Genomic DNA, 144,179 nt, shown 5'->3' with positions numbered 1-144,179 from the left:
TTTTATGTTTCTTCCTTGCATTCCAAAATTCTTGTTTAAGGTGGCCATGTTGAACTGTATAGGAGTTTATCTTTGTCATCTGTGTAGGTTAACTTTGAAGAGATATTACATTTTCTGTTTGGAGGACAAAATGGCATTAACTCTCTAACAATTAGTTAATGCTCTTCTGGCTCCAAACAGATAATTTAATTATTGTTTTAACCGTACTATATGAGGATGACAGGTGATTTATGGTGTTGAAAACAGTGACAGCTGTAAGTAAAATATTACATTTATTTCATGTTCTGATTTGTGGGGACACCTTTATCAGGGTAGAACACAGCCCCCAAATTTTCACTAGAGGGCCTGCATTTTTAGAGAAATCATTTTGTTTTGTGTTCCTTTCATGATTTATTCATCACTTCAGTATTCCTCATATTAAGGCACATTCAGTCATTCAATATCTCACTAATAAAAATTGTTTCCACTCTTACAGCTCACAGATATATCTCTAGTGTAAGTCTCAAAGTATCCCCACAATTGGATTATTTCCAAAGAATACTGGTTTACTTGTATGTTGAAAATTCCCATTTCTTTTTGTTTCAAGAGGATCCGAGACCATGTTCTTGTTTAACAGCCATAAAAGCTCAAAAGAAGGGGGAAACACAGAGTTCTTTGAATTGTCCCCCTCTTGAGATGTTAATATGTATCGTAAATTTTCTGTGAATTGTAGGTTTAGATAGAAATTTCATTTGTGAGATATTTATAAGAGAGTAAGTCATTCATAAAAGGGAATACATCTAAAGCCAATAAATCGTTGAATATTAAACATTAGCCTTTGCTTTCTCAAAATACACATTTTCTAAAGTAAATGTTTTAGGGGCTGTGTTTTACTGTTATAAGTGATTTTTTTAAAGAAGAAATTAATTATATCGATTTTGCAGTCTTCAATACCCTTCAAAATCAAGTGAAATGGTTGATTTGGTATTGCTATCCTTCTCTGATAATCAAATCCTTTTAACTCCTTTGATGAGATCTTAAAAGTAATTTAGATTAAAAACGAGAGGACGTTTAATGTTAGGAGTGCATTATGGATGTAGTCAGGCTGCATTTATTTATTTGATGTTACTCTTTCAAGTTATGATTTGAATTATTAAAGATTTCAAGAAATAGTTATTTCAAGATCCTGTTTTGTGATTCCCACTGATAGTTTATGTATTTAGCCTCCTATACACCCCCTCAACACACACACACACACACACACACGCACACACACATTGTCCTTAAATTGCCTTTATCTTAAGTTGTAATGCTTTGATGATACATGCCATGTATAGTATAAACTCTAGTCTCTAGCTTGAAAGGACTTCTCTCAATGGTCGCACTCTTTTTATTGAAATGAAGTAAAGTGTTTGATATGTGTGAGCAATGAAACAAAGGCCATTGATTCCTTCCTATTATTTTCTTGCACTGCAGAGGACAAACATATTAAAGGATTAATGTGTAGTAATGAAGAGGAATTTCCTCTATAGACTACACATTCTACAACATTGTGAGGTGGACTTCTACATTCATTATATAGGGGATGATTAAAAGGTGAATATTGTGGATGGCAAGCCTGTATGATTGTCTACAATTGTGTCTGGGATCATGAACGTATTTCACATTGGATATTATCATCAAAACAAGAAAGTTTTGTCAACCACATTATATAGTCCAAAATAAACTACTGGTACTCAAAAAGAAATTATATCATCTTTATGTTGGTCAATGGAAATAGGTCCTTGATGCTACAGTGAGACAAGGGATTTGTATTTGGTGAAACCTGTAGAAATCTCTTGTCAATCTGCCTATTTTTCTTTGTTTTGTGTGTTGCATGATGTACATTCTGTACAGCAGTTTGATGTTGGAACATTTGTGATGTGTCATTTTTCTCCTCATTATTTCACACCTGGCTTCCCATAAATGTCTCTGATGCATCGTGTCTTTCGTTCTGAATGTTACCATGGTTATGATTTCATGTTGCATTGGTTCATTTGTAAATGACTCACTCCATGAAAGATTTGATGTTCATCCTAATTGTTTTACCAATGCTGAACATGAGTGCAGCATATTGACTAGCAACAGCATTTGGTACTTATGAACATTTAAATCAGTTTTTTTTTCTTCAAATTGTAACCGTGAATAAATCTTTAGCAAAGAGTTGGAAGACAATTAGGGTGTCTTTAAAAAATGCAATGAGATATTAATCAACATCATCTTAAAAAGCACTCAACTGTTGACCTTTATACTTTGTATTTGACGTTGTGGTATTTGATGCATAATGCAAGGCCTTACACCAAATTTATAGTTCTTGTTTAATGCAGTGTGAAATTCTAATCAAGTCTAATTTTATCAAACATTACCTACAAAGTTTGTAGAATTTATTCTGTACTTGATTTTGCATTTTGCATTGCCTTTTTTTCTGAGACACTTTTTTCAAAATATAATCATTGCTCTGTCTGTTCAGAAACAAATCTGTCTACTATCTTTAAATGTTGAAAATGCACATTCTTTTGCATAATAGAGATGGACAAATATTATCTACAATTTCTTTATTGACAATTCACTGCATTCTACACTGATTTTGTTGTTTTGTTCTATGTGTTTGATAGTACATGTACCTCTAAAAGTGTTGACGTGGCATGCATTATGAGTTTGATATGCATCCCATACTGAATCATGGCTATAGGAAAAGATACTTGTACTTGTAGCTGCTTTGTACAATTTTAACAATGCTTTAATATCCCAGGTAAATTTACTTTTAATTTGTGATACTTGCAATGTTTTTACTATGTGTGAATAACACAGGTGTAGATGAGCTTTTTATCTATCAGAAGTTTTATGTTTGGTTGTTCTTCTAATTATTTTTACTTTTTGAGTCATTGAGTCATCTCCAAACATACCCACCTTGCATCTGAAGGCAGGCATGGTTTACATGTTTGTCGAATAACATGCAAAATGACTGAGAGTCAGAAAAAGTTTAAAGGTACTATGTCTCTTTTGCAGCCAACCTCAAATGCTGTAGAAATTTGCAGGAATTATGAATATGTCATGTATGTCCTATCTGTGAAATTTAAACCTTAGCAGTGTCCTCATATTCAAATTATGCAAGGAAACCCATTTACTTGCTAGACTTCACTGTCAGACACTTTTGAGTGACTGACTGGCTTTTTTTTCTTCTTTGGTAATAACATACATGAAAAGAGTTGTAAAGGGTACATGAGCATTTGCCTACATCAATAACCCACTTCTTGTGATGGCCAAGATTAAACTGATTGAATCTTTGCGCAGCATAAAACGTATGACCATTCGGTACAATTGTCTGAAAATCAAGACTATTACTTTTGGGCTCTACAGCCTTAAAGTCGATTTGACAACTAATAGTCATTATTTTCCCACTTGAAGACATTTTCAAGCCCCACCTTTTTTAGGGAAGTTCTAAATTAGTATTATCTTTCAAATGCAGTTGGAATTTAACTTTTTCATTTTTTGGCCTGCAAATGGGACATAGTACCTTTAAAGTACAGTGTTAGAGGAAACTGTGTTACAATCCTTGAAAGGATTAAGTAGTGCTTGCCTGCACAGGATTGTCTGTGTTGAGAGTACATTAAAGGAACTGCTTTGAGTTCTAGGTATAAAGTAGATTATTTTTTTGCACAATCTAATAATGTTCTCTACCCTAAATATTCGAAATTAAAAATAAAGATACCTGCCTCACAATTTCAAAAGAAAATGAATGACAGCCAAGTTACAGCAATAAAAATATGAAATCAAGCTGGTTTGGCCCAATAATGCAATACAAAGTCCAAAGTGGTCGTGTTTGTTAGTCTGTAATTTTCCACCAATGTATGAAGGTTTTTGTATTTTTTTTTTTGTGGGGGGGGGGGGGTATTTTGTTCACAAGATTTGTCACTGAATGCATTTCAAAGTACAGTAGAATGACTTTATGACACTCTACAAATGCATACTTATTCATTCATTCTTACTAGAACTCAAGGAATCTGTAAAGGACATGATAATGACCTACACATTTATAACATGAAGTTTGACACAGGAGTCAATACCTTGGGGATAGGTCACATTAGACTGGAAATGTAACTGCAAAGTAAAATGCTATGCAGCTATAAGGCAGAGAAGATAAGATAATATTAGTTACCGTTCATGGAAGCACATCTAATTTTAGCTGTTTAAAAAGGATATTTTTTCGATGATAATTACACAGGGTCCTATAATTACAATTGGCATTTTCCTAGTTCCCAGCTACTAAAATATTAAAGCAATAAGTGTATATACTTTAATAGCCTGTGCACAAACATGACCGTATACATTTCACTGTACATTATTAAATCCAGAGGCATTAATTCAGCATAATAGTTCGGGGGGGGGGGGGGGGGCAAAAACAATAATAATAATAATAATAGACACATTTGTATAGTGTGTAATGTTATGTTTCTAAGAGCTTTACACTCTTATAATTAGTATGCCAGTCATTTAATTTGATTGCTAATCCGCACATGATATTGCATTCACTCCACTGACTCCCTGGGGAGTTTTCTGGCCAGGCAAACATTTAACAAGTGCACTCGTACCAATCCAACCAATTTAAGATTTGCTTCCTACCGGTGCAGTAGATATGTAAATTTGATAATGTAATTTTTTCTTCAGTTATTTCCATTTGCTTTTATGTATGTATATTACTGGATGAGCCAAGTCACCATTTCTTCTTCTTGTTGGCTGCCGGATAGTGACAATTTTATACACGATTGATTGTTTTTAGCGGTAAAATAGAAATGATAAATATAATCCAGATGACTCAGAAAATCTTGATGAACTATTAAACTTGTTGATTGTAGGAAGAGCAGACTGTGATAGCTTCCTTTCCTTTTGTGATTCCCTCCCTCTACTATTAAGGGTTATGCAGTGAAATCATACTATTGTTTGTTGTCTAGTTGCTACCAAGTGTTTGTTTGCCAAAAATCCTGCGTTTTGTATTCTGTATTTTCTCCTTTGGATTCAGCAAGAATGATTCATGTGAGGCATCATTTATTGGATAAGTATACCACTGCAATTTCTTTTTCTTCTCCTTTCTTCGTTATGTAAAAGAAATACTCTTTCACATTTAAGGAGATAATTTTGAGGCTTTCATTTCTAAATATTGAAGCTGGATACAGTGAGAGCTAGAGGAGAAGTACTGATAATCCAGCTGGTCTGTAAAGTGTGGTGCTTCTTTGTCACTTAGAATTAGAATGCAACTGTCTTTGAAAGAAAGAAAAAAAAGTAATTTCAACTGACAATATGCATTGCTGGGCAGGCGCTATTTGCGCCACATTTTAAACATATTTTGTGATGTATAGTTGATGTGTCAATGACTGAACAGCATGTTTGTCTTGTTGTTTCTTTGCTCTATTGTTTTGATCCCATTTCACCATTTTTACTGTGTTTTCCTGTGTGTGTGCAAGAATCTGAATTTCTTATAATACAATCTGATAGAGCAACAGAATATATCTTTTGTCTGTATTTGTTAGTGTGGTTTGTGTTTCTGTTGCCTGTGCATGAACTTATTAATTTGTTTCTTCAATATTTCACTGCAAGCATTTTTTTCCCTAATTTGTGAACTTTAATTTGTTTAGTTTGAAAGAGGTTAGATATTATCATCTTATAAGTGGCAACACCTCAATTGTCCTTCTTTACATACATTACTCTAGCAAAAAGTCATCTTTTTAAAGCACTTTTTAAACAGAATTTATTTTACAAAGCTATGATGATCTTTTCTTCTTGAAATTGACAAAACTAATAGTGCTGTATGGTATATAATCCCGTAGGATTTTTATGCCAAAGTTTTTTTTTTGTTTTTTTGTTGTTGCTGTTTTGACTTCATAAGGGTCCCAATTGGCCAAAAATGATGGGGTTCAAATTTTCAGACCCCTCCCTCATTTCCTGGGGGGTCCAAAATGGCTTATATAAAATTTGACCCCAATGAATAAAAAAAATGCAAATAAAAATCAACTTTGGCACGAAAATCTTATGGGAGCTGTTCAGTGACATACCGTACCACACTATAAGGCTCTTCCTGCAAAATCATTCAAACAATTTTAAAGAGCTATGGTCTCTAAGAGAGAGAGGGGTGAGAATTTTTATGCTGGCAATAGTTCAGAAAATGGTTGTGCATTGTTGGAGTTGTTGACAATGGACCGCAAATCGGCTTACTCTATGTTAGCAGCTAGCAGCTCTTCATTCGTTTTATATTGAAAATTATAAAAAGTAATGTGTGAATTTGTTTTCAATATGTCAAGGGCAATAGTATGATGGAAAACAAATTTAGGTATAAGCAGAGGGCAAAAAAACAGAAAAGAGGGGTTCGTTTGCCACTACATCACAAACTAAGCTCAAACTTTTAAATCACAATACACAATATTTCAGAGGTGTTTATTAAAATTTGTAGCAGTTGCCCCTAAATCGGAGAGGGCTTCAAAAAAAACGGCCATTTTGATGGAAAATAGTACTTTGTACATGATATTGGAAGAAAACCTTGAACCAGCTTGGTGTCATATGAAAGAATTAGATTATCTACATTTTGATACCAACTTTAATGGAATTTTAATGTAATTGGGATCGATTAACATCACAGATTTAAGAAACATGATTATTTTGTCAAAAACATTATTTTCAGTTCCTTTCCAGGAATATGCCCAGGCACAAGGACAATATCTTGTTTAAAAGAGAGGCCTTTACCTCTTTTCAGTAAAAAGTTATAGCAATTCAAAGTCAATTACCATCATTTTTGCTTAACAGTAAACTTTCAAAATGAATTTAAACACGTACGCCACGGGGCCCCATCGGTAAATAAACAGAAGTTGGGCAAAGCCAGCTCAACGCGAAGGGCAGGCGCCGTCTGAGTTTCTGTTGATACCCGCCCGACACCCGGCTCTGCCTGGTGTCCACACCTCAGGTACATATACCGTAGGACATTACTAAGCACTGACAAGACAGTTTCTCTAGTATCAAGAATATTGAAAGTTTCTCAAAATGCAGGGCATACATTTATCCCAGGGAAAAATTCCTGAGTTGCAGGAGCAGAACTACACAGCACTTTTTTTTTTCATGAGAGAGAATAAATTCACTTCCTATCTGGAAGTGAGCATACAAGAATCTTTCCACATTCCACATTCCACACACAAAATCACATTATGACAAACGCATACTGCACAGCTGTATATGATACATCTACATATTTTAATATTTACAAATAATTATATATCTGGTTGCCTTTTTAATACATGATCACAGAATTTTATCAATACATCATGGATATGTCACGTACACGCACCTCAAAATTCAAACGCATAGATTGATAAGAAAACCTACATCATATCTTGGAAGTAATCGACACAGCCGACTGATTTTAAAGTGTATGAAAAACAGAACTTGGAAAGAAATATGCAACTATAAACTTCAGACCTGGGATAATTTTATCCTCAAAATTGATGACCCCTTCCTCTTAAGAACACTTGTACGTATTGATATAGATTTAAATATAAGGCAAGTGAAATAGGATTTCATAACTCACTTTTATTTTACTAGCTAATATGCTGGAAATTACTTTCATTACACCAAAATTGTAATATAGAATGATCTGAATTTGTCTCTCTATTTTAAATCCAACATTATCTCAAAAAGCTAAAATTTCAGATATGGTGTGTAAAAATATTTATTGATACATGAATACAAAATGGATGAAAATGGATGCACGTCATACCACTTTTACTTTAAATGACCTTGCTCTATTTAATTTTCTTTCTGGTATATTGCCTTTTAAAAGATATCTTTAATTTACATACTGCATTTTAATTTTGAATATCTGCAAACTTTTGAATCTCCTTCCTTGTACAAACAGCATACAGTTAACTCTGCATAACTTGGAAGTCACATAACTACTATGCAAAACGTGTTATTTAAACTTCCAAAGTAGAATTTTGCACAAGTCAAACTATTTCATGCAGTCTCAACAAATTTGACTTATCCAGAGTTGACTGTATATGATATGTATACTTTAATACAGATAAAACACAAAGCCTTTATTGTGTGCCTGGCAGAAATTATTTAGTTATCCCCCCAAAAAATATGAATCAACACAAAATACCTATTTATCCATATTTAAAAAATTATAATGACTACCGACTTGTAGCTTTCTATAAAACTGTCCATTATTATGATTAATAGTATATCCAATTACAAGTTCATTGCTTTTTTAACAACAACAAAATATTTGGAGAAAAAACAATCAAAGTTTTGGCTCATAACTGTCATAAAAATCATCCACAAACCTATAGAATGTGATATCATCTTGTAGGAAATGTAATACTCTTTTATTGGCATGCCACACATGGTAAAATGAGGTTCTGTTCAAAAGTTTTTTTAAAAATAAAAAATTTAATATCTGAAATAGTTCAACACAAGTTATAAATGGTAGCCTTTTTGAAAAGCGATCACAATTTTTTTAAGCAGCATGTTTTCAAGGTAGTCCACCTAAAAATAGTGCTGGAAGGTCCCCTGAACGACCTTTTACAATATCCCATGTCACAAAACACCCAAAATTGCACAAAACATAAGGTACACTGAACCAAAGTCCAACTTGGGATATGTGCGTGCCCTATATGCAGGGTTTTATGTTATCCTTTATTTACTTCATCCATCACCGTTTACCTACAGAATGCCAGGTAAAGTATATTGAGCTTGATTTTATACATACTGCCTACACACAAATTTGTTCTTCTCTTCAGGTGATTGGTACACTTTTAATGCACATCTTCCATGGGGAAATGGTGCAACATTCATTGCATTCTTTATCACTATTTTATGATTAATTATGACCAGTTCATCATTATGAAAACTGGATTAATGACATGTATAATGGTTATGAAAAGATTTAGCACACAAAACTCCCATTGAGCTAGAGCCTTTGCTCTCCAGTGGATCTAGTTTGCCCTTTAATACAAGGTGTATTGAGTTCATATGATTTAGTGACAACTGGATATAATTTTAGGTCAATGACCTGATGAGGAAAGCATAGTTTGAAAGCTAGACAAAAACAATGACTATTATTATCCGTTCCAGGCATTTTGATAACAAAATAATACCATGTACTTTGCTTGTTTTACTCTTTCGCTTCTTAAGTGGGCAATAATCATTACACATCACTGCTTTGGGAAAATTACATTTTTCTAATAGGCCACTGTAGCTTATAATTTTATGTTATAGTATACAAATAATGAACGGTTATGAGTTCAATAGTGCGAATATTTTCATGAGTTGAAAGATTAACATTCTATTCAACGAGGCGTCAGCCGAGTTGAATAGAATTAACGTTAATCTTTCAACAAATGAAAATATTTGCACCATTGAATGAATGAAAACATTCATTATTTGTTTTATACGACATCGAAGAAGATCTAATAGAACGTTAATCAACAAATTATGCTTTACTCCTTATATTAAAGATAAATTAAAGTTGGAGTCAAGCCTTCTCGATTACATTCGCGCCAGATACACGCAGGGATCCGCGCGCACATGGCTGAGAGGTACGCAGTCTGCATGTAACCAAAAATGCACGCCGCATATAACCAAAAATGCACGACCGTGCAATATAAAATCTATTGAATATCATGTGACTAACAATCCTCCAATCAAATGACAAGAATCCACGTAGGTGTTGTATAGTGGTAGTTATTTTACCTGACAGCTAAGAAAGCAATGAATGCTTATAATCATATATCTAGTACACAGTACTACTTTGGACCTGACACCAAATTATTTTTTAAAATATAATTATATTGAAGTATTACTTGATGATAAATGAAGCACCCACCACTACAAATTCAAACAAACAGAGACTATTTCTCGACAACAAAAAGCCCCCCCCCCCCCTCCCCAAGAAGATAAGGAGAGGCATTACATCCTGAATACACCAAATGGTGTATCTGTTACTTTGGCATTGAGTGCAGCACTCAGACTCAGAGCTAGGACCTTCCTAGTGTCTGCTGGATCTATGACACCATCATCCCACAATCTGAACAAAAGAAACAAACCAAAAACATGATGGAGTCATATTTAAAAGCGACATCATCCTATAGTTAAGAAATACTTTGAATACAATCTTCCATATATAATAAATGTGAAATTGAAAGGACTTTTGCCCATGTCATAATAAATATGACTTTTCTATGATGTAGTAATAGTATGTGAGAAAATGTGAAAATCTCTTCTTTTTGTGTGTGTGTGGTGCTTTTCATTGCTTTTCAACAAGTGTCCTTTATTAATGAAGGTAAGCAGTAGGTACCTTTCTAATTCTTAAAGCTTTAACATTGAAATGCATGTACTTTTCAAGGAAAAATATCCATTGCTACCTTTTCTTTCAGTACATAAGCAGTGCTGACATTTTCAAGTATAAGGGGGGGGGGGGGGGTGGTAGAGAAAACAGGAGAAGTAGTTTTTGTTTTGGGTCATTTTAATCAAAATCAAAATATTATCAACAATCAACAAAATATTCAAAAGTTAATATAGAGCTGCTACTCAAGGCCTTTTCAATCTTTTAGTGGTGTGGTGTAATTCTTGGAATATTCATTGCTAGAGCACATTCAACTTCTTTCCAAGGCAAGAAAATACATCACAATATCATTCAATTACATATTGAAATGTCTCTGAAAGTGTAGATGGAGAATAAAGTGAGTTACCTGGCGCTTGAATAGTAAGGGCTTCCTTCCTTCTCATACTTGGCCAAGATTGGAGCCATGATGGATTCCTCCTCCTCTTTAGACAGCTGATATCAGCATAAATGAATGAGAAAGAATTTAGATGTGAAGGACAGACTTGAAGGTTGTTCTATGTTTTGAGATTAAGGTTGGCTGGTTTTAGCCAAGAATCCAGCTACAAGAAAACATGCATCCTGAAGTACTTCATTCATCATTACATCGTCTTGGTTTAAAGCTACTGACCACATTAAAACTTGAAACTGTCCCACTGTAAAACCAGGAAATTTTGAATGCATGAAGTGTTAAAGGTACTATGTCCCTTTTGCAGTTAACCTCAAATTCTGTAGAACTTTGCAGGAATTATGAATATGTCATGTATGTCCTATCTGTGAAATTTAAACGTTAGCAGTGTCCTCATATTCAAATTATGCAAGGAAACCCGTTTACTTGCTAGACTTCACAGTCAGACACTACTGAGTGACTGACTTGCTTTTTTTCTTCTTTGGTAATAACATACATAAAAGAGTTGGAAAGGGTACATGAGCATTTGTCTACATCAATAACCCACTTTTTGTGATGGCCAAGATTAAACTGATTGAATCTTTGCGCAGCATAAAACGTATGACCATCCGGTACAATTGTCTGAAAATCAAGACTATTACTTTTGGGCTCTATAGCCCTAAAGTCGATTTGACAACAAATAGTCGTTATTTTCCCACTTGAAGACATTTTCAAGTCCCATCTTTTGGAATTTAACTTTTTCATTTTTTTGGCCTGCAAATGGGACATAGTACCTTTAATGAGCTTTGCCACAATTAAGCTGAAATACATTGTTGAGATTTGCAAAGTTTCTTGCCATCTAAATAGCTGTAGTTACTATTTGCTCAAGTTTAATGTAGCAAAATTGTCTGTTTTACAGTACATATAAATGCAAATAAAAGTTTGAATTCATTTTACAGTCAACAAATAATTATTGCTGTTTCACTTTCATTTGGTATACTCCTGTTAAGACTTTGATCTCAATATGTCACATTGCATTAGGCCTAAAATAAAAACTTGTTGTATTGACTATTGCCCTTTGCGACCGACCCAAAAATTTGAAAATCTCAGTCGGCATTTTAAAAAAGTTTTTTTTTTAAAACCGTTTTTTAGATTTTTTTTTTATTAATGAATAAAAAAATTGTATTTTGTTTGTTTAAATGGGATATAAATGCATAAAATCAAACTATTCCAAAATTCTCACTTGTGCAAACCATGGATAATTATGAGGTGAAAAAGATATCTATGGAATGATGACATTGTAACACATGTATTAAAGCATTAAAAACTGAGAAATATCAGCCAAAAGAGGGCGGGGAAAAAAACAGAAAAAAAACAACATTCAAATCTGAAAAATATCGGCCCAAAGAGGGCGACAAAAAAAAATTTAAAAAAAAAAAAATTACGGCCGACTGACCCATGTTTTGGCACCCAGGCCTTCTTTCCCGGTTGACTTAACATTCACGCAATTGGAAGTAACTTATAAAAGATTGAAAATATGAGGAAATTAATCATATAACTCCATTTAAAATTAGAAATTGATTTCTAATTCATACCTTCCTTTGAATTAACTAATTGTATAAATTCCTTTAAATGGCCTTACCTCTAAACCTTCCCTCTTCTTTTGTGCAGCCATAACTTGAGATAAAACCAGAGCTGCTTGCTTTCCTCCCATCACAGAGATCCTAGCATTAGGCCACATGTACAGGAACCGAGGACTATATACACACACAAAACATACACAAAATTTATTATGTAAAAATAGGCCACAAAATGCAGATACATGTATATCCCTCAAAACAATACCAATTTAATTATACAGTGCGTCCCAGAAAAAACAGAACCCCAAAACAATAAGTAATTGCGAGAAAACGATGAGCTGTAAAAGGATAACGTCTTGCTTTTCAAAACAGCACCAGGGTCATCGACAGTATCACATGTGAACATGTTAGGAAAATGTAAGCTTCAAAGACGATTCTTCAAGATTTCCATTGGTTAATGATGTGCATTTACATAAGTTGTTACTAAAAATTGGGGTGAATATTCATAGGCGTACAACCTCAGATATTCCTGAAATCTATAAATATCCCTCAAGCAATGAAAAATACCCCTATTACTGATTGACAATGATACAAACATGTATCCTGATAAAAAAAAAATTATATATTGTGAAGATTTATTTTCTGCCTTATGTGCCCATTGGACCATTCCTTTCCCTGATTATCAAAATGGAAGGTACCCCTTACTTTGATTCCTATGAAAATATCACTAGACTGTCTGCTTTGGTCTTTCAAAGTTACAATTCTGAACTAGAAGAAACAAAATTGACTGCGCAGTTGAAAATATGCCTCCGCCTGCAACAAAATTAACCAACAGATTAAAGGTAGTAGCCCTCATTTGCAGACCCTCCCTTATTTATTTTGGCACATTAAAATTAACCGGTGACCATTTTGAACCCAAAATGTAATCAGTTAAGACAGCCCTTAAATTTCAATATTTTTAGGGCAAGGCCACTTTTCTGAAGGGCACATTCCTATATTACAGCACAAATAGGAAGAATTGGAAAGGGCACAAAAAATCTCCAAGGCCAATGAGAGGGGCCATGGCCTTGGTGGCCTTGGATTAATTTAAGCCCTGGATTTAATCTATACATGGTCATAGAAATAGATTACTTGATTAAGTTTCATTACAATAGCACAATTTGTCAAGTTATCACGTTCACAAGAATAATTATGAACGCATGGACCGAAACAGGGACAGATACCCCTAATACATAATGCCTCCGGTACTCAGTATGTGTCACGGAGGCATTTAATATACTAAATCATTGTTCACAATTATTGCAGACACATTTAAGTGCAAAATATGCCCTTAAACCCTAACCATAGACAATATCTCCTCTATCCTTAATTTCCATATGATGGCATAGAAGGAAGGTTTACCTGTAAGCTCTGCCACACATGCCGTAGTTTCCTGCCCCAAACGAACCTCCAACAATGACTGTAATCTTGGGTACCTTAGCACAGGCTACAGCTGTAACCATCTTAGCCCCGTTCTTAGCTATCCCTCCAGCTTCAGCTTCTCTTCCAACCATAAAACCTGTCAAACACACATTATTCATTAATCAATTCAAACAGACATTTAGTACATTATGTTATCTATAGCCAGCATTGTACAAATAATACCAAATCAAAAGGAGCAGTGTGTGATTTAGCACTTAGAAAAGATATCATGTCCTTTGGCAAGATATTCAACTACATTTGCCACTCTCCACCCAGGTGTAGTAAATGGGTACCCGATAGGAAGAAATTCCTTGAATGCTTGAGTGCCTTATCATGGTAGCTCGGCTAAAGTCGGAGTGAGGGGTCTGACTGAGTAATGCAAACAAAAAGTTAAGTCTTTTCATTAAATGAGGTTCCTTTTGGCCTTCTTGATATCATTTTGACAACAGAACATATGAATCTGTCTATCCAAGTCAATCCAATCTAAAATGAATTTGATAGAGCGCCTTTTCCTTGCACAAAGCAAAAACACACATTGCTCCACACCTTCGATCATTGAGTTTGCAGGCAGTTCTACTCATTTTTCTCTTGAATGTACAGTTCAAGGCAAGTCCAGGACATTCTGTCCTATACATTGTTGACTCAATCCAAGATTTGAGAGTACATGATAATTGTAGTATGCTGGTATAAAACAGGTCCTACTAATTATCACGAAAATGCTGCTCTCAATGTTGGTAAAGTTCACCATTCTATTCAATTTTCAAAAGAATGGGACACAAAATGTCTACATGATTTAGAACTGGCCATTAGTACTTGTATGACATGTGACCTACGTACCTGTGATGTTTTGAAGGAATAGGAGAGGGATCTTTCTCTGACAGCAGATTTCAATGAAATGTGTTGCTTTGAGGGCGCTTGATGAATACAGTACTCCATTGTTTCCAAGAATACCAACTGGATAGCCATGGATGTGAGCAAAACCTTACAAAGAAAATAATCAAAAATTAAGTAATCAATGACTTTCAAAGTTTTGTTATTCTAGATATTTTGTCGGGGAACACACAGCTAGGTTTTTAATTAATAATAACAATACACTGGCTGGCTTGTTGTGTGCATTATAACCAACACGAAAAAGCCAACAAAAGCCAACAAAAGCCAACATCGCCATTGGCTGGAATAAAACGTATAAGGAGCTATCTCATTTTTTCAACGGCTGGTTCAAATTATCGAATATTTGTGGGGCACCACAAATATTAGAAATCGTTATATTTATGGATATTTCAGCCGTCTTTGAACCGATTTTGTTCAAACAAAGATGATTTTGTCATTTCATTTTTGTATTCTTTCAAATTTGACACTCGGGTTTTCATTATCTCACAAAAATTTATTTTGTGTAGCGCCCTCTGCAACAAAACTCAACTATCCCTTTAAACCCCCTTTCTTTACACTGAACAGTCTACTTTAATTTCAGAACTTCTTTCCAAATAAAACATATCGACAAAGTTTTTTGAAAAAATAAATTCTCATGCAACTCTTGTAAAGACAAGTTTTGGGGTTTAATTTCTTCAAAGGAACTTTTTTTTTTTTACTCTACCGGTACTCATTTGTGGATTTAATACAGCTTTCTTTTCCACTTTAAATTTTAACAAGACACCTGCCTGAAATAGATAATAGGAGTATATACATATATACATATACATTTAACACAAACAAAACAAAAATATATTCATTTCTATAATAACTACCTGTCACTATGGTGTCTCCATACAGCTGCTTAAACTCATCAAAGACACTCTCATCTACTACTCTCGCTATGACTTCTCTGATGTCATAAACTTTACTGAAATCTACGGATGCAATTCCATACAACTCATCAGCAGAGTACAATGGGTCTTTGGGCTTCAACACTGGTATCTGCATTGAGAAATACACAACATATTAAACAGACATTATTGACTGGGTAGACAAACCTACAGCTCAGAAAGTAACCTAATCACTACTGATTACTGCCATGTCCACAAGGTTTACCAGATGTAATTTAATCTCTCTGGCTGAAACCTTTTAAAATCAGGTTTCAGATGATAATTCTTTCAGTTTTGAAAAGGAATTTCACCATGCCTTAAAGACCGTTTAAAGGCTATCTCATTAACTCAGCTCTCAACTAACATAAGAAAAAGAGGATCATGGCGACCAACAGGGGAAGTTTTCTATACTCTGTCTCTCTCTCTCTCTCTCTCTCTCCTCTCTCTCTCTCTCTCTTTCTCTCCCTCACACTCCCTTCTCTTCTCCCCTTCTCTCCCCACTCCCTCTCCCTCAACATTCCTTTCCTTCTCTCCTTATCTCCCCGCTCTATGCTTTATTTCTTTCTTCCCTTTATGAGTTTAATTGAGGTTTTTGTCTTTGAATTATTGTTAAATAACGAATTGTAAATATGTTTTTTATTTTTTTCAAATAAAATCTCTGTAAATCATGCATTCAATTCAGCCATTGGCTGCGATATGTTGATGAATAAATACCATACCTCACCTTACCATACAGTGCGTCCCAGAAAAAACGAAACCGAAAATCATTGATGTTTTATCATAACTTAATTACAATTATAATTAATAAATGACACATATTTGGAAAGCTTAGATCCTCCTCTTTCATTTGATGTAACTCATATAATGCTTATTTCACGCATGAGTGATTAAAAGCAATTTGAAGAGAGGAAACCAAAAAGTCATTTGGCGGGCGGTATATAAATTTTAAAGGGAAAATTACATTTCGAGAAAGTTCAATTTCTCCCCTTTCATATGACACCTCAATCAGGAAAAATGAGCGAGGAAAGTTCTGTTTGTTTAAAGTAATGCTTGCATTCCCATAATTTGATCAAACGGGTTCGTTTTTACTGACTTCTTGCCGTTGCAACGAACAGAGTTGACAAAAGACTTAACTCCGTTTCGTTGACGATCAGCCATGCACAAAGAAGACGAAAGACCTGATGCATGGCTGATCTTCAACAAAATGGAGTTAAGTCCTTTGTCAACTCTGTTTGATGCTACGGCAGGCAGCCAGTGAAAAAGAACTTGTTTGATCAAATTATGGAAATGCAAGCAGTTTTTTTAAACAAACAGAACTTTGTTATTCCTGGCTCATTTTTCCCGATTGAGGTGTCATATGAAAGGGCAGAAATTGAACTTTCTAGAAATTTGATTTTCTCCTTGAAATTCAGATACCGCCCGCCAAATGACTTTTTGGTTTCCTCTCTACAAATTGCTTTTAATCACTCATGCATGAAATATGCTAAAACATCGATAGTTCTCGGTTTCGTTTTTTCTGGGACGCACTGTATAGAGAAAGCAAGTAGCTACAAGTAGGACAGTGGGGCTTTAAAGGCCAAGTCCACTCCAATTTTCAAAAATTATAGCATGTTGTAAATAAATCAAAGGTTAAAAATGCCAAATACCACGGGCGAACTTCAATCAGGTGTTTTTAAGAGCGATTTTTGTTACGGTTATAACGAGCACGGCATTTAAATTTGCCGCACGGATGTCAGATCATTGACCATGTGATGGGGCGTATGCTCCTCACAACGAAAGCGAACGCAGCGCCAGCAGTATACATTATGACGATGCAAGATGCCGATGTGCCTGGTCTACGGTTGTTCAATTCGGCCAGGGGATGGTTAAACAATATTGGGACTGACCAGTTCAACATACAAACGTACAAATTCTGCAAAAACAGAGTGGTATGTGAGGAATTGAACACAACACTTTTGAATGCGCAATGCGCTGTATACAGAAACAGACTAGTATAGTATTTGAGTCACAGACATCTGTGTGAGGACCCTACGTCACAAAAATTGTCGCACAATGTATTGTGGGGGAAAACCGGCTCGATCATTAACTTGTTTTTTGCTCATTAAAAAAAATCATTAAAAATAAGTCTGAGCACTATTTTCCAAAACCCAGTTATATTTGGGCTTCTTAGATTTCTGTCTATCTAATCAGCTCAACTTTTTAGTGGAGTGGACTTGGTCTTTAATGACATAAATTATGTATTCTGAATGCTGCATTACTTTACTTTATAGTTATAACCCCCATCCCCCCCCCCCCTACCCCACACACAAACATATTTTTAGCATCAAGAATAAGAATTACACTTGCTTGTTGGCATGACAACACTAGACTAATGATATTCACTCATGAGAATAAATGTTTGAATTAACTATCAAGTTCCTGTCGAAAACTGACCAGATTTTAAAACTGAAACATGGACGAGCTGAATTTTAAAAAGCACATTTTTTTTTTACAAGGAGCCTTCCCCATGCACAACTGAAACACAATGCAAGAGGTAGCATTGTTAGCAGAGATCAAAAAATCAACTCTACACAAAATGATTAAAAACCTTTATGGCTCCCAGCAGCAAATGTCAAAATCACCACATCGTTGCAAAACAAAGTTAAGATAAAAAGCTATTGAATACTTTTTGCACTGGCTTCTTAAAAACTGAAAAACTTTACAGGATAGTTTTGCAACATTATTTGTACACGTCACTCACATTGATTTCTTTTTTTCTATTCAAATTGGCCACAGCTCTCCTGGCTAGATAAAGTGCATGGTGCTCATCATTGGCAAAGTGGTCTGTAACACCTGATGACCTGTTCAGCAAAAAATAAGGCGAGAAATGCTACTTTTAAAGGAGAAGGCTGGCAAATATAAACTAACGTAACCTCATATAAAATATTGTAACTTAATATAAAATATTGTAACTTAATATAAAATACAACATAGCACGAGTTTAAGAATGTGTCTTCCATCAATTTATAACATCCTACTGTTGCAGGGTTTGTTGCAAGTCCATTTAGAATTTTAATTTCCTCCAACTGGAAATGATAAACAAATACCTGTTAAAGCCCCACTGCACTAGCTACTTGCGCCCTCTATATAGCCAACAATGCCTAAACGGTGACCGTTGGTCCCCCATGGTCTCCTTTTTCTTATGTCAATTGAGAGCTGATTTGATGAGATAACCACCTGTCAGGGACCATGCAGGGAGGTCTAATCCCTCCTGGCCAAAAAAGTGCAGAAGGCTTTAAATATCTCTAAATTTAATAGTAATTCATTGCCTTTTAGGAAGTTGTCTAAATCCTAAAGACAAACAGGATCGCATTGTATGTTTGTTATTATTAAGATCACCTAATGATTAAGTTGTATATATATCGTCTAACCTGCAGTGAAGATCAGCTCCACCCAGATCTTCAGATGATACTACCTCGCCAGTAGCAGCATGTACCTAGACATAAAGATAACCATCATTAATCATTATAAATGAGATGAGACGAGAGACATCCTAAAACAGTCCACATCAAGACAGAAACTGCCACCATCACAATGGTATAGAATATCCCCTGTTTAAACATTGTACCTGTATACACATTAAATGAATCCTTGAAAGATGGTCTTGCAGGAGTCCTATGTGAACTCACATCATCTGCTGGTTTACTGTGCTATACAACTGTAGATGTCAGTCCTGCGGTTTTGATTTAAAACTGACATACCTTTAACCCTTACTGTACTGGGCTATTTTGAGCACCTCACTGACTGGGGTGGGGGGCTGGGAGGCCCCCCCCCCCCCCCCCCCCTCCGTTGATTGTCCAATGAACACAAAAATTTGCATGTTTGTAATATTTACATAAGGAACAAGAGGAACAAAGTTTGTTCCTATTATGCAAATTGTTGTTGTTATAGCCTAATTAATTGTGCAAAATGCTAATTCTAAGCATTTTACAGAAAACTCTACTCTGTAGACTTGTGAAGAATCTTGAAAATGTATTGAGTAAAATTTCCTTCATCTCAAATTCATGAGGTTTTATTATTTTAATGATATTTGAAAATGTTTAGGTTAATTTGCATAAATTATGAATACACAAATTACGCATTCCTGAATATCAAATCTTGAAATATACGGGGAACTAGAATCATTAAAAAATTCTAATGTACCGTATTTGCCGGCAATAAGGCCGCAGCGCCGTATAGGCTGCCCCCCCCCCCCACGATTTTGACAATTTAAAAAAAATTAAAAAAAAAAAAAAATCTTTTGCCAAAGTCGGGATTCAATCTCTTGCGTACAAATGTTGATGTGACTAAAATCACCGCCTTAAACCTCTCGGCCATCCCGCACTGATACAATATTCTGCAGTTTTCTGTGATGTAGTCATTGAAATGGATTGAAAATGGCGACTTCGCGTGCTGGATGCTTCGCGGCGGCTACGGTAAACGGGCCCTTCTTTTACTTTTGCAATGTATATTGGCACGAACTTAGATCAAAATCTATCGGCAGATGTTGTTTATGGAAGTTTATTTTCGTCTTCATGCAAGATAAAATTGTCGGTAAGATGTGTGGAAATGTATAGTTATTGTAGATCTAGTCCAATATGTACAAATTCGTGCTGGTTTTGACCAGGCCGCACCCCGACTTTTTGATATTTTCTATTCCAAAATCTTGCAGCCTTTACGCCGGCAAATACGGTATTCTCTTGTTCTGGAATTCATCAAGTTACTTTGAGAAACATATAAAAGCAATTTGATATCAATTCATATCTCCCACTTAGGAAGAAATACATCTAAACCTGTATTCACATTTCTGCTTGTACATGAATATTTATAGCAATTTTAGCACTTTTTGATGACATGCGCATACTAATTGTTATGTAACACCTTACAGGTATATCCGATTTCGCCAAAAATGGTATCAAAATGTGCGTAAGACTTGAAGGAAAAAAGTCATGAAACGACAATTCAAAATTCCAAGCGGTTGCGGCACAATCTCTGAAAATGTCGAGGGGGGGCCTCCCAGGCCCCCCCCCCCCCCAGTACAGTAAGGGTTAATGAGGAAGTCCACCCTGAAGTGAAGTTAGTTTTTATAAAAGAAGAAAAAAATAAAAACAGATCATTGTTAGTTTCAGGAGAATCCGATAGACAATTACAGAATAATAAAGTTATAATGAATCAAAAATAAATTGGCAACTCTGTGATTTCCTTTTCAAGCATCTCTCCCACTTACTTTATACTAAATACTTTCATATATTTCCATTTCCATGGTTTCTGATGATAAATAAGATCTTTTCATGGAGGGGTGGGTAAAAACATGTATACAAAAATATATCTAGAGCTCAGATATACTAAAAAGGGGGAAACGCTCTATGCGATCTCTCCTGCATTACGCAATTCGATGTGATGACAAATTGAGGTTGGGACATTATCTATAATATAGGCAGGGTGGCCCATTAGCAGGCTCCCAAAAATGAAATCCTCTGAATATAATCAGCATTTTGAAGTATATATTGACTAAGAATCATCGGAAGAATTATTTACTTTAATTTGTACCAAGATTGATAAGCAAATAACAAAAATTGATTGATAAATTCTCATATTAAGTTGTGAAAGTATAATCCAAGTCTACTGACCTAAAATGACCTTTGACCTTGACTTTGTGACCTGGAATTTGTGTCATATGATTTGTGATACTTGATAACCCTTGGTTTAAGTTTCATGGAATTTGAACGAACACTTTTGAAATTATGCTAAAAATTCAAAATCTAGATGTTGATGCCACAACAAAGTCTAAGTTTGCAGACCTGAAATTACATTTGACCTTGACTTTGTCACCTAAAAGACTAATCACATGATTGGTGATACTTGATAACACTTATGTTCAAGTTTCATGGAATAGGAATGTATACTTTCCAAATTATGTTAACAATTCAAAATCTTAACCTTTGGTTAAGTTTTTAATGTTGATGTCACAGCATAGTCTAATTTTGTTGACCTGAAATGACCTTTGACCATACTTTAGTGACCTGAAGTTTTACTCACATGATTGGGGATACTTGATAACCCTTTAATCTAAGTGTTATTGAATAAGAACTTGCAAGACCATCTTTTTTAGAGAATCAAGAAATGTTGACTATTTTGTTGTTGTTTTTTGTTGTTATCCTACATTGTAGTTATAGATAATTTTTATATTGTTAAATTGGTATCATGTATTATGTACAGCATAATAATCAGTTTGCGAATGGAGTTTGCACTACTAAAGAGATACCATTGTAATGTTTCTCTTTAAAATGTATATCTTTGTAAGTCTAAGTTTGATTTATGATAGACTGAGTAAATAATGAATGATTCTTACAAGTGGAGGTCCACCTAGAAAGATAGTTCCCTGTTGTTTTACAATGATACTCTCATCTGCCATTGCTGGGACATATGCTCCACCTGCAGTACAGCTACCTAGAACTACGGCAATCTGTAACAGGAAAATAGTAATAGTCAATATCGTTTTTCATATCAAATGTGATGAACCTGCCATTTATTTTTTCATAACATATAAAATGTCAAAATATGTTGCTAAGATGGGTTATCTTTCTTATTTTACCAACTGATTTTTATCTCTCTAATGTTTGGCTATCAAAGTTAATATTTTATTGATTTGATGTTAATAATACGTCCACCAAGACCAAATAAAATAAAATAAATGCAAATGAAATAAGGCAGAATGGCAGAATACACATTATTTGTAGACACTCTTGCTTACATCAAGCATACTAATCTACATTTGAAAATGCAAACAGAAGTCTTGTAAAGGCAATTGATAGATTTATGCATTCAGCCCTTTACATAATATAATGGCACTGAATATGACAGGTTAAAAAAGGTGTACCCCAAAATCATATTGTAATGAAAGAGATTAACTGATAACTCAGTAAACCACGAGGTGACTAATATTGTGTACAAACCTGTGGTATTCCTGCAGCAGACATAGTTGCTTGGTTGAAGAAAATTCTACCAAAATGTTCCTTTCCTGGAAATACTTCATCCTGCCTGGGAAGATTAGCACCACCAGAGTCAACTGGGAAGGCAATACAACAAATATTTTAAGCACGTCACATTTTCTATGCAAAAAAAATAAATCACTTTGGTTGATTTCTACACAGAGGCCAGTTCAAGAAAAACCATAAATCTAGGAGACTAGACAACTTCTTTTTTAAAGCATTTTGGAGAAATCAAAGTAATGCGAATGATCAATTTAAAGATAAAGATGAGTTCTGGTCATGCGATTGCATTGTGAAAGAAAAGGTGTGGAATGGATCAGAAAAAGTTGATCATGTAGCATGTTAGTATTGGTGTGTACTGCAAGGTTCTGGAGACATCACAATCATAATAAATTTGGCCCAGTCTTGGTAAAGTAACAATCACTGTACACAGAAAAATGTATATGGGACTACACAAATGATGTCGGGGCTAGTACACCTTGATTTCCTTATAGCTATGCTCATTACTCAGCCAGTATACATTTTATAACAAAATTGTTTGGCAAATGACATTTATTTGTAATCTTGAACATTCAGTGTAAGTTTCGTTTGATTCTGTGAGAGTTTGTTTGTCTTTTTTTTTACCAGAAATCAAGTTTATCTTTAAGATTAATTTCCATAATATTCATAAGATTCATTTATATTTTTGCTTATAAGATGTTTCTTATCCCGACTCCAACTCAAACATTCCAACACTAGATCACATTGACCTTTTTTCATTTAATTTACTTTTAATCTTGAGTACAATATATGCTTCTGAATAGACAGATTGAGCCCGAGAAAGAAAAGCCTATTACATGTAATACACACTGCAAGTATTCATCAACCTTTAAGAAGGCCCAAGGCAAAATCGGTGTGCTATGTTCTATGAAAAGCATCAATCCTCAATTATCTGGTCTCTCAGAAGAAGAAGAATGACTCCAACATATACCGGTATATACTTGCTTTATTACCACTCAGATAAAAGAAAAAATTATCTTTGTGTCAGGCATTTATTCATGCTCAATTTGACAGTGAGCTTGGATTATACTGAAAGTCTATAATGGGCCCCTGGATTCTAGTATCTTCACACCCAGCAAAAATAGCATATAAGGCCACCAATTACTCACTCGATTGATCAATCAATCAATCAATCAATCAATCAATCATTCATTCATTCAATCATTCAACCCATCCATCCCTCCATCCATTAATTATTCAATCAATTATATTTACCAAGATAGATGCAGGGTAAATTATTTTCCTTGGCGATTTCCTGCGCTCTAAGATGTTTCTTGACTGTGATTGGATAGTAGGTACCTGCTTTTACCGTCGCATCATTGGCAACAATCATACATTCTGTCCTGTTGGAAAAAGAATGAAAATACTCCCTATGCTGACAAATTCATGAAACAACATGTGCAACAGTTTACTGTCACTGGATTGGTAAGGGCATACACTGAAGAATACAGTTAACAGATCAGTCACTTGAGCTTGTTTTAGTTTTAAAGGACATTCTGTAGTAAGGTTCATGGGTACCTTAGCTATGCAGGGCCAGCTGGTTATTTACAGGTATTCACCATGCACAATGCCTGGAGTTGCTGGTATTCTGTAACTCAACTCAGCTCTTCAACTCATAATTCTGTACAGAGTAATATTAATACATTTTTGAACTAAAACTCCAGAGGTGGTTTTATTAACGCTGTCTGCTCGTGTTCTACTGGTTTTACCATACTCATTTTCCCCAATGGAATGTAGTGTTATAAAAAACGTTAGGAAAACAACAAATGAAATTTTGATTTTAAATCATAAATATATTGATAATCAGACAGGCGATCAGCTTTTAAAAGTCATGGGATTCCTGACTGACATAAAGGTTTATAATTATCTTTGCAGCATCATATGACAAAACTACTCTAATATTCTTCACATAGAAACATAGAGAATAAGAAAGCCAACACATTAAATTTCATCTTTACCAGAACTCAACCTTCTCTTTGAATGTTATACCGTGTGAGTCAAAAAAAAGTTTACACTTAGAAAATTGCTAATTTAAAAAAAAAATCATCTATGAACAGTAAATTATTATACATCTTATGAAAGAGTGTTTTATCCCCAATCATTTGGTATCATTTTTGTGTGGTATGTGTTCACTCTTGTCGATTTTTGCACTCTCGCAAACAATGTTCATGTTCATCCAAGCATGAACACATACCACACAAAAATGATACCAAATGATTCGCGATAAATCACTGTTTCATAAGAAGTACATGTATAATAATTTACTGTTCATGGATGATTTTTAAATTAATTATCAACTTTCTTGGTGTAAACTTTTTTTTGACTCACATTGTACGATCTATAATACAATGAAATCAAACTATGTATCTACTGACTACATATCAAGGGGTCAGTGACACAAAGACGTAACTCCAATTTTGAGAAAGAGTGGTTTATGTGTCACTGAGCACTTGGGCCTTAAAGGCATGGTTTAAATCTGAGATACACGGCCCTACATGTCATCAGTGTCTGTGATATGGTGTAATATTGGAACCCTAAAGAGATTCCGCTTCAAAATGATCAAGAAGTGCCTCAAAAAAGTAAAAATCTTTGAGTGACCGTTTTTACCAAACTCGTTTTCCCCAATAGACTGGAGTGTTATGAAAACCGTTTGGCAAACGCAAAATTTGATTTTGATTTTCAATCATAAATATCTTGGTAATCAGCCATGCGATCATCTTGTAAAAGTCAAGGAGTTCCTGACTTATCTAAAGGTTTGTAATTATCATTGCAGCATGAGCTAAATCCAGGATTTTGTTGCAGAATCTGAGTTAACTAATCCCTTGTCTATGTTTCACTAGCCATTGACTTCAATGGGGTATTGGGTGGAGTTAAGTCTATGTGTTTCCTGGAAAGCCCACATTTTTCTGAACATTATGATATCAAATACTCATTTTGGCGAAATATAGAGTTACGTCTTTGTGTCACTGAACCCTCGATATACTTACCCTGAGACTCTACCAATACCAGTAACGATACCTCCTGCTGGTACCTCTTCATCACCATACAACTCATAGCCAGCTAATTGAGATAATTCCATGAATGGAGATCTGATAACAACAAACAGTCATGGGGTTAATCTGTTGGTGTTGGTTTTTTTTGGTCATTAAAACCTTAATGCATTAAAAAATGGTTGATGTACAATAGAGTCTAAGCTTTGGTGAAATATATTTATCCATTGGGTGCAAAAACGTTTGAAATAATACCATATACCCTCAATTTAAACTATATGGACAAAAATAGTTTAAGAAATTACATCAGTATTCGGGTTTAATAAGTTCATTTCACTTGCACAATTTTTCTGGGGAAAAAAGTTTTGCTTCAGCATGATTTCCTCATGGGCAACCTTTGTTCTTTCTTTTCTAATAAAAATCACTTTAATAAATTTCCAAAATGCAATTACCCTATAGTTCTATAAACTTTATTTGAAAAAAGAAAATCCTACCCTGGGTCTAGTAGAGTTGTAATTCTCTCTCTGACTAGCATCTTCCCCTGTGAAACATGTCGTGCTATTTTCTTCTCTCCTCCACCTTGTGCAATCTGGGATATGGTAGACTTCAGTTCAGCAATAAGTCCTTTCATCTGTTCATAATTCTCCTGCAAGAGCATGGAGTACACATCAAAAATTTGATTAATTGGTCTACAACAACTCCAAATGACAAAATAATTCCAGCTATGCATGTTTTTTTAGTATTTGATAGCCCAGAACTGATCGCACACCAGGTTTTGTGTGCTAAAACTCTTTCCATAGACATTAAACACATCCCTATGCAGTCTATGTGCATTACAAAATTGGTCAATGTTTTTAAAAGTAAATTTAGATTCAAACCTCTATCTGTTGTAATCCTGAAGGTGATACTCAATAAATGAGGTGTCATATGAATGGGCAGATTAATCCCCATATTTCCAAAGGGGGGTCATTTCAGATTTCTAAAAATGTCTTGTCAAAACAGTGATTTAAATGTTGTTTCCATGGCAACTCAGGAGATTTCCCACTTTTGAGAATCGACCCCCCGAGGGATAATTAGTTCAAGATGTAAGGAATATGTTGATGTTCTTTCTTTTTCGCTAGCCCCAAGGGATCACATACGATTTAAGTTTGAAAATACCCTTCCCACACTTTTTGCATATTGCCTAATGCATTTAGAATGCAGCTGTCTAGCAAAAAGTGATATCTCGGCGAGAACCACTTTTTTGTCCATTCTGACCAAAATGCTATGAATATTGCAGTTTTTGAGGGGCTGTATCTTTTGATAGAAACATCAGTGAGTCTTGAAATTTGAAATGTATTATTCTGATTACATTTTTTATTCAAATATCCAACAACAATGGTGAAAAACGATCCCAAATTCAAAAATCGTTCAGACACCCTACTAATAGTACGTGTGCGACCGATTCAAGACTGATGAGTGAATGTACTTTCGCGTGAAGTTTTAAACGTAATTGTGGACTTTGTCCGGGCAATTACACGCCCATCCCCTCGGGCCTGTCTAATTATGGACGTAATTTTGTGACATGAAATATGATTGTTTTAAGGCTCTTACGGACGGATAAGCGTAAAAGGAACCCCCAACTTTGGAGCTGGATATCTCCTATGACACTTTTGGAGTCGGCAGATGGGTGAGTTGTCTTAGTTTTAAAAAATACTTTCTTTTAAACTTGTTTTATTATAAATAAATGAGTAATTAAAAAGTTAGAATTTGGTATTGGCCTCCCTACTGTCCTGATTTAGGGGCCTAGATCTAGCCCTAGCCCAAGGAACAAATTCGCACGAGCCGTCCACTATCGGCAGAAGAACCCTTGTCTAGATGCTGAACAGGCTTTGACAAGTAGCAGAATAGAAGTATAAGTATAGTCCGGGGTTAGGCAAAATTTTGCCAGTGTGAAAACAGTATAGCTAAGCCTAACCAAGGCTATAAGGGCGCTTGTTCAGAAACCTATTCCAAAATTTCACCCGTAACTCTGGCGTGGAGATACCCTACTAAAACATACCCAAAATGAAGTAAATATTCATTAAATGTCCAAATAAAGATCATGAGTTAAAAGTCGTTGTTTATTACCTGTTTCGTGTCAATTTTATTTTTATTTTTGGAGTATTTTTCAGAAAAACAATGATATTAGTATACACTTTTTCGCAGGTTTCACTGCAAACCGCTACTTACAATAAAAGTGCATACCGATGGTGGGTTGCAGGGGCTCGTTCCTAGAAACCAACGTCAATAACATCAAAATATTACAAAAGTAATATTAGGGAAAATGCAATTATTTAAATGAATTAGTAATAAAAAAGATTGAAAATTTAACCAAGAAATAAGAGATGCAACATACTTCCAAATTTGTGTAGATTATACAATAGAAGTATTGGTAAAATATAATTGTGAGTATTTCATAACATGACCGGTGAATCAGTTTTGTTCTTGAGATGGGTACCCCCCGGATATTTTCATTTGATAGTTTATAAAAATACACCAATATATTATTCTTAGAAAAATACGATGTAAGGAAATTGTGTCCAATGTGTAATATGTGATCTTATACATTGAGAAAGTAAGGCAGTATCCAGACCAATTTGACAAAATTGGCAACTTCCCAGGAGAATATCATATTGTTCTTGATCAAGATGTTCAGCCTGTAGTCCATGCCCCTAGACGGTGCCCAATCCACCTATGAGATGAACTGAAGCGTGAGTTTAATGACATGAAAGATAATGGCGTGATCACTCAAGTCATTGAGCCTTCAGCATGGGTCAGCAGCATCGCTGTTTCAAGGAAGTCGAATGGCAAACTCCGGGTCTGCTTGGATCCCAAGGATCTCAACCGAGCTATTCGACGTTGCCATTATCGCACTATCACGACAGATGAGGTGATACACAAGCTATCAGGTGCTCGACACTTAGCAAACTCGATGCCAAGAATGGTTATTGGTCTATCAAGCTTGACCATGACAGTTCACTTCTAACTGCCTTCAATAGTCCTTTTGGACGGTACAGATATCTCAGAATGCCTTTCGGTCTAGCAATGTCTCAGGATGTATTCCAGCAGCGAATGGACGAAATCTTTGAAGGATGCCCCGGCACAATATGGATCGCTGACGATATTGTTGTGTTCGGCAAGAGTGAAGCAGAGCACGATCAGAATCTGAACCACCTCATGTCCAAAGCTGTGAAGTACGGTCTTCAGTTCAACAGTGGCAAGTGCAGCATAAAGGTCAACCAGATTTCCTTCTTCGGTATGATCTATGATGCAGATGGCATCCATCCTGATCCTCGCAAGGTAGAGGCAATCAAGTCAATGTCTCCACCTGAGAACAAGAGCCAGCTTTGTGGGTTCCTTGGTATGATAACTTCCCTTAGCCCATTCATACCAAATCTCTCAGCCCAGATTGCAAGCCTACGTGGTCTTTTGAAGCACCAGACTGCCTTCAATGTGACAAGGTATGTCATGATGCAACTTGGGCGTATTTCGATGTTAGCAAGCCTACGGTACTGCAGGTAGAGGCTTCTCTGCAGGACTTGGGAGCGACTCTCCTGCAGGATGGGAAGGGTATCGCATTTGCGTCAAAGGCCCTCAGTGATGCAGAGACGAGGTACGCCAACATAGAGCGAGAGCTGCTTGCAGTGGTCTTCGGCTGTGAACGATTCCACTTTTTCCTGTACGGGAAAAGTTTCACAATAGAGACGGACCACAAGCCCCTGGAGATGATCCAGCATAAGCACCTGCAGGTAGAGGCTTCCCATTCATTACGAAGTTGGTCAACAGGTCTTTTACTCTCGCTGTTTTTCCGGAGAACTTGAAGCATGCCACCATCAGGCCCTTACTAAAGAAGCCTAACCTGGATAAGGAGAGACTGGAAAACTACAGACCAGTAGCTTACTTGAAATTCATAGGAAAAGTGGTCGAGAGAGCAGCTGCTGCACGCATTCTTAGATGTGTAGCTGACCAGTCTCTTCAGGATCCTTTCCAATCAGCCTATAGAAAGAACCATTCAGTGGAGACAGCCGTCTTGCGAGTGAGTAATGACGTCTTACGGGCCATGGATAGGGGCATGCTGACAGGACTAGTTCTACTGGATTTGAGCTCAGCGTTTGACACGGTAGATCATCGTGTCTTACTACAGAGACTACAAGAAGTTGGTATCGGAGGCTCGGCTTTGAGTTGGTGTCAATCATACCTGGATGGTCGCACTCAGGCTGTTCGCATTGGTGAGAATGACTTCTCGGACCCAGTTTCTCTAAACTATTCTGTGCCTCAGGGTTCAGTGCTCGGTCCGCAACTGTTTTCTTTGTACATTTTACCGATTTGTGACATTATTAACAGGCATAATTTCATGTATCACATATACGCTGATGATATTCAGCTGTATATGTCGTGCCTGCCTAATCAAACTGATGTGGACAACACCCTTGCCAGATTTGAGTCATGCATAACAGAGATTTCCAAATGGATGGGGCAGAACTACTTAAGAATTAATCAGGCGAAGACCGAATTTATCTTCTTCGGTTCTTCTCAACAGATGAAGAAGGTCATTGTTCCCCATCTCACAGTTGGTGGGGCACGTGTTAGTCCGGCTTCCAAAGTACGCTCACTAGGTCTAACACTGGATTCCAACATGTCAATGGAACCCCAAATCTCTAGCTGCATCCGATCAGCATGTTATCACATCAGGCACATTCGTCGAATCCGGGTTTATCTGACTTCACATGCCACGAAGCAGGCAGTCCATGCACTTGTCACGTCACGATTGGACATGTACAATAGTACCCTGAATGGACTGCCCGACACTCTCATCAAACGACTGCAGAAGGTCCAAAATTCTGCGGCTCGGCTTGTCACCCGATCAAAGTTATCTGATCATATAACCCCCGTTCTCGAGGATCTGCACTGACTGCCTGTGAGGCAAAGACTCAAGTACAAGGTACTTTCCCTGGTTTTTAAAACAAAAACCAACCAGACACCATTATACTTGTCAGATCTACTGGAGGAGAAGAGATCCTCTAGACTTGGTCTACGTTCAGGAAATGTCCTTCATACATAAAACTAAGTAAAACAATTGACCTATTCCACAAGCATCTAAAGACCTACCTTATGAAGGAAAAATATGATTAACTCACATGAACATTTCAATGTCTTACTGAATCTGTAATTTGCATTTGTTTTTATTTGTTGATTTATTATTAGTTTGTTAATTTCAATTTGTTTATTGTTTGTATTTGAAATGTTAATAGTGAATCTTTTTTGTGCGCCTTGAGTGCCATTATAGGCAGATATGTGCGCTATACAAATCTTAAAGTATTACTATTATATTATTATAGCACCTAGCAGCAGCTCCACCAAGACTCCAGCGTATGCTCCTTCGTCTACAGCCATACAAGCTGACAATTGTCTACAAGCCTGGTAAGGATGTACCAGTAGCTGACTGCCTATCCAGACGTCCTCTTGGTTCTCAAGAACACATCCACCTTGACCTGCAAATCAACTTTGTACAGTTTGCTCCAGACCGTTTGAGTCAGTTGAAGGAGGAAACAGCAAAGGATGCAGAGTTTGCAGCACTACAGAAGGTGATTGTGAAAGGGTGGCCAGAGAAGAGACGTGAGCTACCACGGCAGCTGCAGAGATACTGGGCCTTTCGAGATCAACTTGCAGTTGAGGATGGACTGATCCTGAATGGTGAACAAATTCTTATTTCACACTCCATGAGGGAGTACATACTTCTCGTATGGTTTATGGTATCTTGCATGCGTGTAATACCATAAACCATACGAGAAGTCTGCATAATTTTGGACTGGTAGCTTCAGTTTGAGGTGCAGGACTACAGCGTAGAGACGGAACTGAGCGACGACGTTGACATCGAAGCCCTAAACGGAGGCTTCCCGATGTTGGATGTGATCCAAATAGGCACTTCAGTCACTGACAAATTTGCTCGGACAACTCTCACTGACTGCGCGATGCTCCCATGCGCCCATTCACATACACACAGATCTCTCTCAATGTGAATCCATTAGCATTGAGAACATCCGAGCTCTGGCGAAACTTACGACTAACTTTTGGAACCCGTCGGATATGAATGCTTGTCTTCTTGCTTTTGTACGATGATTTTGATTGGTCGAACACATAAATTATGACGTCAGTTTTGATCGTATATCTTCATTAAAGATCGTGACTTTGTTTGGTGGAAATCGCCTGTGCGGTTTGAAAGTTACGCGACATACAAGGAAGATTTTGCCAGCAACATTAACAAATATTTGTCTGAGCTCGCTCAAACTTTGTTGGTATAAAAGTATGATATCATACCATAATTGCTGAAAGTTTGACAATGTTCCAGTAAGTCAAAGCCATCGTTTGGTCACTTTTCCTAGCCATGTTTTGATATTTTTTTGGAGTGTAGGCAAGTTGTTGATCCTGTGTGTCGCCGTTTGCTTCGACGGATGCGAAGCTAGTCTGATCAATGTTACTGCAGACCCGCGATTGTACTTGGTGTTCGACTTATAAAACAGTGATAGCAATGTGATTTATTATTTATTATTGAAATGATCATCATTTATCTTAATTACAGTATTTATCATAACATGATAAAAAAATGTCAAATTGCCGAAGAGAAAATGTTTGTGTTAAAAATATGGCTGAAAATATAGGCTAGTTTGAAAGGTTGTTTTGAAATGAGGTTGTTTGTGGACTTGCACTTTAAAGAGTGAATGATTGATGGGCAGGGTTGTTGCACTTACGACATGTATTTATTTTTATCTTCATCTTCACTTATATTTTTAAATAACATTGTGGAACATGAATTAATAAGTTAAATTTTTTAAACTTATAGGCGGCAACGAAAATCTGTGATTTTTCATAATTAGTACTTTATTTCTTAATTATCTGTCAATGATTTATATTAGACAAATAACATTAATATTTTGTTATCATTCTTTATTTTCATCAGAGAACATCAACAAAATCAAAGTAAAGTAATCAAATCAAAGTAATCGGTGTGGCTTGTAATGTTTTTTTAAAACCTATAATTCATATTGAAAATGCTCATAATTATAACGATTCATATTCATAATCATATTTATAATCATATTCATAATACATTAATATAGCTGTCGAATTATAAAAATGAAATACAGCTACAGTTATATAAAGAATTATTGAAATGCGGTATTGGCTGTCCAAATTTTGACATATTTCTTTGTTATATTTTATTAATTATGAATATATTATTTTGATAATTATTTCCATCTATTAGTAATGTTATTGATTTAAATAATGTATTAATTACAACATGTTTTCATGCAACTGTCTCAAAACACCTCAGCCTCACAGCACCTCACAATCACACATTCACTAAAACAATACAGTACTACAACAAATATGCTCCATAGGCCATGTAAGGATGTATTGTAGCAGTGCCATCGCTAAAACAAAGAGAATAAGATTACGTAGACCCAATACCTTTTTGTTTTTCGATTTCAGCTAAATGCGCTTCACAAAATTGGTGATAACTCGGCTTTGCCTTAACCAATTTTTAAAATTCAAAGTTCTGCCAAACCTCATTTAAAGCTGATTAGACTAGTCTAGATCTAGTCTCTACTACAATCTAGGTAGATTCTATATTTGTAATCATTTTCACCTGAACTGAAGTGCCTAGAGTCTAGTCCAAATTCAGGTGGAAAATGCAATATATGATCATGATGATTATGATTAAAATTAGTAAACAATTGGGCTAAAATTCTCTTATTTAGAATGGATAATAAACTGCTAAAAAAAAATGTATACGCAACTACTCTAGCGCCGAGTAGCCTAGAGTCTAGTGTAGGGGGTCATTCTCCCCTTTCAGTAGAACAAGCCACCGATGCTTCGCGGTGGAGGCCGAGCAGCTCACGCCCGTGAGCTGAGCTGATCGGCCGGCCTCAGAGACGGTGTTTGTGAACGGGTGACGCGAGCCGAGATAACTCACCTTAAATTGAGGCGAGTTTTTGTCAGCTGGTGACCCTACTGTGGCAATCTTTTCTGCATGATACGACCTAGATAGTGTCTGCAAGCTCCTTCCTTTAAGTAAGGCCCTGACCATTTGTCTAGTTTTATTCAAATTCATATTGAACGTATTCCTACGGTAAGTTGGTAGGTTTTGTCTACAGATAGTTCACGTGCAATTCTGTAATATAATACAGCAGGCCTAGTGTGTGTACGTACCGGTACGTGTACGCACCATGTACACTGAGCTCTACCAGTGGAACTGAATTACGTACGTAGAGCTAGAGCAACAGCCAAAGACCTTCGATAAACAAGACATCTCAGTGAAAAGAAAGTATATCTAGGGCTAAAAACAATCACCGGCGTACTGATTGGGGGGGGGGGGGGGGGGGCTTGGGGAAGTTGACCCCCTAATAAAATTCAAACGTGGTTTATTTCTAATTCGATACCAGTGATTTACAAATGTTGCTAAAAAAAATTACATTATTTTCCGGTTTGCCCATTATGCTAGAGGCGGCACCTGGTGGGGGGGGGGGGGGGGGGGGGGGGGGGGGGGGGGGGGGGGCAGTGTGCCCCCATTTTTCCAGGTATCCCAAAGAAGCCCTTTTGTACATAGGACAAGTGCCCTTTTCTTTTCTGATTCCTTTTCCTCTCTTTTCATCTCTGGTGAGTACTTCTTTTCAGGTGCGAGAAATCCCCCTTTCACCTCTGAGTATTTTTGCCTTTTTTTCCTTTTGACTCGTGCCCATTTTCCCTTTTAATAAGTGTACTTTTTCCTTCTTAATAAGCACCCCTTCACTTTCTCTTAAATGCCACTTTTTACCTCTGAAAAGTTTCCCTTTTATTTTGACACGAGCACTTTTTCTTTTCTAATAACTGTACTTTTCCCTTTTGATAAGTGCCTACTTTTCATTTCTCCATAACATGCACCCCTAATTCAAGGCGACTTAGAGCCCCTTTTTCTTTAGTTTCCCCTAGTGCTCGCTCGCTTTTATAGATGTTATAATTATGTTACTTATAAAAGAAATTTTCAATCTTTCATCATCATCATGAGGGTTCTTTTGTTGTCTTCTTTATAAGATGTAATTTTCCGCACTGAGACCTCACAAATTTTTAAATTTTTGCTCGCTCGCTTCGCTCGCCCGAAAATTCATATTCAAACCATCTCACCCAACTGCAAAGTATATGTTGCTTAATTAAGCAGTATCTTATACCACGTAAAAAAAAAATTGATATCACCCATGGTAGTGTAATCACCATCATGACAATGTAGGGGTATATACCAAAGTAAAACAAAATTACCCCCCCCCCCCGAAAAAAAAAAAATCATAAGAAGAAAACAAAAAGAGATGGAAAAAAGGGGGGAAAGAGAGAATTTCCCTTTGTAGGTGCCCATTTTTTTCTCCAGAAAGTGCTCTTTTTTGTTGGTGCCCCCCTTCCTATTCATTTGGAAGAGCTCCGCCGCCCCTGCACCATGCTACTTGGTGGTGATAAGGATTTTGTTCTGACCCCCAAACGTTTTCGCGCATTACCCCACTGGCTACATTATTCCTCTTAGTACGACTTTGAAATTGCGTAAAATGTGACTTCTTTGAAATTTGAAGGCAATGAATACCATATACACTATAGAAAAGCTGAGGAGACTTCGCAGAATTTTGGAGCGATTTGGGTGCTTTTGACCTTCAAAAAATCCCCCAGTAGCTCAGAGGAATTAGGCATATAATAACGGTCAGCTGAGCATTCAGGGGCCCTCCTTAGGGCCCTCGGTGGGGTCCAGGGGGCGGAGCCCCCGGAAGCTCAGTTAAAAATCAAGCCATTTCAGCAACAAATAAACCACACTTGAATGTTATTTGGGGGGGTCAACATCCCCAAGGCCCCCCCTCCAAAAAAAAAAATAAATAAATAAATAAAAAATTAGTACGCCAGTGACTGACTGTGTAGATGTAAATAAGGCATGGTCAATTATGTTTTTATTTCAACTTTGAATATGATAGCGTCACTGAAACGGATTAGAATAAAACAAAGATCAGAAACTTGGGTGACTAAAGATATTCTTTCCCTAATTCAAGGGTGAAATATAGTATACAAAAAATGAGGTAAAGAGCAAAAGATTAAAACGCTCTCACCTATACAAGATACGGGTTATTAAGAAATATGGTCCAAAGAGAGGTGAAAAAGGCTAAACTCGATTACTTACAAAACAAGATAGAAGAAACAAACAAGATTCGAAAAGGCTTCGGCAGAATCTAAAAAGCTTAGGATTAAAATATAAGAAGAAACAAGAACAAGAATCTGTCATTACAATCGCTGGGGAATTATGTCTAAGATCCAGATAAGATGGCCATCGCTAAGGAATTCAATTCTTATTTCAAAAATGTTGCTGCCAAATTAGTAAACAACCCCCCCCCCCCTCCCCCTTACAAAGACCTTTTCAGTGCAGACAATGATTGTATTCGTGAGTTTTACGAAAGAAAAGGTGTAAGTGAAAACAGCTATCAAAGAGTTACGTAAATTGAATGTATCAACAAGTACTGGGTTAGACATAGCCTATAATCTAGGCGGAGTGCCGAGCTTTTTTCTTTGCTGCTAGACTAACCCTAAGCAGAACGTCTGATACGGCGAGACTACGAACCGTGAGTCGCGAAGCTAGGTTAGACATGATTCCAGCTAAATTTCTAAAAGATGGTGAGAAGTTTTTGTATAAACCTATCTATCTTGACGAGTAACTTTCCAGAGGATATGAAAATAACAAAAGTGACTCCACTTTATAAACAGAAAGATAAAACTGATGTTAGCGATTATAATTATCAAAGATTCTAGAAAAATCTGTCTGTGTTCAAATTGAAAAATACTTCAAAGAAAATGACATAATTTTATAAATTTCAATCTGGTTTTCGACATGACTATTCGACTGAAACATGTCTAATTCATTTGACTGATTATATTGAGGACAGAAACTTCCCAAGGGCGCTTTGTTGATATGGTGCCCATTGATCTGTAAAAAGCTTTTGAAACAGTGAATCATTGCGTCTTATTGAAGAAGTTACAACTAATGGATTTTATAGAGGCAAGTTTAGAGTGGTTCAGATCCTATTTGTCTAATCGACAACTATTGGCCATTCATGATATTCGTTCCAAACGAATGTCTATAACATGCGGTTTTACCCCCCCCCCCCCCCCCCCCCCCCCACACACACACACTCCGAGAACGGACGGACCCCATGCGTGTTACCAAAAGGGGTACTTTTGGTGCGACAAAGTCCGGCCCAAGAATTGTAAAAAAAAAAAAGGGTGTTTTAACTTTTCACCCGGAGATTGCTTTAAAAAGGGGGTGTTTTTTTTCTTCTCTCATCTCTTTGGACCCCTGAGAAATTATTCCGAACTTAGGGGGGTACATTGAGCATTTTTCATGATTTAGGGGGGTCTCCAAGGCAGGAAAAGCCCGCGAAAGGGGGGTTCGGAAATGTTGGCAGTCCTCAGATAGGGGGTGCTTTCAAAAAGAGGGAACAAGCATATGCGTATCCTAAATAACACTGAGTGGGGGGGGGGGGGGGGGGGGTTCCTCAGGTGAGCATATAGGCCCAATTCTATTTACAAGTTATATCAATGATACGTGTATTCAGTGGCGGATTCAGGGGGCAAGTATACCCCCCCTCCTTCCCTTCCCGTAAAAAAGGGGGGGAAGGGGAAGGGGGAAAAGAAAAAGGGAGAAAAGGAGAAAAGGGAGGGGAAAGAAAAAGGAGGGGAAAAAGAAAGTGAGAAAGAAGAAGAAAAGAGGGAGAAGAGAAAAAGGGAGAGGAGGAAAAGGTGAGCTAGGAAAGGAAGAAAGGGGAAGAGAGAGAAGAGAAAAGGCGGAAAAGGAATAAAGGGGGAAAGACGGAGGAGAGAAAAGGGGGAAAAGGAGAATAATGATAAGGGAAAAGAAAGAAAGAGGGAGGATATTATAAGAAGGTGTTTTTTTTACCGGGAGAGGGGCTGGGGGACACGCAATTTTGCAATGTGCATAATATGGGGTCCCTCTTGCCAGGCGTGTAGCCACCCCCCCCCCCCCAAAAAAAGGGGGGAAATTGAAAAATAACTTAGTTCCTCGCCCCGGGTTTATAGGGTTAAATTTGTAGATATTGGGACATTGGCATTAATATATTTGTCCGTAATTGGTGGCTAGTTTTGTCTGTAATCGGTGGCCTCTACACCCCCTCCCCCACTGAAGAAGGTCTAGCGACGCCCCTGATAGCAACACAGTTTATACACTCAAGAAAATTTTTGCAAGTACTACTGGTGAAGTACCACTGTCTTGTGCATTGTGTTCTCAAATAGCAAAAGATCCCTACAGTTGTCTACGTGTTTCGATTGGATGACTGATAATAAGCTTTATTGACACTTGGGAAAAAAAGAAAGCATTTTGTTTTGTTCTAAAAGTAGTTCTAAAAAGTCATTTGAATTCAGAGTGACACACAGTAATTAAGTAATCAAAAGAAAAGAATATGTGATGTATTTAGGCATTGAGTTGGCTAGCGCGATTTCATTTTCATCTTTAGTATAATCAGTTGTAAAAACAACAAATTCTCGTTAATTTTGTTGGTACGGATATCAAAATTGTATGGATTTAAAAGCAAGACGTATAGTTTGTTTTGCTATTATTCAATGCTAACCCTGCATGACAGGCGCGTACGCAGGGAGGAGGGTGGTTCACCCCTTAACTTTTTTATGTGTGTGTTTTGGAGGAACCCCCCCCCCTTGAGTTTTTTTAATAAAAAATAATAATAATAAAAAAATTATTACAAAACATTTTTAAAAAATTGTGGTAATGGGTGACCCAAAAAGCTGACTTCTACCCCCCCCCAACGAATCGAAACGAGACAAAAAATATGTCCTCTTACCGCACCCCACCCCACCCCCCCCCCTGTTTATCCAGCGACTGGCTGAGTCGTTGCGAAATTTTTGGGACCAAAAAAAAAAAAAAAAAATATGTCCTCTTACCCCCCCCCCCCCCCCCCCCTCGACGTGATCTTCAAATTTTAAACCCCACCCCCTCGAAAAAAATCCTGCGTACGCGCCTGCTGCACCGAGAGGTGGGGAGTCAGTGGGGGCCCAAGTACCTCAAAAGCGCCCCCTTTTACATAGGGAAAGTGCCTCTTTAACTTTGTAAAAGTGCCCCTTCCCCTTTTCACCTCTGATGGGTGGCCTTTTTATTTTGACACGTGCCCCTTTTTCTTCGACAAATTCCCATTTTACTTTGCAATAAGTGTCTATTTTCTATTCTCATAAATGCCCTTTTTAATCTCTAGCAAGTGCCCCTTTTGAGGTACGAGAAGTGCCCCTTTCAATTTTCGATTAGTGCCCCCATCACCTCCGATAATTGCCCTATTCAAATCTGAGGGATGCCCTTTTTACTTTGACAACTGCCCCTTTTCCTTTGTAAGAAGTGCCCCTTCCCTTTTTAATATATACTACCCTTTTCAGTTAACTCGGATAAGGGCACCTTTTATTGTCACATGTGCCCCTTTTCCTTTCTAATAAGTGCCCCTTTTCCTTATGATAAGTGCCCCATTAAATAAAGAGCTCCTTCCCCTTCTCATATCTGGTCAGTGCCCTTTTCATCTCTGATATTTTCCATTTTAACAAGGATACGTGCCCCTTTTCCCTTTCTAATAAGGGACCTATCCCCTTTTCATTAATGCCCCTTTTTACCTCTAATAAATGATCCTATCAAAATCTGATGGGTGCCCCTTTCCCTTCGCCAAATGCCCATTTCCCATTTCATAAGTGCCTCTTTTCATCCCTGGTGAGTGCCTCTTTTCAGGAGTGCCCCGTTTTTACCTCTGATAACTACCCTTTGTACTTTGATATGTGCTCCTTTTCTCTTCTAATAAGTGTCTTATCCCTTACGATAAGGGTCCCCTTTTCCTCTTATCATTAAACTTGCCCTAATTTAAAGGGACTTAGAGCAATTTTCCCCAAAGTTCACTCGCTACGCTCGCTCGCATTTATAGATGATATAATTATGTTACTTATCAAAGGTCTTTTCAGTCTTCCGTTGTGAGAATGTGCTTATAGCCCCATCAGGATTGGGATTTTTTTCCTCTTTAGAAGATGTACTTTTTCGCACTGAGACCTCACAAATCTTTAAAAATTTTTCCTCGCTCGCTCGCAAATGAATATTGAGACCATCACACCCATCTGCAATGTATGATGCTTAAGCAATATCTTGTATGATGTTCATGTATAAAGAGAAACAAATATAGAAATCAATGTAGGGGTATAAACCACTATCTATCACTACCACTATCAAACAAAATTGTACATTTTCGCTTTGAGATTTTCTTTGTAGGTGCCCTTTTTTCTCCAGAAAGTGCCCCTCCCACTTTGGAAGTCGCTCGGCCGCCCCTAAAGTCAGATCAAAAGAAGTTGAAAATTATACAGAACAAAATGGTGAGATTCATCAACTGTTCTGGTCCAAGAACTAATGTTGGCTACAGCGAACTTTCTAAAGCTGGTTTCTTGAAGTCAACCAAAGATCAAAACAACTTGTATCGCATCACGTGCATAAAACATATCCTACTAGGTCGAATCATTATGATTATGTTCGATCCAACTTCGATCTTATTACTGACTTACATGATTACAATAGCCGATTAAACTTTAACTTACCAGAAAGAGTAGGTACACTCTTATTTCCACAGCGTCAAATTTCACTCTAAATGGCGTCAGCTGGGAGTCAACTCTATTCCTAGTTAAAGTGACACGGAAAAGGAGTCATCTTGACTCTGAATTGAGTCAATTCTCAGCTGATGCCACAATATCCGAGTCAAATTGATTCGGAATCCGTGTCACTTTAACTAGGAAGAGAGTTGACTCCCAGCTGACGCCATTTAGAGTAAAATTTGACGCCGTGGAAATAAGAGTGTAGTATTGGACATTCGTTTTATTACATTGCCATAAAACATTGGAATTCCCTTCACTTCGCTTCCTGATATAAAAGAAATAAAAAACTTTGCTCATTTTAAGAGGAAATTAAAGGAATGCCTAACACTTGAGAGTCAGAGGAGAGAATCGAATGACATGTTATATGATTGAATACAGAATTTCTTTTTTTTCTTTTGCCGGTTCATACTTTTTAATTATGTATAAACTTATGATTTTGTACGTTATAGAATTTCAACATATTCATCATCATTTTCATCTTCTTTCTCCTCCTCCTCCTCCTCCTCTTCTTCTTCCCCTTCTTCTTTAGCTTCATGTACTTATTTTCATTTCTATCATCAGTTTAATGTTGTTATTGTTATTATCGTCATTATTATCTTTAATAAGTTTTTTTCTTATCTGTCTGTAAATATAGGATTTCTCGGTCAATTTCGTAAGTTAGCCACACAAATTCATTTTATGTTCATTCAATTTCACCGATTCTGTCACCGCAGCTGTTATTTTTCGTTCAAATTCGTTTTTTAGTATTTAATTTCATAAAACGTTCATTCAAAAACATTTTATTTTCATTCGAATTAAAACGTGAAATCCTATATTACTATTTAATTTATTAATTTTAAACATGACTTTGTATGTCGGGGACCCAGGGACGTCGTCAAAGAGGGGGGGGGGGGGTGTGGGGTGCGACACGCCCCCCCCCCCCCACCTGTCAGGATATTGTCGGTAAAATTGCGCTGCCGTCGGGAAAAAAGAAAAAAAGGGGAGGGGGAAAAAGAGAGGGAAAGGGAAAGAAAAGGAAAAAAAGAAAAGAAAGAATTTGGGAAAAGAAAGGAAAGAAAGGAAAAGAGAGGAACGAAAAGAGAAGAAAGAAAGAGAGAAAAGAAAAAGAGGGAGGAGAGGAAAGAAAGGACAAGAAAGAAAAGAAAGAAAACGAAAAAAAGAAGAAAAAAGAGTAAAAGGGAAACAAAAGAAACGGGGGATGAAAGAGAGGAGAGAGAGGGGAGGTAAGATCCTGAGAAAGAAGGAGTAGGAGTAAAAGAGTGAAGGGGGTTGTTGGGTGGAGTCGTCTCGTCGAGGGAGCAAGAAAGACATGTGTAATTATGTTGCTGTGACGGGTCAGCTGTGTCGGTATTCTTGCTCGACCTCAATGCAGAAGTTTGAAGTCGGTGAGATGTATATTGTCGGTCGGCCAACAAGTTGTTTTTTCCCTACGGACTGTGACTTTTTATCGGCTGTGACGACTTCGAGGGTGACTACAACTACAATACTCGAAGTTTCACTTTCCTATAATATCAGCTAAAGAAATCAGAGGTTTAAAATTTAAGGGGAAACTAAATTCAAACAAGGTTTAAGAGTCAACAACGGTACGACGAATCGTCTTCCTTTATCTATATTGTGATGAAACGCCAAAAATTTCGCGCTTCGCGCGGAAGGGGAAGACTTCGTTTAGACGAGTGGAGAACGGTTTAACGAATCGTCTTCTTTCTCTAATTATTTAAGGAAACATCAAAGCTTCCTCGCTTCGCGCGAGAGGGGGAAACTAAATTCAAATAAATAGGGCTTATTAAGAGTCGAAAACGATACAACGAATTGCTTCTTTCTCTAATTATTTAAGGAAACTTCAGCGCTTCTGCGCTTCGCGCGAGAGGGGAAAACTGAATTCAGATGAATAGGGCTTAATAAGAGTCGAAAACGGTACGACCAATCGTCTTCCTTTCTCTATATTGTGATGAAACGCCAAAGCTTCCGCGCTTCGAGCGAGAGGGGGAAACTGAATTCAGATAAATAGGGCTTAATAAGAGTCGAAAATGGTACGACCAATCGTCTTCCTTTCTCTATATTGTGATCAAACGCCAAAAAATTCGCGCTTCGCGCAGATTTGGAAGACTACATTAACACGAGTCGAGAACGATACAACGAATCGTCTTCTTTCTCTAATAATTTAAGGAAACGTCAAAGCTTCCGCGCTTCGCGCGGGAGGGGAAACTGAATTCAGATGAATAGGGCTCAATAAGAGTCGAAAACGGTACAACCAATCGTCTTCCTTTCTCTATATTGTGATGAAACGCCAAAGCTTCCGCGCTTCGCGCGAGAGGTGGAAACTGAATTCAGATGAATAGGGCTTAATAAGAGTCGAAAACGGTACGACCACTCGTCTTCCTTTCTCTATTATTGAGATGAAACGCCAAAAAATCCGCAAGACTTCATTTAGACGAGTCGAGAACGATACAACGAATCGTCTTCTGTCTCTAATAACTTAATGAAACGTCAAAACTTCCGCGCTTCGCGCGGGAGGTGGAGAAACTGAATTCAGACAAGGATTAACAGTCGAGAACGGTACAGCAAATCGTCTTCTTTTTATAATATTTTAATGAAACGTCAAAGCTTTCGCACTTCACGCGGGTGGGCATATCATATAATCACTCATCCCCCTAATAAGCGGGCTTCGCGCGCTTTTTAAGTGATTCGCTTGCTCACTACCGCCCCTCCCTAAAATAAGATCCTAGCTCCGCGCCTGCATTAAAATAATATATAGCTATGAATGCTGACTAAGTTGTCAAATTATTCGTTTATTTGTGTCTGTTATATATGAACTAGTTAATGAGACTACATACTCTTTAGTATAACATCTTACTAAAAGTAAGCCAAGACGGAGATGAAACGAGACAGTGTGTTCAAGTAGTTTAATCAAGTTACTGTCTGATTGTGCGCATGCGCAGATGCGCCAATACAAAACATCCCTCCCCCCTTAGACTGAAAATACATTCCATGAAACAATTGTGTGTTATCGTAAATTAACTGTATCATTGCTGGGAAACTTGTGAGTCCAAATAAAAAGTAACATGTTGATATCCGAAAACGTTCATGAGTCCAGAATGTTACGTTCCTTCGTTTGTGAACTATTCTATTTAGATTGGAATTTAAGTTCCATTTATTTAAGGGTCCTTCCTTTTAAGAGTCTTTATGGGAACCCGTAAAAATCGGGAGGGCGTCGTCCCTCACGTTGTGGGTATTTACTCCTTTCAGGTTGTTGATCGCGATCTTGATGTTCATTGCGATCCCTGTGATTGTGATCATTTTAATGGGGGTAAATCAACCGGATATTTTAAAGTTCAAAGGGGTGTAAGACAAGGAGATCCGTTATCTCCATATTTATTTATTTTATGCATAGAATGCTTAACTCACTGCATTAGAAATGATAAGTTGGTAAAAGGTATTTGTTTTGGAGAAACAGAAATAAAGATGATCTTATATGCAGATGACATGTCAATTTTTGTACGAGACATAAACTCGATTAATAGAATAGAGGTAATCATGGAAAATTTTAGGAAAATATCAGGACTAAAGATTAATGGAAATAAAACATTCATTTTACCCTTAGGATATTCTGTTGGCTCTGCGACAGTGTATCCTTTTGGAAAGGAGGCACACATTTTAAAAATACTCGGTATATATTTTACATTAGATCCCAATGTGGCGGAAGAGATGAATTACAAAGAAATATTAAGCAAAATAAAGAAATTGTTAAATTGGTGGAAACAAAGAGATCTTACTTTGATAGGAAAAATTCATTTACTGAAAACATACGCATATTCAAAACTAGTCTATGTAAGCTCTTTGACTCCAGTGCCTGAATGGGTTATAAAAGAAATCGATGAGATCTGTTTTAATTTTCTATGGCGAGGTTAAGACAAAATTAAAAAAAGTACGATGTGTTTTGATTACAAGCAAGGAGGATTAAAAATGCTCAACTTTCAACTTTTTGTGAAAGTACAAAAAGTGATGTGGATTAAAAGACTTGTAACAGGAAACCAGAGAGTTAAATGGAAAAAGTATTTCAAATTTTTAATGAGACCTTTCGGAGGAAATCTTATTTTTTTACTGTAACTATTTACCTAACAAGATCGATATACAATTACCAAAATACTATCGGGATTTAATAAACATTTGGTTAGATATGAATGATTTTATTAAAAAAGATACAACTCACAAAGGGAATGAAATTTTTTTAAATAATAGGTTTATACACAATAGTGGAAAAACATACTTCAATGAAAATCTTTTCTTAAAAAATACTTATAGATTGTACCATATTATAGATGGAAAAGGAACATTAAAGTCGGAAACTTATTTCAGATGTATGGGACTAGAGGAAGAGGAAATATCAATGCTTAAAGAAATCTATGGTAATATACCTAAGGAATGGAAAATCGAATTAACAAAGAGGCAAATTTCATTTCATAATCTAAAAATAGAATTTATGTTCACAAAAAAAACATTCCAATTTGAATCGGTTTGTTCGAAAAATCTGTACAGGGCATGCATACAAAAAATGCAAGACGTCCCTGTCAGTTTTCAGAATTTACATTCATCATACAATCTGTCGGTTAAAGAAATTGAAAAGGTTTTTAACCGACCAAGAATTAGTACTTTAGATAATAAACTAAGAGAATTTCAATTCAAATTGCTTTATAAAATTGTTTATGTCAATCGTTATTTATACAGGTTTCAATTCATATTAAGTGATAAATGCTCATTTTGTGGAAAAGAAGAGGAAACATAATTATAGGCACATATTTTTTGAATGCGAAATGGTGAGAAAATTATGGGATCAATGTAGTGATAGTTTGGATATTCCAATCCTTAAAGATATGAGCTGGAAGGAAGTTCACATTGGATTAGACGAAATAACCGAAGATAGGCAAATGATTAATCACGTGGTTTTATTAATTAAATATTTGATATTTATTAGTAGGGAAAAAAAGAAGCCTCCAAGTATTGAAGAAATAAGAGAGAAAATATTCAAAAGTAAACAGGAAGAAAGAAAGAGTGCTACTGAACGAAATACGTTGACGCTCCACTATAAAAAAATGGGAACATCTCAAGGTAAACATGGATAATATGCAAGAAAATGCAAGGGATGAGGAAAGGGGGGGGGGGGCCTGCCCGGTTCACAGCTGTGTGTGATTGACCGGTCTCGACTGCCATAGACTGCCCACGTCTTCTTGTATCGTGTTTTTTTTTTTTTTTTTTTGTTGTTTGTTTTGTTTTCTGTTTTTGTTTTGTGTTTGTTGTTGTTGGTTTTGTTTTTAACGGGGGTAGGGGATATAACAAACTTTATTTATTCGATATAACTAAGTTGATTGTAGTCTGTACTTTGTTCCAATATGTTATAAATTATAATATGTAATAGGGATACTAGTACCATAGAACAAAATATAGAGGGGGGGGGGGGGTTATAACAATATTAATTCATTCAATATAATTGAGATTACTGTATTTTGTACTCTGTAATTGGTTTCAATATGTTATATATTACAATTTGTATGAATTAATATTATTTATTGAGTGAATACAATAAAGAATATTACAACAAAACAAAAAATTGTCGAAGTGCTCGCGATCCTGGTGGTCATCGCGATGTTGATGATCCTGACGGTCATTTCCTTCACCCTCCTCAGGAAAAAGGAACTCGTCATCGGAATTCGGACGCGACGCGGAAGATTCATCCTTTTGCTGATATCGATTTCTTAAATGGTCGACATGACGTCGCCATTTTCCACCGCGGTCCTCGAGTTCGATTTCGTAGGACACCGGACCGCGTTTTTCCGTAACCGTTCCCGGTATCCAAGTGTTTCCGACGCCAAAATTTCGGGCGAAAACCAGCTCACCAGTCTGGAATTCTCGGTAAGTCTGAGGTCCGCGGTTTAGCGCGGCCGGATTTCTCAGCTTTTCGTCAACTTTCTTTTTGACGTCTGGATATACGGTATCCAGTCTGGTTCTCAACCATAGGCGCCGGAAGTGGGGGGGCAGGGGGGGCAGTTGCCCCCCCAGTCAAAAAAGTGGGGGGGCAAAACGCATTTTTGCCCCCCCAAAACGCCCCCCCCCTCCAAAAAAAAAAAAAAAAGCAGTAAAGGAATAAACATGGTTTGTATTTTTAACCCAAAAGAACATAACAATAATAAAAACCTGAATTAAAGCACATAAACCATTCCATTCAAAGAAAAGGAAAGTTCACAGGAATTAAATTTTTATAAACATTGCGCATGCTACCTATACGGTTTATAATAGCGATACGCGCATATCGTGGACATATTGTGCGAGAATGGGAAAACGTGTCTGTTTTTTTGGTTTTGTTATAGGGGTGAGAAGACATGAGCCCCTGAACGCTGGCGTACTGATGGGGGGGGGGGGGGGGTATATCTATACGATACCAGTGATTTACACATGTTGCTATTATGACATGATTTTCCGGTATTTTTTCTCCATTTTTTTTAAAGTCATACCTTTTTATGCGTTTGTTGGAAAATAAGAAATTCCCAAATTACAGTCGGGCGAAAAATACGCTTATTTAGAAGCCTTTATGACATGGTCTGCAAAGTGGCTGGGCTCGAGCCCCTCCCCCCTCACTTTTTGAAAAAGTATGTTAAAGAGAAAAAGAAAGAAAGACGGAGAGAAAAAATAAGTGACCTGCCAATGTCACAAATAAGGCATAAAAAATGCTCATCTGACCGTAATTAAATGCCTAAAACCCCAGAGCTTACGGGTGCTCCGCCCCCGGACCCCACCAAGGGCCCTAAGGCGGGCCCCTGGATGCTCATCTGACCGTAATTAAATACCTAAAACCCCTGAGCTTCCGGGGGCTCTGCCCCCTGGACCCCACCAAGGGCTCTAAGGCGGGCCCCTGGATGCTCATCTGACCGTAATTAAATACCTAAAACCCCTGAGCTTCCGGGGGCTCTGCCCCCTGGACCCCACCAAGGGCCCTATAAGGCGGGCCCCTGGATGCTCATCTGACCATTATTAAATACCTAAAACCCCTGAGCTTCCGGGGGCTCTGCCCCCTGGACCCCACCAAGGGCCCTATAAGGCGGGCCCCTGGATGCTCATCTGACGATTATTCAATACCTAAAACCCCTGAGCTTCCGGGGGCCCTGCCCCCTGGACCCCACCAAGTGCCCTAGGGCGGCCCCTGGTTGCTCATCTGACCGTAGTTAAATACCTAAAACCCCTGAGCTTCTGGGGGCTCTGCCCCCTGGACCCCACCAAGGGCCCTATAAGGCGGGCCCCTGGATGCTCATCTGACCATTATTAAATACCTAAAACCCCTGAGCTTCCGGGGGCTCTGCCCCCTGGACCCCACCAAGGGCCCTATAAGGCGGGCCCCTGGATGCTCCTCTGACGATTATTCAATACCTAAAACCCCTGAGCTTCCGGGGGCCCTGCCCCCTGGACCCCACCAAGTGCCCTAGGGCGGCCCCTGGTTGCTCATCTGACCGTAGTTAAATACCTAAAACCCCTGAGCTTCTGGGGGCTCTGCCCCCTGGACCCCACCAAGGGCCCTATAAGGCGGGCCCCTGGACGCTCATCTGACCATTATTAAATACCTAAAACCCCTGAGCTTCCGGGGGCTCTGCCCCCTGGACCCCACCAAGGGCCCTATAAGGCGGGCCCCTGGATGCTCATCTGACCATTATTCAATACCTAAAACCCCTGAGCTTCCGGGGGCCCTGCCCCCTGGACCCCACCAAGTGCCCTAGGGCGGCCCCTGGTTGCTCATCTGACCGTAGTCAAATATTAAAACCTCTGAGCTTCTGGGGGCTCCCCCCCCCCCCCTCTGGAACACGTCAATGGCCTTAAAGAGGCCCTGGATGCTCATCTAACCGTAATTAAATACCTAAAATCCCTGAGCTTCCGGGGGCTCAGCCCCTTGACACCCTGCCGAGGCTGGACCCCACGCCAATTTACGCTCTACCTGATCGTTAATACTTCACTTTGAAAAACGTTCCGCGGGACCTGCATGTAACGTGTAAGACTGGTGGTGATGCAGATTTTTCGTCTGCCCCCCCCCCCCTTCCGAACGTTTTTTCTCATTACGTCACTGCCCTCGGAAGGTGAGCCCCCTGGAATGTTTGCCCCCCCAATCCCAAACTGCTTCCGGCGCGCCTGTTCTCAACTGTCTGTTCATGAGCATGGCGGCTGGCGGCATTCCAGTGGTGGAGTGCTCTGTCGTCCGATAGGCCAGGAGGAAGCGCGATAAGCGAGTTTCGAGTTTACCTCCTGTGACTTTCTTGAGACCAGATTTCACCGTCTGTACCGCTCTTTCCGCTAGTCCGTTTGTAGCGGGGTGGTAAGGTGAACTTTTCATTATGTTTGATTCCATTTTGCGACATGAAATCTTGGAATTCCGAACTCGTGAAGGAACTTCCATTGTCGGAAACTACCACACGAGGTAGTCCATGTATCGCGAAAGTCTGTCTGAGGCGATCGATTGTTGCCAATGATGTCGCCGATGACATCTATCCATGTACGCGTCAACGATTATCAGGAGGATTTTTCCTTCGAACGGACCGGCAAAATCGATGTGAATTCTCTCCCATGGAGCACTCGGATACTCCCATGGATGTACGGGAGATCGCGGTGGAAGGCGCTGATATTGCTGACAAACGGAGCATCATACTTCACCTTCCGTTCCAGTTCAGAGTCTATTTTCGGCCACCAGACTATTCCACGCGCGATGGCTTTCATTCTTACGATTCCAGGATGTCACGTATCTCATCTAAGATCTGTTCCCGACCCTTAGTGGGGATGACGACCCGGGTACCCCACAAGACACATCAGTGGCGTACCTGGGGTACTCCGTCAGGGGGGGGGCAAGCGACCGAAACAAACAAAAAAGGCGATGCTAATTTTCACTTCTGGCGAGCGAGCAAGCAAAAAAAAATCTCGAAGTAACGTTTGGTATATAAACTGGTATTGTTGCAAGTTGGGGGTGGGAACATTCACTTGTAAGCGACGTTAATTTCATTTTTTTTGCAAACGAGCGTAGCGAGCAAGAAAAAATCACTTCTTTTTTAATAATTGCCACTTAAACTTGGTTCAATTGTCCCATGCAGGGCGCGGGAACAATATTGTGTTTAAGGTGATTTTATACCCTTCTTAGCTAGCGAGCGAAAATACATCTTTCTCTCAATTAATTGCTATATAAAATTTGTTTCATTGTTGCAGGTCGGGGGGCACAATCGTGTTTAAGGCAATGTCAATCCCATTTTGGCGGGCAGGCAACCCCCTACATTTATCTTTTTAATGATATTGTAGCAGGTTAGTGGTGGGCACATAATTCCAGGAGCTAGCGAGCAAAAAAAATCACTTCTCTTTGATAGGGAAAATATGGTACATAAAACTTGGGTTCATTGTTCCATGTCAGGGACGTGATTATTAAAAGCGGTGTTATTTCTAATTTGGCGAGCGAGCGTAGCGAGCGAGCAAAAAAAATCACTTCTCTTTTATAGGGAAAATATGGTACACAAAACTTGGGTTCATTGTTCCATGTCAGGGACGTGATTATTAAAAGCGGTGTTATTTCTATTTTGGCGAGCGAGCGTAGCGAGCGAGCAAAATTTTTGTAATGATAATTGGTTCATAAATTTCAGATTTGTTTGTTGCAGGTCAGGGCTTACACGATCATGTCTAAGGTGATGTTAATTCCGTTTTGGCGAGCACGAGCACACCAAAACTTCTTTGAAAAACGTTTGGTACATAATTATTAACTGGTTGTTGCAGGTTGGGGCGGGCACGTTAGCGGTGTCAATTCCATTTTGGCGAGCGAGCATAGCGAGCAAGCAACAAACAAAAATTAATAGAAATTAATAAATAAACTTGTTTTTATTGGTGCAGGTCAGGATGGACGCAATCGCGTTTAACGCGATTCAATTCCTTTTTGGCGAGAGGGCGAAAAAAACTCTTCCATTTTTAAGGATATTGTTGCAGGTCAAGGGTGGGCACAAATTGTTTCCAAAGCAATGTCTATTCATTTTATTCGCGAGCGAGTGTAGCGAGCGAGAAAAATGAATTAGTCTCTTTTAGTAACATTTGGTACATACATTGTGTATTATTGTTGCCATGGTTGCAGGTCGGGGCCCGTCGGGGCAGGCACAATTGTATTATAGGCAATGCTAATCCTTTTCTTTTTTCAGGGGGACGAGCAAGTGGAAACATTTAATACAAAATAGGCTAGCAAGCAGTTCGCGCCAGCGAAGAGTTTCGAATTTGTTATATCACTTATATTTTCCTATTTTCATTTGTCTTAATTTTTCAGGGCCGTATGCGGAATATTTTATGGTGGGGGAGGGGGAAAGATGCGTTAAAAGTTTTTGAAGAATCTCAAAAGTAAAAGGAGTGAAGGGAGTTCGAGCGACCGAACTGGTCATGAGGGTACTTTTGCATTTTCAAAAGTAGAATTGAAGGATTTGGTATAGGCCTATACACTACATTTTCAGGAAAAAAACTGTACGTTTTCAAAATATCTGGGGTCAACTGCCCCCCCCCCCCCCTGGTGCGTACGGCCATGGTCTTTTTTTTTTTAATTTCCCCATTATTTTCCTTTCCTTTTCTTTTCCCTTTTTCTTCCTTTTCTCTTCTTTTTCCTTTTTTCTTTCCTTTTCCTTTTTTTCTTTTTTTCTCTTTCTTTCCTTTTTTTCTTCCCTTTTCCTTTTTTCTTTTTCTTTCCTTTCCTTCCTTTTCTTTTCTTTCCCCTTTTTCTTTTTTTCCCTGGAGCCCGTCAGGGGGGGGGGGGGGCACTCTGCCCCCCCTGCCCCCCCCCCCCCCCATAGGTACGCCAGTGAGACACATCCATCTTGAACGCTGAGTTCATCTCTCCTATTGAAGTACGGCTTCAATTCTTCTGCGCAAGAATGTCCCCATCCGGACATCACATGTTTCCGGACACGTGATAAAACTCTGTCATGTGCTGTCCACTCGCGAACTCGCTTCGGTGTGACAGGGGTTCTCTGCAAGATGTTGAACATCGACAGAATTTCTGTTGGTAACTCAGGCTCGGTAAAGGTGTCCTACTTTGCCGCAACCATGTCATGCCTTTAGCCGGACAGTCGGACCCTCGATGGTTGGTGGCTCGACCACACCTATCGCATAATCTCGGGTGAGGCGACCGGTTGTCTGGGAAAGTGTCCTTGTTTGGACGGCCAGCGGTTTTCCAAACTTCGTTTACGGTGCTCGGGGCTGCCGCTCGTAAATCTGCCGAATTCTTATCCGCCAGTTCCACGGCGGTAGCGAGCTGCCACGCTTTTTCGAACGGTAGGTCTGCTTCGGCCAGTAAACGTCGCTGGATGCGATCATCGTTGACATCGCAAAACCAAACGGTCTATCAGCATGTCCTTCAGCGTGCTCTCGTATTTGCAATGTTCGGCAATATGGCGTAGCTCTGCCACATAGATACCGACTCTCCTTGTTGTCTACTATTAACAGTAAATTAACAGTAAATGATGGTTTGGGATCCTTGAGATCCGAGATCAGCTTAATTAGTTCATCAAACGTACAATCTCCCGGTTTCTTTGAAGAAGTCAAACTAGTCAATAGTTTATACATCGGAGCACCACACACACTCAAAAATATCGAAAGTTTCTTCTCGGCACTTACTATGTCCCTTACAAAAAAAATCTCTATGGTACACCATACAAACACCATAGCAAATCTACCATAGATTACCATACAAACACCATAGCAAATATACCATAGATCTACCATTCATTTACCATAGAACTAATTAAAATAATTGGGACAAATTTATTCATTTATTCAAATTAGGCCACACCTACATATTCTACCATAGAGCCACCATTCATATATACCATTCATCTACCATAGAGTCACCACTCATCTACCATAGAGCCACCATTCATCTACCATAGAGCCACCATTCATCTACCATAGAACCACCATTCATCTACCACAGAGCCACCATTCATCTACCATAGAGCCATCATTCATCTATCATAGAGCCACCATTCATCTACCATAGAGCCACCATTCATCTTCCATAGAGCCACCATTCATCTACCATAGAGCCACCATTTATCTACCATAGAGCCACCATTTATCTACCATAGAGCCACCATTCATCTACCATAGAGCCACCATTCATCTATCATAGAGCTACCATTCATCTACCATAGAGCCACCATTCATCTACCATAGAGCCACCATTCATCTACCATAGAGCCACCATTCATCTACCATAGAGCCACCATTCATCTACCATAGAGCCACCATTCATCTACCATAGAGCCACCATTCATCTACCATAGAGTCACCACTCATCTACCATAGAGCCACCATTCATCTACCATAGAGCCACCATTCATCTACCATAGAGCCATCATTCATCAACCATAGAGCCATCACCATTCATCTACCATAGAGTCACCACTCATCTACCATAGAGCCACCATTCATCTACCATAGAGCCACCATTCATCTACCATAGAGCCACCATTCATCTACCATAGAGCCACCATTCATCTACCATAGAGTCACCATTCATCTACCATAGAGCCACCATTTATCTACCATAGAGCCACCATTCATCTACCATAGAGCCACCATTCATCTACCATAGAGCCACCATTCATCTACCATTCACTACCATTCAAAATATGCAACAAAATGTTACGCTTAATTGTAGCATTTTGAAATGGTATATTCAGAATGGTAGTTTGGATCTTGATCTATGGTTAGCAGAATGGTGGCTGTAGTGCGTTCTATAGTACACAGAATGGTGACTATAATATATTGAATTTTTGAGAAATCTAAACTTAAATGTTAACTTACAATACACACATGACGCTTATTAAAAAAATGAATTGAATGAAAGTGGCAGGATGTATTTGGTTTATATCAAAAGTTGTATGCATGTATATGCTAAAAACTAAAATAAAAGGCAAGTAAAAAATATATCACATAAACATGTACACTACAAACTAAAATGAAAGGCAAGTTCGTAATTGCAACACATATTACTTGGACTTATTCTACTAAGATGTAATAAATACCCACATATATATCACCCTAGTTCCTCTAAATAATCGGCAAGTTAAAAAGAAACAACTAAAATGTCATATACAGTGTGTACGTAAACATGACTAAAATGAAAGGCAAGTTAAAAATATATAAACATGTACAATAAAAACTAAGGCACTGAGTTGCAGCACAGGATTGTTCTAAAACATTGTGGTTCAAGTCAAAGAGGTTGTATGTGAGTTCGAAGAGGAGCAGAAAAGACAAGCCTTGCTGCTCAGTTTTGGAGTCTCTGAAGGCGATCAAGGTCCCTCTGGCTGAGAACACTGAAGACCCAACCCTTTCTATACTCAAACTGTTTACATGATTTTGATAGACCCTCTGTGTCAAACAATTCATTCGCAGCAAAGTAGTGATGCATGCGTTCGTTGTAGTGACTCCATTCCTCCGCCTCCGGATGAAACTCACTGAGAGTTCCAAAAGTTGCCATTTCTACGGGAGAAATCCACAATCCTCGTCGCCAGTTGTTATATATGAACTGGTTAATGAGACTACCTACTCTTTAGTATAACATCTTACTAAAAGTAAGCCAAGACGGAGATGAAACGAGACAGGGAATCAGAGTGTGTGTTCAAGTAGTTTAATCAAATTACTGTCTGATTGTGCGCATGCGCAGATGCGCCAATAACAGTGTCGTCGTGGAAAATTACCATTTGCGCATACGCCGCGTACTTCTGATAGTCCATAGGAAAAACAATTTAGCCTTCGGCCCCGGGTTATAGGGTTAAATTTGTAGATATTGGACATTTAATTGTGTCGGTAATTGGTGGCTAGTTTTGTCGGTAATCGTTGGCGTCTACACCCCCCCCCCCCCCACTGAAAAAAGGTCTAGCGACGCCCCTGCGGGGACCCCACTGGAAATTAGCTCTCGAGCTTTCGTGGGTATCTTGTCCAAGCTGACTTAAATTTGATCTGTTATTCTTGTACACTATTGGTCATAATGGTGGAATAATTATTTTTACCCTAATTTATTGAATGATTTTGACAATGATTTATTCCTAATAGATCTAGATAATAGTATACATTCTCAGAATTTATTGAATGACAATTGGGGAGTGTTTGTTTTGCGTGGCATAAAGCATGTGTGTGCTACAATGCTAATCAACTAAGGGACCTACGTCCTTAAGTCATAACCGTGTCGATGTGCTATCCTATTATGAGGCATTAATCCCCAGTATTGTCAGTTATGACTTAAGGACGTAGGTCCCTAGTTGATTAGCATAGTAGCAGACACAACCATACGTCATGCGCTATCATTATTCATGATACGCACGCACACAGAATCTGATGCGATAATAATTATTTAACAAATAATTTTAGTTCATTTTATTTCTTCTTTCACAAACATTAAAGGTAACAAAGTTTGGGTATGGGGTCATTCATTTGGTTCAAATGAATATATTAGAAGCATATGCGGTCCTACAATATTCAGTTATCGTTGTCGCGGTTGAAATCGAGTTATGAAATTGTAAATAATAATCTCTTTATGTTGTATAAGCTCCCTCTCAAGGTCAAGATATTAATTAAGCTAGAAAACACGCATCTTGACTTAAATCGACCGATCAGCTATTCCCGTTCGGAAATTATATATCACAACTACACATTCTGACATTTTCATGGTCGCAGCTTCCATTGAACGGCCGTATGCGCTATTTGAAATTCATCAAAATTTACCGGGAGCACCGGTATATTTTATATTCATTTTTTCTCGAAAGCAGAAGTGTTTTAGGGGCTAAATTTTCTAGTGCTCATAATACATCCACAGGGGAATCCAAATAAAAATTATATCAAAATCGTAGAGAATCACTATCCAGCCAATTTTCAAAATTCCCCAAAACTTTGTATTACCTTTAAACATAGAATTTGAAATGAAGTAACTGGACTATGTAGCAGATTATCAATATAACAAACATAATTTGAAGTACAATAGTAATGTTCAACATACAACTCTTGTTATTAATTAACTAAAGAAATTCTGTAAGAAGTTACATGTTCTGTACATGAAAGAAAGAGGAGACCTTATAGAAGCTGGGCTTGTTTATAGAGCAAGGTCCCCAAACAGAATATTATACCTGAATGCTTTAATGAGATTTCATACAAAACTTAGAAATGCAAACGGTTTACTTGAAATGAATGACATTGTTAGAAAATCGGGTGGCTCACCGTTAACTTATGACTACCCAGGTCATAAATTGTCCATAATCATTGCGACATAATTATACTGAATCTGACCGAATTTTGATCTCAACCTAAATTTGCTATGAAGGTCATTTTAGACCCCAAAATGCCGTGTGAAATTTAGTCAATACAATCATACCAATTCAGCTCCACTTTAAAAAAAATATGGTGACCGTTAATTAATTATTTAATTAAAAATAACAACATATATGAGCCGGCTGGTTGTGCGTAATATAACCAAAACGAAAATGCCAACAAAAAAACTCACATCAACATTGGCTAAAATACGACGTAAAAGCGCATTTCGTTTTTTTCAACGGCTTTTTCAAATTATCTAATATTTGTGGTGGTACACAAGCATTATAAATCGTTATGACCGATTTGGATCAAACGAAGATGATTTGTCATTTGAATTGTATGTCCTTTCAAATTTGACACTCAGTTTTTCATTATCTCACAACAAAATATTTTGTGTAGCACCTTCTGCAACAGAACTCAACTATTCCTTTAAAGGCCCACTGCACTACTTGTAGCTACTTGCGCCCTCTATATAACAAACAATGCATAATCGGTGACCATTGGTCCCCCATGATCCTCTTTTTCTTATGTTAACTGAGAGCTGAGTTGATGAGATAACCACCTGTCCAGTGACCTTGCAGGGCGCTCTAATATCCCTCCTGTAAACTATGGCAGATAAGCTTTAAAGTCACATAGAAGTTTCATAGGGAATTGGACACCGTTCGGGTGTTTACCCAATAACAGGTGTTGTCAATCACCAGGGTATAGCCTTCAGTTTTATGACTATTAGACCTTATGTAATGCTTCGCTTTTCCCTCAACCGAAGCTCTCCGAGCGATTAGGGGGTAATTCTTGACTGACCAACGGGTTTGCTGTGTGCAGATTTGTACTCCCATTAATGGTGTTGCCAACAAGTCTTCTGCACATGGAAACTGCCGATCCAGTCCCTTTAATATTGGCTAGGTTAGGTTTTAAAATGTCGCCGCCCGGCCGGAAGCTCGTAGTGCGTGCTAGTGCTAGTGGTACGTACAGACACTGGCGTACCTATGGGGGGGGGGGGGCAGGGGGGCAGAGTGCCCCACCTGACGGGCTCCAGGGGGAAAAAAAGAAAAAGGGGAAAGAAAAGAAAAGAAAGGAAAAGGAAAGAAAAAGAAAAAAGGAAAAGGGAAGAAAAAAGGAAAGAAAGAGAAAAAAGGAAAAAAAGGAAAGAAAAAAGGAAGAAGAAGAGAAAAGGAAGAAAAAGGGAAGAAAAGGAAAGGAAAGGAATAAAAATGGGGAAATTAAAAAAAAAAAAAGACCATGGCCGTACGCACCAGGGGGGGGGGGGGGGAGTTGACCCCAGATATTGTGAAAACGTATTGTTTTTTTCCTGAAAATGTAGTGTAGGCCTATACCAAATCCTTCAATTCTACTTTTGAAAATGCAAAAGTACCCTCATGACCAGTTCGGTCGCTCGAACTCCCTTCACTCCTTTTGCTTTTGAGATTCTTCGAAAACTTTTAACGCATCTTTCCCCCTCCCCCACCAGAAAAATATTCCGCATACGGCCCTGAAAAATTAAAACAAATGAAAATAGGAAAATATAAGTGATATAACAAATTTGAAACTCTTCGCTGGCGCGAACTGCTTGCTATAGCCTATTTTGTATCAAATGTTTTCACTTGCTCGTCCCCCTGAAAAAAGAAAAGGATTAGTATTGCCTAGAATACAATTGTGCCTGCCCCGACGTGCCCCGACCTGCAACCATGGCAACAATAACACACAATATATGTACCAAATGTTACTAAAAAGAGACTAATTCATTTTTCTCGCTCGCTACACTCGCTCGCGAATAAAATGAATAGACATTGCTTTGGAAACAATTGTGCCCACCCTTGACCTGCAACAATATCATTAAAAATGGAAGAGTTTTTTTGCCCTCTCGCCAAATAGGAATTGAATCGCGTTAAACGCGATTGCGTCCATCCTGACCTGCACCAATAAAAACAAGTTTATTTATTAATTTCTATTAATTTTTTTTTGTTGCTTGCTCGCTATGCTCGCTCGCCAAAATGGAATTGACACCGCTAACGTGCCCGCCCCAACCTGCAACAACCAGTTAATAATTATGTACCAAACGTTTTTCAAAGAAGTTTTGGTGTGCTCGTGCTCGCCAAAACGGAATTAACATCACCTTAGACATGATCGTGTAAGCCCTGACCTGCAACAAACAAATCTGAAATTTATGAACCAATTATCATTACAAAAATTTTGCTCGCTCGCTACGCTCGCTCGCCAAAATAGAAATAACACCGCTTTTAATAATCACGTCCCTGACATGGAACAATGAACCCAAGTTTTGTGTACCATATTTTCCCTATAAAAGAGAAGTGATTTTTTTTGCTCGCTCGCTACGCTCGCTCGCCAAAATAGAAATAACACCGCTTTTAATAATCACGTCCCTGACATGGAACAATGAACCCAAGTTTTATGTACCATATTTTCCCTATAAAAGAAAAGTGATTTTTTTTCGCTCGCTACGCTCGCTAGCTCGTGGAATTATGTGCCCACCACTAACCTGCTACAATTTCATTAAAAAGAGAAATGTAGGGGGTTGCCTACCCGCCAAAATGGGATTGACATTGCCTTAAACACGATTGTGCCCGCCCCCTACCTGCAACAATGAAACAAATTTTATAGCAATTCATTGAGAGAAAGATGTATTTTCGCTCGCTAGCTAAAATGGGTATAAAATCACCCTAAACACAATATTTTTCCCGCGCACTGCATGGGACAATAAAGTTTAAGTGGCAATTATTAAAAAAGAAGTGATTTTTTTCTTGCTCGCTACACTCGTTTGCAAAAAAATGAAATTAACGTCGCTAACAAGTGAATGTTCCCACCCCCAATTAACTTGCAACAACACCAGTTTATATACCAAACGTTATATGAAATAATGTATAAATCAGACATTGAACATGAATACCAATCGCATTGTTTGTACATGTATAAATCAGACATTGAACAAGAGTAGGGATATGATATTTTGATTTTCTAAAATAAATGAAAAGTGAAATAGGGTCTACATTAGCTTATAATAAACTAGGTGGAGTGCTAGCTATTTTCTTTTGCTGTTACGCTAAACGTAAGCAACACGTCTGTTATATGGCGAGACGAAGCGGGCAAAGAGCTAAAGATTTTTTTTTGCTCGCTCGCTCGCCAGAAGTGAAAATTAGCATCGCCTTTTTTGTTTGTTTCGGTCGCTTGCCCCCCCCCCCCCCCCCCTGACGGAGTACCCTAGGTACGCCACTGCGTACAGAACACTGCCTGTAATTGGCTTAAAAGCTTGAAGCGCTTTAACTGTTACTTGATACATGCACAGTGATTGGACAACTTATGTGACCAACCCAATGATTCTATGCACTTTTTTGAGCTCGTGTGCATTTTTTACGATTGACGAGTTGTGACTATAATATCAAAATTTATGCGCTCAGGTGGTCAAAAAACCGAAGAATTCTGGGGCTCAATCATAGTAGCAACTTTGATTACTTAACCAATCACAATGCGCCATCGTGCCATTCGTCTCAGCTAGTGTCCCTAGCATTGACCTCTAGATCCCCTTTAATTCAAGCTCAAGCTGCGTCACGTCGCCAGCTACCGGTCACGACAGCGCAGCATACGCGACTCGCGAGTGCCGACCCAGCACGTGCATAGGATCTCTGTACATGTACGTACGCCGCATGTTCGTTCGCTACTTGGCGTGCGCACCTAGCTAGCCTCGCCATTTTTAATTCTTTGTCCTCTCGCTTTCCTGGTGGCTAGGTCTACACGTTAACTACAGTCAAAGTCTTCGATTTTATTCCATCTTCAAACACAGTTTTCATCATGGATTCACATGCTCACAATCACAGTTCCCATGGTTCAGGGGTGAGTTAGAGATAGACTATATCTTAAATTTTAGTAGACTAGACTCTACTTTTTAGATAATATTCGAAGCAAAGCTCAAAATTATTAAAGAAAGAAAGAGCAGAGTCGGAGAGAGGGGGAGAATTTTGACAAAAAGCTTCACACAGTTAAATTACACGTGTGCATGTGCGTTGGTGGTGTGGGGAAGGGAACGAGATTTAACGAAAGCTGTGTTTCATTAGCGCTCACATTAACAATCATGAATAGACCTATTCGTCCTTTAGTGGTCTTACTCTTAGAAGATTTATGACATAGACCCTACTGTAAATCTCTTTGTATAAGGTGCACCCTTATTTTAAAGACAAAATAAAAAAATCAGGGAAAAAAATTCTGTCATTAGATTTAGAGTAGTAGGTAGAGTACCCAGTATTCGGTCACTTAAGGGGAAACCACTAATATTTTGAATTCTTACCTCTTTCATTGGGCAATCTACCCATCAAAAGAAAAGAAATTTATTCCTCTAACAGGATTTTATAGTCACTGAAAATATAGAATAACGATAAGCAAAAGACTTCCGAAAGAAGACGGAGCATTTTTCTGCCCAGAATTCGGTCGCGCCGACTAGAATTCGGTCACGCGATTTGTGCGTGGTATCTCCGTTGCAAAGGAGCGTAGCGTATTTGCGCACTATTTTCACACAATTGCGCGATAAAGCACTGAATGTCAATGCGTTGACCGAATACTGGCTGAGCGATACCGCATGGCAAGGGTATCGTATAAATACCTCTTGCACATCGGCAAGTGCGTCATTTGCAAATTCGCTGCGATGGAGCGAACACGGAAGTGATTCTCTTCACACACATACTAAATTCATTGTGACAGCACACGTAGTTGTTTCGCAATAGACTTCTACATATGGCTATGCATGTTAGCGCATGTGCTAAGAGAACGCGAAAGTGCGGAAAGTTGTGCGACACTGACCAATTTCGAGCTAAGTTGGAGATCTTTCCGGGGCCCTAAATCTGATTTAATTTTGAGAGTTAAGAAAAGTTGTTCAGCTGCCTGATTTGTGCAAGTTTCGTGGCTCATAAAATATTTTTTAAATTGTTACAGCTGTTGAAACGGCTGTCTGACCGAATACTGGGAATCGACCGAATACTGGGCGCGCTACCCTAGGGTCTAGTAGGTCTAACTTAGATCTAGAGTAAAGGAGCCGGTAATCGGCCAGCTCCAGTTTTCGGCCGATTGGTTGGATGCAAGGTAAAATCACTCTAAAATACATCGCATAATAGCTTAACACATATCCCACTCATACCATACCAGTTCAGTGTCACTGAAGAACCACATTTGCAATGAAAAATATATCCTAAAATATCACATTTTAGCGATGTAATCGGCGGTCCCGCTACCCGAATCTGAAAAATCGAGTATCTTACGCGTGTATGTAAGAGATATGGGTACCATAAAATCAGCTTTATTTCAAGTATTTTTCAGATTTAGAGCCCGATTTTGTGTTAGTCGCAAGTTCAAAAGTATCTCATCGCATGTATTAAATCAATGCAGCCGGAACCTGCCACGCACACACGATATGTCTGTCTAATTCAGATTCCAACTTCCGATCACCGCTGTGCCTGTCTTCGGCCAGGCGAGCACCAGGGAGCTCCGGCGTGGGATACCTGCTCTGCCCGCTTGTGCTGTACATCAGCGCGGAAACGCACGGCGCGCGCGAGCGCTTCCTATTGACTTTGTACATGTGGCCGTAAACTGAAACGCTCGGCCGATAACTGGCTCCAAAACAGTGAAAATTGAAATGAATGTTGTCATGGCAATTCGTGATTTTTTTCTGGGCTTCTTTTTTTGTTTAAATAATAATAATATTTGCTTCATGATTTGAACAAAAAATGATAAGGCCATGTAAAATTGATTTCATGTTGATCGTCCCCGCCCGCTTCCTTTTTGGGGGCCGCCTCCTATTTTTTGTTATTTGTTATTTTTTTCATTTTTTTTTTTTTTTTTTTTTTTTTTTGAAAGAAAAAAAACATGAAAAACACTGCTAAAATGGCTCTATTTCTCATTTAAAAAAAAAAAAAATTGTCGGCGGCCATCTTGAAAAAAAATAGCCTCGACTGTCAGGGAAAATGTACCGAGCGGCCATTTTGAGCGGCTATTTTGAAATATCAAATATCAAATAACATGGTACACCCTCCTCCTCTTTTTCAAAAAATCCGGACGATCAACATGTAATCAATTTTACATGGCCTAATAAATAGGAAGTAAAGAGTCCAAAAAATGGGATTTTGTCTTAAGTGGCCGAAAACCTACTCTAGATGTCTAGGGTTCCCAATCCGCGCCACTGGCCATGCAAAAATAAGATTCATTTAGGCCTAGCGTAGTAAAATAACCCAAGTTATCCATCTACTTTTATGGGTTTTCCGTCTTCCTGAGGATTTATCGTTCATAACGTGCAAGTCTCTGTGCAAAGTCAACGTGAAATGCATCATCGTGGCATCCGTTTTCCAGGTAAATATTGTTGTTAGACTTCGTTGCCCCTACCTACGGAGATCAAGAAAACAATAATTATCGGCAAGACTTCGTTGCTCCTAATGTACATAGATCTAAAAACAATAAAAATCGGCAAGACTTTGTTGCCCATATGGAGATCTAAAAACAGTAATCATCGGCAAGACTTCATTGCCCGTACAGAGATCTAAAAACAATAATTATCGGCCAGACTTTGTTGCCCCTACGGAGATCTAAAAACAATAATTATCGGCAAGACTTCGTTTGCCCGTACGGAGATCTAAACAACATTTATTGGCAAGACTTTGTTTTCTGTATCGGCAATGAAGTCTCGTCAATATTTATTAATTTAGGAGTTCCGTATCAGCAATGAAGTCTCAAAACAAACAAAAACTGCGCAAAAATAACAGTTAAACGGTTTTGATAAATGCGGTCGTTTAACCGTCTGTTAAATGTTTTGACTCGGGCTTGATTGTAGCATGAGCTAAATCCAGGATTTTATTTCAGAATCTGAGACAAAGTTACCCAATCCCTATAAAGGGCAAGTCCACTCCAAAAATAACTTACTTTCAATAGAAGCAAAACAATCAAAAGTTAGAGCAAAATCGGATTACTTATAAGAAAGTTATGAATTTTTTAATTGACATGAAAAACTTTGAAAATCACAAGACAAATTGACAAATCACTCATGAGTAAGGCTGTGAAGGGTAGTCGAATGCTCGAGTACCCGCACGGTTGACAACTACTCCGGTACGATTTCTCGTACCCGAATATTCGGCCGCAAAAAAAAAAATAATAAATAAATTAAAATGTCCAGGCCGACGCTTACCCGTGCCTGGGTGAGCGGCGGCCGCTGGCATGGTGCCGTCGGTAAAAATGTTTCCCAACTCAAGCACTGTCAAACTCACCACTCAGAAACTGGGACCAAATGTCTGGATTTCTGCTTGGACTTGGAGGAAAATGGATTATTCTGCCATCTTTGGTTTTTAAAACAGCATTGTTCACTGTTATTATTATTATTAAATCGGCGCCTTCAACTGCAACTCAAAGTAAAATCGCATGCGTTTTCGGCGACAGAACTGAGATACTGCTCCAGTGGTATGTATGGTGGTGGCAAAAAAAAAAGAAAAAAAGAATTCAATTTTTTTTTTTTTTTTTAAATCAAAATTTAAATAAAAAAAAAACATGGCGTCCGAATATTCGAGTATTCGTTTGTAAGCATGGGAGTGTACTCTTGTACCTCATTACACTGTTGTGCACAGCCTTACTCATGAGTCTGTGACATCATTGCCTTGTATACAGACCTCCCAAAATTTTCGATTTATTTTTCTGATTTTCCGCCAAAACAAAAATCATATATTGGTGAAAAAATACATGTCCTAAACATACGAACACGGCGGGACGTGCCACATTTTGCTGAGCCGCGCAAAATTTCAGGGATTTTGAAAATCAAATGTTGGGAGGTCTGCGTTATCCACTACCGTATTTGCCGGCGTAAAGGCCGCAGTATTTTTGGAAGAGAAAATATCAAAAAGTCGGGGTGCGGCCTTTACGCCGAAAGAGTAAAAATCGCAAGTCAAAACAGCACGTCCATTATTTGTAGACAACTTCATACAACAAAATATATTAACAAAATTGACTTGAAAACACATCGGAAAAGATCTAGTCTGAACCACGTCAGCAGCAAATTTGAAGAAGTTATCTTTTTAGTCGTTGTGCAACCAAAGAAATAAGAAGAAAACTGACCAGAAACTCGTACTTGTAAAGTTGTAAAAATGTCCTTAAGAACACCGATGATTGCGCGCTGTGCATCTCCGAAGGTGCGTTGGATTTGTTAGCAACTCTCAGCCCCGTAGCTCCCCACCACAGAGTGTGTGAGTAAGGTATGATTTGGGTTACGTACATCATCGGTGTTCTTAACTTTTCAGTAAGATAATTCTGAATTATAATTGAGACTATCTCATTAATTAAAGCGACAAACTAACCTCGGTAGATCTCTAATAACAATACAAAAGCTTGTTTATTTTCTCCATTTGACGGTACGATAGGGGTAAGACCGGATAACATTACAAAAAAGATACATCCTTCCACCATGCTTCCACCCTGCGATAGGTTGGCCATTCAGGTTTCTGTATGGATGCGAAGCGCCCTCTAGTGTCCCATGAATGTGCTAATCTGCCTAAAAATCGATGAAGATTTGCTAAATTACGATCATTTTTTAGGTAAACTTCCTGTAAATTTATAAAATGATTGATAATTTTGGTATTAGTTTATAGGAAAAATAGAGTTCTACGGGAAAATTACAATTATTTTCTTTGGTCCGTTTTTTTTTTTTTTTCCTTTTTTTTTTTTTTTTTTTTTCTCTACGAAATGTCAAAGTTGGGGGTGCGGCCTTTACGCCGGCAAATAGGGTAATTGTTTTCTTTATATTGATACCGGTAATACAAATTTCCAATTTTCCCCCTAAAGATTTTTTTTCCACACAACAACTCCAAATGACAAAATAATCCCAGCTACTGGTATGCATTTTCTAAAACTAATTGATAGTGCAAAACTTGAAAAATTACGAAGAAAAAAAAATTCTCTACTTTTTGATTTTTTTTTCACTGATTATTTCCAATCATTTTCACTGATTGACGATCAGAATTTATTATCCGATTTTACCTGATCGGCTCCCGATCTCATTATCAGTAACAGGGTTACATACTACACTGCTTTCCACAGCCTGTAATCTGCTATACTTATTCTCACTGGATGAAGCATCTTAGTGTAGTAGCCATATAATGGCAGTGTGACCAAAGTCCACTTGTGACCAAACTTCATGGATAAACAGTATCTTCAAATTTGGTTACAATGTATATTTCACTTTTTATCTAGGGTGAGCCGGAGCAGATGCGCAAGATGTTTTTGGGTGGATTGAGTTTCGACACTACAGAAGAGTCTGTCAACGAATATTTCAAGAAATTTGGAGAACTCACAGACTGCTGTGTAGTAAGGCAGTAAGTATAGCTCATCTCCATTTGATTTTTTTTACTTTGTAAAGTTGTAGCAGTATTAATTTCAGTGCTGTTTGATTACCGGTACATAGATTAGTCAAACTGGCTTTTCATAGGCTGATATGGTGGTTAGTCCTTGTACATAAATTGCTAATGAACCAGTTAAGAACTTTTTTAATTTATTCATTTTTTCAATCTTATCTCATATTCTATGCAATTGAGATTGTAAGGCAAATTTTTTGGGAAAAATATGTTTAATGTCCCCACTTCCTTCCTTTTTTTAGGTTGCCTTCTCATATACTGCTAAAATACTCTTTTCGATGGGGAAAATTGAAAAATAGCCTTGCCGAAGGCTTTGGAATATGTGCAGAGTGGCCCTGTTGAAGGAGCAAAAACAGGGCCTCCTTAAAAAAACTAACTATATTTTCATTATTGCAAAGTTGAAACTTTGATTTGACAAGGTTATCAAAATTCAATGCTTGGAAACATTCAAAGTAATGATTATTATAAATTACAAAACGCTTAAATACAGCCCCGGCATAACGCCTGAAGAGCTCTCCAAACGCTACTGAGATGTGTGAGATCACAGTATGGACATGATTTGCACAAGCAGACGATGTCCCATGACATCTCACACATTTGCAGTGCCTGTATTTTCATCTTCTCTTGAGTTCTTTCTCTTTCTTCACTACCGTCAGACTAAATGTATAATCGATTGCCTCACTCTAAACCCCGCGCATGGTTTTATTTTGATGACAAATGCAGCGGTACAAAAATAAAGGAATCTGTCGCTTGTAAACAAAATAAGACGCCATTGTATATTCAGCTGCACATATCGCGGTTCAAGAGGGAACACATGCCATCCTCAATATCATTCCGGGGGTTTTTCAATTTGAAAGTCTGGTTTCTTTGATTGTTATTTAACCCCTATCCTGTGTATTTACAAGCAAAAGATTTTAGTTATCAGAATCAGGTCATATCCCCTTTTGAATGGTTTGACATGCCATTACATTTATAAACACTAAACTCATTATAATTTGACAAATAATAGCTTTGCAATTATGTTCATTCTTTATGTGATGTCGTCTGCTTGGGCAGCATTGGTCCATATAATGACGTCATTAATGCATCGTTATTTTTCCGGCAAATCTCTCGTATATCCCAGCTGCTATGGAGGTGGTTGTATTTGTATTTTTAAATCACCCGATATGTAATTGACCTCAAACTTGTACGATGGCCATCTGTTAGCTTACCAGTTTCTAGTGATACATTAGTTGACATATTTGTGATTTTCTTTGAATTTCACCTTTAAAAAAAAGAAAGCAGGATGCTCCACATTTTTTTTTTAAGGGCAGGGTGATCTTTTGGGAAAAAATTGTCAAAAGTAGTTTTGCAATCTGTATATATTTCCATTCGGCAAATATTAAATGTATGCTTATGCAAGAAAATTAATGGAAAATAGAACATTAACATATCTGTTTTGGTTAAATGAAATGAATGCTCAATCAACTTGTTCTTCGCAATACAGCAAAGATGGTGACCGAAAACCCAGAGGATTTGGTTTTGTTACTTATGCCACATCTGCATGTGTAGACAAGGTTATTGATGCTAAGAAGGACAGTGCTCATGTCTTGGATGGAAGAGAAATTGATGTGAAGCGTGCTTTACCCAAAGAGGTAAGATATGTGGTTATGACATGTGTAATGAAAATCAAATTTCATTCTTAATTTTATCCTTTATGGACTGTACTTAATAAAGGTCCATCTAGATATAATATAGTTCATTCGGTCAAGGTCAGAGGGTGTAATTCCTACACTAAATAAATTGTTTGAAATGATATTTGAATGTAGGGAAGAGTAAAAGAGATATAAAAAGAAGTAAGTTAGGAATTCATCTACAAAAATGGGAAGTATTTGAAAATCACTAGACAAATTGTAAACTCATGAGTCTGTGATGTCATTGCCTCACTATCCATTAATTATTTTCTTTATATTGATTATATAAATTTCCTTTTTTGTCCATACAAATTTTATTTCTTCACACCAGCATCAAAGTTAGATTGATAGTCATATGTTTTTGTGTGGATTCACTAATATAGTGTAATTTTTTTCCAGTTAAATCATGAAACATGTGAATTTTGATGAACTATTTATATAATAATCAATTATGAAAATACATTATTAAGAAAATAGTATCAATTCTTCAAAGTTCATAAAAGATTTTGTGAAATATTATGCATGCAATATGATACAAATGATATAACCTGGGGAAATCAAGTTTTGAGTGATAAAAAGGGAAATTAATGGGATTAAACTATAGGCCATTTTCCTAATGTAACCAAATATAATGCATAAGTCTTCGTGAAGTGCCTCAATACAAATTTTGTCATTCACCTGATAATAATAATAATAGTAGAGCGTCCAACCGGGAGGTCGTGGGTTCGAACCCCGGCCGCGTCATACCAAAAGACGTTAAAAGATGGGAGTTGTTGCTACCTTGTTTGGCGTTCAACAATAAGAGATAGGCCAACGTCGATCTGGCGCTGCTCAGTGGCTGCCGGGCTCACGATCAATTGGGCAAAAAGAATTTCCGTTTCGGTTTAATAAAATTTGGAGTGGACTTATTAGGCTATTATTATTATTATTATTATTAGTTGTTGCTAGGTAGGACAAGCATGACCTGACCTAGCAACACTTAATACATGCAATTTGCATTTTGACTTTTTAAATACTTTTATTCTTATCAGGTGATTGACAAAGATTCACAAAGACTTATGCATTAAATGTGGTTACATTAAGAAAATGGCCAATTGATAAATAGTGAGGACATGACATCACAAACTGATAACCAAATTGGCAATATGTGTAGTGATTCCCAATGTTTCATAGTTTTCCATACTTTTTCAAAAATTAATAACTTTCTTATTAGTTATCCGATTTTGCCCAAACTTTTTTTGATTGGTTTGTCTGATTTTTCAACTTCTATTGAAAGTAGGTTATTTTGGAGTGGACTTGTACTTAAAGCTTCCACATTTCAATTTGTTTACTACAGTAATATTTCTTAAAAGAAAAAGTTGATTAATATCGTCAATGTGTAATTTTTTCTTGTGGTGTATAGGAAGGAGGAAGTAAAGAATCGACCAACAAAGCATTTGTTGGGGGTCTTGCACCAGGAACTACAGCAGAGGATCTCAAGGCATACTTCACTAATTATGGTGTCGTCACAGATGTATCTATTCCACCTTCCACGGAAGGAAAGAAGCGAGTGTTTGGTTTTGTCACATTTGAAGACTCGGATACAGTTGACAAACTCATCAGTAAGTTTGTTTTTTTTTCTTACATCTTTCTACTACTTCTATCACCTGAGGTTCTGTTGTTATCTCCTCGCCGACGAAGTCGGAGGGGATTATAGTAACGCCTCCGTCCTTCCTTCCTTCCTTCTGTGCATCCGTAACAAATTTGGCTTCCGATTGATAACTTCAGTAATGTTTGACAGATTTTAATGAAATTTGATATGAAGGTACATGATATCAAAATACAGGCAGAGTTCAATTTTGGAGTACGTAGGTCAAAGGTCATAGCTCATTAAATATGCGAATCTGGTTTTCATTTGATAGCTTGAGTAACGTTTGTCAAATTTTAATGAAATTTGATATGAAGATACATGGTATCAAAATACATGTACAGCCTAAGTTTGATTTCTGAGTATGTAGGTCAAAGGTGAAAGGTCATAGCTCATTAAATATGCAAAAACACCTAATTATATATGTGAAACTTCCTTGCCTCGTAATTAATATAATAGTATAGTCCAATGTTATAGGCCATTTATACCCTGCGAGGGGATGCCACGCTTTGCGTTGACTTGTTTAATTTTGTTAAAGGTACTATGTCCCTTTTGCAGCCAACCTCAAATTCTGTAGAACTTTGCAGGAATTATGAATATGTCATGAATGTCCTATCTGTGAAAATTTAAACGTTAGCAGTGTCCTCATATTCAAATTATGCAAGGAAACCCGTTTACTTGCTAGACTTCACTGTCAGACACTATTGAGTGACTGACTGGCCTTTTTTCTTCTTTGGTAATAACATACATGAAAAGAGTTGTAAAGGGTAAATGAGCATTTCAATAACCCACTTCTTGTGATGGCCAAGATTAAACTGATTGAATCTTTGCGCAGCATAGAACGTATGACCATTTGGTACAATTGTCTGAAAATCAAGACTATTACTTTTGGGCTCTATAGCCCTAAAGTCGATTTGACAACTAATAGTCATTATTTTCCCACTTGAAGACATTTTCAAGCCCTACCTTTTTTAGGGAAGTTCTAAATTAGTATTATCTTTCAAATGCAGTTGGAATTTAACTTTTTCATTTTTTGGGCCTGCAAATGGGACATAGTACCTTTAAAGGGGTAATATATATACATGTTTATTGTTAGTGTAGGTCTTTTCGTACAGTCCTGAAAAGAAACACTCCTTGTAATGACTCAGCAAAGGGATGATAAAGGGGGGAAAATATTTTAATTTATATTTTTGTTAAGTTAGAATATAATTTAACTTGATGTGAAAGCCCTTGGGTAGTTGTAAGATCTTTCGTAATCACACAAATTTACTATGATGATGCGCCATGGTCACCCAATGAGCAACAATAGTAAGCTTGACTAACTGACCAATAGTAAACCATATTTTCTTTTGGAATGTTTGAGCAGTGTGCACAGCTTAACGACAAGGCCACCTGTTCAGAGTATATATAGTAGTCCGGATTGGTTAAAAGTAAATTGAAGCTTCCACCTGGATGTGGTCAACTTTTTGCCATCCTATCTTATATTGCATTAGACTACTGGCAATGCTTGACAGCCGCACCGTGTACACAAGTCAACAACCCCTTCAAATTATGTACAGTGATTTTTATTGTTCCATGGTTTTACATACTTTTTCAAAAATTCATAACTTTCTTATTAGGTATCCGATTTTGCTCAAACTTTTTTTGATTGGTTTGTCTTATTTTTCTGCTTCTATTGAAAGTAAGTTATTTTTGGAGTGGACTTGTACTTTAAATAATTTCTCTTTCTCTTTCTCTTCAGTCAGGCAGAATTTCCAGATGAATGGGCGTAACCTAGAAGTGAAGAAGGCCCAGAACAAAGATCGTATGGCACGTGGTGGGTTTCAAGGAGGACGAGAGAGACGAGGTAAAACTTGATGCCAAATCACCCCTTAATGAACAGGGAGGGGCAAATATTCAGTGCAGTGATTTATTACTGATCTCCATGACATACAAATTGTCCCACACTGTTCTTTTTGCAGGTTGATCTTAACATTTCCATTTCTGTTTGTTTATCTGTCAACCCCATCTTGTATTCATGCATTGACTCAGGTCAAGTTTGTATTACCATGATTAAATGAAGTGATTGAAATTTGGGTCAAAAGGAAAGGGTCACAGTGTCATAAAAATATAAGAAAAAAATTTAAGAAAATATATATGATTAGGCCTACACTATTCAGTGATTTCACACCGAATTGACTTGAGTATGTGTATGAAATATTGTGAGACTTTTTGTTTTGTTAGTATGTGTGGTAGAGTTGCTAGTATATAACTAGTGTTTGACCTTTGATTCCTATTCCATTAGACTTTGGAGGCAGCTATGGTGGTGGTGGAGGAGGAGGGTACGGTGGTGGACGTGGGGGAGGCAGCCGTGGAGGTAACCGGACTGGTGGTGGATACAGGAGTGGAAGCGGAGGTAATATTAGGTTTCATTGCCTTGTTTTAAACGGTTTTTTGTCTGCAATTCTGCATTTTTAGGGTAGTAATTTTTTTAATTTTTTAATATTTAAAAATAAATCTAGATCTTTTTTTTTTTTTAATGCTACATTGAATTAGTGATATCTTATAAACATGTTGATATGATAGGTTGAATCAACATTTGTCACTTTATTATGAGATAGTAAATTTATGAATTGTTAATGTCATAATAGTTTGTCAAGAGAAAGGTTATTGTATTTGCCGAGATAGTTGTTGGATTAAATTATTCATACCCGTTGTCAATTTGATGTTTTTGTTTGTATTGCGTGACTAAAAACTAAAGGGGAATAAATCAAGGGCTTTCGTTGAATACTTTTTTATGTAAGCTTTATTAATAGTTCACATTCTCAAAAAACACAAATCGGTACTAATTTTTGTTGTTGCCATACTTAAATAATTACAAAACTTGGTATGAATAAATTAGCTGTTTACTGTTGAAACGATTAATGTCAAGTTTGAAATGTATCTTGTTAATAATTATTTTTTCTAGATCAAGGTGGCTATGGAGGTGGTCGTTATGGTGGTGGAGGTAGGTAACCAGGGAATGGAATAGAGTGGAATTTAATTATTCTCTATAAACAGTCCAGTTTAGTTGATCTTGGCCCAAAAAATAGAGGTGCGTCTTAAACACAGAGATTTACGGTATGTGGTACTGCCTTTTATTTTTAAGCTGCTCGATTGGGCGATTTTTTTTCTCGAAAATACTGTTTTTTGCTCTTAAGAATACTGTTTTTGTCTCGCCTGCGTAGCAAAAAGCGAGACATAGGCGCCGCTTTTCCGGTGACGGCGGCGGCGACGGCGACGGCGACGGCGTCAACATCAAAAACTTAACCTAAGGTTAAGTTTTTGAAATTTTGGTATAATTTTTAAAGTATAAGTTCTTAGTCAATGAAACTTTGACTATAGGGTAATCAAGTATCCCCAATCATGTGAGTAGAATTTCAGATCACAAAGTCAAGGTCAAAGGTCATTTCAGGTCAACAGACTTGGACTATGTTGTAGCATCATCATCGAAAACTTAACCTAAGGTTAAGTTTTTGAATTTTTGATATAATTTTGAAAGTATAAGTTCTTAGTCAATGAAACTTGGACTATAGGGTTATCAAGTCTCCCCAATCATGTGAGTAGAATTTCAGGTCACTAAGTTAAGGTCAAAGGCCATTTAAGGTCAACAAACTTAGACTTTGTTGTGGCATCAACATTAAGATTTTCAAAATGCTTCTTCTTCGTTATTTTTCAACCGATTTTGATTCTGATTGTTTCATATGATAGGGCTAGGAGGGGATTTAAAATTTCTACACAGAATCGTGAAATTCATTATCTATGCTAATTTATGCAAATTTATTCGAAGTCACAAAAAAGGCTTCTTCTCCTTCATTTCTCGACCGATTTTGATTTGGTTTGCTTTATATCGTAGAGCTAACTTTGGTACACTAAACTGCTACACAGAATTTTGAAATTGCTCTCCATTAATTAATTATGGTAATTTATGCAAATTTATTCCAAAAATAACAAAAATTGCTTCTTTTCCCTCATTTCTTGACCGATTTTGCCTTATCTGGTAGAGCTAAATTTGGAACAATAAACTTCTACATAGAATTGTGAGATTTTGCTCCATTGATTATTTATGGTACTTTATGCAAATGAAATGAAATTATGTCCCTTCCAGGGCATCAAATTTCTATTTTTTGACCAGTTCAAAAGTGTACCACATAAAATTTACGATATTTGTTGTTGTGAGATGCAGATGAGCGCTACGTCATTGACGTTCTGGTTTATCATATTGAATTGCGTTATGCAGGCGAGACCGCCGAGAGCGTTTCCCTTGTTTGTTGATAAAGGTTGGCATCTCTGGGGTAGGGGTATTTCCTTCCATATGCACCAATAAGCGAGTTCGTAAATAGCTCTGGAACACATGACCCCAAAATATCCACAGATATTTGACACGATGGATACTTCCCACGTGTGCATTTTAGAATAATCATTGTCGAACTAATGGAGGTGCTTCATGAATACCTTTTGTTTGCCTCTTGAGAAGAATACTTCCACCTGTGTATCAGATAAATGTACTGTTTGTGCATAAATGAAAACTGATTACAGAACTTTCATGAGCACGATCCGAGTATTTGTCTCAATGGTTTTACAATTTGGGTACGAATGACCTTTATCTGCCCATGCGCAAATCCTAATTACGAACTCGCTTATTAATAAGAATCTTTATTAGAAAACTTTATTTTGAGGTTTATCTCGATTTGTATACTAGGACATGTACAGATTAGAGGACTTGAGATCTATTTGGATCAATCGCAACTCTTTATAAGACCGGGGGGGGGGCTAATGTCTAATCAATTTTCAATATTAACTCGATCATTACTTCAGAAGTCCCTTTGGTCAAAAATTTGTAAACTGTGGTTCATTATGTGTTTTTGTGCATTTTGGAACGCTGAGCAGAACTCAAACTTTTTTTCACTTTTACAATATCTTGATGTTACAGGAGGATACAGTGGTGGCGGTGGTGGCTACAGTGGTGGTGGATCAGGAAGCTATGGCAATGGTGGTGGCTATGGAGGCAACTCTGGTGGGTAGCATTGTTCAGGAATGTTTTTATTTTCATTCATAAATTGTCTGTCCACCTTGATGATGGACACCTAATAGTGAAAAGGCATTCTGATGATCACTGGCTTTGTTTTCTTGAAGAGAAATACAATATTCAAAGTCCATTTTGACATTAAATATTTCTCGCAGATTATTATTTTGTTATCATTTAGATCGGTAATGTGTAATAGTTTTAAAAGGTGTAATTTTGTTTTTCAATTCTTTTACTTGTTTCAATTTTCAAACTTGATTAATGTCGTAGTGTTAGCAGGTGATGATTTGTTTTTGTTGTTCTATGGTAGGTGGTGGTTACAATGACTTTGGTTCAGGCTATGGTCAACAGAGTTCTGGTGGACCTATGAGGAGTGGTGGTGGAGGAGGAGGAGGATATAGCGGACGCAATGCTCCATACTCTGGTAAGCTATCTTTGAAAACTGAATAGAATATGTTGATTTGACATCAGTTTGCTGTAAAATTCTAATTTCTTGGTACCATTGAGAGAAGAAAAAAAAGTATTTGCGCACACCGGGTGATGTCACATTTTACGTTCATGTGTCACTAAAAATGTTTCCATTTTTATTTATATTCATTCTGCCATATGTAACATACAGTTTTTAGATGCACCTCTTATTTTACAGTTGTATATCCATTTTCCACATGTACTCTAGTCATTTCATTTGTACATGATTATGTAGATTGAAGAAGAAGAAAAAGTGAATATTTGTCAAACTTTCATATTTGCATAATTAAGTAGTACTACTAATTGGAATAAGTAACTAAAACAATGTATGCATCATTTAGATCAAATGACAAACTATACAACAACCAACAACAAAACCAGCACTCACTCCAACATACGGAAGTAAAGAATGTCTTTCATGACTTCACATGAAATCATCACCAAAACACTTGTTCAAGATATAACATCATAATTAGTCATAAGTTGGATAATTATATCAAGACATGTATGTATCTTGCAGAGTCAATTAATTGATTAGATTTTAGGGTCAAAGATCAAAGGGTCATACATGTATATGAAAAATAGCTCCTAAACATGATATTCTGAGAAGCTGTTAATGAATTATAATCAAACTTAAATTGCTTCTGTTTTGCTTTGTAAAATCGCTCTATGGAGGAGGCATCATTTTCAACTGCACACAGTCGAAGATCCATCTAGTTTATTGATAAAACAATACTAAATCACAATCTGAATGTTCAAATTTGTCTTTAGGAGGCTATGGAGGTGGCAACAGCGGTGGGGGATATCAGAGTGGAGGTGGTAACTACAGCAGTGGTGGCAGCACTGGATATAGCGGTGGTGGTGGTGGTGGTGGCGGCGGTGGATATGGTGGAGGATATGGAGGAAACAGTGGTGGCGGTAACCGCAACTACTAGATCAATGGTATGTAGTCTTTACATTTTGTAAACCATATTGATAAATTTTATTCTGATGGAGCAATTTTCTGGATGTACTAGAAAATTGCCATGCTTCTCTGGGTAGGGGCTTTGCTTCAACACATTTTTTGAGGGAAATAGGGAAAGTACAAATAAATTGAAAATTGATATTAGGAATTGTGTGATGCCACCATTCATATAGTTTTGATCTTTTTAGGATGGCATTATTCACTGCGAGAATTATTTTCAGTGGTGGGGATGAGGCAATGTAAAGGGTATAATGATCATATGTTTAGTGCTTATGTATGTATTAGTTTATTTAGGTTCACCTAGAGATTTATCATGCGAGGGAAAGGCTTGTCATGGTTTATTTCTTTTAAAAAATAAACTCACAAAAACTCCTTTCAATATCTGCAAATCCCATCTCCAGCCAAACTGTAATGGTTTTGGCCGTGCAAGTTTAGACTATTCGTTTCCTATCTTGTGTCTGTAAATGTCATAATCCAATATGTTGTTAGTTGTGTATAATTTGCAATTTATCACATACAGATAGGAAACAAGTTGATTGATAAGAAGGCGAATCCAACAACAACCCATTTGACAGGAAAGCAGATATCTCTGAATAGGCCTCTCTCCTTTTGTTCCTCACGTCTCACTGGCAAAGTTATTGAAGCAATAGGACGTCCTCTTGAAGTTTATTACAGGCAGGAAGTGTACTCACTTCTGCTTATATAGGATTGCAACAAGTTCAAGAACCTTCGAGACACATAGCAGATCTTTGAGCTAGCTAGTTTGTTAGCATGTTACCCCACCGGCACATGGAACTCAATATAGCTCTTAACTACGTCAGACTTTGAAATACATTTCTGCTCAATAGGTGGAAGTATAAATGAATATTGAATTACCAGCACGAACATGCTCCCCAATGAACTATTACAAAAGTGTATTCAACATGAATGTGATATGACAGATTGATTTGCTGCTTTAGCTTATTCTCAACTGCCATGTCATATTTCTGATACTTTTCCCCCATGGTGAATTATAAATGTCCTTTCAAAGACAACATACTGCCTGATTTGTTTCCTGACCTTGTAATTAATCCCATTTCTATATTTTAAAAACAATGGCATCCATGGTTTCACTTATAGTAAGTACTAAAGTCAGATTGTTTGGCAGTATGTCGCCTCCTGTGCTTGTCGCAGGGATCGCCCCTTCACCCCCCCCCCCCCCCAAAAAAAAGAAAAAAAAATACAATGATAGCTTTTCCATGCCCTTGTCATTTTATCTTCCTTTTTGTTCAACAAGTTCTGTACAAGCCTTTTTCTTGGAAGTATCCTATATATTTTAAAGAACAATGGAAGTAACATTAAGAAACAATTTGGGAAGATCATTATACACAAAACCACATTGCTGATATAGAATATATTTCAGGGAAGGATTTGATTTTTCTAAACTGACAATAGTTATTCCTTGCAACAGCACAGATGGAGAGGAAACAATGTTTGCCATGTTATGGAAAAAATGTAAATATGTACAGATTGAATGTAATTTTTGTCTCAAAATCTCCCCCTTTTATACTCTTGTTCTTTTGTCATACACATACAAGTTATAATTATAATTATGTCATCAGATTTAAATAATACCTGAGAAATTGTTCTTGAATGAAATAATAAAAGTCGATCATGTTTGAGTTTATCGTAAAGAAATGTGTTGTTCAATTCAGTTTTGACCGTTTGTGTTACAGTTTCATAAAACAACCAAAAGACATAATTATCTAGAATATCCCTTTCAAGGTTTTGATGTTGAGGTGTTTCATAATGTCTTATTCTTTGAACCAATCACCAGTTGAAATGCAAGCTTTCTTTATTACCACTCAGAAACCACAAAACATCAGACCTTGAAAGATTAATCCTTTGTCAGGTTGATTAAATATAGAACTTGTGACTGTAAAATATTTAAGTGGGTTTTATTGTAGACATTCATCTAGTTTTTATGTGTAAGTTGTCATGAACATTTTGTGTATCGGTGTTTTTATTCCAACCAAGTGATATGAATTAAAAGGAGTGTTCTCGTAAATAGTGAATATATTTGTCAATAGTTCTGTTTGCATAATAGAAGTCTTGCATTCTCCCACCACCTTACTTAATGACCCAGATAGTGTCATCTGTACTAAGTGCTAGAAGATATGTTTTTGCAAATGATGTTGACATAAAGTAGTTGAGGGTTAACAAAAAATTTTCAACATTTTTTTAGAGTTTTGTAGGGTTGAATATAGATTATTTATAATTTTTAGGAAACTGAAAAAATAAAGGCACAGTGATTTAATCTGAAAGGATGTGAATTTTTTTCCTACATCCATTTTGGCAAAAACATGTTAACAAAGTGGTGCAATGTAGTTTGCATTTTAATACCATGACTGATTTTGCATCATGTCATTTGCTTGTAAGATATTAGATCTTAGCAAATTGTTAAACTTGACTTGATGTTGATTGACATTAACCGTTGGCCTTTTATTCCGATAAAACTAACAACAAAATTAGAAAATTCCTTTATTTTTATTTATGTATATATTGATTAACAAGATTTTAACAAAAACAAATCGGTATGAGCATTACAAAAAATCATAACATAAATAACAAACAAATCATAACATATAAATAACAAGCAAATGTCAATAAATATAAAATGGTACTTTGGAACTTTTATAGTCTGAAAAAGTTTATTATAATATTCACAACTCCAAGATCTTCATCGTGTTATTTTTCGACCATATTTGGTATATTCTTCAACAAAAATATGTATTTCTGTCTATCTTTATGAGAAATATGAAAATCAATTCTTATAATAATTTGTACCAAAGAAAGGGAAGATTCAATCAATTGCATATAGTACAATATTACGTGTGTTGAACCACTAAGATTGACATATTCCAATATCAGAAAATTGTTTCTCAAATCATCATCTGAGGTTATTTCTAAAAAATATACCAAGAGCAAAAGGAAATCTGCCAGTTCAGTACATTGTATTTCACTGTGCATTCTAGGGCATGAGAAATCCGAAGTAGCTCTTGATTATCATTACGGTACATTTTTTCAGAGACACCGACTCAAATGTTTTCAATATGCTATCATAATTCTTATCCAAGAGACATTTTACCCTAGTCATTTTCTGAGCTAGATCATGAAAATGTTGATCGACCATTCAGAGTCCAGGTTGCCAACATTATTACTTACAAGTTTCCTTTGTACCCTGTCCTCTTGCCCCCATTCCAAATGAATCTATAAAATATATTATTCCAATCTGTGGGAAGAAAAACTATTAACATATGAACTGTGGTAAGATAAGTCTTAATCACACATATTTCACTAACTTGAGTTTTTTCATTCGCCAGCAATTAATACTCTGTTCTAATTGTTTTAGTTTGGGCTTGTAATTAAGATCAAAAAGTGAAATCCCATTGAGTTAAAGAATTATTCCCAAGGGCTCAAATCAAGTTTTATTCCAGGAAATTCCACGTCCACATTATAATAGGTGAAATGTTCACATCCTCTTTTTGAACTGATCCAAACTGCTTCTGATTTACTCTTATTAATTCTATATCCAGAAGTGTGTAACCAAGGCCATTCATCAATGCAAATAAATTATTAGAAGATTCATTAGACACATCTGGGTAGTGAACAGTATCATCGGCTGATAAGTGGGTCTTACAAAATTTGAATTATCAATACTTATTTGACCTCTTGTTTTAACAATTGTGACCCTGCACCACTAAACTATCAGAAAATTGCATAGTGTGGATTTCCTAAAGCACTAAACAATTTAAAGTGGTATTTAGGCAGTACATGTATGATGTATATTGAAGGCCTACACAGAGATGCCACCCAGTACAATTTTATCGTTTTTAGTACAATAAAAACGAGTGAGATACGATTATACGATGTAGCCTCTTGAAAATACAATTTGTTTAACCTTTCAACAACAGAAAAACAATATAAACTGCGGAATTGCATGGAAACGTGCACAGGTAAACCCCCTAAACCTCGATAAAAACGACCATACATGGGCTAGAAATACTCTGAATCAGCAGCTTTACAATTTTCTCATTAAATGTTGATGAAAGGGCAAACATTTTACCTACCCATTCTTACTAGTAAAATGTTTTAATGGCCAGTGGAAGTGTCGAGTTTTCGTGAAAATCTGATTAGTTGGGACATTTAGTTAGTCCACTTTGATTCAGTTTTTTTTGTGTGTCAAGAGGATGGCATCTCTGCCTACATGTATGTTTTTCTGATTTGAATTTGTTGTACATGTGTAGTAGTAGTAGTTATGATTCATTTTTATGACCCATGCTACTGGTCTCGTTACATCGCCCTTCAGAGTTTTAATCCTCCTTTCGTCACCTTCCACAAGACCTTTGGAGTGCTGAAATAAACTATAGAATTTACCACCTTTTCTCTCAAGTAACATTTTATGGGTGGACATTATTCTCTATTTTTCCACAGAGTAATTTGTCAATCATTTTAAAGCTGAGGATCTCCTCTTTGACTTATAAAATAATGTTTAGCATAGGGTTGATTCTATATATCAACTTTTTGGTGGTATTGTGTTGCAGGCTCACAATTTCAGAAAATTTATTTTCCACGCTATTCCTTTCCTTTCCTGGGAGTGTAATCTATAGTAGCAACACCAGTAATAGCACAAAATTGTAGTGTTACAATCTGTATTAGTATGAAGACTTTTCAATTTCATCTCTGAAAAGCAGTCCAACCCTTACAATATTTTGATTTGTATGAAAGAAAGTTTGAAATGAATCCGACCAATAAGAAAGTTATGAATGTTTGAAAATATGAGATCACCAAGTCTATGCGAATCTCAATTTGTTAGTTTGGTCAGTGAATTGTTGGCATAGATTCTATAAGCAGTTGCAGATTTTCTTCAAGACAAAGACAGTAGCTAGGCCACATTCTACAAGATATAGGCATTCGCTCAAGTTTCAACAAGCTAGACACTTGCTAGTCCAGTTTTCTACAAGATTAGTAATTCACCCAAGTTTCAACAAGCTAGACATTTGCCAGTCCAGTATTCTTCAAGTTATACAGAGTTGCTAGCTCTGATTCTACATGACATAGGCACTAGCCCAATTTCTACAAGCTAGGCACTTGCTAGCCCAGTTTTCTTCAACTCGTACACAGTTGCTGTCACTTGCTAGCCCAGATTCTACAAGGTATAGGTACTTACCCTGTTTCTACAAGCTAGGCACTTGCTAGCCCAGTTTTCTTCAAATCATAGGCAATTGCTAGCCCAGTTTCTACAAGCCATAGATTGTTGCTAGCCCCGTTTCTACAAGATAGGTGTTTGCTAGCCCAGTCTCTTCTCGCGTGAAATGATAGGAGGATAGGATTCTGCAAAAAATGATAGGTAGAGTATACAGGTATTTTCTTGTAGATAATAGATGTCTTGTGGTACATGGTTTTATGTGAATGCTCTGTGATTTTATCTAATTGAAAACGGCAGGAAACGATCAAACCAAGATTTTTTTTTTAAACTCGGGACTGAAACTGAATGAAATATTGTATTCCATATATGATAAAATGAACCAAAAAGGGATAACGCTAACCCTAAATTTTCATGGTTGATTTAGGTGTTAAAATCATTTCCATCCATTGTGTTTAGTAACTGGAGATGGAGCCGAGGATAATTGAGTAGCAAGCTCTTTTGATCTTTCTAAGCCATACTGATACAGCCTATATATATATATATTTTTTGCTCTTTATTTATGGTCATACTCGAGGAAATTAATATGCCGTCACTTGAAAGCAAGAAGGAAGTTTACTCTGTTTAAAGTCTCTGATACCTCTCTAGCTTGGGGACAATTTCTGCTAGGTGGATAGGACTCCCAATTCAAATTATTCAATACTGATAGTTGATATGGGAATACATATTTTAAAAAAACATCTTTTTGTGAAAGCACAACACTCCAGAAGTTCTTACTAGATATTTCCTCAAGCATCATGTCTACTAAAAACTGTCTCCTGCCCCATTTAAATCCAGTTCATTATTGTATGTTGAATGTTATGACCCATATGGACACCTCATTCCCCCCCCCCCCCCCCCCCAAAAAAAAAAATGTTCATTTATTGTATTCTTTTGTTTATTTCTTTAATTATTACATATATAAGTATATCTAAAGTTTTGAAATATCTAATGACACTGCTTAAGTTTATAATAAACCTCAAGATAACATGTTTGCAGACCGAGATGGTATGATTCAAATTGCATTGAAAATCATTATTGTACATGATCTGCTTCAAGAATTTTTCTGTGAATGTATTTAACTTGAATATTGCATTGGAAAATTTACCTCTACATTAAAAAAACAAATTATTTCCTCATTGTTAAATAATAGTTTGTGGCAATAGACCAGTTCACGGTTAGCACATGTCCCAAGTGGCTTTGAATATCCACAGATCTTCCAAACATGAAGAGGTCCCACTTTGTACATTTTGAAATAATCACTCCTACAGCGATGGAGGTGCTACATAAATAGCCTTTGTTGCCCCTTTTCAAAGAATACTTCCACCTGTGTATCATGGAGTGCATTGCTTGTGCATTAATGAATAATGATTTCATAACTTTCATGAGCACGTATCCAGTATTTTGTCTCCGCGTATTTCACAATTTGATCTGCAATGACCTTATCTGCTCATGTTCAGACTGCAACTATGAACTGGCTTTATATTGCAAAAAAAGAATACACATGAAAAGTAAATTATGGTAAAAATGGTGCTTTGGACCAGTAGGTGGGTTATTAACGATACCAGTATGCTGTAGTGGTACATGTATTTCAAAATGATCAGAAACTTCATGTATTCTACAGTGTCCTGTTGAACTATAGGGTGTAAGACTACAAGCCACTAGATTTGAAAAGGTGCAACTCAAAATATGAAAAAATAGGGGACAAAATAATCCACTTTGAAGCCAGATGTTTCTTTTGTTTACCCATGTTTGTAAAGAAAGGAATAACAGCCATTAATTGGTAGCTCTTCATACCCTACATAATTATATTGAATAAATTGTGTAAATGTATTTGCTTAATTTTTCAGTCACATACACAAAGCATTTCACCTTAAATGGCAATCTAACCCTTGTAGTTCATTAATATGAAAATAGAAATATAAGATTAACAGAATGGCGAAAGTTAGAAATACATCAAACCAATAATAAAAATGTTATGAATGTTTAAAACATGAGATCACTAAATCTATGTGAATCTGAAATTGGCAGTTTTGTGGGGAGATGACATAATTGCTTTTACTTTTATCAAGAAGACATTGCAGCTGTGCGAAGCTATCTCTTCAGGAACTGAATAGAAAAAAGATGACAATCGTTATAATTCAATTTTATTTATTTATTTATTTTTCTGTATTATTATTTATTTATTTTGGGGGTAGGGACTTAGCAGTAATGTTGAACTTGAACAACATGATTAATCATGATATTGAATGCTTGTAGTTGAATGATGTTGAATGCTTTTATTTGTCATGGCAAGGAAGTTTTACCATTATTAATTTCTGATCTATTGCAGTGACCTACAGCTGATGTTTGCAGAGCAGACATTATTGGATTGAACTGTGACCAATGCCAGATGGGTAAGTGGTGCATGTAATAAACGTTACTTTTTTAAAGTAGCAAAATGTAAACTCTGGGTGCTTTAACCCTATTCAAACACGGAGTGCCTATATTCCGAACTCATTCATGGCTGTTCATTAGACTCCTTGAATATGTTAGATTGAAGGCCTCATTTCAAACTGTCTGTAAAACGACACTGATTATTAACTCAATTACAAGAAGAGATTTCTGAACTACAAAATGTTTTCATTCATTACTTTGGTTGTTTTTTTTAAGAAAAGAGATTTGATATGTTTTTCATATTTTTCTGAAAGAATGTAGGCATTCCTGTATGCGACTTTGCATCACATCAAAATTTACATAGTTCAAGAGAGCAGTTATCAGCTTTATGAAAATATGATATTTTTTATCAGTTCACTTGATAACACTGTCAGAAAATATGACTGCTGCGAAAGTGTTTCCTTTCATGTGAAATTGCTGTGTGTAAATACGATTTGTATGTTTACATATTTAATGATATTGATATTTAATTTTGAAAATGAGCTATGAACTTCTTTCTTTTTTTGTTGTTGAGAATCTCTTAAAAGCAAAGTGATAAACATTCAAATCATACTTTTTTGTTCAATTTTTTTGTGTATTTATTCTAGTGATTTTCTTTGCCTTCATAGGAATTTTTGTTTCTTGCTAAATTTCAAGACATGGAAAAAGAAGGAAGTTTTTAATGTATAAAACTGCAAAATGGTGATTTTTGTTCAATGGCCTGACATGCGACTAAGAAATGTCACATGATCGCACTATAGATTATCTGATTTGTCATGATCTCTAGCAGATGCATGGCTGTCATGGATTTTGCAAAAGGGTTCAAATTAATGCCATCCTGCTTCGGTCTTTGACATCTCAAAAAATCCAGTGAGAATGTTGCTTTCATGTAGAAATTCTACTTGCTTGCTTAATGCTAAGTATTTATCAAGAGCACCATATTGAATAATTAATCACAGCATTGAATATTTGTTTTGCATTAGATTGCTTGCAATCCAACAGAAAATCCAGACTTCATGCCCGGAGAAGATGACTCTGATTGGTGATTTACACATGATGTGAGCATACTACATGTATTTGCACAATCTACATTTATAAAGTAGTTATATGACATGCATTTTAAAGGTTTTTTTTTTTAATGAAGATAAGATGGATTACAGTGATTGTCACCCTATCTAGATCATTGATACTGTAGTTATCAAATTTAATTGTGTCTAAATATAGTAGAACATCCTAAAGATAGAAAGAGCTTCAATATCTTTAAAAAAATTAAAGCAATTAGGATATCATAGTACATAACTCATATAAACATGAAGTATTTTTGTCTCCAAGCCATACCGATTGGCTGATTTGGTAATGTCTCTGCACTTTGGAAAATGTTTTGTTAGTTTTTATAAAGTTCTAAAAGTAATATATATATATATATATATATACTTTGTTTTGAAGCTATATCCAATCATTTGAGTATGAATTATAGCCCGGCTTATATATTTATACTGTACTTTTATATTCTTTGCACTTTATTTCCTTGTGATATACAGAACCTGGCCCATATGGAGAAGATTTAAATCGGTTGATACACAATGAACAACAGGATAGTATGCAGCCAACCAGAGGATTGAGCACCCAATCATTGTTGAGCTCCTGTACTAATTTTGGAGAACTCTGATTAAAGGACCATTTACTCCTTACTTGTGATAGGTTGTCAAGAACATAGGGGCAGGGTCAATCTAAATCATATACTGCTGAAATATGGAAGTTATTGTGAATATCAGAGGATTATTTTCCCTCGTTATCCTGTTGTAGTCAAGCCTAGACTAGAGCTTCAGGTGCATCCACATTTAGAAAAAATCAAAAATGCTTACCCTTTGACCTTTATCATTATTTTTGTTTTTTTACAGTGCTCCTGCTCCTGCTTTTAATGTGGCTCATTTGAGAACATATCATACAATAGATCTAGGCAAAATTGTATAGCCATTTTTTAGTACTTGCATCAAAGCTTTCTTTTCATTTCTTTAAAATGATTTATCTTTAATGTTAACAAATAATGAAAATATGCAGAAAATCATATACCCTTGAAATTGCCAACATGGTTATAAACACATGGTACAATGTAGTTAGTAGATAATAATAAATAATAATAATAATAGTTCGTTCTTTTATAGCGCATTTCAGGACCGAAGGCCCTCTCAAAGCGCTTTACAATGTACAATGACCTAAATTACCTTCACGTAATCCCAACATTTTGTGGAATGCCTTGTTTGGCTTAAAGGGCAAGTCCACTCCAAATATAACTTATTTTCAATACAAGCAGAAAATCAGGCATACCAATCAAAAAAGATTGAGCAAAATTGGAGAACTGATATGGAAGTGATGAATTTGTATTGACATGAAAAACTTTGAAAATCACAAGACAAATTGGTAACTCATGAGTCTGTGATGTCATTGCCTCACTATCCTCTATTTGTTTTCTTTAAATTGATAATATAAATTTCAAATTTCCCCCCAATTTTCCCCATCCAAGTTATATTGATAGTAATGTTTTTGTGTGGATGCACTAATATAGAGTTAAACAAAATTCAGTTAAATCATAAAGAATTTGAATTTTGATAAACTATTCAGATAAAAATTAATGATTATGAATATTCAAGTTTAATTTGGGCCATTACAAGAAGTGGGTTATTGATGTAGAAAAATGCTGTACCCTTTACAGCTCATTTTATGTATGTTATTAACAAAGAAAAATAGAAGTCGGTTGGTCACTCAATAGTATAATATCTGACAGTGAAGTCTTGGAAGAAAACGGGTTTCTTTGAATAATAGGACACTGCTAACGATTACATTTTACAGATAAGACATACGTGACATATTCATAAATCCGGCAAAGTTCTACAGAATTTGATGTTGGCTACAAATGGGACATACAGTGTGAGTCAAAAAAAAAGTTACACCTAGAAAATTGCTAATTATTTTAAAAATCATCTATGAACAGTAAATGAATATACATCCTCTGAAAGCGTGTTTTATCCCAAATCATTTGATATCATTTTTGTGTGGTATGTGTTCACGCTTGAATAAACAGGTGGCATTGTTTGCGAGAGTGCAAAAATCGACTTGCGCCAAAGTTGCTTGTGTGATGTTTGAATAAACAATTGGGATTTGGGTATTAATTCGGTCTTTGCAGATCCAAATAACATCCCAAACAAAATTAATCATGTCACACATATCAAATATCGAATATCAAATATCAACGAACATTTGTGCGCACGTGTGTGTCTGTGTGACTTTGTTTCTGCAAAAAGCATATGCCATGCATTTTATTTGAAATATTCAATTCATTCTCTCGCTCCGCTAATCCCAACATAATACATGCTGTAGGCATCAATTTGGCGCAAGTCGATTTTTGCACTCTCGCAAACAATGCCTCATGTTCATCCAAGTGTGAACACATACCACACAAATAGGATACCAAATTATTTGGGATAAAACACTCTTTCTTAAGATGTATAATAATTTACTGTTCATAAATGATTGTAAAAATAATTAGCAATTTTCTAGGTGTAAGCTTTTTTTTGACTCGCACGGTAGTACCTTTTAGATCTAATGGAATAGATCCTAAATGTATAGCATTCTCAAACCACTGTGGAAGCACATGGGGACGTTAAAATGCTACTTAATGTTAAAAAGCAGGTTTATATTAATGTTTTGGTCAGATTCATTAAAGACTATATATTTTCACTATGCATGTAGTACTGTGTATATAACTTTTTTTTTCTTCAAAACTGAAGTGCCTTTGAAAGTTGTTTGTTCATTTAGTAAGAAGATTGTGTAATGTTGGATGTGTGTATGTGAGGCCTTTGGAAGTTAGACTTTGAAATGGTGTTGAATGTGACTCTATGATATTTGAAGACGTGGAGTACCATACACTAAACTGGAATAGCTGAGAAGACCACTCATTATTATTAACAGCAATGTGGATGCTTTGGCCTTCGAAAAATGAGTGAAATATAATGTCTCTGAAAACAATATTCATTATCGATAATGTTGCCGCAAGTAGAATAAATGGTCAATTTTGCTTGCGAAACGGTGATTCTGAATTTCTCAACGTGTTGCCAATTACAGGCGAGGATCCAGGGGGGGGGGGTTTTGCCCCCCCCCCCCCCCCCCGCCAAAAAAAAAAGAAGAGATGGAGAAGAGAAAGGGGGAAAAGAAAAGAGGGAAGAAGTAGATCGGGGGGAAGGGGCAAACAAAAGGACTTGCCTCCCAGGCTGTTGTTCCCCCCCCCCCCCCCCATCAAAAAATATAAAAGAAGGAAGGAAAGGAAAAAAAGAGGAAGAAGAAAAGAAGGGGGATATCAGTTGCAATTTTCCCGCCAACAAGATGTGGATCGGGGGGGGGGGGACAAAAGGCCCTTTTCCCCGTCCCCGCTAAAAAGAAAAGAGAGAAGGAAGGAAAAGGAAAAGAGGAGAGCAAACAGGGAACAAAATGAGGGAAGAGGAAGAAAAAAAGAAGGGGGATCAGTTGCGGTTAATCCCGCCAACAATGTGTGGAGCGAGGTGGGGGCCAAAATGACCTCCCCCCCCCCCCCCCCCCCCAGCAATCCTTAAAGAGAGAGAATGAAGGGAAGGGAAGGGGGAGAGAAAGGGAAAGAGAATGAAGAAAGGTAAGGGATATCAGTTGCAATTTTTCCGCCAACAAAGTGTAGATCGGGGCTGGGGGCACTGACGTACTGATAGGGGAGGGGGGGGGGGGGGGGGGCTTTGGGGGAAATAATATTTAAACGTGGTTTATTTCTAATTCCATAACGGTGGTTTACAAATAAAGCTGAAATGACATAATTTTCCGAGATTTTTCCTCACTTTTAAGTAAATTATACTTTTTTATGCGTTTGTTGGAAAATGACAAATTCCTAAATCTACAGTCAGGCAAGAAAATGCTTCTTGAGATGCCTACATGTCAGGGCCCGCGGAACGTCGAGGATAGGGATCCTCGAGCCCCCCTCTCCCCACTTTTTTGAAAAAGTATATTAAAGAGAAATAGACAGAAAGAGTGCAAGAAAGAAAAAATAGGTAACTGCCAGTGTCACATTATAATGAGGTATCAAAATATACTCATCTGACCATGATTAAATGCCTTAAATCCCGAGGGCTCTGCCACCTAGATTCCACCTAGAGGCCTAAGGCGGGCCCTTAGATGCTCATCTGACGGTCATTTAATGCCTAAAACCCCTGATTTCTGGGGGCTCTGCCCCCTGGACCCCACGCCAAATATATAGTGCCCTGCCAGTGTCGCAAAATAATAAGGTATCAAAAAATGTTCATCTGACCGTAATTAAACGCCTAAAACCCCTGAGCTTCCGGGGGCTCTGCCCCCTGGACCCAACCAAGAGCCCTAAGGCGGGGCCCTTGATACTTATCTGACCATAATTGAGTGCCTAAGCCCTTGAGCTTCCGAGGGCGGACAAGGTATTAACATAATGTTCATCTGACCGCAGGCGCGTATAGCCAGTGGGGCGATGGGGTGGTCCCCAAAAAAACGCCGGCCTATAAAAGAGAGGAGTGAAAAGGAAAAGGACGTAGGGAGAAAAGGGAATAGATAAAGAACATTTTTGAAATTCAGAGAAGGATTAAGAGTCATAAACGGTACAACGAATCGTCTTCTTTCTCTAATAATTTGATAAAACGTCAAAGCTTCCGCGCTTCGCGCAGGCGGGGGGGGGTCGAACTGAATTCAGACAGGGATTGAGAGTCGAGAATGGTAATAAGAATCGTCTTCTTTCTCTAATGAACTAATGAAACGTCGAAGCTTCCGCGCGGGGGAGGGGAGGAAGAACTGAATTCAGACGAGGATAATTTTCGAGAACGGTACAACGAATCGTCTTCTTTCTATAATAATTTAATGACACGTCGAAGCTTCCGCGCTTTACGCGGAATTTAGACGACGATTAAGATTCGCTAACGACAACGACACAACGATTCTAATAATTTAATGAAAAGTAAAAAGGGGGAAACATAATTCAAACGAGGATTATTTTGGGGAACGGTACAACGAATCGTCTTCTTTCTCTAATATTTTATTGAAATGTCAAAGCTTCAAATTTGCCCCCCCCCCCCCCCTCCCCTAAGAAATCCTGGATCCGCGCCTGGCCAATTAAAGATTTGAAAGCTTATTTTATTTTTAAAAACGCTGGCATCAAACGAAATATAGTCATTAAAAAAATTGTATGCAAAAAGAATGCCCCTTTTTTTTTTACATGTAAGGCATATTTTTTAGGGCTGTGAATCATTTTAGTAAATGAGTCACAACCACGAAATGTGGAATCGTTGTCCTGAAAGCGAAGTCTTTTCAGAATGATTATGCTACCCCTTTGGAATAAGCAGTAAAATGGGATTTATATGAGGGTGGGTAGATGCCCCCCCCCCCCCCCCCGCCAAAGCCTCCCCGGCCGAATGTCTGGATTGACATGTCGCGTGGTCCTGAATTTGAGAAGCCCTGGAATGATCGATATGCGCCTTTAAAACTAAGGGCACGTCCACTCCAAAAATAACTTACTTCCAATAGAAGCAGAAACATAAGAGAAACCAATGAAAATAAAGTTTGAGGAAAATCGGATAACTAATAAGAAATCGGAATACTAATTCTTCAAAGTTTATAAAAAAAATTGTGAATTGTCATGCACGCAATATGAAACAAATCATATAACCCGGGCAGGGGAATCGGGAAATCAAGTTTTGGGGGAGAAAAGGGGAAATTAATGGAATAAAAAAATATACAAAGCAATTGGTAAATAGTGAGGCAATGACGTCACAAACTGATAACCGACTTGGCAATTTGTGTATAGTGATTACCATTGTTCCATAATTGATTGATAATATTTTATTGAAAAACGTCATAAACTACATTGTCGATCCGCTGGTGCATATATTCAATTTATCCTTGACTAGCGGTGTTGTTCCCGATTGTATGAAGATTTCTAAGGTTATACCGGTTTACAAAAAAGGAGAAAGGGATAATATATGTAATTTTAGACCAATTTCTCTCCTGCCTGCTCTTTCAAAAATTCTGGAAAGAATAATATATACAAGACTTCTAAATTTTCTGAATAAAAACAGCATAATTTCTCATTTTCAGTTTGGCTTTCGCCAAAAACATAGTACATCCCATGCTTTACTTACCCTTGTCGAAAAAGTTACAGAAGCTATTGAAAAATACAAGCATACTGTGGGTGTTTTCCTGGACCTCTCCAAGGCCTTTGATACCATCGATCATAAAATACTTCTCTACAAATTGAACAATTACGGAATTCGTGGTAGGGCCTTGGAGTGGTTCAGAGGCTACCTAACGAACCGCAAGCAATTTGTGTGTATTAACGACCAATGTTCTTCTATGCAAGATGTAGATTGTGGTGTTCCACAGGGCAGTCTACTGGGCCCACTTTTATTTATTACCTATATTAACGATATCCGAAATTCCTCTAATATCCTTTCCTTCCTCTTATTTTTGCAGATGATTCGAATGTGCTCTTCTCACATGCAGATCCTGATATTTTGGTCAATACACTAAATATTGAATTAGACAAATTGTTACAATGGATAAGAGCTAATAAGTTATCATTAAATTTACAAAAAACAAAATGTATGCTCTTCAGCAATTCTATAGGTAACTTACCACATAATGTTAAACTAGATAATACTGACATAGAAGCCGTCACTTCAATGAAATTTTTAGGTCTGATAATAGACGATAAACTCTCATGGAAATGTCATATTGATAGCATTTGCCGAACAATCTCTCGCAACATATAGGGATTGTAAATAAGGTTAAGTTTTTTCTGCCAACCTCCTCCCTACTAATGCTTTACTCGACATTAAGTTTGCCCTACTTAAATTATGGTATTATTGTTTGGGGTAATACATACGATTCTTATCTTCATAGAATACTACTTCTTCAAAAAAAAGCTATGCGTGTTATTTGTAACACTTCTTGGAGATCCCATACTGACGTTTTATTTGTTGAAAATAATGTGTTGAAAATAAATGATTTATATCGTTATAGCCTCGGTCAGTTTATGTACCAGTTAAATAATAATACGCTACCATCAGCCTTCAATTTAATATTCATCAAAAATAAAACTATACACAAATGCCCTACGCGCCAATCTGACGAATTTCATCTGCCATTTACTTGCTAAATCCATATTCACTTACGCAGGCCCGAAGCTATGGACCATTCTTGATGTTAGCATCAAGAATGCCCCCAGTTTAAATTCTTTTAAATTCAAATTAAAAAAATATTTTTTGCGTGATTATCAAGCGTTAGCTCTCTCTCTCTCTTTAAATTGATTTAACTCAATAAAATACATTTGGATATTTTGATTCATTTTGTACTGGTAATCCGTATTCCAGTCGGCCCTTGTTGTGTTGTGTGTGTTATAGGTAAGAGCCCTGCCCTCTCTCGTTGTCTCCCTAATTCTTTCCCTGTCCCTTTCACTCCTTCTATGTTATGTTTTATTGGTTTATGTATTTGTGCGTTCCTTTAATATTGATATACTATTTTTGCAACTATAAGTTATAGGGGGCTGCAATTTACAAGCCCAGCTTTTCAGCAGTCCCCTCTATGACCAACCTGTTTTGTATGCCTATTGTACACTGTGGACCATGTTGTTAAAGGTAATACAAAGTTTTGGTATGGGGTCATGAACTTGGTTCAAATGAACATATTGGAAGCATAGACGATCCTACAATATTCAGTGATCGTTGTCGCGGTCGAAATCGACTCTAAAGTTATAAAATTGTAAATAATAAACACTTTATGTTGAATAGCTCCCTCTCAAGGTCAAGATATTAATTAAGCTATAAAACAATGTTTATAGACTAAAATCGACCGATTAGCTATTCTCGATCGGAAATTATATACCACAACTACATACTCCGAGATTTTTATGGGCGCAGCTACCATTGTACGGCCGTAGGAGCTATTTGAAATTTATCAAAATTTACCGGGAGCACCGGTAAATCTTTATATTCAATTTTTCTCGAAAGCAGAAGTGTTTTAGGGGCTCAAATTTCCGGTGTTTTTAAAACATCGACAGGGGCATCCAAATATAGATTGTAAAGAATTACTATCCACCCATTTTTCAAAATTTCCCAAAACTTTGTAATACCTTTAAGTTTCATTATTTTACTATGTACAATGCAATCCCATGTACTTTATTTATTTTGTTGGAAATGGAAATAAACGAAATGAAATGGAATGAAATAATTTTTAAAATATTCATAACTTCCTTAGTTACCGATTTTACTCAAATTTTGTTTGCTCCGTTTTTCTTGTTTTTCTGCAAATTATTGTTTTTGGAGTGGACAAGGCAGAAGAGAGTTACATAACGAAAGTATGTAACTCTATGGGCGGGGCAAAATCCTTCCCTTGTGACGGTGCGGAGGAGAAAAAATGTTGAGAAAAATGATGAGAAAAAAAAATCTTCCACAATAGGAAGTGGGGGGGGGGTGAGAGAAGGGGACGAAAGGGGTCGGGGAGAGGGGAAGCGATGCCAGTTAGGTTTTTCACGGGGAGGGGGAGGTAGGGCGTGGATAATATTTGGACAAGGTAGTTCAATATAATAATATTTATGTAGCTACAAAATATCAAGCTGGAGTGCCAACCCCAGCTAGCATATGCTAGAATTACGTGGTCAGGTTAGTAACAAGTATTGCGGGCTTTATTGGTGCAGGACAAAACAACTTACAAACATGTAGATTGTTTTTTTTTTATTCAAATTTGGTGTAGGAAATTATTAAAGATATAGCTGTGAAAGCTTCGAAATGCCGACTCACAATCTTATTTGGGGAGTTTGCATGGGTTGGAAAAGATAAACTATGATCCAAAATGGTCTTAACGGAATTTAAGCGTTAACAAAACGAAGCGAACTATATCGCTTTTTGTTGCACTATTTCTGAGATTTCCTGTGGATGTGATAAAGTAGTTTCTGCTCTTTCTGTAACGTACGTACTTCGGGCATTCGGTGACCGAAAAAGTGGTTTACAGTTTCAATAAGTCCTACAAGTCCTATCTGCAATTCTGCAGAGATCTGTACTTACTTTCTTCAAATCTGTTCAAATTACATTGATTATTATTATTTACTGCAGGCAGTATAGGCCTACCTGACTAAGAAAACTATTATAAATATTCCATCTGTTTTGCCATAGTTTTAAATATTTTTTGTTACAGATGTCAATGTTATTTTGTAAAGTAGATTCAGCAGGTAACGTGCTTGCGTGCTTTGTACGAGTCGACACTCTCCGTAATTAATCCTCTCTGCTTTATGTTACAACATGTTACCATGGGACCTATAAATTGATATATCGTTTTATCTACTATCTCAGTATCTGCTGTGTGCGCGGCGCGTCATGCATGCGTCTATCTTGCTCGCATAATAAACAGCTCATTGTTGGCATGTGATGGTGCATAAGAAATGGAAGCTAGCGGCTGACAGACTAGCTATATAGAGACTGCATTCTCTGTGTGCGACACACAGTGCTGCTTGGTCGCTACACTGAGAGGGTACATAATATCACACCGTGAGGAGGTCAATAGAGCATGAATGCATATCTCTCTCTACTGAAGGATGATTATGAAAACGCCATGATCGAGAACAAAGTTATCTGGTAAGTAATTGGATTTCATGTTACTTTAATGTTGTAGGTCCATGCTTGAATGTTCGGTTGTTTCTCTCATTTCTCTGTATCATTACATTGCCCCCCTCCCCCCTCTCTCTCTCTCTCTCTCTCATGTACGCGCACACGCAAATACCACGCACACACACTTTGTTTTTCTTTGTTGTTTTTTTTATACTGTATTTGTGTTTAAAACACAGTGTTTCTGTCTCTTTCTTACTCTCTAGTCTCTACCCATCTTTATCTCTCTCTCTCTCTCTCTCTCTCTCTCTCTCTCTCTTCTAGCTCTGTCCCCCTCTCTCTCCCTCCCCCTCTTTCTCTGTAAAACTTGAGCATTATCATTAAATTCTTCAAACGTTAAATTGACACCGTCAATAAGACATTTCTATTCCTTTTTTTTTTATTCCGGCGAAACTAGTATACATTTAGCCTACTTTCATGATATGCATTTCATGTACAACATGAAACCGTGTAATTACTGATGCTCATGTACGCTAGATATAGTGTCTTTTCAGGGAAATGAAAACGATATAGGCTTACCAGGGAGTTGAGGCGTATATCGGGGCCCGCGGAAACAAAAAATTACCATGGTAACCATGTTTTTTTTGTCCAAATTACCATCTACCATGGTAACCATGGTTATCATGCTACCAAAACAATGAAATACATTGGGTCATTAAACAATGTATTTTATTGTTTTTGTACCATGATACGTACCCTATACAATGTACGTCATAGCATTTCATTACAAAAGCTATCCATCATCCATATACTTCACGTACCACAATGGAACATGTCACATTAGTGCTGGCTATCAACACCACATTCAATTACAAATTGACACACCCATTTCCAGATCTATATATTATGTACAGAGTAAATGAGAGCCTCGTTGTTTATGTTCATCTAGCATCAATTTCAACGGATCCGATACTAGATGACACCCACAATATTACTCCCACAAGACGTCGTTACCATAATTACTTTTATCGTGTTTTCTATTGATACAGCCTATTATTAAACGGCCTATTATGTGAAATGCATGCTTCACACTGTTATTATACGATCCATTTTATGTTATTAAGATGAGTCGTACTTATGGGACTCATAAAGTGTGTATTAGTTAGTACGTTTTACACCCTACCAATAACCATGCATCAATTTTCTTTAGAATAATAACAATAATGATAACTATTATTATTATAATTAGGCCTATTATATGACAATAATGTATAAGGCGCTGACTCAACTTAAATCAAATCCCCAACGCACATTTGAGAAAACACAATCCCATAAAAGCATCTGCTTTAGAAACAAAGGATCAGGTGTGGGCAGGCCCACAAAGTACACAAAGGTACAAGCAGGCCTTTAATTAGCACACCTGGCAGTCCCTCTATTGATGATGATGGTTACCCCTGTAACATAATCGAAGAGTCCAGATACTGCAGGAGTTTGACCACACTTTGTGAGAAGGGCATTCTACTGTTACTTTTACCAAGAAATAACACGTGTCTGTCTTTTCTCTTCATTTAAAGGTAAGCTTGGTTCATCTTTCAAGTTATTATAATCATTGCATTGTTGAGTGTGATTGGATGTTGAAAATCAACTAATGCCAGTTAAAAGTTATTGATTATGTGTGTGACTATATGATGTAAAAGGAGTTCTAAGAAGTATTAATTGTTGAAGAGTGATGTTGATTGACTGTGATTTCCATGTCAGAAAAGAAGTACATTGGAAGAGTATAATTAATTGAACATTATGTAGTTCCATGGTGGGGTTGAACTTTCTGATGCAAAGAATAGTATGTCAAATCATAAACTTTGAATGTTTATGTCTGTAAGGTTCTCATAGAATGAAGTACAGACCTGTTATACATTCTTATGGAAGTTTATCCTCCATTTAGTATTAGAGCATGTAGATAGAATAAGAGTGTGTTTAGAGTTGATAAAGAAAAGGTAAATCATATATCATCAATGGTACTTTCCAGATTTACAATGTATCTTTCGGAACTTGCTCTAACTACAAATTAGGTGAATAGTGTATATACTATGCAACAGTGCCATTGAGTTAATGTGTATGATCAAGTGTAGATACATAGTGTTGAAACAACAGAGTATAATACATACACTGTATGCCATGTGTAGTAGATCTTCCCCCTCTTCCATCCCTCCCTTATCTCTCTTTGTTCACTCTGTGTGTAGAGGTTAACCCTCTCCCTTGGTAGAGGAACACACTCTCTCTTCCTCTCTCTCTCTCTCTCTCTCTTTCTCCCTTCCCCAGTATTCTTGTTCACGCTGTGTTGTAAGCTATTACACTCTCCATTGGGCTAGGACAAGGGAATTAGTGTTAGGAGGCATGTTTGCTTAAGAGCTCAGAGTAGAAGTTGGAAACACTGAAGAGTTTGCATTTGCCTAGCACAAGGGATTGTCTTAACATAGTTAATTGGTAGTTTTCAATAGAATAAACCTGTACATAAATATCCCATAATTGTATTTATATTTAAAGATTGATGTTTAGGATATCGATTGGCTTAATACAACATGTTTCGCTGTACATTGTATAAGTGGAAGTTATCAGATTTCTTAGAGACAATCAATATTCTTTAGTCTATATTTCTTGTCTTGTATATAGTTCATGGTTATTCTTCTCTGTTTCTATGTCATATCCTGGGTAATCTAAGCATAATAATAGTGCATTAATAGGTGAATCATGCAGATAGCAGTAATGATTGATAAGCTCGTTTTCCTAAAACGATAGTTACACCTGAGAATATACATGTGCTGTGTGCTAGCTTGAAGGATACAACATAGGTCTATGTTTATATTATATTACTATAAATCTGAGAGGATAAGAGATAGGCATTTTGATGATATTGTCTAGGTATACAATGAAGTTCATAATACCTTTAGAGTTAGAGGGTATTATATCATTATCGGTATGTTACTAGGTTAGTGTTTATTTAATTCGATAATGAAACTGTATTAATAGTTTAATTTGTAGATATTAGTTAAATAGGAACTCGTTAATACATTGTGTTATCAATGTTAAGTTTATTATATGAGACTGAATAACCTCGGGGTTACAGTATCTTGATATATATGTTGAATCTCGACATATTCATATTATTATTTTGTATACATTCATGCGTTTGATTATTTGTCTAAATAAAAGGAATTCTACTGTTACTTTTACCAAGAAATAACACGTGTCTGTCTTTTCTCTTCATTTAAAGGGTCGAGGCGGGCTACATTTTGGAGGCACTGCCCGGATGATGCTGAGATGGTGTACGAGTTCTCCCTAACGACTCCACCCAACTCCAACATCTCCGAACAGCCCTAGACGAGGCCCTACCCAATTCCAGAGACAGCTTGACAAGAAGGCCGATTCCGGAGCTATCTATGATGGCAGGATTTGAGGAGCTGATCGACGATGTGCTGCAAAGATTGTCAGCGAGCACGGAGGAGCAGCTACTAAAGGCGGCAGTGGAGCTCAAGCTACCTGAGGAAGACGTGGGGAAGGCCAAGTCGAAAGGGCGAGCAGGACTGAAGCGTGTCATCAGACGCTTCCTAGATGGGGATGAGCTGGAGGATTCAGAGGACGGAGGCGAATCAGTGTTGCAGGGTTTGGCCAAGATCCTGGGAAAGGGGGACAGAGATGGAGATGAGAATGTGGTTGAGGTAAAGGCCAGGACCACTAAGCTTCCAAGAGAACCACCCACCCAGCCAAAGTCAGACCAGCCAGCTGAAGAGGCAGACGACACGTCACAGAGATCCCCCATCCTCAAGATGACAAACCAGCTGCCAAATACTCCAGTCACGTGGAGAAAGGAGTTTAGGATACAGGGGCAGATTGGCGAGCCTAGCCAGAAGGACAAACTCTCTTTCGTTTCCCTCGCAAGACAGATCAACAGTGGCTTAAAAAAAGGATTTCCAGCTGAGGAGATCACCGAAGCAGTGGTGCGTGCTGTGAATCCAGGGCTCTCGCTCCGGAGCTATTTGGAGGGACGAGGTGATTTGGACTTGCCACTGTTGCGTCGCCTCCTGCGATCCCATTTTAGGGAGAGGGACGCTACTGCACTCTTCCAGGAGTTATCCTCGGCTGTGCAGGTTCCAAAGGAATCGCCACATGACTTCGTGCTCCGCACCCTGGACTTGAAACAAAAGGTACTGTTCGCGTCAGAGGAAAAGGGGGCAGCAATCTGCTATGGGAGTACGCAGGTCCACAAGATGGCGTGGAGAGCAATCTCCACCGGTCTCCAGGATGCTGTTATCCAGCATGAGCTCAGGTCAACTCTGCAGCAAGATGTATCGGATGAGGAGCTTCTGGAGGTGTTGACCACTGCAGTTGCACATGAGAGTGAGCGTCAACAAAAGCTGAAACCTCGCCAAGCCCGAGTTGCTGCTGCCATCGCAGAACCGGCAAAGCCTGAGACCACCTCTAAGCAAACGAGTAAGACAGAGGCACTGAACTTGAAAGAGCTGACGAACAGCATCCAACAGATTGTGAAGGCCGAGCTCAGTGCCCTGATGGCTCAACCGAGAGGACCAAGATCTGGCAGGAGAGAGAGGGGCTGCGAGGCATGCCAGCAACAAGGACAAGGAGAGAGCTGCCGCCACTGTTTCCGGTGTGGAAGCTCTGAACATTATGCCAGGGGATGCAACATGAGGAGGCAGGGAAACGGGGTAGGGTTACTTGGGAGGGACAACCAGTAACCTCCGATCCATCAAAGTCCCGACCTACCCTCAACTCGACAACACCTACAATAAACCCCAAGACGAGGACGCGAATGATAAAACTTATTGGAAAACAATGCCTTGTATCGTTGGTGCTGGATGATACGCATGTTGAAGTCTTGTGGGACACAGGAGCACAAGTCTCAATAATTTCATTAGATTGGCTGCGACAGTACATACCCAAAACCCAAGTCCTACCCATTTCAGCAATCCTAGATGGAGAGGAGACTTTGCAGGTGGCTGCAGTGAATGATACAGTCGTCTCATATGAAGGATGGGTGAAGCTGCAGTTGAGAATACCAAGGCGTGAACAGAAACCAGCCATCACCGTTCCTGTCCTCGTAACCAATCAAACAATGAGGCACCCGATCATCGGTTACAATGTTATCGAGGAACTCATCAAGGAAGACTCCAAGAATGAGGCCAAGATATCCCTTAATCGTATCCTCCCTAAATCTCATTGGCAGAAAATCAATGCGCTCACTGCTATTCTGAAGGGCCAGGAAGGAGAGGATATGTGCAGTGTCCTGATGGGCAGACATCCCATTACAATCAACCCTGGACAGACTCGAATGATTGTCTGCAATGTCCGCCTCAACCTCGCCGACTCAACCACTGTCCTGTTGGAAGCCGACCCCCTTCATGTCCTTCCCGACGGGTTGAGCATCGAGTCAACACCTGTCGACCTCAAGGCTGGGAGACGCATGAAGATATCCACCCCAATCACCAACGACAGGAAGTGCAGTATCACCTTACCATCGTATTCATGCTTGGGGAAACTAACTGCACTGCGCTCTGTATTACCAGCAGAGTTGCTCCAGGAGGGCAGACCACACCCAACCATGAAGGCGCATGTCGCCGAGGTGTCTGTTACATCTGCTGACAGCCAGCTACCTGAAAAATGGGTCCCACCAGTCGACTTGTCCCATCTGGATGAGGGCCAGAAAGCAGGAGTGGAGGCGATGCTGAAGGAGGAAAGCGCTGCATTTGTCAAGAATGAACAAGACATGGGGTGTATCCAATCATTACAGATGCATCTTACACTGAGTGACAATACACCGGTCCAGAAGACATACATGGCGGTCCCTCCACCCCTGATGAAGGAAGTGCGTGAATATCTACGAGACCTGATTAGCCGAGGCTGGATTGCAAAGTCAAAATCTGCTTACTCATCTCCAATAGTGTGTGTTCGTAAGAAGGATGGGACTTTGCGACTGTGCGTGGACTATCGCCAACTTAATCAGAGGACCGTGGCCGATCGCCAGCCAATACCCCGAATCCAAGACACATTGGACACTTTAGATGGCAACCGGTGGTTTTCAACGCTGGACCAGGGTAAAGCCTACCACCAAGGTTTTATGGATGAGGCCAGCCGTCCCCTCACTGCCTTCATCACACCTTGGGGCTTGTACGAATGGGTGAGGATTCCATTCGGCTTGAAAAACGCTCCGGCTGCTTTCCAAAGATGCATGGAATCTTGTCTAGAGGGACTCAACAACGAAATATGTGTCACATACCTGGATGACATTCTGGTCTACAGTGAGACGTTTGAGGAACATGTTTCTCGTCTCAGAAAAATCCTTCAGACAGTGCAAAAACATGGAATGAAGCTACGGCCTGCCAAATGTCATCTTTTCCAGGAAGAGGTTAACTACCTGGGACGCCTTGTTTCAGCTGAGGGCCATCGACCAAACCCTGCCGACATAACTGCAGTGCTGGCTTTGAAGGAAAAGAAACCAGCCACCGTTGGAGACGTGAGGAAAATCATGGGTCTACTCGGCTATTACCGACGGTATATACCAGATTTCTCAAAGATGGCAAAACCCATGTACAACCTGTTAACAACAGACGTCAGCTCAGGAGGAACCAAGAAGAAGAAGACATCTAACAAACAGGCATCTAAGAAACACCACCAGGCTTCTTCCCGCACTCCTGTAACATGGACACAACTTCACCAAGAGAGAGTGGAGATGCTAATCGATCATTTGGTCCAACCACCCGTGATGGCTTTTCCAGATTTCTCACAGCCATTCGTGTTACACACAGATGCATCACAGGAAGGTCTTGGAGCAGTCTTATACCAGCGCAAAGATGGAAAGTTACGGGTGATCGCCTATGCATCCCGCACCCTTACACCGGCAGAGCGGAATTATAATTTGCACTCTGGCAAATTGGAATTTCTAGCCCTGAAGTGGTCAGTATGTGACAAGTTCCGCGACTACCTATTCTATGCTCCCTCTTTCCTTGTCTACACAGATAACAATCCGCTGACCTACATGATGTCTACCGCAAAGTTGAATGCAACTGGGCAAAGATGGGTATCAGAGCTTGCTGACTTCAACTTCACAGTGAAATACCGCCCAGGCCATGCCAACGCTGATGCAGATACGCTGTCAAGGATGCCTCTGAACATAGAGACATACATCGACGAATGCACAGAACAATCGCCAGCTTCCAGTGTCTGTGTAGCAGTGACACAAGTGCATGAAGCTCAGGAAATCCTTCCACTAGTAGCCAGCCTTACAGCGGATATTGCCATGGCTGAAGGTTTTGACGATAGCTCCTCTCCAATCCAAGAGGTATCCAAAGAAGAACTCGCCAAGGCTCAGCACGATGACCGTGTGCTTGGAAAGATCATCAAACTGAAAGAACAGGACAACTCTCCAACTCCCACATGTTGGAGGTCTGCTTCTAGTGAAGAGAGAGCCCTCTTGCGAGAGCTGAAGAAACTGGAGTTAGGGCAAGATGGCATCCTCCATCGTAGAACACCAACTAGAAGACAAATCGTCCTACCTCCATGCTACCGGATGCGAGTGCTCAAGGATCTACATGTAAACATGGGTCATCTTGGTGTAGATCGAGTACTCGATTTAGCAAGGCAAAGGTTCTACTGGCCAAACATGCAGAAAGATGTGGAACACTTCATCCATCGTGAATGTAGCTGTCTCATCCAGCGTAAACCTAACCGACAGATTAGAGTTCCAATGGTACCAATCGTGACATCTGAGCCCCTAGAGCTCATCTCCATAGACTTTGTACACCTGGAAACCAGTAAAGGTGGTTATGAGTATATACTTGTTGTGGTTGATCATTTTACAAGGTATGCTCAAGCATATCCCACGAGGAACAAGTCTGGCCAAACTGCAGCTGACAGAATATTTAATGATTTTGTACTTAGATTCGGTTTTCCCCGCCGGATACTCCATGATCAAGGAGGCGAGTTTGAGAATAGGTTATTCCACCGGCTGCAGCAGCTATCAGGGGTGCAGAATTCAAGGACAACTCCCTATCACCCCCAAGGGAATGGAAAAGCTGAGCGTTTCAACAGGACACTCCTTTCGATGTTGAGGACGCTTACCGTGGAGCAAAAGTCAAACTGGAAGGAGCACCTACTTAAAGTAGTCCACGCCTACAATTCTACTCGAAACGAGGCGACTGGCTATGCCCCAGCCTTCCTGATGTTTGGTCGTACACCAAGGCTACCAATCGACTTAGCATTCGGACTGAATGAAGAACACTCCACAACTGGTGACCAAAAGACATATGCTCAGAGATGGAAAACAGCCATGAGGGAAGCCTATGACCTGGCAAAGCAGACATCGCAGGCCAAGGCAGAAGCTACAAAGAAAACCCGAGACAAGGGACTACATCCACTCCCTTTAGAGCAAGGTGATAGGGTACTGGTGAGAAATATGGTACCACAGCAAGGGCCCTCAAAATTGCGGTCATACTGGGAGAAGCAAGTTCATATCGTGAAACGGCGTCTTTCTCCAGACATCCCTGTATATGAAGTCTGTCCTGAGATCGGTCAAGGTAGAGTTAGAGTGCTCCATCGCAATATGTTGTTGCCCTGCGATTACTTGGGATTGCGAGTTCAGCAGGATCAGCCAAGCAGAGACAGGCAGAGACGAATACCTCGGGCACTACCACAGGCCTCCCCAGCAGAGATGAGAGACGAAAGTGATGACTCGGATGATGAAGAAGTCACGCTTATTCCTGTTCATCCACACATTGCATCACCACCAGCTTCGCCACCCCCACCCCAGCCCCCATCTCGACTTGAGCCAAGGTATCCATTGCAGCCAACACCAGACAGCAGGATTGCTGATGATAACCAGCAAGGCACACCTCAAGCACCCTTACCTCATCCTGCTAACATACCTCCACCTCCCCCTGCCCCAATCCCACCTGTCCCAATGCCACCTTTCCCACCACCACCACCACCTCCCACTTTCTTTTCTTCACAGGATGCTGACCTCTACGACTCAGAAGACTGTAGCCCTCCGCAGCAGGATCGTCGGAACCCACCACGCAGGAGACAGCCTCCGCCGGTTCTGACCTATACTCAGCTTGGTGAGCCTCAGCAATGGCGACGGGACCCCAATGTCAACATGGTGCAAGCTGAGCTCCCGAGGATGAATGGACAGCCAGGGCTGTACTACCCGCATCCACAACCACACCAGAGGATGATGCATCAAGCAGACCCCTGGTCATGGGATGCTGGCCTACCGAGAGGACAGCAGCAGGTTCGTACACCTCATGAAATGCCTTCGTTCATCTCCAGGCCTGCGTGGGACGCGGAACAATTCCAGCAATGGCAGCCATGGATGACGAGGACCCCCGCCCCACTGCCGACATTTGGTCAGAACTAATTTGAACATTTGAACAATTGACCTATACGACCACTGGACCGTATGTCTAGCTCGGACACCAAAATCATGAATATGACATCTTGAAAAGAGACTGCGGCAGATATTCTAATTTAAAATAAGTTATTTTTATGTTGGCTTTTCTAAGATCATGAGTTCTTGGATGTTTAGAAAAACCTTTTGGACATTTTGCATGTTCTAGAGAGTCCTCTGGTTATCTTTTGTGCTGGATTGTACCGATAGTGAAAAGTCCTGCTAAAAGGTAATGTTAGGGTAGCATGGGTGACTTTCAGGGTAATTACGGAGAGTACGCAGATACTGCGACGGAAAAATTATTACTTGAAACAACTGTAAAAGTTGCTTGGATAAGAAAGGAAGGCCTCTTTTCTTCTTCCAGACCTCTGAAATGGAATAATTCCATGAGGAAGTGAATTTTTTTTTTTTTTTCCTTTTGACTCTGCCACAGAAATGAGTTCTCTCATTCTTTTGATACCAGATGACTACTCTAGGTGTGCAAACGTTTATTTGAATACATGCATATTTTTGTTTAAACTGTTGTATTGAAACCGTTATTGTACATTGTATTTAAGTTGATGATGATAGGGTAGCATGAAAATGAACCGGCCAGCTTACTTTTTCGGGGGGAGAGTGTGGGCAGGCCCACAAAGTACACAAAGGTACAAGCAGGCCTTTAATTAGCACACCTGGCAGTCCCTCTATTGATGATGATGGTTACCCCTGTAACATAATCGAAGAGTCCAGATACTGCAGGAGTTTGACCACACTTTGTGAGAAGGGCATTCTACTGTTACTTTTACCAAGAAATAACACGTGTCTGTCTTTTCTCTTCATTTAAAGGTAAGCTTGGTTCATCTTTCAAGTTATTATAATCATTGCATTGTTGAGTGTGATTGGATGTTGAAAATCAACTAATGCCAGTTAAAAGTTATTGATTATGTGTGTGACTATATGATGTAAAAGGAGTTCTAAGAAGTATTAATTGTTGAAGAGTGATGTTGATTGACTGTGATTTCCATGTCAGAAAAGAAGTACATTGGAAGAGTATAATTAATTGAACATTATGTAGTTCCATGGTGGGGTTGAACTTTCTGATGCAAAGAATAGTATGTCAAATCATAAACTTTGAATGTTTATGTCTGTAAGGTTCTCATAGAATGAAGTACAGACCTGTTATACATTCTTATGGAAGTTTATCCTCCATTTAGTATTAGAGCATGTAGATAGAATAAGAGTGTGTTTAGAGTTGATAAAGAAAAGGTAAATCATATATCATCAATGGTACTTTCCAGATTTACAATGTATCTTTCGGAACTTGCTCTAACTACAAATTAGGTGAATAGTGTATATACTATGCAACAGTGCCATTGAGTTAATGTGTATGATCAAGTGTAGATACATAGTGTTGAAACAACAGAGTATAATACATACACTGTATGCCATGTGTAGTAGATCTTCCCCCTCTTCCATCCCTCCCTTATCTCTCTTTGTTCACTCTGTGTGTAGAGGTTAACCCTCTCCCTTGGTAGAGGAACACACTCTCTCTTCCTCTCTCTCTCTCTCTCTCTCTTTCTCCCTTCCCCAGTATTCTTGTTCACGCTGTGTTGTAAGCTATTACACTCTCCATTGGGCTAGGACAAGGGAATTAGTGTTAGGAGGCATGTTTGCTTAAGAGCTCAGAGTAGAAGTTGGAAACACTGAAGAGTTTGCATTTGCCTAGCACAAGGGATTGTCTTAACATAGTTAATTGGTAGTTTTCAATAGAATAAACCTGTACATAAATATCCCATAATTGTATTTATATTTAAAGATTGATGTTTAGGATATCGATTGGCTTAATACAACATGTTTCGCTGTACATTGTATAAGTGGAAGTTATCAGATTTCTTAGAGACAATCAATATTCTTTAGTCTATATTTCTTGTCTTGTATATAGTTCATGGTTATTCTTCTCTGTTTCTATGTCATATCCTGGGTAATCTAAGCATAATAATAGTGCATTAATAGGTGAATCATGCAGATAGCAGTAATGATTGATAAGCTCGTTTTCCTAAAACGATAGTTACACCTGAGAATATACATGTGCTGTGTGCTAGCTTGAAGGATACAACATAGGTCTATGTTTATATTATATTACTATAAATCTGAGAGGATAAGAGATAGGCATTTTGATGATATTGTCTAGGTATACAATGAAGTTCATAATACCTTTAGAGTTAGAGGGTATTATATCATTATCGGTATGTTACTAGGTTAGTGTTTATTTAATTCGATAATGAAACTGTATTAATAGTTTAATTTGTAGATATTAGTTAAATAGGAACTCGTTAATACATTGTGTTATCAATGTTAAGTTTATTATATGAGACTGAATAACCTCGGGGTTACAGTATCTTGATATATATGTTGAATCTCGACATATTCATATTATTATTTTGTATACATTCATGCGTTTGATTATTTGTCTAAATAAAAGGAATTCTACTGTTACTTTTACCAAGAAATAACACGTGTCTGTCTTTTCTCTTCATTTAAAGGGTCGAGGCGGGCTACACAGGAATAAGATAGAAAATTAGATGAAAATGAAATTGTTATGTAGAAATTAAACAGAATATACTTGTTATACTTCAACTGATCCACTTTAAGGAATCTCTCGAGGGAAAGCATTCCAAAGCTAAGGCCTAGCTTGCATGACCAAAGTTTGTGTTCCTCCCACTTTGTATTGAGCTTAGGAAGAACAAAAAATCTGGAGTTTTGAGAGCGTAAAGATCTGGATGGAATGTAATGATTTATCAGATCGTAATCGTATTGTATTATTGTGCGTAATATTGTACTGTGGAGCAGAACCATTGATACAAGGAAATAAAATGCAAAAACAATGGGTTCACTCAGGTGTAACCATGTCCCCATGTCGACTTCGTAAATGCGGCAAATTTCGACCCCTGTTGACCCGTAATTTGGAGGGGTGCGGAAAATGAGGTTTTAATTTGTATTTAGTTACAATTAGTTTCAACTTTCAAGTGGTACCTCGTTTTATTTGATCATGGCCTATTCATTTGGGGCCCACTTTGTTTTAGTGTGTTTGTGCATGGGTGGTTTGTGTGCCTCTTTGCAGCTAAAATTTGTCTGACATGATGAATTCTATTGTTTGTGAGATTAACCTGAGCATTCCAAATTGGTTTTGAGTGGCACCTTGCATAATGATTCTTAGTCAATGCTACCATAACTGGCTTTTGGGCCACAGTTTTGTTGCTTCTGGTGGGCCCTATAAGCCAGCAGAAGATTTGTCTGGCATGGGCCATTCCGTGCTCTGTGGCGTTCATGCATTTAGTTAATTGGTTTCATGGTACCTCGATCGTTCATTCGATCAAACGCATTTTCAGGGGCCCTTTTTATGAGTCTGGTATGCCTTTTGCAGCAGAAAGTTATTTTGTCTGACAGGGTCCATTCGGTGCTATGTGGCATTCATCCATTTATCTAACATTAGTTTAAAGTGGTACCTCATTCGTAATTTGATCAAACCCATTTTAGGCCCCTTTTAACCGGTCCAATGAGTGAGCAAGCCAGCTGCACTATAACATGCATAAATCATCATGATGAACAACATTATAAATACAACAACAGGCAATTTATTTAAGGCTAAAAACTCCACTGCTACACATTACAACACTATATACTAACCTATTTTGTTTAGTAGTTTCCAGTATAACGAGTACATGCATAATGAGTACAAATGCAGATACAACAAAATACAAGAGAAATCTAGCAAAAATGAGAGAGCAATGGGGGCATTGTTGTACATGTATCAATGTCTGCTGGTACAATCATCCATCCACGTGCTTCTTCCATTTAACTTTGCTGGCTCAGACACAAAGCTTTTAGACGACTCTATGAAATTGAAACGTTCAAAATTATACCACTGAGTGAGTAGTCTGTCCCTATACTGCAGATCAGTTTAAAGGGGTAAGCCACACTATATTCACAAACGCTCCCGTGCGATCGAAGTAACTTCATTTTCCTGATTATGGCTGTTCAGTTATCTGAATTTAAATAGAGGGCCTGAACTTTTGAAGTCTCATGTAAAAATTACAGAAAAAGCCTGGTAACATAATATTCATGCAGATTATTCGATTAAAATGTTCAATTTAGCATATTGACATGATTATGCTTGTTTGAAATGGCATTTTCATATAGTATATAATTATAGCTGCTATGTAATTAGGCTCTTATTGAAAACGATGTTTTACCGTAGCGTCAATGATTTACTTGTATCATACTATAACACTTTAAGATCAGGACAATAACCGTTGGTATCCGTGCCATGGTAATAGACTATAAAAGATGGACAAAAATCGGGACTCCCCCATTTTATATTCATGCACCAGATAAGTTAGAAACTGAGAGAACAAATTATAATGAAGAATTTCGCCTATAGGATTAGATAAAAACAAAATATATGGTCTGATTAAAAAAAGCATTGGTGCAATTCATTTCTCACTCTCTTATTCCTCATTTCATGGCAAATTCTTGAGAATCCTTATACATCTCCTGAATTGTTAACTGATTAATCGAACGTTGTCATCGTGTAAAGCCTTTAAAGAGAGGCACTGGAAAGATGACCGCCGTGGAATACTTCCCGATGAAAGAAATGAAGGAACCCTGTTCACATCAGAAATCTATATGATTACATTTCACGATATGCAGAAGTGCTTATTTGATTTAGACTGTGTTTTGACGAATATATTTCCAACGTCAGCCGACACTCAACTGATTTTGTCACGCAGTGATTTTGATTTGATTCACTTTTTCAATCCCCCATCAAATAGTGCATCTTATATTATATATTTTTATCAGTGGCGTATAGCATGCATTGTGTCTAGCCAATGATGGGGCCTCAACAGGGGCAATAATCGATTAGTAAATACGAGTGAACAAGGCCATCGGAGAAGCGGGATACAGGATGGATTATTACCATCTTTTTTCTTCACTCTATCAGATGAAACTGAATATAGCTCTATATAATTATCAATGTAAAGCTTATTGAACGCAGAATACAAAGCATTTTCCCTACCAGTATATTGCATAAAAGCAAATGAAAACCAAATTTTCCACACCCCTCCAAATTACGGGTCAACAGGGTTGCGGTTAAGGTGACGACATGACGACAACACCCGAAAAATATGTGACAAGGAAAAAACGAACATTGTAGCAGCAGTTTAACTGATTAGATAATTCAATGTAATATGGGTTTATGTTGGATCCTGTTTCACTCATCGGGTGTCCTTTCAAACCGATTAACTCATCATTACCATTGGAGTATGGATACCCATACACCTAGCTTTCACCACTTACTTCTTCATTGTGGTTTTCTTCTTCTTCTTTTTTCTACTTCTTTGATACCCGCCTGTATTTTTTTAGTTGTTCTGTTTAAGACGGATTACACACTCTATATTTCCACAAATCCATTTTCAATCCAAATTGCTCGTCCTTCGTAACCTATCAATATGTTGTTATTTTTATTTTGTAAATTTCTTATTATTTTTAGTTCAAGATCTTTAATTTCATATGCCAATCTGTTTTCTTTTGTTTATACACACTAAAATATCTCTATCTTGAGTTTTTATAAGAGTATATATTGAAGTTTGCATAAGATAAAAGAGTCACTAAAAATCAGGATATCATTATAACCGCTCCGTCGATCAGTGAAAATGTCTTAACTTGTCTTACTCCGAGTACAGAAATTAACGACAAATACTATAGGATGCCTTCAAAATGGACCCCTCAGACCCCCTCTCATAAAGAGTTCCCCCTTCTCTGACTTCAGGAAAGCCCGGATGTGAGCCTGACATCTCACGTCTCCAAAGTTGGACGTCCTTTAATTATCATTTCCTGGAATCATATTTTATGGAGCTAGTTTTCCAAAATCGGCCTAACTCGATTAATACAAAATCTCGGCATATTAGTACTTGTCCAAAGATTTCTCTAGTATTATTGTCGATGCTCGCTGCCTTTGTTTTACAGATTATTATCGAAAGCAACGTTGTTTAAATTTTGATCTGAAATTAATGTACCAGCAAAATAGTGCTGTATGGATCATTACGTTTAATGACAAATTCAACATATTCCACACTCAATGGAATTCAGTTTTGTAGTCCATGGTAATAAAACCGAAATTATTTTATATGAATACAGAATGTATTTATATCATGGCCATGCATGCTACCATACTACCAAGTCATTTGATTACAGTCTTGTAGATAGGGAATAAACCCAAATAAATTGAATACACATTCAAGATTGAAATCGTTGACTGCAGGGTTTTTCAGTCATGTTGGGCAGATACACGATTTATGAAAGACAGGTAATTGTTATATAAGCATAATAATATTGGTCTCTGTATTTTCTCCATCCCTGATGAGATTGTTTTTGTTTTCAATCCGATAAAATGACTGCTATCCATACCAGGGCAAAGCCACCAACATGGCTTTACATTACATACAATTACAATTCATATCTTTTTTTTACTGCTCCCTTAACGGTAAAATAGCGTGAAAGAAGGGAATTAGTCTTTTTAGGGATTCAAATCTTATAACGTGAGATTCACTTTTACATTCTTTTCTTGGATTTTTACCACTTTATCCTCATCTTTAGTTGCTTGGATAGTCCCTTATCTTCTAGTCTGTTGAATGACATAATGATGTTGATATCACAGACATGCAATATTCTTGATATCATCTTCCATGAGGAAGACTGAGAAAATCAGTCAGAGAGAGAGAGAGGGGGGGGGGGGGAGGGGGTCGACGCAAAAATTATATTTTGCTCTTTCCACGACTCCAATTTGGCTATATTTTATGCATACAATTCTCTTATCTCGAGATCCAATTCTACCATGCAATATCAACCCACCTTTCTTGATCATCGTAAATGGAGATCTCCATAGCGATGCTGACGTCCCCAACTTAAAATTCTATCGGTAGTGCAAAATGGTATACTACGCTGGAAAGGAAGGGGAAGAATGTACACATAATACACGTCACACACGTTTTTGTTGGGGGGTATGATTTGTGTTTAGTGTCGTTAGAATCTAAGACTCAGTTTGTTCCTAAATCGATATGAACACTTGTGACTTGACGCTGATTTTTGATAGGCTCCTATACATTTTGACTGGCAAAGATCGACTTGGAATAAGAACCATATTTAAAAGGCCATTTCTGTAACAAGCATTTCCATTTGATTACCATGCATGCTCTCCGAACATGAGTGAATCCTTCATTGTCAGGGCATCGTCTAAAAAACGTTATGTATGCGAACTTAATTTTAAAAATAAAATTAATCAATCTTTCCATGTGAACGCACTGTTTGTCATCGGTGATATAGGGAGAAAAAGAAGCGTCAATTACTAAATAGGCATTAATTATGGTGAACAATTCACAACGCGTTTCAGCGCACAAAAGCTAATTTTGCCTTTCTGATACACAGAGGTCTAATAATATCTTGATGATTCGGAGCTGCATGCCCGGCCCCCCCACTCAGTGTTATTTAGGGTACGCATATGCTCGTACCCTTTTTTTGAAAGCACCCCCTATCTGAGGACTGCCAACATTTCCGAACCCCCCTCTCGCGGGCTTTTCGCGTGCTTTTCCTGCCTTGGAGACCCCCCTAAATCAGGAAAAATGCTCAATGTACCCCCCTAAATTCGGAATAATTTCTCAGGAGTCCAAAGAGATGAGAGAAAAAAAGAAAAACACCCCTTTTTAAAGAAATCTCCGGGTGAAAAGTCAAATACACCCCTTTTTTTACAATTCTCGGGCCGGACTTTGTCGCACGAAAAGTACCCCTTTACCGGACATTTTGGCAACACGCATGCGGTCATTCCGACCTCTGAGTGGGGGGGGGGGGGGGGGGGGGGGGCCGGGGCTGCATGCTAGTGGTAAGTATTGCACTTGAAGGGGAAAGGAGGTAACTTGTTCTCATGCAATTCTTTAACCAGGTAGAATTATAACTTAATTTTCAGTCAAATGAAGAAGATTTAATACAAGGAAAATAATAACATCGCTTTTAAAACCTTATAAATTATGAGCAAATTCTCAACAACATAGCATCTGCTCAGTCGAAATGCAACCTTGCAAGCAACGTCGTTAAAGCCCCTCTATAGTGCTGGGAGCCCAAACAATTTCCTAGCAAAATTAAAGTTTTCTGCGTACAACAGAAAAACCCAAATTATGTATTCTTTTATCAACATTTGTCTTCAAACAATTTTTTTTTTTTTGGGGGGGGGGGGGGGGGAATCTTTGCAGAAGTGTGTTTTAACTGACATCCTCTTACACATTATGATACAATTTAAATGAAATTTATGGTGAATTCAAGGCTCCCAAAACTTTGGAGGGGCTTTAGGCATTGGGAGACAAAATGAAAATAATGGGACTTTAGGGGCATGTATCCTCTAACAAAATGAAGAAGAGCTATTATATAGGGAACAAAATTAACGTTATTCCTATTGTGTTCATTAAATCAAAAACTGAAGCACCTTCAGACATACTATATTAGTGTATATTAAGAAGAGATGGATTAAAGCGGTTGCCCTACCCCCTCCCCCCTCCACACACACACTTTAACATTTCCCTTAAAGTATTTACGGATCGTCTTTGGTTCGGATGTTTGCCCCCCCCCCCATCCCATGCCTCCCCCTGAAGCCATAGGCCCCTGCTTTACACCAAAGAGATTAGAGTCGAGCAAGAGTATCGCTCCTCACTTTCAATTTAGAGTTCTACATTATTCATGAGGGATTCGTTGATTTAAACCCGTCCATTCTTTATTGCTATTCCTCAATGCTGACATTTGAAGCAAAATATTGGGCATGGAACGAACTTTGACTACATGATACTACAGTACTTGATACTATTATGCAACCCAAACATGAGCACAGCCAAATATTACCGTTCTTGTTTTGGCGAACCGCGTCTTTGAAATTCGGGGGGGGGGGGGGGTTACCGCCTAGGCTCTTTGCTGGATACGCCTCTACTAGGTCTACATGAATAGATAGATTATGTTATGGATGAGAAATTGATAAACATACAGGCAACAACAATGGAAGCTGGAAAATTATTAAATATTAAAAGAGAGGCTTCTTTCTGCATGGATATCTAAATTAACTTGAGAATAAAATCCTCAAAATAATGCAAATTGTCTCGTCACTTCAATCCGGTTAGATACTGCATAATCAACATGAAAATCATAAATATAGATGTAAAACTATTATAGATTGATAACAGTGAAGAATACTCCTGATAAAGTGGAGAACTGTATGATATGCTGCTCAATGTGGAGTTATATATATATATATATATATATATATATATATATATATATATATATATATATATATATATAGGATTTTATTGAAATCAAAACACATCAAAAACCAAGAGCAAACAGTCCGGAGACTGACACGTGTCTTGGGTACAACATTTTTCTGGATCAGAAATATAAGAACATTAAGAAAGTAATATGCTACATCATTTAATATGGGTGTACCAAGCATGGTTGCTTTGTGATATGTGTAAGGCAGAAGAGAACTATACTGTTTGCATAACATTTGTATTTTCACAAAAGTATTGCATAACACCAGCTTGGAAATTATTGATTAATAACATTAATTAATAGCTTTATTTGCGTGGCACCGACTTCATGACCTTTTCAGGATGTTTGAAATAGTTGACGTGATACTTGCTACCGCACACGATCAATATTTACTGTTAACATCGAATCACTGTTTGGAGGCATAACGTCAATTCCAATTGATACATTTCATGCAACTCTAATTTCAAGATTTCAAGTAATGAAATAAAGCTATTCTTGATTAAGAGCTTGTTCATTTCTGATGTGACAAGGTATACAGGGTCCTCGGAAAGCGGATGTCATGCAGAGGAGGGTTAATTCTAGGCTGCCGTGAGTACAGTACATTAATGGTGATCCATGCAACATTAATTTAATCTGGCCATGGTTTTTATTTGGTCAAAGATGTACCGATAGGTTTAGGACTTGGTTTGTGATTGAGTTTCATGTCACCAACAGGTGATAAATTTAGGTACAACCATGTACAATCATGATGAAAATGGTTACTTCCTTATTAGATATTTGAGGTTTTAATGGATCTGTGGTGAGTGACTGTGACGTCATTATATTCCTATTATTCTGACTTCCCCCGAGATTGTATCTGATGCGTATTTTCCTCGGTCCTCAAATCAGAACATTGAGCATATCCCCTAAAAATTACACATTTTCTTAAACCGTGATGAAGCAAATTAATTTTTACGATACAGCGCTTCTTCAATTATTTTGTCTTGCTTAACAAGGAAGTATTTTTTCATTTTCGCTTTCTTCATAACCAATTGAAAATTCATCAACTCTCGAAATCGAGAAATTATTTACACATTTCAATAGAAGTCTTTATTACTGTGACGTCACTATATTCCTATAAGGTTCTGACTTCCCCCAAGATCGTATTTGATGCGTATTTGCTAGGTCCTCAAAAATTTACAATTTACCAGAACATTGAGCATATCCCCTAAAAATAACATATTTTCTTAAACCGGATGAAGCGAATTAATTACTACGGTACAGCGCTTCTTATTTGTCTTGCTTAACAAGGAAGTATTTTTTTCATTTTCGCTTTCCTCATAACCAATTAAAAATTCATCAACTCTCGAAATCGTCGTTTATCAACTTTCAAAATCGAGAAATTATGTATATATTTAATAGAACTCTTTACAATGATTATACACATTAAAATACGTGTGTGTATATATATATATATAGACGATTATAATTAGAAAGCTCCGCATGATACCCTTCTTTCAGTTTCAGTAATGGACGGCAATTTAAAAGTACTACCGGTATGTCCCATTTGCAGGCCCAAAAAATGAAAAGGTTAAATTCCAACGGCATTTGAAAGACAATACTTATTTAGAACTTCCCTCAAAACGAAAGGGCTTGAAAATGGCATTTAGTGGGAATTATATAACGACTATTAGTAAGTTGTCGAATCTAAGTAATAGTCTGATTTCAGACCCTTTTACCGAACGGGCGTACGTGTTGTGCTGCACAATGCACAATGATTCAATCAGTTTAATTTTGGCCGTTACTAGTAGTGGGTTATTGATGTAGACAAATGCTTATGTTCCTGTTACAGCTCATTTAATATGTATGTTATTACCAAAGAAAAAAAGATGTCAGTCAGTCACTCAATAGTGTATGACAGTGAAGTCTAGAAGGTAAACGGGTTTCCTTACATAATTTGAATACTAGGACACTGCTAATGTTTAAATTTCACAGGTAGGACATACAATGACATATTCATAATTCCTGCAAAGTTCTACAGATTTTGATGTCGGCTGCAAAAAGGACATACTCTTTAACCCATGTTACTACTACTAGATTTCGGTCACATTGCAAGTCATCTTCAAGATATGCAAAGTTTGCATATTTCGTATTCTTTGTTACCTTCATTGATAAGGCTACATTTTGTTTCCACTCCACCATACAACACAGAACGTTTAGTATAATGTGTTTTGCGTATCTTAAAATAACAAATTATTTTCTAAGATGTTATTAATGCTAATGTAACAAAATTAAACATTTGTAAACAACTTCAGCAATACAACAATTTCTGTACCCTTAACTCGTATTTTTTTCAATAAACTTGAAAGTTTTCTGCATGATAGTTTTAGAAAATATTTTTCGTAAACACAATTGTTCTCTAATATCAGGCGAATTTTAGAAGTCAATTTTGATTAGCTTGATTTTTAACATGAGTAAAAGTTGATATCCTTGATTGTTGTCAAAGCACTTAAAAGAGTCTGAAGTACAAAAAGTATACCATATTGAATTTACTATCAGATTTATTGTTATTGTTTATAAGTTATTTCCATATAAAGATGTATCATTCGTGTCAATGAAAACTCACAATTAGACCTTTCTCATGACAGTTTTACCTCTACTTCCTACATTATGAATTTAGATGATTATGAAAGACCATCGGCTGAGGCATTACTCTGCAAGATTAGTGATGATCGCTCTTGATTCGGCGAAGTCGTCATCGTAAGCCTGAATGAATGCTAAAAGAGGTGATCATCATGTTAGGATCACGGCTATGTTACAGCGGCAAGGCTTGTACTCTATCTTGTACATCACCACCGCCACTCTTACCATCCATACCACCCAAATGGGCGTGTCATCTCCCTGAACGTAAGTTTGACTTATCATCCTTGTGTAAGTAATGTCCACTGGATGTTAACATTATTTACCGCTTCCCAAATAACAAATTATTCCTTTTACTGATATAGATTTAACCACCTTCGATGTCAATGTTCTGTTTATTTACTTGGTAAAGTTTTGAACAAAAATATGATACCATAATAATAATAACTGCCAGTTTAACAAATTATTATATAGATACATGGACATATGTTATTATAGTGATAAGGGAGCATGAACCTGTTTCTGGATGGAATGCATATTCGATGTAATATTGTTCAAATGAAAAATAATAAACCATTTCTGGAAAATTTGCAAATTTTAAATTTAGTCAGAAATTCTATTTGATATTGTGGTTTATCAAGACATTTTCACTGTTATCTCTCGACAACCCTGTCACACACACACACCGACTCTCTCCCTCTCTCTCTCTCTCTCTCTCTCTTTCTCTCTCTTTTCATCCCTCCCTCCGCCCCCTCTCTCTCTCTCTCCCTCTCTCTCTCACTTCCTCTCTCCTCCTACCTCTCCCTTCCCTCCCTCCCTTCCACCCTCCCCCCTCTCTTTCTCTCCCTCCCTCCCTACCCTTCTCCCCCTCACTTTCTCCTTTTTTTTTCTCTCTCTCTCCCTCTCTCCCCTTCCCTTCCTCTCTATATCTGTCTTCCTCCATTTCTCATTTTTCTCGTCTGAAGTCACGAAACGTCGGATATAATACATTTTTGTTTTTAAGATTCTTTTTTATATCTTACATTTTCAAGAAAACATGACAAGATAATATTATTATGATAACATGAAAACATAAGGAAACATGACATAAACATAATCAGATATGTGAACTTCAGAACTTGAATGGGAAGAAAGGGGGCTCCTCCCTGCCCCCCCCCCACACACACACTCCATTTTATGCATGTACATAATGTAGATATGAAAATGAAACAGGTATGGGAGAGATTTTTAAATTATCATAATGATTATTGTGTATCCTCCAATCTACATCTAACTCTACCTCTAGTTTCTTTTTTTTTAAAGATTAATTATACAGTGCGTCCCCGAAAAAACGAAACCGAGAATTATTGAGGTTTTATCATGACTTTATCACAATTATAATTGATAAACAGAACTTTGTCATTCCTGCTCATTTTTACTGATTGAGGTGTCATATCAAAGGGTAGAAACTCAACTTTCTAGAAATGTAATTTTCTCTTTGAAATTCAGATACCGTCCGCCAAATGACTTTTTGGTTTCCTCTCTTCAAATTCATTTTAAGCACTCATGCGTGAAATATTCATCATGAGTTGCATCAAATGAAAGAGGAAGATCTAAGCTTTCCAAATATGTGTCATTTATTAATTATAAATGTGACTAAGTTATGATAAATCATCGACAACTCTCGGTTTCGTTTTTTCTGGGACGCACTGTACATCAATTGGTATGACTTCCATTATTATCAGGTTGTTGATATTTGCAGTATCGTAGTTAACCGAAGTGAAAACCTCTGAATCTCTGATACCTTGTTCTCTATAGTTGTTCCATTCTGTAGTGCTTCTACTCTAGGCCAAGAAATGTTCACCAAGTTTGTCCACGTGTGCGTCCAGAATTCGTTGTATAGAGGGTGGAATTAGGTCTAGCTCCGGGCCCTGGCACAGGCGCGGATCCACGGGGGGGGGGGGGGGGGGGGGGGGGGGGGGGGGCTACGGGCCGGCCCCTCCCCTTGGTTTTGTGTGTTTTTTTTATTGATTAAAACAAATAACAATAATTACAAAAAATGTTTATATAATTTGTTAAAGTTAGTGCTCACACTACCCCCCCCCCCCCCACCATTGAGCGAAAATAACGGCCTGCGCGATTTCAAAATTTCCACACACAAACAAAATTATGCTCACTACCCCCCACCCCCATGAGCGCAATATTGGTCGACGCGATTTTCAAATTTAAGCCCCCCCCCCCCCCCCCCCCCCCGCCTATCGACAAATCCTGGATCCGCCACTGCCCTGGCGTTGTCCCTGGCTCGAGCGCTGCCGGCCGGGGCGTCTTCTTTGTATAATCATGTGTGCCATTTCGTAATCCCGTAAATAAGAAAAGGAGAAGGAGCGGAAAACACGTCCTTACTCTGTGATGGTCAGGACCAGAAGAGCAAATTCGGAAGTCGATTCAAGAATCTAAGCCATGTTAAATATATATCCTTGTAAGGAGAAAATATAGATGAGTGAAATAGGCATAAAAATGAAGTTTGAAATAGGCCTTTATTCTGAAATGCTCTATCATAAAAACTATTAATTCTTTATGAGAACCATAATATTCAATTTTGTGTCTTTCACACAGCATTTCCTACATGGATAATAATCTTGATTGTCTGTATGTCCGTATGCTTACTAGGATCGTTCATGACATACATGGTATACAGGTAAGTCACTACGTGGGATTTAAATATAATATGAGGCATGGCCTAATCTTGCCCCTGTTAAAGGCGAAGTCCAATCCAAAAATAAGTTACTTTTGATAGATGCACATTGCCTCACTTATTGCTTTTATATTCTTATATATCCCATTAATTTCCCTTTTTATCCCCCCCCCCAAAAAAAAAACTTTATTTCCCCATGGCTTTGCCCTGCTTATATGATTTGTATCATATTGCGTGCATGAAGAAAAAAAAAACTTTTAAGAACTTTGAAGATTTGATACTTTTTTACGAATATTGTATATTCATAATCATTGATTTTATATAAATAGTTTATCAAATTTCACATTCTTTAGGATCTAACTGAAAAAATTACTCTAATACATGTATATTAGGGCATCCACACAAAAACATATAACTTGGATGCTTGTGTGAGGAAATAAGATATTTTAAAGGGAAAATTGGAAATTTATATTATCAATATAAAGAAAACAATTAGTGGATAGTGAGGCAATGACGTCACAGACTCGTGAGTGAGTTGCGAATTTGTGTTTGTGATTTTCAAATGATTGTATGTCATTAAAAATACATAACTTTCTTATTAGTTATCCGATTTTGCTCAAACTTTTTTGATTGGTTTGTCTGATTTTGCTGCTTCTATTGAAAGTAAATTATTTTTGGAGTGGACTTGCCCTTTAATTTTCTGATCGATCAAGACGTAAAGGCAGAGATAATAGGAACTTATCGATTTGCGTGGACGTGAACATGTGACTTCCTTTTAAGGCACTGGTAGTCACGTGTGACGTCTTTTTAAGGCACTGGCAGTGCCTTAAAAGGATGTCACACGTTGCAGTCCACGTTTTCGTCGTGCAAATCGAAAAGTCCCTTGGCAACTGAACCAAGAAAAGTCTAACACTCTTGGGACAATGAGTAAACAGGTACAGCTACCCCTGCATGGACAACTACCGCTAGAGCAACTAAACTCCGCTATAGGACAATGGCCCTTTCCTAGACGACCGCCTTCAAACAAATACATGTACCTTCTCGGCTAGCGGAAGGGGGAAGGGGGTGGGCCATGGGGGGGGGGGCATTTTTTTTAGAGGTATCGATGTTGTCTTTCGGGATGGCAGTAGTGAAGATTAATAATTATAATGATAATAACAATAATAATAACAATACTACTGATAACAACATTAGTAATATTAAATAATAATAATAATTATGATAATGATGATTACAATATTAATAAATAATATTAACAGCAACAATAATGATAATAATGATATTTATAAATCTATATGATTACATCTCTCATTGAAGTAGAATCCGTTTTCCTGTTATGACTACAAATAATGCACTATTACTAAATGGAAAATACTTTAGGCGTTTTTAAAAACAGATTTATTTGATTCTTTGAGACTGTGAGGAAATTCAGTTATATAATAATTATTGTTATTCTGTAATTACTTTAAATGTATCGTTAGGTAATGATATCAACTTATTGTCCAAATTTCAAGAATATTTTCCTTCCTATTTCGCCAAATGATATTGTCGTTGACATGCATGTTTATTATACATGTATATTAGGGAATACATGAGATAAATATATAGAATTGAATACACACATTGCAAGTTGAATCTCTCATGTCATCCAGTTCAACCGTATTACAACCATTACAGTTTTTCTCTTGAACTAAGCAGACACATGAGACAACGCCTCATCTACCTCTATTGTACGGAGTATCCCTCCCATCTTCCTGGTCTATCTCTCAAGTCATTCCCCATCCATTCATCATTAAACATTATTTTCTTCTCATTCAAGCAGGCGGGTGGGGAAGAAGAAACAGCAGCAGATTGGCGACCAGGATTGTGAGCTGCGATCTAAGAATGGAAGTACAGCATCTACCCGTAACCTTGTTCCCGGCAACACATCATAAGCAAACAAGCAAAGTGAAAAGAACAAAGTTCCTCGTCCAATCATAATTATCAACGTTATGGAGTACTTCTTGTTTTATGAGAAGTGAGAGGGAGAAAGAAAGACTCTCGTGTGAATGACTTCATGTGCTTTGAGGGAGCAACGATGACGTCACAGAAGTAGACCTAATAAAGAGCGTAGTTACCAGCCGACAAATTAAAGAATTCAGTTGGAGAATAGAATCGTTTTAGTAAAAACGATTGCAACTGCTTTATTTAAACGACTGTGTGTATCTTTACCAGTACCACTGAAGTGCAATACGAATTCATGCAAGTACATCATGCATATAGGGACTGACATAGGATGTAATTTCAGCCTCTACTCAACCACCATGTTTACACTACCGATTTGTGTATTCGGTACTCGAGTAGAAATCTATCCATTCAGTTTTAACAATGCATGAGCAAACTAAAAGCGTCATCGAATGCATAACATGTGAATATGAACAAAATGTGACTATAGGCATCATTAGGAAGCGTATTATCAAGATTACATGTAGGAAAATTAAGAATGTGCTTCAAAAATTGGGACGGGTGATATAATGCTGTCACCTGAAATTACGTTTAGAAACGATTAATACATAACTTGCCATTCTCGGTTAATAACTTAAATGCACGAGTTGGGTTCTGACTACACCTCTTATGAGATGGAGTGATTATAACGGGTCGTATAATATACAGCAGACCTGTGCAAGGCCCGAGTTACAGGTTACCAACATGTGTAAACGACTCCGTGACTCCCTAACAGTGATTGGAACATACTCGTGTATAGACGCAGATTAAACGTGATTAGCAAGTTCACAATCCTTGGCAGCATAATCCCCCCCCCCCCCCTGCCAAATGCAGAGTGTGTTTGATTTGGAATAGGACGGCACTCGGGGGCGGTGATTTCTTTTCATGACTGGGGGTTGGGACGAAATGCGAGATTTTCAACAATATTTAGTTGTACATTTTGAAGGATATTATGCAAGGGAGCGTAGCGACCAAGCGAGCAGATGTTTGCATTTTATTAGTCTAAACCCTGCTCTCTTTGGCCGTCCAGAGCCTGAAAGCGTGTTGCGGTCTTTGATGTCCCTTTTTTTTTGGTGGGGGGGGGGGGGCACTTTTTCAAATTTTCCGGGGGGACGTTCCCTCCTTAAAAAAATTAGGGGGGACGTGCTCCCCCCCCCCCGTTCTCTCGGGATCGCCGCCCTGACAGGACTAACCCTCACCAAAGCTTAAGTTATGTAAGTCAATAGAACTTCCGACATGGCTGTATGCTTTTGAATCATGGACAAGTGGCATGCCATATAGGAAGTTTCTTTTTCAAACATCTCGACCTAATTGACAACTAATGAATAGGCATGTAAACGGGAGGAAATGGTTAGAGATTAAAAGTAGAAAGTTATTTTTTTTAAAAAAGTAATTATCTAATGCCATGATGGGAAATTTTATTGACTTTGAATCTTGCCGAGTATAAATTAATGTCACATCGTGCCTTTGACAAGGAAAATGTTGCATATAAAATAATGTGAAAGGTTATGAAGATGCAATAAATGTTGTATTTCAAGGCAATATTGTCGTTGATGATGTATCCTGAGGGGCTGGACATAGTCGATGTCCTTGTGACTAATAAAACCAGGGACGGATATAAGGAAGAAGTGGAATAAAATATACCGGGTGCATGTTGTATTAAAAATGCGTTGACGCAATGTCTCATAATTCATGTATAAGAATAACCTGCGAAAATAATTATTATAGACTACATCTATATATTTAGCACATTGATAAGTTCAATAATAAGACTTACTTTTGGCTGCGCGCTCATGCATGACATCATCATTTACGAACAATCTGATTGGCGAGAAGGCTTTGGCTCTCAAAGATCTATTTGCAGAAGTCAATTTCGTTGAAACTTTTAATCGTATATTCCCTTACAGCAGGGCATGTGAGTTAAAGTCTCACCTCCCTGCTTACAGCATGAACCTTATAGGATGTAAAATGTAAGTCCTAGAAATTGAGAGTGTATATTGTGTATATTTTTGTCTGTATATTTTTATGCCGATGATTTTATTGTTTATATCTGTAATCATCTCGAGCATTATGAGTATATTTGGGTGTGTTACTGGTAGTACTGGAATTAGGGAGAAAAATAGCAGCTGAAAGATATTCATAAAAAATACATGCCTAAAACCTTTAAAAAAACATAGACGAGTTTATATGAGAAATTTTGCTTTGTTTGTTCAATATTTTTTCTTCAAAGCTTCACCATGCTAATTCAACTTTGATTAGGTGTTGGAGCTTGGCTCGAGTTTTGAAAATCATACTTTAGTTATTGAGAACCAACCTACATTTCAGTGGTGACTTTAGGTTTCTTTTAAATATTGATTACCCCCATTCCCGATAATGATACCGTTCTGTAGTATTTTAATATTAATGGTATCTCTCTGATGGAGGGCATTTGTGTTGATTTAATTGGTTGTCCATGGGTTTTTATAAAGACCTAAAATTGATTTCAAATTATTTATTAGGTAAACATAGGCCAGATCGACAATAATATGATTAATCAAAGATATTGCCATGAAAATTCATGTGTAGAGTAATCTCATGTTTTGCTTTTGAAGCTGTACTAAGATACGTATGAAATCAGATTCTTTACCGCATTTCTGTAAATATTTTAACTTCACCTGAAAGTGCGTTTTCATATATTAAATACATGTAGATTGCTACGGAACAATATCACAACATTATTGTACGTGTACATTTTTTCACTGTAAATGAGAATTATACATGACTGTGTATACACACACTTCCAGTCTTCCATGTATAGAAGGTTATAAGCCAGTTCACGGTTGCAGTCTGAGCATGAGCAGATAAAGGTCATTGCAGAACAAATTTTGAAATACACGGAGACGAAATACTGGATACGTGTTCATGAAAGTTATGTAACATTATTCATTCATGCACATTCAGTGCCATCCATGATACACAGGTGGAAGTATTCTTTGAAAAGGGGAAACAAAGGCTATTTATATAGCACCTCCATCGCTGTAGGAGTGATTATTTCAAAATGTAAAAAGTGGGACCTCTTCATGTTTTTAAGATCTGTGGATATTCGGGGTCATTGCAGTAATGTGCTAACCGTGAACTGGTCTATTCATCTGGGGAAAAATGATGTATTTAAGAATGTAACACATTTAGGACAGGTGCGGAAAATTATGCATATCCGTAGACCTACTTAACTTTTATAAGCATAGTATGCATAGAAGTGCAAATAATTATCTTTATATTTAGCACAGTTCTTATACCGCAAAGCTTCTGGAAAGTATACAGCATATCGATGCTGTATACTTTCAAGAAGCTTTGCAAGAAATTGCCGCCCCTGCAAAGATAAGATAAGATAAGATTTTATTTGACTCTACACTCTAAGAAAAAAGGGTGCAAAAAAGGGTGCAAAATAAGAGTTTGCACCCTTTACATAAAAATGAACCCTATTGAAGGAAAGGGGGTTCAAAAAAGGGTGCAATATAAGAGTTTGCACCCTTCCCAAAAAATTGAACCCTATCGACCAAAAAGGGTGCAAAATAAAAATTTGCATAGTGCATGCATATTCATGATACTTTCTACGTGTTCACATAAAAATACATTTATTATGATTTGTTAAGCATTTATGACAATGCACATCAATTTTGTGATTTGTATTTTCCTTCGGCAATCATTAAGCAATATTATTTATTTTTTCTGATCATGTTACAATTACATTCACGTATATGATTACTAACCAAGAAACATCATGCATGTTTAATATGTATTTGTGTACGAGCAGATTCCATTTGTATTCCTCGATGATGGGTGCAGGATTGCACCTATTAAAAGGTGCAGGATTGAACCCTAAAGGTGCTGATGTTGCATCGGTTTGCACCCCTAAAGGAGCAGGATTGAACCATTAAGGGTACTAACATGTCTCCTAAAAGGTGCAATCTGGCACCCTCCTTAAAGGGTGCAGGATTTAACCCTAAAGGTGCTGCTATTGTTGCATCGGTTTGCACCCCTAAAGGTGCAGGATTGAACCATAAAGATTACTAACATGTCCCCTAAAAGGTTCAATCTGGCACCCTTTTAGAGGGTGCAGGATTGCACCTTTAAAAAGGGTGCAGGAATTAACCCCTAAAGGTGCTGCTATTGTTGCATCGGTTTGAACCCCTAAAGGTGCATAGTTGCACCATTTTTTCTTAGTGTGTATCGACCCCCTTCAGGAGTATGAGAGCACAACATATTTACAACACAATACAGAAAGATATATAAAACGATGGCAGTGCTCGCTCTCTGCTTCCTTTTCATAGGGGGGGGGGGGTGCCTTAGGAAGCCTTCGAATAAACAAAATTGTGATCCATACGTTTCAGCAACAAAACCAAAAGACCGAAAATTCAGTGTATTCCAATTGGGAATAATGTTCCGCTGAGACTAAGTCTGCAGCTTCAGCAAATTACTCTCCTAATTTTCATTTCATTCATTTTTCTTGGAGGAGAGCGTCAGAAGACAAATATGTTATGAAACTCCTCCAACTCCAAGCAGACGGATGTTTCTGTCTAAAAATTACATTATGTGCGTGAACGGGAGCAGATGAGGGCGAAACGCGTTTCTCTTCCCAACATAATTATTCCAAATTAATTTTGTAAATTTTGTGATAATTGTGATAATTATCTGATTTATCTTCACACTCGACAAAGGAGATCAAAACATTGATTTGCCGTTGATTGCGGATTAAATTGGAAGATAATCATCTGTACTAATTTCAAGACATAATTCTGACGTCAATATAGAACATGTTTGTAATGGATAAAGAACGTGCACTTTTATGAAGTTACATCTAGGCTCTTCTTTGTGAACCTATAAATGGACAGAGGCGGATCCAGGAATTTCTTCCCGGGGGACACACGGTGGGGGGGGGGGGGGCACACAGGGGGTAAGAGGACTTTTGTCCCCAACAAATCGCAACGACTCAGCCAGCCGCTGAATAAGCTGGAGGGGGAGCACATTTTGCCCCCTGTGCCCCCCCCCCCCTGGATCCGTCCCTGATGGAATACTTATTGCAACGCTGCTCAAAACTAATGAAGCCTTCATTTTATAACAAAAGGGACCCAGATAGAAATTTCGTAATTTTCTAATTTAAATTTTGTTTGTTACCATAAGAACCGCCCCATATTATCAAGGTGCAACTCATTCGCACCGAAAAAAAACAAGGTCCGTAATTGAGATGTGCATAATAATTATTTAAAATCAAGTTGTGTAAACTGATCTCATGTGATGTGGGGCGAAATGATGTGATGTTTTGTAATTGTGTTATGTGATGTAATTAGATATGCTGTGGTGTGATATGATGTGATTAATTTTAATGTGCGAGCAAAGGAATTATACACTTTACCATCTCTGAACTATTTCCTCATCGAAATATACCCAAAGCAGTGGCGTAATGAGCAAAAACTTTTTGGGGTCAGAACCACTGGCGTACCTATGGGGGGGGGGCAGGGGGGGCAGAGTGCCCCCCCTGACGGGCTCCAGAGGAAAAAAAGAAAAAGGGGAAAAATAAGAAAAGAAAGGGAAAGGAAAGAAAAAGAAAAAAGGAAAAGGAAAGAAAAAAGGAAAGAAAGAGAAAAAAGGAAAAAAAAGGAAAGAAAAAGGAAGAAGAAGAGAAAAGGAAGAAAAAGGGAAAAGAAAAGGAAAGGAATAAAAATGGGGAAAAAAAATAAAGAACATGGCCGTAAGCACCGGGGGGGGGGGGCAGTTGACCCCAGATATTTTGAAATCGTACAGTTTTTTTCCTGAAAATGTAGTGTAGGCCTATACCAAATCCTTCAATTCTACTTTTGAAAATGCAAAATTACCCTCATGACCAGTTCGGTCGCTCGAACTCCCTTCACCTTTTGCTTTTGAGATTCTTCGAAAACTTTTAACGCATCTTTCTCCCTTCCCCCATCAGAAAAATATTCCGCATACGGCCCTGAAAAATTAAAACAAATGAAAATAGGAAAATATAAGTGATATAACTAATTTGAAACTCTTCGCTGGCGCGAACTGCTTGCTAGCCTATTTTGTATTAAATGTTTCACTTCCTCGTCCCCCTGAAAAAAGAAAAGGATTAGTATTGCCTAGAATACAATTGTGCCTGCCCCGACGGGCCCCGACCTGCAACCATGGCAATAATAACACACAATATATGTACCAAATGTTACTAAAAGAGACTAATTCATTTTTCTCGCTCGCTACACTCGCTCGCGAATAAAATGAATAGACATTGCTTTGGAAACAATTGTGCCCACCCTTGACCTGCAACAATATCATTAAAAATGGAAGAGTTTTTTCGCCCTCTCGCCAAAAAGGAATTGAATCGCGTTAAACGCGATTGCGTCCATCCTGACCTGCACCAATAAAAACAAGTTTATTTATTAATTTCTATTAAAAGAGAATTAATTTTTTTTGCTTGCTCGCTATGCTCGCTCGCCAAAATGGAATTGACACCGCTAACGTGCCCGCCCCAACCTGCAACAACCAGTTAATAATTATGTACGAAACGTTATTCAAAGAAGTTTTGGTGTGCTCGTGCTCGCCAAAACGGAATTAACATCACCTTAGACATGATTGTGTAAGCCCTGCCCTGCAACAAAAAAATCTGAAATTTATGAACCAATTATCATTACAAAAATTTTGCTCGCTCGCTACGCTCGCTCGCCAAAATAGAAATAACACCGCTTTTAATAATCACGTCCCTGACATGGAACAATTAAACCAAGTTTATATACCATATTTTCCCTATAAAAAGAAGTGATTTTTTTTGCTCGCTCGCTACGCTCGCTCGCCAAAATAGAACTAACACCGCTTTTAATAATCACGTCCCTGACATGGAACAATGAACCCAAGTTTTATGTACCATATTTTCCCTATAAAAGAAAAGTGATTTTTTTTCGCTCGCTACGCTCGCTAGCTCGTGGAATTATGTGCCCACCGCTAACCTGCTACAATATCATTAAAAAGAGAAATGTAGGGGGTTGCCTGCCCGCCAAAATGGGATTGACATTGCCTTAAACACGATTGTGCCCGCCCCTACCTGCAACAATGAAACAAATTTTATATAGCAATTCATTGAGAGAAAGATGTATTTTCGCTCGCTAGCTAAAATGGGTATAAAATCACCCTAAACACAATATTGTTCCCGCGCCCTGCATGGGACAATTGAACCAAGTTTAAGTGGCAGTTATTAAAAAAGAAGTGATTTTTTTCTTGCTCGCTACACTAGTTTGCAAAAAAATGAAATTAACGTCGCTAACAAGTGAATGTTCCCACCCCCAACTTGCAACAATACCACTTTATATACCAAACGTTACTTCAAATTTTTTTTTTGCTCGCTCGCTCGCTCGCCAGAAGTGAAAATTAGCATCGCCTTTTTTGTTTGTTTCGGTCGCTTGCCCCCCCCTGACGGAGTACCCCAGGTACGCCACTGGTCAGAACAAAATCCACATCACCACCAATTAGCATAATGCAGGGGCGGCGGAGTGTCTTCCAAAGTAGGGGGCACCAACGAAAAGGGGCACTTTCTGGAGAAAAAAGGGGGCACCTACAAGGGGAAACATCACTAAAATCAAACACCATTTTTAGACATCAATATTTGTTTCTTTCTTCACGTGGTACAAGATACTTCGCAGTTGGGTGCGATGGTCTGAATATTAATTTTCGAGCGAGCGATTTTAACATTTGTGAGGTCCCAGTTTGAAAAATTACATCTTATATAGAAGACAAAAAACAAACCCTGATGAGTATTTATCTAATGAAGAAAGACTGAACATTTCTTTTATGAATAACATAGTTATAACATCTTAATGCGAGTGAGCTCTATAGGGAAAATTAAAGAAATGGGCTTTAAGTCGCCTTGAATTAGGGATGCATGTTATGGAGCAAGGAAAGTAGGCACTTATCAGAAGGGAAAAGGATAGTGCACCTGAAAAGGGACACTCAACATGCAGAGATGAAAAAAAAGGCACTTGTGAGAATGGAAATTAGGAATAGTATGTTGGAAGGAAAAAGGCATCTTTCAGATTTTGATAAGGGAATTCATCAGATATTTAAAGCCCCACTGCACTAGTTTGGCCAGGAGGGATTATACCTCCCTGCATGGTCACTTACAGGTGGTTATCTTATCAAATAAGATAAGAAAAAGGGGATCACGGGGACCAATGGTCACCGATTAGGCATTGTTTGCTATACAGAGGGCACAAGTATCTGTAAGTAGTGCAGTGGGGCTTTAAAAGGGGCATTTTGAAAAGGGGGAGGGGCTCATACAAGAAAAGGAAAGGGAAGTAAATATGGGCAAAAATATCAGAGGTGAAAATATGAATTTCTCGCACCTAAAAAGAGGTACTCATGCACCAGAAATGAAAAGGGGCACTTATCCTATGTCAAAAGGGGCACTTTGAGAGTACCTGGAAAAGTGGGGGGGGGGGGGGGGGGGCAGTGCCTGCCCCCCCCCCCCCCCCGCCACTGGAAGTGAAGAAACAAAACCCGGAAAATCACGTCATTTCAGCAACAAATTGTAAATTACTGCTACTGTTACTGATACACGTTTTTCATGAAGTTGAAGTTATTTCAAAAGATATTTTGAATAAAACGAAATTTTCTCATGGCATCCCGGTTAACAATGCTATAATAATGGTCCAAATTTAAGGGGACAGATTGGCTACGCCTGGAGGATGGAGGATATATATCCCTTGAAAAAAATTGCATTAAAACGGACACACGTCCATACTCACTCTCTCTGTCTCTTTTTCCATATGTCATCTACCTTTCACTCCTATCTCCATTACGTTTCCCCCTCTGCTCAGGGGCGTCGCCAGGATATTGTCGGTAAAATTGCGCTGCTCTCGGGAAAAAGAGAAAAGGGGGAGGGAAAAAAGAGAGGGAAAAGAAAGAGAGGGAAAAAAAAGAGAGGGAAAAAAGAGAGGGAAAAAAGAGAGGGAAAGGGAAAGAAAGAAGAAAAAAAAAAGAAAAAAAAAAAAGAAAGGAAAAGAAAGGAAAGAAAGGAAAAGAGAGAAAAAAAAGAGAAGAAAGAAAGAGGAAAAAAAAGGGGGGAGGAGAGGAAAGAACGGAAAAGAAAGAAAAGAAAGAAAAAAGAAGGGAAAAAGAGTGAAAGGGAAACAAAAGAAACGGGGGATGAAAGAGAGGAGAGAGAGGGGAGGTAAGAGTCTGAGAGAGGAGGAGTGGAGTAAAAGAGAGAAGGGGGTTGTGGGTGGAGTCGTCTCGTCGAGGGAGCAAAAACGACATGGGTAAATATGTTGCTGTGTCGGGTCAGCTGTGTCGGTATTCTCGCTCGATCCTCGTGTACTATATCAATACAGAAGTTTGAAGTCGGTGTGATGTATATTGTCGGTCGGCCGACAAGTTTTTTTCCCTACGAACTGTGACTTCTTATCCGCTGTGACGACTTCGAGAGTGACTACAACTATACTTTTATTTTCTCGAAGTTTCACTTGCCTATAATATCAGCTAAAGAAATCAGAGGTTTAAAATTTTCGGGGAAACTAAATTCAAATAAGGGTTAAGAGTCAACAACGGTACGACGAATCGTCTTCCTTTCTTTATATTGCGATGAAACGCCAAAAATTCCGCGCTTAGCGCGAAAAGGGAAAACTTCGTTTAGACGAGTCGAGAACGGTACAACGAATCGTCTTCTTTCTCTAATAAGTTCTGGAAACGTCAAAGCTTCCGCGCTTCGCGCGAGAGGGGGAAACTGAATTCAGACAAAATTAATAGGCTTATTTAGAGTCGAAAACGGTACAACGAATCGTGTTCTTTCTCTAATAATAAGGAAACGTCAAAGCTTCCGCGCTTCGCGCGAGAGGGGGAAACTGAATTCAGACAAAATTAATAGGGGTTAATATTTTGGAGTCGAAAACGGTACAACGAATCGTGTTCTTTCTCTAATAATTTAAGGAAACGTCAAAGCTTCCGTGCTTCGCGCGAGAGGGGAAACTGAATTCAGACAAAATTAATAGGGCTTTTTTAGAGTCAAAACGGTACAACGAATCGTGTTCTTTTTCTAATAATATAAGGAAACGTCAAAGCTTTCGCGCTTCGCGCGAGAGGGAGAAACTGAATTCAGACAAAATTAATAGGGGTTATTATTTTGGAGTCGAAAACGGTACAACGAATCGTGTTCTTTCTCTAATAATTTAAGGAAACGTCAAAGCTTCCGTGCTTTGCGCGAGAGGGGGAAACTGAATTCAGACAAAATTAATAGGGCTTTTTTAGAGTCAAAACGGTACAACGAATCGTGTTCTTTTTCTAATAATATAAGGAAACGTCAAAGCTTTCGCGCTTCGCGCGAGAGGGAGAAACTGAATTCAGATGAATGGGGCTTATTAAGAGTCGAAAACGGTACAACCAATCGTCTTCTTTCTCTAATAATTTAATGAAACGTCAAAACTTCCGCGCTTCGCGCGGGAGGGGGAAGCTTCATTCAGATAAGGATTAAGAGTCGAGAACAATACACCGAATCGTCTGCTTTTTCTCATAATTTAATGAAACGTCAAAGCTTCCGCGCTTCGCACGGGAGGGGGAGAAACTGAATTCAGACAATGATTAAGAGTCGAGAACAATACACCGAGTCGTCTACTTTTTCTCATAATTTAATGAAACGTCAAAGCTTCCGCGCAATGCGCGGGAGGGGGGAACTGAATTCAGAAAAGGATAAACAGTCGAGAACGGTACAGCAAATCGTCTTCTTTTTTATAATAATTTAATGAAACTTCAAAGCTTTCGCGCTTTGCGCGAAAGGGGGAGGGGGGGGGGGGGACTTCATACAGCCAAGGATTATACTAGTCGAAAACGGTACAATTAATCGTCTTCTTTTCCTAATAATTTAAGGAAATGTCTAAGCATCCGGGCTTCGCGCGGGAGGCCCATCACCCACACCCCACTAATGAGCGCGCTTCAAAAATGATTCTCTTGCTCACTACCGCCCCTCCCTAAAATAAGATCCTAGCTCCGCGCCTGCATTAAAATATATAGCTATGATGCTGACTAAATTGAAGAAATAATTCGTATATTTATGTCGTCGAGGAAAATGACCATTTTGCGCATATGCAAGTACTATAGATAGTCCATAGGAAAAACAATTTAGCCTTCGGCCCCAGGTTTATAGGGTTGAATTTGTAAATATTGGACATTTAATTTTGTCGGTAATTAGTGGCTAGTTTTGTCGGTAATATACAGGCCTGGTAATATACCCCCCCCCCACTGAAAAAGATCTAGCGACGCCCCTGCCTCTGCTGTATAGGCCTACTACATCAAAGACACATATCGGATCACTCCAAAACACTTTCGAAATATTTTTGATGCACCTCTTACAACATATTTCAATTACTGGTTCGCATAGATCGATTTAAAATTAATTTTCCTCAAAAAAAAAACTCCCCCAACCGGATATTAAAAACAGTTCAACCCTTTCCAGATTCAAAAATCTAAGCAGGGAAATCTTAACTTCCGATAATGTTCTTGATATTCTTGTTCGCTCTTCTATTTTCTTTGCCCTCATATTATGTATAGATATTTAGATATACATATAGATTTTGCTGCTGCTGCATGCTCCAAGAAGTGTACCTTTTTTCCCTTGTTTATATTTATGATAAATGGTGATTTTCTTTGTATAAGTGTTGTTGATCTTTGTATGTATTTCAATTTGGTGGACCTTTTTATAAGCCCTGCTTTCTCCGGGGTCACCAAACCATCACTAGCTGTACGTTGATTGTTTATTTGATGGTTGAATAAATAAATTACTTTAATTTAATTGAATAATTTGAAAATATTATAATCTTTGAAGATCGTTTTCGTGTAATCTATCTCCTCATATTATCTCAAGTTCTTTTACCTTAGTTCTCCTTATCTCTCCCCTCGATCTCACCTTTTAAAAAAAATTGTGTTGGCTCGCTTCTTTAAAAAAAAAAAGTTGTTCCTGTAAAGGTGATCTGTGTTTTAACAAGCTGTGCTTTTTTTGCAGACCACCTCTTTTCCACATTTGTTAAAGTCTTTATAACTGTTTAATTGTTAATGTATTTATGCTAGTTGACGATGAACTTGTTGCTTCTGTTCCTGAATGAAATGTTTTTTATGCAAGTGGAAATAAATAAATAAATCTTAAATCTTGAATCTTGTGGGCTAGGCTGGCTTATTGTTGGCGAATGATGGCGCTAGACCGAAAGCTTCAGTCCAGTTCCGCTGACGTCTCTGGCTCCACTGGCAGCCTATTTTCAAAAACGTCTTTTTCTCTACTGCATGCACCTGCCTCTACTCATATCATTGGTGTGGATTATGCCTCTGGAGCCTGGTACTGCACTGTGTGGTAGTGTACCGACGTACATGGATCAGTTTACGCCCTATAATTGACTTGAAGCTACCGTACCGGTTCCCACAACATAGCTAAGGACCAATGTGTACATGTAAGCTAGCTACCATGCAACTGCCGGACACCGAGACAGATGTCGTTAATTAACTTATACCAAGGTAAAGTAGATCTAGACTATGTAACTTAGTCTACAAGATTTATCGGTAATTCTTTTTAAAAATCCTTGAATCTCTACTTTCATCTGTTCATCCATGTTTTGTTTGGTTTCATATCTTCCAAATAGTACTTTTAATCATAGCCATAGCATAGATGCCTAAATAATGTTTTGAATAGTATTCTCAGAAATGCTAAACTGAGAATCGAAAGTATGACTGTGATGGAGTTTGGCCTTGAGTGTCCGGTCCCTGCTCCCCCCCCCCCCCACTCCGTGATCGGAGGGATACCATGCGTGTTCCCAAAATGTCCGGTAAAGGGGTACTTTTCACGCACCAAAGTCCGGCTCGTATAGCACACAAAAATCTGGCCCATATTAACTTTACACACCGGACTTAGGGGAGTGTTTTCAACAGAAGGGAACATGCATATGCGTACCCTAAATAACACTGAGTGGGGGGGCCGGGTCCGGATACACTTCTCTACAAACATACTTCTCTAGACCCTACTTGTACTTCGATCTACGTTGCGTCGGTAGGCCTACTACTACTAGCTTAATTGACAGGATCCACCAAGCATTTCAAGGTTGAAATGTCTTCGGATTTAACAGACATATATATCAAATGGCCTTTGCCATTGTTAATATGTCCTTTATAATTAATATGTGCAACATAATAAATCTTGAGTATTTTTAAAAAGTATGGGTTAGTGTCTCTGTGATGTAGTGGCGGTCAATTTTACAATTTGTTCCAACATGACTAAAATGTATGATTTTTTTCTTCTATTTAGAGAACATAGAATCATATATATTACAATCCATATTATAAGCTTTGTGCCCCATGCAAGTGCAAAAGTACTTCAGAGAAAAACAGAAATCAATGATAATTGTGTACACAACAAATGGGAGAGTTGACAGTAACTACATCTACATGTATGTCACAACCTACTGACTAAATTGGCAATTTGAGAGCTGCATCTATATTTAGTATAATCTCATAATCCAAACATTCATAACTCTTATTCTTGTGGCGATTTATTTCAATCTTTCACTATTCTCAATTCTGTCCCTATTATTTGTCTGCTTTCATACAAATAAAAACTTCTTACAAGGGTTGAATTGCCTTTTAAGCCGGCAAATTTGCTAGCAAATTTCTTACAGTTATTTGGTTTGTTTCTGATTGTTTATATGCGTTTTAACTGTCAAGTGATCGACAGGCCCGCCCCCCCCCCCACTTAGTTATTTAGGGTACGCATATGCTTGTTCCCTCTTTTTGAAAGCACCCCCTATCTGAGGACTGCCAACATTTCTGAACCCCCCTTTCGCGGGCTTTTCCTGCCTTGGAGACCCCCCTAAATCATGTAAAATGCTCAATGTACCCTCTAAATTCAGAATAATTTCTCAGGAGTCCAAAGAGATGAGAGAAAAAGAAGAAAAAACACCCCTTTTTTAAAGAAATCTCCGGGAGAAAAGTTAATACACCCCTTTTTTTACAATTCTGGGCCGGATTTTGTCGCACGAAAAGTACCGGACATTTTTACCGAACATTTTGGTAACACGCATGGGGTCCGTTCGTTCTTGGAGTGGGGGGGGGGGGGGGGGGGGGGGCTGGGTTGACAGGGTTGTGACTTTACAAATGACGAATTCAGGCAGGAATTTAACAGGTTATAATAAATGTTTAATCATCAAGATATCCATTACATTCAAGGTCAGACCCCCTTCTTCTGCAAATCTCCCGCATCAATTCGAAGAAGGGTCAACAAAATATAATTTTTTCTGATCCCACTATTTGGAATAGTCTCCCTTTAAGCATTCGTTCCTGCACCTCAGTCGCATCATTTAAGAGAAATTTAAAAACTCATTTGTTTTCTTTGTAATTGTTATTTTTTAGAGTGTAATGCACTTGGAGAGTATGTAACTATTCTGTTTTTATTTTAAAATGTAAAGCGCCTTGAGCATGTTCATGTAAAGGCGCTATATAAATAGCAATATGTATGTATGTATGTATGTATCATCATAGTGTAATGTGAAGTAACACTAACAACAATCTTTAAAAAAGAAGGAAAAAAGGAGAATAGTCCTGGTAATTATTTAGTATAACCTCTTTAAACCAAAGAGCTAACAAACTTTCAAATAAAAGAGTACTTGACTACCATGAGAAAAACAATATATTTTTTGCAAGCACATACCGGTACATACATGTACTAACTTGTAGTATTAAGTTTTCTCTTATAAATCTAATAAATGATGTGATAAAATCTATTTATTAGGGCAGATTAACACTTTGGTGTTTTTCTAGACTTTAAAAAAAAAACTTTTGTTGCTCCCTCTTATCCTTTATATAGCTTTAGAATGATTGTATTTTAATTTGATTTTTCTTTTTTTTTTAATGAAAAATAGATTTCATGTTCAAGTTGGAAATATCTTTGTGTAATTTGGAAGGACCAAAAATTGAATTTGCTTCTTCCAACTAATGAAGGGAGTATTCATTCCTTTCTAGACAACGTGAAAAGCTCAATATTTTGGACTATTTTATTTCTTCTTTGAGCTACTCCTAGAGCTTAATGATTGAGCTTAAAGGTTTTGGTATGGGGTCATGATTTGGTTCAAATGAACATATTGGAAGCATATGCGATATCCTACAATATTCAGGGATCGTTGTGGCGGTTGAAACCGAGTCTAAAGTGAGAGTTGTAAATAATAAACTCTTTATGTTGTATAGCTCCCTCTCAAGGTCAAGATATCAATTTAGCTATAAACAATGTTTCGTGACTAAAATCGACTGATTTGCTATTCTCGTTTGGAAATTACAACTACATATTCTGAGATTTTCATGGTCGCAGCTACCATTGTTTGGCCATAGGCGCTATTCGAAATTTATCAAAATTTACCAGGAGCACCGGTAAATTTTGTTATTCAATTTGTCTCGAAAGCAGAAGGTTTAGGGGCTAAATTTTCTGTTGCTCATAATACATCCACAGGGGCATCCATATCAAAATTGTAAAGAATCACTATCCAGCCAATTTTCAAAATTTCCCAAAACTTTGTATTCCCTCTAATGCTCAATCATGTCAATCCATAGGTATTAATCTCAACCTGTAGATACATACACCATGATATTGCGTCTACTGGTACCAAACACAAGTCTCCCTAATCTAGTTTTCTACAATTTATAATTGAATAAACTCCGAGGGATATCTAAAGTCTTCATCATGGGCCTTGAAGATTTAGGGATCATATTCCTATTTTTTTGAAATACAGGTTATGTAATATTTTTACCCCAGAGAGCAAGATTTTTTGCAGATCGAGGCCCATGAAAGAAAAGTTAAATGAGTGTTAGAATGTAATCATGATCTTTAATTTCTCCCTCAATGAGTTACCAGACTTACAAGTATAAAATATATTAAAGATTTGACAAGGCCACCTGAACACGTAGGAAGCCAGATCAGAAGAGGATCTACCACACTACTACAGTGTACATAGTGTACATTAATTCAATGTTCTTTTTTGTTCTTCTTTGTTCACCTATGAATGTTATCTCTAGATGGTGCCAAAGCTCCTGTGTTGTACAGACAACCTTCTTGTGTTGCCAGTATGTGGAGTCTTCATGACGCTTCTTGGTCTGGTACTATTAATCATCTATCTCGTTGCAAGAGGAATCACCTCTTCACTACATCTTGTTGATGCTCCAATCCCAACGTATCTAGCTGCACTTCTAGTGAGTATCTTCTTTGCCTTACTGTGAACTGATAATACATTTGGTATTAAACTCTGACCATTTAAGCCTGTAAGAACATGTGATAATTCAGTATTGTATTCAAGGGGGGGGGGGGTACTCAAATTTGGTTTGGACGAGGGTGTGCCGCTCAAGCCTCGAAACCCCCTACCCATTATTAGGGGGCATTTAGGGGCATTTTTCTAGAAAAAAGACCCATTTTTAATGGTATTTTGGATAAAATGTGAGACCCATGTTTAGGGATTTTGTGAAAAAGTGACCCATTAGAGTGGCACACCCCGTACATGTACGTCCTAATATGTGAATACCCCCCCCCCCCCCGATCGTATTACATGGTTTATGTGCTCTAATATCTAATCTTTAAGTATTTAGAATAAATATGTTTGTGCTAACTTTCTCTTCTTGCTTGCATATTAGTAAGGTCTAACTCTAAATGTTTTTTTGTAGAAGAGTAGAAAAATAGGCAAGGGGGAGGGTGTTTGCCTTTTAACTAGTGCTGGGAGTTAGAGAGAAAAGCCTGGTCAAGAACCGGATAAGAAAATTTGCAATATTTTTGCAGGTACCCGAAACCGAACCAGAACCTGAAAAAAACTGAAATATCTGATAAGTTTTGACCGACATATATGCCAGTACGATGTGTGATATTAGAAGCGGAAAGTATGCACTTAAAACAAGAATCCATCGTCCCTTTCACTTGCGTTCATATTTATACAATTATGGCAATTCAAGTTTCTCATTCTTTAGGACAGCCTACGTAATTATTGAATTGACTTTCCTCCGATTTACTTGCATTCCACAATTCTATAGGATAGTCAGATGTAAATACATGTACAAACATTGTTAGATAAAGAATTTATTTGTAATTTTAATGGACTCACACCTGATTTAGGTTATATCAAGTACCAAATTATCTCTTTTATTTTAGACTATTGCCCTAGGTGTTTTCTTGATAATTCTACTGAAGAGGAGGCATGTGATTTTGGTGAGTATTAATTAATGAAACAAAGTGGATTTACCTGCATGCTTACGCCTCCTCATGAGAAGGTTAAACAAAAAATAATAGAAATGAAAAGTATCTGGTGTGAACTTTTGAAAAGGGGAAGATGTGGGCACTTTTGTATTTCTTAGTCCAGTGCCCAATGCAATACGCTTTCTCTGCAACTTGCAAGGACTGTGTATTTTGCCCAAGATATTTGAATCTCGTTGCTAAATTACATTGTGTTGTGTGATAGTATGTTGGACTCCAATCATGCGCACAATGCTCCACAAGACTGCAAAAGAGATAACTATGATTTTTAAAAGAAAGCAAATTTTGACTGGCTAAGATTTCCATTATTCTTATTACATGTAATCTGGTATCAAATGAAAGCTAAAGTTCATAAACCACTCTACTTTATTATGATTTTAAAAGTAAGTTTAGTGAAACAGTCATGATGTCTGAACTTTGAAACTTTAAATACTAGGTACTTCAAATCAAAAGCAACACTGCCCTTACAGAGTCGTTCAGAAATATTTTTTTTGAGCAGTTTTAATATTGTGGTCAAAATTTGGCAGATGTGACTACAATTGTGGCACTAACTTCAATCTATTGTACTCTACTTTATGACTTTTATAATGCTATGAAACATGATGTAGTATTTAATAAACAATGACTCTGGAAAAGATCTATACTTTCTGCTACAGTTTGAGTAATTTTCCTTGTAATTATGCAATCATAAAGCCTAAAAAAAGTATGAATTGTTTTGAAGATTTTAATGAGTTTTGCAAGAATATAACATGATTATTGCCATATTTATGTAACAGAAAAAAATTATGATGAAAATATTAGAAAACCAAAAATAACCAAGATTTGTACGATACCATTTCGTCTACATGTATTTGTCATCTGCCATCTTGAGTGCATGTATAGATTCCTTGTATAGTACGTTCCCTATAAAAAAATGTACTAGATGTAGATGTACCTTTGATATCACAGGATGTATACTTAATTAGATATACATGTACATTAGGTTTTCAAAATTAAAAGTGCATCATGGAAAATAAAATCACCAAATGGGAGTGAGCTCAGACACACCATCTTATATGTTTTGATGTATAAGCATGGAAACTTAGACAGTTTACTGATGTTATGATCATGTTAAAAATAAAATGAAATATTATAATAACAAATTACATTTGCTTTAAAATATTATTTATTCATCAAACAGACCTGATAATTACCTGATTTAAAACGGTTTCCTGATTTTTTTGATTTTTTTTTCCAGATTTGTTTTTCTTTCTTTTTCCCGATTTCATCATAATTTTCCTGATTTACCACTAATGTAGCTTGTTGTATATTGTCTTTGTACATGGTTCTATTACTCTACCATCATTACATGCCAACTCTGTTTTATTGATTGATACTACTTAGATCATCCTGTCCATATTATTGAGTGTGGTAGACCTGATAGTATGCATCGTCCATGCTGTCACCGCAGCCCTGGTATCTATCCCATTCCTTGCTAGCTTCTCAGTCTGTGTCCTTAGAGCAACCAGCTCTGAATGTCAGTGTTACATTCTAGGAGAGGGTAATACTAATAGTACCGTCATCGTGCCTGGGGGTAAGTGAACATTATCTTTGGATTTTATACTTCATTTTTGCCATCATGTACATGTATATTTCCCTCTCTTTTCTTAGTGCATATGGGTACTTGGAGTTGAAAGTTGATAACTTCCACCTTTCCCCCCCCCCCCCAAACACAAATCTGGAATGTCCCCCTTCGAATGCTCTATTTGAAAAGCAGGCTTGTATAGAACATCATTTCACCCACTGAAATGAACACTTACATGTGATTTTAATTCAATTCAATTCATTTCAAACACACAATAAAAAGACAGAGGATTAAAAAAAAAAGTACTAGTACTTTAAAACATGCATGTGTGTAAAACATGACATTACAATGATATGTGAATGGGGGCAATGGGGAAGACAACTTTTATACAAAAAAGCTGCCTAAAGAAGAATATTTCATTACATTAAATAAATCACTTGTAGGCCTGCTCTTGACATTTTTTGTTAAAAATGCCTGTGTTTTAGTTGTTATGACTTCTGAATACTATTCTATTTATTCATTTATCAGAAATGATAAAAAGGTGTTTTAAAAAAAAGTGATTTTGATTTTATTTTTAGCAGACCATTTATGAAAATGCATAAAATATTGGAGGTGCACAAATTCAAGAGTGTAATTATAAGTCTAGCTCTGTGCTTTTTTGTACCATCAAACCTAGGGACTAATGATTGATTGATTGATTTGACGTTTCTTATTGTGTATCTCTGTCATTTAACATGTCTTATTGTGTATCTCTGTCATTTAACTAGATGGAACCAAGCACTACACCTTCCTAGATGCTAAGAGCTGTGGCTCTATTGAGATGTCTTTGAAGGACTTCCTCTATACCCTCTCTATTGTGTATAGCTTTGGAGCCATTGGCTGTGTGGTATCTGGTACCCTCTCTACACTACTACTATGCAGCAGTAGAAGGTCCTTTAAAGATGAGGTGAGTGAGACAGTATTCATTGTTTCAAGTTACAAGGAGAGGAGATTAATATATGCAGCTTGTAGGCATGTCACGGGTCAGTAGTTTGGATGGTAAGGATGTCGATTCAAGCTCCAGCACAGCACTTTTGTTCTTTGGCAGGACATTAATCTACACTTGCCTTTTTTTAACCCAGGAAAAGTAACTGGGTACTAGCTTGGCGGGACAAAATTTGTGCTTCAATGGTAGTGATGCTAATGCTGCGCTAAAATACAATTAAGTGCCAGGACTACGTTACATGAGAGATTTCTGTAGACCATTTTTTAATTGCATTTTAATGTTAATAAATGTATTATTGTGATACCAACTTTGATTTAAAAAAAAATTATATTGTCCAGTTAACAACTATGCAGGAACTATTCAATTTTGTACAAATATGTTGTCAAATAGTATTGGTAACAGACTTAATGTTTGTCAGCTTAGAGGCAAAATATGATTATACCTTTACACATGCAGCTACAATGCCAAATATTGCAAATGTTTCTGAAAGATAAGAGTCTTTCCTCTAGAAGTCTAAATCTCAGTCTCAATAAGTGTATAATAAGGGGCTGATTTGTTGTGGTTGCCAGTGTGTGCAATAATCTGAATTGTGTGGTAATTTTGTCCAGGTTGAAGAGGAAGGTGTACCTTCAAGAGAAGAAAGAAGAAATCAACAGACAATCCGACATGAAGGTAATTTATGTTCAAAATCAAATCCCTGAAGTCATATTGCTTTTGTGTCCTACTTAAATTTCAACAGTACTTTATCATTGTAATGATCTCTAATAAATACAAATCTATAGGCTGCATGTACCATACCTGTTTCTTGACATAAAATGTGTTTTGGACATTAAAGGAAACCCCCAAAGAAAAAGTGTATGTACATGTATGCTGAGAAAGTGAGAATTGAGATGTATTCCTGCCCTTTGATGTATATTATTCCTTACGAAAGTGTACAAGGGATGTATATAAAAGAAAATATTTGTGGCATGATGTAATATCTTATAGCATGACATGGGGGCAGCAATTTTCTTGATAATGGGATGTACTAGGCGGCAACTTGTAGTATCATGCACCAAGCTTTAGTTGGAAAGAATTTTTAATTCAATAACAAAACCTTTACTTTTCAATGAGCAAACAAATCATATTTGATAAAAAGTATATAACATGGGAAACATTGTAACTCATTTATTAAAAAATATATATGGCAGTTGACCAATCTATTTCATTTATGCAAAACTTTCACCCAAGGAGAGCACTAACTTATTTATGCAATTTGCATTCTGGCAATTGTACTACAAAGGATGATAGCAGGTGAATTAAATACTTCATCACCACACACGCACCTTGGTAGGAAGCATCCCTAAATTTGAATACATTTACTTGATTTCATAAACAACTTCTCATAGTACGTCACTACCTCACATTATTAAGAATGTGGTGATACCCGTGTCATGCTAAGAAACCGTTCTTTATTCTTGCTTTATACCTCTCCCATACACTTTGATGGGGAATCTTGTAGATTAATGGGCAAGAATACAATTTTAAAAAATGAGAATACCTAAAGTTATTTTGAGGGCGAGGTTTCCTTTTATCTATCTCTGATTGGCCAAAGTGTCCTCAGTGCCCCTAAACTCTTTCATTCAAGGCCTGTGATTTGTAGTGAAAGTACTGGTAAATATTTTAAATCAGTGTAGATCAATAGCTGATTTAATCGCTGTTGACTTTCCAATTATTAGCCACCACAAAAGATAAATCATTCATATTCTTATCCTGAAACCAAATGTTAATTTTGTCAAATGGTTTACATCCTATGATGGTGTGGATAGGTAAAATGGTACAAGTGAAGGTTACCGGTAATGTCTTGCTTTTTTCATACAAAGTTTTGATCTTTTTGTATACCAAGAGACTGCCATATATTGGCTTGCAAATGTGGCACAGCTGTGAGCTTCCTTTCATTGTGTTAATAGGCGGATTGGTTGATGGTTCATCTACATGTATTTACTCATTTGCTTTTCATGTTTATTTAACAGAAGAAATTCGAGGAAGAAACAGTGTTGCCCAGAGAAGTTTGGATAGAGCAACCAGCCAGCTGACACCTGTAAGAAGTGGATCAGAAACAGTAGCCTTGGTGACACCTCAAGGTGCCAGGTCTCACAGGGATGTTGGAATAACTCCTGAAAGCAGACCTGTGAGAAGATCAGCAAGTGCTACTACCCCAACACATGCTACATCTGTAGCTGCAGCAGTGACACCAAGTAGCTATACCAGACCAGCTATACGCTCCCATTCTGTTGCCCGATCCAGTGGGGAGTGTGGAGCCAGACAGAGGCCAAGACTCCCTGTGCTTGTTAGGGGTGGTTACCTTCAGAGTCATGTCAATGGCCTAGAATACCAATCTACATGGTCCATGGTTCAAACGAGTCCTACATAGCCCTCACAGACCTTCCCAAACTGCAGCTGCCTGCTCTAAATCAGGTTCCGGCCTATGTTCGAGAATTACCAGATCTCCCAAATTACGAGCCACCTCCATACAGTCCAACTGCAGAAACACTCTCAGAATCACCAGAGAGAACCAACACTGAGCAGCCCAGTCAGTCACCTCCAGCAAGACAATGCTTGTTTGAAGAAGATGCTGTCTCTGTACAAAATGAATTACAGGAATTAGAGCTTCAATTCACAGTGCAGAATGACCCCTCAAGAACAGGAGGTGATCGACTTTCAGGAAATGCAGGAGATGGTCAACTTGAAGGAGATTCTGGAGACGATCAAATACCATTGGGAACAGATGGAGTAGTGGAAACTTTAGACTCGATCAATAGTGACCTGCAGGAGAATACCATAGATCCAAACCAATCAACACCACAAGGGACTGATGATACCACCATACATGAAGCAGTACAGGAAGCTAGTGGTAATGGGAGTGATGCTGGCATTGTAAACCCAGTGTTTGAGGAGGAGGACACAGATACTGTGGAAGACATCAATCGACCACCTGATATTCTCCTGGAGGCTATTGAATCAGCTAGATCAAGCATTAACACATCTGCAAATGTCCTAGATGCCTTCCAAAATCACAATGTTATTAATCCTCCAAGAAGCACCTCACCAGTCAGGTTTTCAGGGTCAATCTCTAATGAGAGAACCATCTCTTCCCAAGCAGTAGTAACTCTGAGAACTACTTCACAACCTAAACAGGATGTGAAGGTAAATCAACAAAAATGTATGAACCATTCAGACAGAGCGAGTCGAGCACGACATCCAAGCCGAACCACCAATCTCCAAGAGCATTCAGTTGAGCTTCAACAGAGACTTGTAGGGCTTTCAAGCAATCAAGCAAGAGGAGAACCACTGGAAACTTCTCTGAACAATCACAGTCAAAGTACCGATGCTAGATCCAAAGAAGTTAAAAGGAGCAGAAGTCTCTCTGCTGCAAAAAATATAGGGCCTGAATATTCACTACAAGAGATTCCGTCCATGTCAAACAAAAGCAAAAGGCACTCCGAAACATATGGTAGACAAAGAAAATATGAGTATGGTACTAAAACAAAGGATCACACCTATTTGCCTGAAGACAGAAATAATGGAATGCGATATAACCCTGCGACAACCCAAACCAAAGTCAGCCCAGATAGGGCCAGACGGAGAAGCCGTGATCATTCAAGGCAAAGACAACCAGGGGTATCAAATGGTGAAAATTTATCTGACATCATTAATCTGGTAGAGGCAGTTCATCATGGTTCTCCTCAAGTCAAACACTCTACAAAGAAGAAGAAGAAGAAAAGGGAATCAAGTAGGAAGGATAACGTAGTTGAAAGTAGAATTTAAGAGAAATTATTTTAATTCCATCCTAAAAAGGAAACAAACTCATGTAATAGGTAGACTTTGAACAAAACACTTCCTACCGTGTCCTTCTTTAAAGCCATTATTGTGAGTTCTCATGAAGAATATCTAACAAGTGCCGACAGAGTCTTATGCTGTATGCACACCCTTCATTAAGTACAGAAGAATTATCCTAAAAGGATATATGTATTATCATCAGAAATTTCTTACCGGAACCATGACTGAGTGCTTTCAATCTCTTCCAGGCAACGCTCTGGGTAATTGCCAGATGGGCCACATGATTTGACATCTACCGTATATAGTGTGTAAACCTTATATATGCCTTGAGGGAAATGTGTAGCCTCTCCCAACCAGCAATAACAATTGCCAAAATATATATGTATTTTCAAAACTTATTTTTAAATGTCCATTTCATTGCGATCCATTCCAAGAAAGCCAATTAAATCAGCTGTGGTGTAGTAAAATAAACTATGATTATGCATATTCTCTAGGTACTTGTGAGAGCCATCCATTCTTTTACAGACTTTTCACAACTTGTTTAATGGCTGATTTGCAAATTGAAGTTGGCATTATATCGCAGAGCTCTACACCAACTTTTTTTTTTGGAGGGGGTCTGTATATACATGGAAAATTATTTTTGGTCTGTACTGAAATTTTGTGTGCTCATGTATCTCTGGCACCTATTATTGTCTAGCCCTAAATTATGCTGCATAATACCACTTGGATATGTGGTCTTTGTAAAAGTAAATTGAACGTTGGACTTCATTCACTGTTATTTAAGTCTGTAATAAAGTACCGGTATGCATTATTTTATACAATACATTCTATGAGATGATCCAAACTATTATTCAATTTTTTGAAATATTTCTAGTTGTAATGAAAAGATTTTCCAGGAAGCCCAATCATTCCCATGTATGTGGTACCTGTAACTTATTTGATAACCATATCAGCTTTTTAACATATACCTCTAAATGCCACTACTTCACGGCAGACATTGTAAATGTAACTTACTTTGAGCCTTATGTCTATATGTAATGCATGCAGTACAATCTGTACTCTTTGAAGTCCGATTCAGAAAGACCTATGAATAAAAATGTAACAGTAAACAGCGAGACCTGTCCACTTACTTCTACCACTTTTAAAAATATGTCAGAAATATTTGCAGTTTTACAAGATATTTTATATATGAGGTACAACATGTCTTTTAGCTGAACATTGACCCATGAATTGTATGTTAGTCGGGTTGAAATAGGGTTTGACCCTCCAAGAAACAACATTGCAACTACAGGTTTTTCAACAGTTTCTGATAGTGTTT

The 144,179-nt window shown here is 37.8% G+C and overlaps 4 protein-coding genes and 1 long non-coding RNA gene across 8 annotated transcripts; 3 read left to right on the top strand and 2 right to left on the bottom strand.

Annotated features, from left to right (window-relative positions):
- Window positions 1-9,683: 9,683 nt before the first annotated feature.
- Window positions 9,684-33,873, bottom strand: LOC579180 (methylcrotonoyl-CoA carboxylase beta chain, mitochondrial). The gene is made up of 14 exons (XM_779310.5): window positions 33,648-33,873; window positions 26,146-26,297; window positions 25,649-25,750; window positions 23,877-24,004; window positions 22,587-22,699; window positions 21,983-22,096; window positions 19,023-19,087; window positions 18,353-18,452; window positions 15,556-15,724; window positions 14,648-14,791; window positions 13,751-13,907; window positions 12,412-12,526; window positions 10,752-10,837; window positions 9,684-10,087 (listed from the first exon to the last, which is right to left on the bottom strand). The coding sequence occupies exons 1-14, from the start codon at window positions 33,783-33,785 to the stop codon at window positions 9,970-9,972; spliced, it is 1,701 nt and encodes a 566-aa protein (XP_784403.4). The 5' UTR covers window positions 33,786-33,873; the 3' UTR covers window positions 9,684-9,969.
- A 9,383-nt stretch (window positions 33,874-43,256) lies between these two features.
- Window positions 43,257-49,202, bottom strand: LOC115919436. The gene is made up of 3 exons (XM_030973245.1): window positions 48,547-49,202; window positions 45,976-46,376; window positions 43,257-43,666 (listed from the first exon to the last, which is right to left on the bottom strand). The coding sequence occupies exons 1-3, from the start codon at window positions 48,798-48,800 to the stop codon at window positions 43,551-43,553; spliced, it is 771 nt and encodes a 256-aa protein (XP_030829105.1). The 5' UTR covers window positions 48,801-49,202; the 3' UTR covers window positions 43,257-43,550.
- Window positions 49,203-59,371: 10,169 nt separating this feature from the next.
- On the top strand, window positions 59,372-84,358 carry LOC592907 (heterogeneous nuclear ribonucleoprotein A3 homolog 2). 3 transcript variants are annotated; one of them, XR_004061773.1, is made up of 13 exons: window positions 59,372-59,563; window positions 64,940-65,061; window positions 66,587-66,734; window positions 68,176-68,374; window positions 70,142-70,246; window positions 70,685-70,795; window positions 71,348-71,386; window positions 73,343-73,435; window positions 73,755-73,868; window positions 74,684-74,854; window positions 82,433-82,496; window positions 83,499-83,573; window positions 84,057-84,358. XR_004061773.1 is itself a non-coding variant. In XM_030972636.1 (11 exons), exons 1-10 carry the CDS (start codon window positions 59,522-59,524, stop codon window positions 74,845-74,847), a joined length of 1,137 nt encoding a protein of 378 aa, XP_030828496.1. In that variant the 5' UTR covers window positions 59,388-59,521; the 3' UTR covers window positions 74,848-74,854; window positions 75,397-76,930. The 3 variants fall into 3 exon arrangements, 2 of the variants coding, with proteins under 2 accessions (XP_030828496.1, XP_030828497.1); XM_030972636.1 differs by lacking the exons at window positions 82,433-82,496; window positions 83,499-83,573; window positions 84,057-84,358 and adding an exon at window positions 75,397-76,930 and having other exon boundaries at window positions 59,388-59,563; XM_030972637.1 differs by lacking the exons at window positions 82,433-82,496; window positions 83,499-83,573; window positions 84,057-84,358 and adding an exon at window positions 75,397-76,930 and having other exon boundaries at window positions 59,389-59,563; window positions 73,352-73,435.
- Window positions 84,359-92,892: 8,534 nt separating this feature from the next.
- LOC105438563 lies at window positions 92,893-120,322 on the top strand. 2 transcript variants are annotated; one of them, XR_971002.2, is made up of 4 exons: window positions 92,893-93,176; window positions 114,605-114,831; window positions 117,160-117,241; window positions 119,058-120,322. It is a non-coding gene; the product is annotated as an uncharacterized LOC105438563 (long non-coding RNA). The 2 variants fall into 2 exon arrangements; XR_971001.2 differs by having other exon boundaries at window positions 92,894-93,176; window positions 119,061-120,322.
- Window positions 120,323-131,436: 11,114 nt separating this feature from the next.
- LOC753851 lies at window positions 131,437-141,474 on the top strand. Its single transcript, XM_001183561.4, has 7 exons — window positions 131,437-131,737; window positions 135,275-135,448; window positions 136,392-136,448; window positions 137,877-138,066; window positions 138,825-139,003; window positions 139,651-139,714; window positions 141,055-141,474. Exons 2-7 carry the CDS (start codon window positions 135,275-135,277, stop codon window positions 141,453-141,455), a joined length of 1,065 nt encoding a protein of 354 aa, XP_001183561.3. The 5' UTR covers window positions 131,437-131,737; the 3' UTR covers window positions 141,456-141,474.
- Window positions 141,475-144,179: the final 2,705 nt, after the last annotated feature.

The sequence above is a fragment of the Strongylocentrotus purpuratus genome, unplaced genomic scaffold (assembly GCF_000002235.5).
Source record: "Strongylocentrotus purpuratus isolate Spur 01 unplaced genomic scaffold, Spur_5.0 spur5_scaffold_6, whole genome shotgun sequence".
Taxonomy (NCBI): domain Eukaryota; kingdom Metazoa; phylum Echinodermata; class Echinoidea; order Camarodonta; family Strongylocentrotidae; genus Strongylocentrotus; species Strongylocentrotus purpuratus.
The sequence above is the reverse complement of the archived record's forward strand: the minus strand, read 5'-3'. Positions and strand labels throughout refer to the sequence as shown.

Excerpts from the sequence above, each read along its gene's own strand:
- LOC579180 (XM_779310.5), bottom strand. The coding sequence starts at position 33,785 with ATGAATTTGAATAAAACTAGACAAATGGTCAGGGCCTTACTTAAAGGA. Across the intron at positions 22,097-22,586 it reads CTGCTGCAGGAATACCACAG|ATTGCCGTAGTTCTAGGTAG; the intron begins GTTTGTACACAA and ends TTCCTGTTACAG. Across the intron at positions 14,792-15,555 it reads TGGAGACACCATAGTGACAG|GTTTTGCTCACATCCATGGC; the intron begins GTAGTTATTATA and ends TTTCTTTGTAAG.
- LOC115919436 (XM_030973245.1), bottom strand. The coding sequence starts at position 48,800 with ATGGAAGTTCCTTCACGAGTTCGGAATTCCAAGATTTCATGTCGCAAA. Across the intron at positions 46,377-48,546 it reads GCCATGCTCATGAACAGACA|GTTGAGAACCAGACTGGATA; the intron begins GTTGAGAACAGG and ends CCGGCGCCTATG. Across the intron at positions 43,667-45,975 it reads GGATCGCGAGCACTTCGACA|ATGATCACAATCACAGGGAT; the intron begins ATTTTTTGTTTT and ends ACCCCCATTAAA.
- LOC592907 (XM_030972636.1), top strand. The coding sequence starts at position 59,522 with ATGGATTCACATGCTCACAATCACAGTTCCCATGGTTCAGGG. Across the intron at positions 68,375-70,141 it reads TACAGTTGACAAACTCATCA|TCAGGCAGAATTTCCAGATG; the intron begins GTAAGTTTGTTT and ends CTTTCTCTTCAG. Across the intron at positions 71,387-73,342 it reads TGGTCGTTATGGTGGTGGAG|ATGTTACAGGAGGATACAGT; the intron begins GTAGGTAACCAG and ends TACAATATCTTG.
- LOC753851 (XM_001183561.4), top strand. The coding sequence starts at position 135,275 with ATGGTGCCAAAGCTCCTGTGTTGTACAGACAACCTTCTTGTGTTGCCA. Across the intron at positions 139,004-139,650 it reads GAAGGTCCTTTAAAGATGAG|GTTGAAGAGGAAGGTGTACC; the intron begins GTGAGTGAGACA and ends AATTTTGTCCAG. Across the intron at positions 139,715-141,054 it reads ACAGACAATCCGACATGAAG|AAGAAATTCGAGGAAGAAAC; the intron begins GTAATTTATGTT and ends TTTATTTAACAG.